The sequence below is a fragment of the Acinonyx jubatus genome, chromosome B2 (genome assembly GCF_027475565.1).
Source record: "Acinonyx jubatus isolate Ajub_Pintada_27869175 chromosome B2, VMU_Ajub_asm_v1.0, whole genome shotgun sequence".
Classification (NCBI taxonomy): Eukaryota; Metazoa; Chordata; class Mammalia; order Carnivora; family Felidae; genus Acinonyx; species Acinonyx jubatus.
The window spans coordinates 30,702,510-30,846,688 of record NC_069385.1 but is presented as its reverse complement, the minus strand read 5'-3'; the positions used below and the strand labels follow the sequence as shown (position 1 = coordinate 30,846,688).

General features: G+C 42.2%; 2 protein-coding genes across 10 annotated transcripts; one reads left to right on the top strand and one right to left on the bottom strand.

Annotated features, from left to right (window-relative positions):
* The first annotated feature begins 24,758 nt into the window (after positions 1 to 24,758).
* Positions 24,759 to 60,303, top strand: TBPL1 (TATA-box binding protein like 1). 8 transcript variants are annotated; one of them, XM_053222217.1, is made up of 9 exons: positions 24,759 to 25,216; positions 31,990 to 32,072; positions 34,725 to 34,812; positions 52,549 to 52,727; positions 54,771 to 54,853; positions 55,004 to 55,067; positions 57,501 to 57,604; positions 57,705 to 57,799; positions 59,770 to 60,303. In XM_053222217.1, the coding sequence occupies exons 4-9, from the start codon at positions 52,593 to 52,595 to the stop codon at positions 59,847 to 59,849; spliced, it is 561 nt and encodes a 186-aa protein (XP_053078192.1). In that variant the 5' UTR covers positions 24,759 to 25,216; positions 31,990 to 32,072; positions 34,725 to 34,812; positions 52,549 to 52,592; the 3' UTR covers positions 59,850 to 60,303. The 8 variants fall into 8 exon arrangements, with proteins under 8 accessions (XP_053078192.1, XP_053078190.1, XP_053078194.1 ...); XM_053222214.1 differs by lacking the exon at positions 24,759 to 25,216 and adding an exon at positions 25,839 to 26,183; XM_053222215.1 differs by lacking the exon at positions 34,725 to 34,812.
* A 3,172-nt stretch (positions 60,304 to 63,475) lies between these two features.
* SLC2A12 (solute carrier family 2 member 12) lies at positions 63,476 to 120,694 on the bottom strand. 2 transcript variants are annotated; one of them, XM_027056832.2, is made up of 5 exons: positions 120,371 to 120,693; positions 99,942 to 101,273; positions 80,906 to 81,028; positions 76,280 to 76,412; positions 63,476 to 64,296 (listed from the first exon to the last, which is right to left on the bottom strand). In XM_027056832.2, the coding sequence occupies exons 1-5, from the start codon at positions 120,483 to 120,485 to the stop codon at positions 64,191 to 64,193; spliced, it is 1,809 nt and encodes a 602-aa protein (XP_026912633.1). In that variant the 5' UTR covers positions 120,486 to 120,693; the 3' UTR covers positions 63,476 to 64,190. The 2 variants fall into 2 exon arrangements, with proteins under 2 accessions (XP_026912633.1, XP_026912634.1); XM_027056833.2 differs by lacking the exon at positions 80,906 to 81,028 and having other exon boundaries at positions 120,371 to 120,694.
* Between the last annotated feature and the right edge of the window lie 23,485 nt (positions 120,695 to 144,179).

The window sequence follows — 144,179 nt, the reverse complement described above, 5'->3', positions numbered from 1 at the left end:
ACACCCAGAAATACTGTTTAGCCAACTATCTGGGCACCCTATGGCACACTCAAGTTGACCCCCAAATTAAGCATCACACCCTGTAGTAAAGCAAATGGAAAACTGCAACAATCCAATTCAGCCAGGGTTGCTAACAACCCAGAACTTTACAAACGAAAGTTTGGGTCACCCTACCATGTAAAGAACCAAAATCAATGAGGTGCTTGCTGAGGGCAAAGGGAATAGGGAAGGGGTAGTGGGAGAAGATGCCTACAAATACCAACTAAGACAGAAATTGGGGCTGCACCAGGTGTGAGTGTTTCTTCCTTGTTTTGTCATGAATATGTCTGTATGCATATTATTTTAACGAATTATTTTTGTTTTTCCCCCTCTTATCCCCTTATCATAGAACATAAGATGTATTTTTTTTTAATTTTTTTTTTGTTTATTTATTTTTGAGACAGAGAGAGACAGAGCATGAATGGGGGAGGGTCAGAGAGAGGGAGACACAGAATCCGAAGCAGGCTCCAGGCTCTGGGCTGTCAGCACAGAGACCGACGCGGGGCTCAAACTCACGGACCGTGAGATCATGACCTGAGCCGAAGTCAGACACTCAACCCACTGAGCCACCCAGGCGCCCCTAAGATGTATGAATAAAGTTAACTTTGTATCATACCATTTAAGGTACACTCTGTCAAAGAGAAGAGTGAATATCACCCAAGCACTCTGCATCCTCTTGTGGAGAAAGGCTGGGTGTTGCATGCAGGGTGTGTGACGTCAGGTGGAAGTATGACTTTGTTGTCGCCTTTATTTGGAGCATAAGTATCATTTATAGAGGTGTGCATAGGTGCCACGCTGACAAAGAGTGAAGTGTAATGGCTTTTTTTTGACATGTCAGCTTGCCAAGGTTATAGTCCCAGTTATGAAACCAAAAGTCCACAATCAGTTAAAGTTGACTTTAAGTAAGAGTGAAGGTCTTGCATAATTTATAGGAGACTCATTCAATCATTTGAAAGGCCTTAAAAGCAGGGTTGAGGCTTCCTGGAAGAAAAAAAGAAACTCCACCTGTGGACAGCAATTTCAGCCCAAGGCCAAGATGCCCAGCTGCCTTCCTGACTTGCCTCGCCAGCACCCACAGTTCCCAGAAACCAACTCCTTGCAATAAATCTCTTAATACATACCTCCTACTGGTTCTGCTTCTCTGACTGAACCTTCCTTGGTAGGCATGCCAAAAGAGAATTAAGGCTGCAGAGGGAGTTAAGGTTGCTGATCAGCTGAAGCTGACTGTAAGTTAGGGGGATGATTCTGCATGAATTGGGTGAACCTGATGCAATCATGGGGGAGTTAAATGTGGAAGAGGAGACAGAAGCATCAGGGGCAGAGTGACGCAAAGGGAGAAAGAACCAACTGCTGTTGCTGGCTTTGAAGATGGGGGCCACGAGCCAAAATGCTGGCAGCCTTTAGAAGCTGGCAAAGACAAGGGAATGGAGTCTTCCCTAGATGCTGACACCTTGATTTTAGCCCAGTGAAACCAATTTCAAACTGCTGACCTCCCAAACTGTAAGACAACACGTTAGTGTTGCTTCAAGCCACTGAATTTGTGATTTGTTACGGCAGCGATTGGAAACTAATATACCATATCTCTAAATATATATGTAAATGTATTGATATAAGTGTGGACACAACAATTATAGCATTGCCTTAATTTATCCTTTGTAAAAGAAATTCAGAAAAAAAATTACCATTGGGATTAGTATTATGTGAAAGATTGCTCAAATTAAAGTTTCTACTGAGACACTATAACGAAATCAATGTTGACATTCATGACAGGATCCCACTACGAAGAATTTATGAAGAAAACTGGCTAGGAAAATTGGTTTCATTACCCTTGAATCTCTCAACCACATCAAGAATACCAAAGGGGCAGGAAAGTGTAGGGAGAGTTGGAAGACAATATGGTGGCATGGGACTAAGCTATGAGCCCAATCCCACCCCAATTCCAAGAGGGAAAGGAGGAGCCAGCTATCTCGTGGGGTGGAGGGGGTTCCCCAGGGCTACTCAGATAAGCTCAGTGTTTTATTTTTATTTCTGTTCTGGGAAGGGATGCAGGAGGGTTGGCTTTTTCTAAGGCAAAACAAGGAGTGGGATACTGGGCAAGGATCTATACACCCAGAGCCTGTCCCCACAGGAGAGAGGGAATAGGCTTGGGGTCACAATGGGCCCAGTCTAAGCAGACCACCTGGAGGGGCAGAGGGACCCAAGGGTTAAAATCCACACATAGAGCCTCAGGTGGCCTCCAAGAGTGGAGATGCATCTGTCTGGGACAAAGGACAATGCCCACAAGAGAAAGCTGGCTCTAAACATGTGCCAGGTCCAGACCCCATGGAGTCAGATTATAATGATACCCTGTTCTTATGACATCTTTCCCTTCCCCTTAAGAGTCTCTGGGACAACTCCTTCCTGTTTCAACTTTACAAGATGAGAAACTGGCAGGGTTGAGGGTAGAGGAAGGAACAAAAAGGGAGGAGAGATGGAGACGGGTTCAACTCTATGGCCCTTTGCCACTTGCGGCCCTAGGTTGGCCTGTGCTGGGGGAGTTGAGCCTTAACACATAAGATAGCCCAGAACTTCTCTTCAGATCTTGGGCTGGATATTCTACTTACTGAATTGAAACTCCATGACACTTAGCACTGTCTACTGAGAATGAGCAGAAAAGTGAGAGGCCAAACTTTCATTTAAGGAAATAAGAACAAATTCCCCCACTGAACACTTTTTAAAAGAGGCAGTAGCAGAATGGATGAATAAGGAAGTAAATAAAGTATTTGAATTACATCAGTCTACCAGTTATATTTATTATACGGACTTTCCATTCCTCACAGTATATTCCACCTAGGTTAGAAAATCAGCACTAACTCTGTCTTCCTATGGTCCCCTGTTTCTGTAACACATAAACCGGAGACCTAGAATCATCAAGATTTCCTCTCTTGTATCTGCCCATTCAGTCTCTAATGTATTCTTCCTTTATATAGTTTTTATACTTCCATTCCTTCCTTCCTTTCCATTTTCCCTCCTCTCCATTGTTCATTAGGGTCCAGACTGCCTGATATCTTGGTTACTATGATAGCTTTCTCATTAGTGTCTTTGATCAGGTCTTAGAATCCCTTTCCAATTCAACTTAGTCTACACTGAAGCCAAATCTTCATGAAAATATAGTATCTCTCTATGCTTCTTTGCCTAGCATTCAAGGCCTTCCATGATCTGACTTTACCTTCTTCTCAACTCTAGGCCTACTTCTTCCCTATCCAATGTGTTTATTCCAGGTCAACAGGTATGCCCTGGATCTTTTACTTATGCTTGAAATAGCCTCGTGATTGCGGATACATTTCAGTTTTGTGAAATCCTATCCTTCCTTTAAAGTCGGACTCAAATGCCACCCATCTCATGAAGCCTTTCCCAGCTGCCTCAGTTGGAAAGCTTAGTTGCAGTGTGAGTACGGTAGATTCCAGAAAAGTACACATCTGCCTAATTATAATTAAATCAAATAAGAACAGGAAGAAGCATAACCTTTGAAGGTGCCCACCAATATCGACTTGACCTTTTAACGAAGTTTATACATCTGAGTCAAGGATGAATTGACAAAAGGGACGTGACTGACATCAAGAAACAAAAGTCTGCGTTCTATATGCAGAACTTTCCAGGAAGATATGAGGGACAGAGGAAGTTTTGTCACAAAACAGTTACTTCTATGGTGGAATAGAGTTAACTGGGTTTTCACAGAGGTTGGGTGAAGGACCCACTTTTATTGTCGGTGTGCAACCAGAAATCATATAGTAATCTGAAGAAGAAAGTGTAATTTAAAAAGTTAACTACAAAAAAAGTAAAAATAAGGAAAATCAAAAATTAACTAGAGCAAAAGATTAACTAGAAATAGAGAACCATGGGGCTGAGAAAGTATACCCACAGAGGGAACAAACTTGGAAAAGAGGCCCCCCCTCCCAAGTCTAGGCCTCAGGCCTTATTGGAGAAGTCCACTGAACAGAAAAAAATATCCCTGGATTATTCTGGGCCAGAAATGGCCCGTAGTTGATTGGAGCACAGGCTGGCATGGGACTAGGATGCAGGGAACACTCTTCTGGTGGGAGGCAGGCAGAGGCTGGTAAACTGGGAACCATGGCTCGGATTCACTGGAAATTTGCCCTCTGGGAAGTGTGCAGGGGAAAGCCATCCACGAGAGGTGCCACACCTCCAAAGTCATTGTAAAGCCACCAGAAGAGCTACTGGGTGGAGGTCCCCACAGGGAGGTGCTGTATTCTGCTGGCCACTGGCCCCTGCTGGCTGCCACTTGAGCTGGAGGAGCCTGGCCTGCAGAAGCTGGCCCATCAAAGGACCCTGCTGGGAAGGAACACAGTAAATGAATTTGAAAAAAAAAAAGAGCCCCTTCCTCCTGCAGTGTCCCTCCAGCGCCCTCTACTGACAAAGTTTAACGTGCCGGCTGCAAAGGAGAGATGCTCATAAAATCCAGCGGCAAAAGAGTGGATTGGAGACTGAGAGGTGGTCCGCTGATAACTGGAAGACTGCCCAAGCCATTCTCTTCCTGTGCTTTATTTTTCTATTCATCAGACAAAATGGATTTGTTAATCAACTTCCCAGGTACTTAAATCTCAGGATTTTTCCTGGCCATTACCATCGCCATCATCAAAGAATCCCAAGGGGACAAAAACATTTGTGGAGACTTGCTCTAGAATCGATGTTTACTTACATTATCTCCCGAAGTAGCAAACTATAATAACAACCATATTAAACAATAAGCAGTATGTAAGTACATGCTATTAATCTTTCTATTTGAACCTATGGGAAACTAAAGTCCAAGAACACGTAGTCAGTAAATGATGGATCTAAGAATATGAACCTGGGACCATCTGATTAGAAAATCAGTACTCTTTTCACTAGCAGCCTGAATTTCTCACCAAGGGACTATGTTTTTGGTGTGCTAAGAATTCCGGGTGCCAGGCTGAAAATGCAGTGCCTCGACGAAGGCCTTGTCTTTGAGAAAACCCGCTGGAAATCAGTTGTTCCTTTTTGTACCCACATCTCCACTGCTGGGTGATTCTAGCAGCCTAATGTTTATGGAGCACTGAGTGCTAGGCTTTGAGCTAAGTGCTATGCCTGCCTTTTCCTGATGAATCCTTGCTACAATCCAGTGGGTAGGTATTACTCGCCCCATTTTCCAGACGAGAAACTAAAGCCTGGAGAGGTTAAATAACTGGACCAAAGTTATCACCCAAGTAGAGGAAGTAGGATTTGAACTCAAGCAGGTCTGACTCCAGAGCTGAAGTTCTTGACCATGCCATGAGGTCAGGGCCTTCTGTTGAACCCTTTATTTCGAATATGACTGATATTAAAGTTTTAAAAATATAGAATAGGGTTAATGTATTTTTCAGCTTCATTGAGTTCAGAAAGGAAATTGCGACTCTGAGGTTATTAGGCTCCTGGAAGAATGTTAAGCTGTCTTACGGCAAGCGGCCCATTTCTCGGAGTTCTGGATCCGGTACCCCTTGCCCATTCTCATTAATTCCAGGTGAGGTAAGGCAGACCCGTGGGTACTTGACACAAGCAATTTGCAATAGCCTAGGATGAGGATAGCTGCTGATACAGCAAATACTTTTGGCAAATTCATGTTTCATGGCCTTGTCTCTCACCCTGTGTCTGCTTGCTGAAAGCATCACATCCACGGAAGCGACCTCTGGGCAACTCAGCTGGTGAGTCTCCCTTGGTCTCCACTTTAGGTGTGGCCGAAAATAGATCTCAGTGCACATTTCCATGACACTCACACTAGAGCAACACTTATATAACCACTGAGAGCAAATTCATCAAAATGCATAATGTTTAATTGCCTCACTTAGACTTCATTAAATTCTACTTAATTATCTCATTTATACAACATGACTATCATGCCAAAAGTATTTGTGATAAAAGGTAGGAACAAAGAGAATTTTAAGAATTTAATACCCTATAAATATTATTTTACTTAATAGTTCTAAAAAATAAAATGGGGGCATATCTAGACCTACTTTTAAGATAAAAATGTCTTTATTCCTTCCGTAGACCTCTCAGTTGCAAACACTGATCAGTCAATTATAACATCTTCCCGGGACTTAAGACAACTCCTGGTCTAAAGACTTCTGGATGCAGTCTAAAAAGGATCTCACGTTCTTGTAAATCTCACTAAGTGAATCGCAATAACAATTACAAAAGTGGGTCATTACTGTTCTAATTAATGAAAATTCACGGAGCATAATTTCCTCAATTCTCACAATTCTCTGTAGAAATCGCTCCTTGCTGTTCAAGTTCTCACCACACGGTGGCAGCCTTGTTTCTCGTTTCCAGGTCTGTATTTTCACAGCAGGGATCCTCCTTGTTACTGATTAGGTATCGGGTTTTCGGGAGCAAGGAGCTGATGATGCAGGACAATGTCCTGGAGGAAGCGAGCAGGAAACATAGCGTGGGCCTTTGTTTGCTTGCTTATAAAACCAAACTGATCTCCAAAGTCCCTTCTAGCTCTAACTTACGATTCCAAAGCTGACTGGAGACCGGCTTGAAATCCAAGATTGTGAGGAGAGGAAGGTGGCACAGAGCCCCTGCAGCAGCAAGCCCAACAAACCTGCGCCACATGACGGAGGGACGCAGTGAGGGAGGGCACGAGTGAGAGTGTTCCCAGCATTTTCCGGAAGGAAAAGCAACAGGCTCAGCAAACCTCTTTGAACGGTTGAGAGTCCCCAGGACAAAAGGAATTAATGAAGATTCTGATGGAAGTTATAAATGAGCTAGAAAACACTAGTTACAAGTGTTGAATTTCCAGACCCTAGAAAATGTCCTAAGATCAATCCCAATGTGTAAAATTACCATCTCAGGGGGAAGTTAGAAAGAATCAATTCCTAATGGAAGTAACTCTAGAGGGGAGCTGCAAAACCACCCCAAGCCAATCAAGGCATAGTTTCAGGGGGGATAATCAATACCTGATCAATAATATTGTAACTCCTCTCAAGAAAAACCAAATTAATAGAAAGATAGCAATCTGCATGCTGTCTAAAAAGGGGGAAACGGAAGAATTTAAGATGTTTCTGCAGCACTGTGCGGGAGAGACAGTCTTGATCACATTGCATATATAGATTTGGTCCATCTGAGGCATATGTACTTTTTAAAGAGATTTTTTTTAACGTTTATCTGTTATTGAGAGACAGAGAGACACAAAGCATGAGCAGGGTAGGGGCAGAGAGGGGGAGACACAGAATCCGAAGCAGGCTCCAGGCTCTGAGCTGTCAGCACAGAGCCCGACACGGGGCTGGAACTCACCAACTGTGAGATGATGACCTGAGCTGAAGTCAGTTGCCCAACCAGCTGAGCCACCCAGGAGCCCCTGAGGCATATGTACTTTTAAGTAAGACATTTACTAGCCTAGTTTGAGAATGCTTGCCATTGAACAAATGTCCTGATCACTGGTTATTTCTGTTACAGAGAAACGATTTTATTTTCAGTATTTATTTGGAGACAATAGAGCAAAGTGTTTCAGAGCACAAGCTTTGGAATTAGCCCTTGCAAGTTCAAATTGTCCTCCCACCATGTGCAAATAAAAATCATTTTACTCTGCCTTTATTACAATTATTTCGTTTTCTCATCTCACTTCCTGGGCTAGAACTTCTAGAACAAAGGGGAGAACATAATGGTGATAAGAGGCATCCTTGTCTTAGTTTTATTTTAATGACTATGCTGCTAGTCTAGGCTTGACAAATAATATAAATATGAAACACACTGAACATGTTCAAAGTTTGACTTTTCAGCGAGCCCAACCTTCCTCCCAATAAGGTAAATGCCAGCCTGGATTTTTTTGGTTATAGTATCCTTACTTATAAAAATTGTTCTTGTTACTTTTCTTTTTTTTTTTTTACCCTTCTTTCACAAGCGATTTTTAAGTTTGTTTCATTTTGCCTGTCTTTGAGCTGGGTTCATACTCTATGCAGCCTTTGCAACTTGTTCATAGCACTCAATATTGAATTGATTAATCCCTGTGATTGCTTCTAACGTCAGTTTATTCATTTTTGCTGCCACATAATATTCCCTCGTATAAACACACCGCAACTTGTCCCTTCTATTGTTTAAGAAAACTTTGGATTTGTTTACAAGTTTAGCTACTCGCAGTGTGGCCTTGAATATTTTTGTGTTTGTATCCCAAAGCAAGAGTTACTCTATCACTGCTAACAAGATGAGATTGAGCATCTTTCCCTATGTTTGACTCATATTTTTATTTGTATCATTATGTTTCTTCTATGAAATGCTCTTTATGTCTTTTGCCCATTTTTCAACTGGGTTGTCTGACTTTTCCTTACCGATTTACAGAAGTTCGCTACTTCTCCATGTTTTTTCCTGCAGTAAAGACATTCATTTTATTTTGTTCATAAAAAATTTTAAGTTTATTTATTTTGAGAGAGACAGAGACAGACAGAGGGAGGGGGGAGAGAGAGAGAGAATCTCAAGCAGGCTCCACACTGTCAGTGCAGAGCCCGATGTAGGGCTCAAACTCACAAACTGTGAGATCATGGGTTGAGCCAAAACCAAGCGTTGGACGCTTAACCAACTACACTCCACACAGGCGCCCAGGAGATTCATTTTAATGTTCTAAACTTGAGCTGCTTTATGATTATTGCTTTCGTATCTTGTTTAAGAAATACTTCCCAATCCTGAGATCATAAATCCAATATAACCATTTCATCTGCTTCCATGTTTTCTTTTTAAAGTCTTGAAACTTTACCCATCACATTTAAGTCCTTCCTCAGGCGGGAATTGATATTCCTGTATGGTGTGAAGTAGGGATCCTATTTTATAACCCATTTTCCTAGCACTGATAAGTGATTAGCTCATTCTTTCCCCCACTGAAATCGCAACACGACCTCTGACATATATCAGGTTTCCTTATACGAGTCTGACTTTGGCTCCTTATTCTGTTTCGCAAGTCAACTGATCTAACCCTACACCAATAGTCCATCACTTAACTATAGAGCTGTTTAATAAATTCTGCCTGTTCTTCAGGATTGTTTGTCAAAGTTCCTCTAAAAAATCTCGTGGGGATCTAGATTGGAATTCAATGGAATCTACAGCCCAGTTTAGGAAGAAATTACTTCTTTCAGATATTGAGTTTTCCTACCTATGAAAATGATATATCTCTGCATTTATGTAAGTGTTCTTCAATTTAATTGAATAACATAATTTTTATATAAAGGTCTTGCATATCTTATTAGGAGCATTCCTAAATGCTTCATTTTGTGGATTCTATATATCTTACATTTTTTATTACATTCGTTCAATTTTTGTTGCTGGATGAAGTGGATATGGTTGACCCTCAGTTTTCATTCCTACTCCTTCCTAGTATCACTGTTGTATTGTCACTGCCACTTCCAGCAGAGTCTGGAAGGCTAAAATCTACATTTTGCAGACTCTTCCGAAGCTAGTTTTATCTTTGTGAATTAGTTTCCACCAATCATGTAAATTTACAGGAAATTTGGAAGATGAAAGTAAGGCAGAGGTCATCTTTCTGACACTTCATCCGTTTTTGGCTAGTAAGTAATCACAGTCATTGAGATGTGGAGCTCATCTGCGGCAGTGTTCTAGAATCCAGTCACATTTCACAGGCATTGAGTTGAGAGGCAGTTGGGAAGTGGCTTTCCGATTTCACATTCCTGAATCGCAGCACTGGCGGTGTGTTACTGAATGCGGTGACCTGATTCTCTAACAACTTGCTTATTGTGGTCTTTGGAGGATCATTCTGTGTCGTTCTGAGCGTCATATTTGGAAGCCCAAAACTTCCAATGATTTCATATTCCTCTAATTTCCTCTGTTAAACTTCTGTTTAAAGTACTTGGAGTGGCTTTAGTTCCCAGTTGTTAGCTGATTTGTAGAAACGCAACTAATTTTTGTATTTTATTTTGCGTTTCACAACCTTGCTGAACTCCTTTTCTTATTCTAGTAACTAATACATTCTTTTGAATTTTATTTTCATATAAATATTTCATCTGCTAGACATAACCATTATGTTTTTAAAAATCATTGTATCTTTGGGGCGCCTGGGTGGCTCAGTGGGTGAGGTGTCTGACTCTTCTTTTCTGTTCAGGTCATGATTGCAGGGTTTGTGAGTTTCCAGTCCCACAGCAGGCTCTCTGCCGGCAGCACAGAACCCACTTGGGATCCCCTCAACGATCCATTTGGGATACTCCCCCACTCTCTGTGCACACACACTCTCTCTCTCGCTCTCAAAAATAAACATTTTTTTAAAAAGGAGGAAAAATAAAAATCTTTCCATCTTTGGTATATTTTTCTTGCCATACTCACCTGGCTAAGACTCCAGTAGAGAGCTGGTTGAAACAAAGTAAAAGTTTAACAGCAATTGTCCTTGTTTGAGTCTCATTCTTAAAGGGGAAGTGTTTGGTATTTCACCATTGGGTATGATATCTGCAGTAAAGATATTGTTGTTATTTGTAGATACTTTTTATCGGCTTAAGGAAATGTGGTTTTATTCCTGGCTTTATAAAAGTTATATTTTAAATCATAAATGTATATTGAAATACATTAAATGCTTTTTTTGTATCTATTGAAACATTCATCTACTTTTCTAGTCTTTTTTTTTAAAGTTTATTTATTTATTTTGAGAGACAGGGAGGAGAGAGAGAGAGGGAGAGAGAGAACAGGGGAGGGGCAGAGAGAGAGGAAGAGAGAATCCCAAGGAGGCTCTGCTTGGGTTAGATTCAGGGCTTGAACCATGAACTGTGAAATCATGCCCAGAGTCAAAACCAAGAGTCAGATGCTTACTGACTGAGCCACCAAAGGGCCCCTGATCCTCTAATCTATTCATTTAGCGGATTATATATATTTACTTTCTTATATGAAAGCAACCTTGCAATCCTGGGATAAACTCACTTGGTCATGGTGTGTTTTTCCTTTTTATGTATCGGCTAGTAGGTTAAGCACTTTTTTTTTTCAATGTTTCTTTCTTTATTTCTGAAAAAGAGAGAGAAAGGGACAAAGAGAGAATCCCAAGCAGGCTCCTCTCTGTCAGTGCAGAACCCAACCTGGGGCTCGATCTCACAAACCATGAGATCATGACCTGAGTCAAAATCGAGAGTCAGGCACTTAACCAACTGAGCCACCCAGGTGCTTCCAGTATTTTTTTTTTTTTTTAATTTTAAGCTATTTCAATAGCCGTGCCATGATATCTCATTGCGGTGTCTCTGCATTGCTTTAATAACTAATAGTGCTGAACATCTTTACATGTGCTTATTTGCCACCTGTATATATTCTTTTTTTTTTTTTTTAACTTAAATCCAAATTAGTTAGCATCTAGTGTAACAAGGATTTCAGGAGTAGATTCCTTAGTGCCCCTTAGTACCCATTTAGCCCATCCCCCCTCCCACACCCCCTCCAGTAACCCTCAGTTTGTTCTCCATGTTTATGAGTCTCTTCTGTTTTGTCCCCCTCCCTGTTTTGATATTATTTTTGTTTCCCTTCCATTATGCTCATCTGTTTTGTCTCTGAAAATCCTCATATGAGTGAAGTCATATGATTTTTGTCTTTCTCTGACTGACTGATGTCACTTAGCATAATACCCTCCAGTTCCATCCACATAGTTGCAAATGGCAAGATTCCATTCTTTTTGATTGCGGAGTAATACTCCATTGTGTATATATATACCACATCTTCTTTATCCATTCATCCAGCGATGGACATTTGGGCTCTTTCCATACTTTGGCTATTGTTGATAGTGCTGCTATGAACATGGGGGTGCATGTGTCCCTTCGAAACAGCACACCTGTATCCCATGGATAAATGCCTAGTAGTGCAATTGCTGGGTCGTAGGGTAGTTCTACTTTTAGTTTTTTGAGGAACCTCCATACTGTTTTCCAGAGTGGCTGTAACAGCTTGCATTCCCAACCACCTGTATATATTCTTTAATGAAGTGTCTGTTAAATTCTTTTGCTCTGTGTTTTATTGAGTTGTTTTGTCACAATTGTTTTCTTACAATATTTTTAGAGTTTTTATAAGGCATATGACTTGCTAATACTCTCTCCAAGTCTATGGCTTACTTTTTCATTCTCTTCACATTTCTTTTGAAGAATAGAAGTTTTTAATTCTGATGAAACCCAATGTATTGGTTAATAGGTATTCTTTTGATGTCATACATAAGAAATATTTGCCTAATTTGAGGACATAAAGTTTTCCCTGTGTTTTCTTCCAGAAATTTCATGGCTTAGGCTACACCTTTAAGTATAGGATCCATTTTGAATTAATTTTTATATTAATTCAAAGATATGGATTGAAGTTCTTTTTTCTTTTTTTTTCCATTTGGCCACCAAATTATTCTAGCACCATTTACTGAGAAGATCATCATTTCTGAATTGTTTTGTTCAAGAATTTTGCCTAATGATTAAAACTGGCCAGTATTTTCATATCTCACACCCTCTTTGTAATGTTTGATAAGAAGTCATTCTATGAAACTAGGAGTGTTTCCTATTTTTCCATTCTTTAGAACATTTTACATAAGCTTGGAACTATTTATCTTCTTTGAATGTTTGTTACCAGAGTATTTGGTATCCTCAAAAGCCATCCGGGCCTGAAATTTTCTTTGTGGGAAAATTCTGGCTATTAAGTTCTTAGGTGTGGCAAAATATGTTTTCCTAGGAATGTGTCCTCTCTTCTGTATTGCCAAATCCTTTGCTGTATATATGAATGTTTATGATATCCTCTAATCATTTTTTAATGTCTACAGCATTTAAAATAATGATCCCTTTTTGTATTCCTGATAGTAACTGTTTGTACTTTCTCTCTTTCTTAACTAATCTCAACTAAGCAAATATTTGTAAGTTTTATTAATCACATATATATCAGCCATTAGCTCTTTGGATGTTACCTTTGCCTCTTTTCTCTCTGCTCTACTTCCTGGATTCTGATTAAATGTATGTTAATCATTTCTTTCCTGTCATTTACGTCAATACCTTTTCTTCTGTATTTTCTTTTTGTCTCTGTTTCATTTTAAAATATTTTTTCTAATTTATCTTCTAGTTCACCAATTCCCCTTTCAGCTGTGTTTGCTCTGCTATTAAAACCACTAATCAAGTTTTTAATTTCAGCTATTATATTGTTTTGGTTCTGGAAATTTCATCTTGACCTTTTTCAAACCTGCTTAGGTAATTTTTTTTCCTACAGATATTTCAAATGTATCTTTTATTTTATTAAATAGTAAGCATAACTGTTTTATTACCTATTTGATAACTTTCTAAATCTAAATATTAAATATTTTTGACTCTATTTCTGTTATTTGTCGTTTCTTTCGGTTCTTGCTCATGTGGTCTTCTTTACGTGCCTATATAAGTCTAACTCTTTATGCACTGGGAATAGCACTTGGAAACCTATTTATAGGAATAATTTGAAACCTAATAGAAATCTACCTTCTTACAGAGTGATCTGTGTTTCCACTGGGCACCCAGGGACACTATCAGTCTGAAATCAGTGTCTGGAAACAGCTACTACCGACTTGTTTACTTCAGGTACATTCTTACCCTCAGGATATAGCCCTTTGGTGTCTCACTTTGATGTCAGGAAGATCTCCTATTCAACTTCCCAATTAGTGCAATCACTGGGCTATTGCTGTGCCCTTCACTTACGGAGGATGTCAACATTAAAGTTTCAGGTCTCAGGACTGGCCAATACTCACTGAGCAAAAACACCTTCTGATGACTATTGACCTTTCCAGGTTCTTCCTTTTTCTTAATTTTGGTCTCAGAGTCTCTTATTCTCTTTTCAGTATGTGCTTCTAAGAAAGGCTTCTGGATTTTTCTTCCAGGATTTTTAGTAGTTTTCTGCAAAAGAATTAGTCAGTTACCAGAATCCTGGGGTCCATTCCTTTCTTCCTGAGTCACTTTTGCTGTTCATACTTTAGGAAATTTCTCATTTCTTCAAAATGTTTAAATTTATTGGTAGAAAGTTGGTCTAGTGTTCTCTTTTTATCTTTTTAGTCTTTGGCATGTCTGAGGTTAAGACTCCCTTTTTCATTTCTAATTATTTTTATTTAAGCTTTATCTCTTATTTTTCTTGGTCAGACTCATACAACTGTTGTCTACTTTATTATTCTTTTTTAAAAATAAGTAGAATCCTCTGTATTTTGTGTTTTCTATTTCATTAATTTGTTTTTATCATTTTTTTTCTATTTTCTTGGAGTTTCTTCAGCTTTTTATTCTCTAATTTCCTTTTCTTTTTATTTTTTTTTTATTGTTTATTTATTTTTAAGAGAGAGAGAGACAGAGTGCTAGTGCGGGGAGGGGCAGAGAGCGAGGGAAACACAGAATCTGAAGCAGGCTCCAGGCTCCAAGGTGTCAGCACAGAGTCTGATGCAGGGCTCAAACTCACGAAGTGTGAGATCATGACCTGAGCTGAAGTTGGATGATTAGCCGACTGAGCCACCCAGGTACCCCTCTTTCTCCAACTTCTTAAGTTGGATACTTAGCTCATGAATTTTCAGGCTTTTTTCTTTAACACAAATCAAAAGATTTTTAATTGTATTAATTAATCTCTACTAATTTTTATCTGTGTTATCTATTAATAGTTCAGAGAGATTTATTGGCATATCTACTCTGATATAAATTTGTCAAATTTCAACTTTGTATCTTCTAATTTTTGCTTTTATTTTGCTGATAATTAATGTGGCTACTACATTTTTATGATTAGCATTTTTCTGGAATCTTTTTAATATTTAACTTTCATAATTTCTGCTATTCATATATAATAAATCTTTAGAGATCTTCTATTTCCTTTTCATTTGTTTATTTTTATTTTTTTAAGTCTTATTTATTTAAGTAATCTCTACACACAAGATGGGCCTCGAGCTCACAACCCCTAGATCAAGAGTCACATGCTCTACTTGTTATTTTTTTTTTAAGTTTATTTATTTATTTTGAGAGTCAGAGAAGGAGAGAGAGAGAGAGAGAGCACACAGGAGCAGGGGAGGGGCAGAGAGAGAGGGAGAAAGAGAATCCCAAGCATGCTGTGCATTGTCAGTGCAGAGACTGACTTGGGACTCAGTCCCACAAACTGTGAGACCATGACTTGAGCTGAAATCAAGAGTCGGACGCTTTACTGAGCCACCCAGGCACCCCATGTCACATGTTCTTCTGACTGAGCCGGCCAGGTGCCCCCATTTGCTTATTTTTTTAATCCACCAAAACAATCTCTGTTTTTAAGCTGGCGAACTCAATATATTTACACACAGAATATAGTTGAATTACTTGTAATCTATTATGTTTTTTGTTTTTTGCATGTGAGTTTAATTTACATGTATTTTGTTTAGTAGAAATTTACAACTTTTTTCCACTCTCTTACTTTACATCATCTCTTTGTTCCACTTTTTCTATGTCTTTTTTCTCTCTTGACTTTGTTTGTTTAGTTGTTTATTATTTAATTTTTGCCTTCTATCACATGGGAATATATACACTATTTTTTATTCTCTTTATAGTAGTAGTAGTCTTTTAGTAATCTTATTTAACAACTCAACAAGATCTAAAACCCATCATACTGTAACTTCTTTCAAACAATACAAATCTAAGGATACTTTTCCTGCACCAACCTCCACCCTGCTACCCCAAGTTAAGGAGTTGGTAAATGTACAGGGTAAAATTTCCAGAGTAAAAATTAAAAAGTTAATTTTCATACCCTAGAGGGCGAGATGCATTTTTCAAAATGACTTGTTTTACACACTTCAAAATAATGTTATGGTAAAACCCTAGTTTGTGAGCATAATTCATTCCCAAAACATGCTTGTAATCCAAAGCACTTGTATATCAAAGTGAATTTCCCCATCAGAAATAACGGCAACTCAGATGATTCGTTCCACAACCCAAAAATATTCATATAAAAATGATTACAATACTGTAATATAATACAAAATAATAAGGAAAATACAAAATATAAAGAAAAATAAACAAATCAACCTGCACTTACCTTTGAAAAGCTTCATGGCCGGTGTGAGGGAGACAAGAGAGAGGAGGGTTATTGTGTAGGACAGTTTTCACACTTTCAGTCTCACTAATGGAATCACTGCTGTCTATTGGCTCAATGGAATCTTTTTTCTTTTCATGCAACTTTAACAAGGAACCTGTCCAATGACACATGGCTTTTGCTCCCTTTTGAGAATTTCGTTGAAATGTGACATTGCATTGTTATTAAACAGATTCATTGCTCACAGTGTTCAGCCTTTTTTGCGTAGTCCTTTCCTACAAAATTGTGTACTCTTCCCCACGTTTTATACATCTCCCTAATCTCATTTGAAGTGAGGGATTCCTCCACCTTTGTCTCCTCCTCCTCTACAGACGAGATACAGACGTAGACTTCTTACAAAATTTTGCAGTTTTGGCCACTTGCAGACCTCGTTTGTACCTTTCGATGATTTCCTTCTGAACTTCCATTGTGATCATTTCCTTCTCGTAACTGCCTTTCTTTTCAACCTTTTTCTGCATGGGGGCCATTGTATACACTCTTGGGTGCTGACTACAGTACAGTATTAATAAAATCTTTTTACCTATTGTATTTAATGTAACTGGCAATAAGGCAGCAGAGGAAAGGGTCTATATCTGCAGGCAGCCGGACCTAGAATGAAGCAAAGCATTCCTAAACTTACTCTTGTATGGAAAAGCAAAGGACTGTCCATAGGTGCTTTGAAGTGACAAAAAAATCCACTAGTGCCAGTTGTGGGCAGCTTCCAATGTTCTGAAAAACCACTGATTTCTGCCAAACACCGTGGGCTGAGACGGAGCATCTGAACATTGAAGATGATCACCCACAATCCTGCAGCGAGCGAGAGAGAGAGGAACCATTGGCTCAATTGCAGTCATGTGATATTCGGCATCACGTACTACCCATATTATAAGACATCGCTTGTTTATCAAGTTAAAATGTATTAGAAATGTTTGCTTGTCTTGCGGAACACTCACAGAACAAGTTACTCGCCATCCAAGGTTTTAACCGTATTTATATTAGTTGCAAATTGAATGATCTATCAAACGACCAAACAAACTTTTGTTTCAAGAATGTGGCCTAAGGATACATATACTCTAGTATTTTAAGATTCAATTAAATTAACGGAAGAAATAGAAACATAAAAATTAATTCAGAGCAGCACAAGAAATGAGTCTGAGGTGCCACCAGAATCACAGAACAGTGGAGAGTTTCTGAATCATGTAAAGCAGGAGCCACATTAGAGCATTAAATCTGAGATGGGGGGGGGGATGGCAGGAGGGGGAACAGGAGGCTCCATTTTGTGTATGTACATTTGCATCGTCTCACTTTCTACAAAGAAAATGTACTCGTGCATCATTTGTGTAGGAAAAAAAGTTTATTCCATAGTCATTTATAAATAAACTATATGGATAGAGATTTGATGATAAAAACCTAACAGAGCTGAGGATCTTTGAAGCTTGTACATTTGACCAATGTCGTAAGAACTCCTCCAAAAGGGGGCTAACATCAGAGACAGCGGAGGTCTTTAATTCACATGGAATGTATTTTTGTTATGAAATAAAGATCTGACTGCATATATATTTTTTCCAGTGGATAGTCAACTGTCTCAATACCATTTACTGATTAATTACCCTTTTCCAACAGAGTTGAAATGCACCTTTATCATTTAATAGATTCCTTTAAATACATAGATATGTTTTCTATTTTTATTTTTTTAATGTATATTTATTTTTGAGAGCAAGAGAGTGTGAGTGGTGGAGGGGCAGGGAGGGAGGGAGACACAGAATCTGAAGTAGGCTCCAGGCTCTGAGCTGTCAGCACAGATGCGGGGCCGAACTCACGAACCACGAGACCATGACCTGAAGTTGGACACTCAACTGACTGAGCCACCCAGGTGCCCCTGTTTTCTATTCTTTTCCACTCATATTCTGTCCGTCCCTGCCCCAATTCTATACTATATTAATTATTGTTGCTTTAAAAAAATGTTTTTAGTGTTTATTTTTGAGAGAGACAGACAGACAGAGTGTGAGCAAGGGAGAGGCAGAGAGAGAGGGAGACACAGAATCCGAAATAGGCTCCAGGCTCTGAGCTGTCAGCACAGAACCCAACGTGGGGCTTGAACTCATGAACCATGAGATCTTGACCTGATCTAAAGTCAGATGCTTAACCAACTGAGCCACCCAGGCCCTCCCATTATTGTTGCCTTTTAATGTGTTTTTAGATCTGGCAGTTAAATACATGATTTTTTCTTTTGCAAAACTATGGCATGCTCCTGCATTTTATTTTTCAGGTGAAATTTAGAATTTGATTAATTTTCTTAAAAATTATCATTAGCTATCGATTGGAATAACATTGAATATGTAGATACATTTGAGGAAGATCGACTTCTTTATACCACTGAGCCTTTCCACCCACGCAGTTTTACATTTGCTTGTCTTTTTTCCTCCATCTTCTGTCTCCACTTCTCTTCCTATGTCACTTTGTTATCCGCTAGTGAACATTATTCTCTTCCTTACAGGATACATCAGCTCATTGTGTCAGTTCACACCTTACCCGATTTTACTGCCAGAAAAGAGGACTGTTCTTTTTCCCAGCTGCGCCTCAGTAAGTCCTAGAGTAGGACACTCTTTGGCCTGGCTTGGTCACTTACCCTCTTCCTCACCAATCACAGGAGCCAGGAAAGTGGGGTCGTGAGTCCAATCAGGAGAGGTAAGCTGCACAGGGATTTGAGCAAGAACAGTATAACATAAAGAATTTTTAACTATCACAGGAAATTGGGAGTATTAATGGGCTGGCCAGCAAGAAACAAAGAAAACACAAAAGAATATAGAAACTGCACATTTGAGGGGCAAGCACTATTCCAGGGGCTGGGTTGGAGATTCAAGGAACAGACTTGCGCACTCTCCCCTCGCCCCCAATACAGCTGAGTTCCAGGCCTTATTGGAAAGGGCACGGCCATGGCTCCCTGAAATTTGGTAGGATGCTTTCCAGAGAGAAGTCATAAGAAATCCACCTTCTAACTGCTGTGGAAAGCAGTTCACAGGAGATGTCTCACAGGGGGGAGGCTCTCCTACAAAACCTCACGATAGGGAGCAGGGGTGGCAGCTGCCTGTGCTGTAGGAGGCAGGCACTGGAGAAGCTGCTGACGCTGTAGGAGCCCCATGAACTACAGAAACCTGCCTGACCGCTGGGCTCCATAAGCATCTCTACAACAGAACGATGCTGTATTTCTATGGAAGAAGACACTGCTATCCTCCTTACCAGTAAAATGCTCACCCTTTTCCCAAAAAAGGAGACACAGGGTCCTCAGATTCATCGTATCCATTGCTAGCTATATTACTTAGTCCTCAGGTTCAGTCACCATTCCACTGAATATTGTTACTTAAAGACTAATTGTAAGGTTAACCTATGTAGCGAGTTGCATTGTGGCCTCAGGAGATAGGTCTACGTTCTAGTGGCCAGTTCCTGTGAATGTGTCCTTTTTTGGAAACAGGGTCTTTGAAGACATCATTCAATTAGGGATCTTGAGATGAGGTCATCCTGGATTTACAGTGGGCCCTAAATCCAATGACTGGTGTCCTTATGAGAGAAAAAAAGGCAGGGGCGGGGGCAGATTTGAGCTACAGACACACACAGAGAAGACAATATGAAAATGGAGGCAGAGATTGGAGTGACGCATGCATAGGCCGAAGGATGCTAACGATTACCAGGCTGCCACCAGAAGCTAAGAGAAAGACATGGAACACATTCTCTCTCAGAGCCTCCAAAAGAAACCAACACTGCCCACACCTTGATTTTGGAATTCTGGCTTCCAGAACTGTAAGAGAACAAATTTCTGTTGTTTTAATCCATCAGATTTGTGGTACTTTATCACAACAGAACTAGGAAACCAACACGGCTTCCAATCACTTGAATGTCAAGTAAAAACAGGAAGGAGATAAAGGGATAAAATGATCAGTAAACACAAATGAACGCGTAAGGTATAATAAGCCAAGAGAAAACATGCAACGATACTGCATTTCGGTAATTGTTCACAAGGTCACAGTTAGTGACCTATAGCTTTCACTTCACTACCCATTCTGCATTTCCCTACTGTCAGGTGGGACCTCAGTCGGTTGGGATTCTTTGCTTGGTGGAGTGGTGCAAACCTTCATTTCCAAAGGATCTCAGTCTTCTAACACCCTACCATTTATTTTTGGTTGCTATAAATTTTCACTCACTTTAATATCAGACACAGAAGTACGAAGAGGATTCCGGAGACTCTTCTGGGTTCTAGACTGTCTTTCTTGCCTCCACTGTGTGTAAGTAACCTAGTGTCCCAAACAGTGTCACCATTTAAGAATATCATCTCACTAACAGTTTACAGCTTTGGGTAGGGATTTTACTTGTTGTTGCTAATTTAGTAAATATAAGAGGGAGTTCAAAATGCCTCTAATTAGTTTGTGTGTGCCTTTTCTGTATACTTTATTTATATAAATAAATGCCATAATAGTTTCTTTGTATATTTATATGTTATTCATGCAGTAAATGTTTGGTAGAAGTCATATATATATATATATATATACACACATAGTGATATATATATATATATATACATACACACACAATTAGTGTATGTGTACATACATACATATCTCTATGTACATACATACATACATACATACATACATATTACTCCAGCCAGTAAATTACCTCCTGTTTTTGCTTTTTGTTGCAGCGGTATAAGGAACCTCAAATGGCCAGATGGTAGTCTTGTCTTCCAATTTAGTGAAACCATTGATATATCTCATGAAAGAAGCATTCTCCCTTTGGGGACTAGGGTCTCTACTCCGGCAGCAAAGTTTCCAGGTAAGGGAGGGAAAATTTCTGAGGGGATTATAAGGTGAGGTTGTGAGAAGAGCCGCTCCCACTCCCATACCTTGATTCCGATGTATTATGGCTATGGAAGTGAGGGTACCATGTGATGATCTCTGATGCAAAACATATCCTGTAAGACAGGCTTTCATTTCTTTCCAGGGTGTTGCCTCTCAGCTGGGCTATGGCTGAGGCTTCAGTAAGTCATTTCACTGTTCAGTTCAGCCGGCTGCTTTCAAGCGACGGGGTATGTGGTAAGGCCCGTTAATTTCCTATGCATGGACGCATGGCTGCACTTCCTTTGCCGTGAAATGAGTTCCCCGATAGGATGCGGTGCCGTGTGGAATGCACTGCTGGGAGATGGCACACCATTTTGTGAGTCACAAACACTAGGTGCTGGCAGAAACATTATGAGCAGCAAAGACTATCCATTTTCAGGGTACAGGAGTACTCCAATAAGGATGAATCTTTGCCCCCTCAAAGGTGGAAGAGGTCCCGTATGATCAATCTGCCATCAGACAGCTGTTTTTAGTAGCCCAGGGAAAGGGGGCCGGATCAAGGACTCGGTGTTGTTTTCTGCTCTCTCTCTTGACAGCAGTGTCAGCAAGGGGAGCCTTGGTAAGGAGACATTCAGATTGTTGAGTGTATACATAGCCTGCATCCCCACCACCATGGCCACTTTGTTCAAGGGCCCACTGAGCAAGCCCTGGGTGGCTAAGCAAAGAGGCTGCCTGACATCCAGAGACAGTGCCATTTCACCCACCTGATTATTAAAGTCTCCTCTGCAATGGGTACCTGTAGCGTGTATCCAAATGGTACACACGGATCTTCACAGTGTGTGCTCATGAAAAGAAACTTATCTATATACCTCTTCCCCACACTACCTTGTCACCAATCTTCCAATCTTATTCCTTTCCGAGTCCCTGTACATCTAGAAGAAACCACTAGCAATTGCAACTCCCACTTGGACCCACATTAGATTGGAGGTAGGTAAAGAGCAAACATAGTTCTCCAAATAAGAGGTGTAAGTACTTTTCCCAAAAGAAGAGAGGTGTTCTTGGCTGACAAACCAATAACTGTTCCCTACATGTTACCCTTTGGCTGTTCAGTGCATGCACACACACACACACACACACACACACACACACACACACACTGGTTTTCACATAGCTGTAGTTTCTCTTAACATAAAGCAACTATCCCTTATGCAATTGACAATGTACTCAATCCCTACCCAATGCTAGAGGAAAACTCAATGTCACCTGCAGCCCAAATTCAGGATCTTTGAGTGTAGCCAATCTTGATAAGGTCCAGATCTAGCTAAATGATAATGACAATGGATTTTTTCCCCAATGCACAAATATATAATAGAGGGGGGTGGGGAACAGGATAACAAAACCTAATAAGAAAGGGCAAAAAGGAGACTCACTGTGACATGGTTGAGCATATACCGTATAATGTAGAATAAGCGTAAGAAGGACTTCTCTTCTCCAGGAGAAAACTGAGATCTCTTGTCAGTCACTCAAAGTGCCAAGATTTCCTTTATCTATTATCCTCAAAGGCTGTCCTTTAGAGAAGTAGTGAAAAGGAATTTCCTGGGACTTCCCTGGCAACTGAATTCATCTTTCTGCAGATCCCAGGACTGGGATGTTGTCTTTGAGACAGCACAGCAGTAGAGGCCTTTTGCAAGGCTAAAGGCTTTCTGGCAATCCCTTAAAATTTATTTGGCTGTCAATGTCATTTAGGGGAAATCCATTAGCTTGTTATCAGAAATCTCATTTAGACCGCAAGCTTTAAATAGGGACTTTGCCCTTCTTGTTTCCATCTCTTGGAAACTGGCCTGGCAACTCTACTCTGTCAATCACCCTAGATCTTAGTTCACTGTCTTTGCCACAGACTTTATCTGAGGGCAGGGAGGGAAGCAGGCTGGGATTGTAAAGCCAGGTTACAGCTTCAGACTGTCCCCTAAGTTGTACCTCACTCAACTGGCACAATGGGAGAAATTATCTTTCAGTTGGTAAGGGGGCACAGCAGAAGATATTTGAGAAGAGCCCCGAGGAATGAGACATCCCTGACTCCATTGTCCTGCTGGGTCTCTGCAATCCTGTTTAGTGTTTTAACCTTATGAGGGATGAAGCGGGGGGGGGGGGGGGGGGGGGGGTCAGAAAATCTAACTGTTTCAATTGGCAGAGTAGATATTATCTGATCACTATCAACACAAGATAACTAACCCACTGGCAGAAAGGACTCCTCTTACCAGCTATATAAGTACCACTTTATTATTGCCCATCTCCTTCTGAGTGGCCCTGCTGAACCAGTCTGTCTCTCTCAGAGCACCAAAGGAGTAAGAAGTAGCCAATATATTCCAATAGCTTGATTAAAAAAAAACAAAAACGAGTTTTCATAAAGCTAGAAGCCTTAGTGGACACAGATATCTGTTGTGAAGGATCACTTCTTGCTTGTTTGTTTTTAGTTATCAACTCAACACAGACAAATGCTTTCATAAATAGAAAACTGCATGCTTAGGGGCCACATTAATGTCAAATTACTAAAAGTTTCAAAATGCTCCTCTCAATGTCTATACCTATTTCATTGCTGATCAGTACAGTTTACAGACTGGCTTTGGTCCATACATCACATTTTAAGGAGCACTTATCTAACAGATAAATCTCACTAGGTTCCCAGCCTAGGTATCAATTTCTGTATTAATGGAGAGTCTTGGTTCAGAACATATACTGTATATTCTAACCTTACCTACCACCTGAATAATGAGTAATATTATAATCTTACCTGGCACCTAAATAATGGAGCACATTCTAAGACCAATGAAGCCCACTGACTCTCTCTCATTGTTTTACATCTTCTGTGGTGAAGTGAATTCCTTGGTCAGAGGAAGGGTGTATGGGCTAATGTGATAGGTCTATGGAGAATGGGACTTGCTTGCAGCAACATACATCCATTTCCTGGATAAGGCACTTGTAGTGAGACAAACTGTCGACTAATCTATGACAAAAGGGAGTCTGAAGTAATTGACTGGCTTCATACCAGGTATCTTGCTGGTCCCCTGAAAGAAAGCTGCCTCATGAAGACCTTAAAATTGGTCACCATTGATGTGAAATTGACTTTTCAGCCTTGGCACTAATCAGGGGATTAAAGCCTTTCCGTTGCCATTTCCTTGGCAAATCAGACCATGTTACACTACAGCTTAAAACCCATCACTTCCCCTAGCACTTGGAAGAAAATCCAAACTCCCTTCTGTCTACAAGGCACTGAAGGTTTAAGGCCTGACTTTGTCTCCAATTTCATCTGATGTCACTCTTTCCCTTGATTAGATCAGGACGCTCCATCCACGCTAATGCTTCGGCATAGCAAACTCTTAGCATATCTTGTTCCCTCTGTCCGGAACACTCTCTGAACATCCCTTCCACTCCCATAGCTTTCAGTTAACAGCTGAAATGTTACCTCCTAAGAGTCATCACCCCATTACTTTCCAGTCAAGCCTCGTTTATTTTCTTCACTTATACCTAACCAAGCTACAATTATTTAATATTATTCGAAAATAAGTTAGTACAAATATTGCAGCAAAATGGAAATTCCATTCATCTACAGAGCTTTTTAAATGCTCAGCTATTTTTTGAATACTTAGAGTAGGAAGCAAAAGATCAAGAGCCATCCTTAGAGACCCAATAGATAATAAAATACCCAAATGGTTGCATACTCCCAAATGCCCTGAAGTCAGCCCTTGCCTTCATTTTCAAACGGATAGTGGCATTATCATTTTTCATCCACGATTCACACCAATCAGAGACCAGATACCCATGACCCCGCCTTGTGGCCTTTTATTAAATCAGAGCTGCCCGTCGGCCTCTTCTGTGGCCAGAGGCTTCTGGCTGCAGCTGAGCTCGGGAGCAGAGGCCCGTGCCAGCCTGAAGAGTGGGACTCCGGGGGCGCCGCGGGGTTCTGCGCTGCCTGGCGCTCCCCAGGCCGTTACCCGAGTCTCGCTCCCGCGGGCAGCGCCTCTCAGGCCACCCCCGAGAGCTCATCGGACCCCAGCGCGGCCGTTCAAACTGGCGAGTGTGCGCCTCTCGGGGTCCCCGGATTCCAGGGCTACTTGGGCGCAGAGCCGTGAAAGAGTCTCAGTCCCCAGGCGCCCAGCTTTCGAGTGACCGCCCTCCTACGGCCGTCGGCCTGAGCCACCGTTTCTCCTGCTGGGCTCCCCAGCCCTAGCCTGCAGCCGCCCTCGCCCCGGTCCATCCTTCTAGGATCTGACTGCGCCGCGTATAAGCCTCTGAAGTGCTCGGGCTCCCAGGCGGAGTCCTGACCGCAAACCCAAGTTGAGTAAGGGATAGGGAAGGGAGAGGCGACAGAAGTGTGACCTAAGCTCCCTGCCTCTATCTGTCTATCTATCCATCCATCCATCCATCCACCCATCCATCCACCCACCCTTCTATCGATCTGTCCATCCATCCTTCCGCTATCATCTCCTGCCGCTGTATTTTAGGACTAGAATTAGAATTCCTTAATGAGAGGTTTATCATGACGTCGTAAATTAACGCGTTTAACTGAAAAAGCGAAAATAGGACTTTTTCAGACAGAAAATGTCTTAGAAAATAAATTTACTTGAGAACTAGTTTTGCTAATTGCGTTAAATGGTGGACCTTGAAGTTGAACGAGCTAACGAGAAAGTTCTAAGGTTTTGACAAAAAAATTAAAGTCCATTTATACTATACTGTATGCCAGGAACAACGAACTCATGTTTAGAGATGAGCTAGAAAGGTACAAAGATCACGCAATTTTTTCAAAACCTTTTTAGGCGGTCCTCCAGCAAAAGAAGTCTAGCCCAGTAGCAGTCCCTGCCCCCAACACCCGGACGTCGCCAAGCCCAAGAGCGGGAGGGGCCTACCTTGGGGGACCAGGAAGGAGGAAGGGAAAGTGGGGAAAGGGGCGGGGGAAAGTGACGGGAGCAGTGAGAGCCGGAAATGAGTGGCTAGCGAGGAGCCCAGGGGCGCCCTGTCCGGCGGCGCTCTAGCCCCCGCGCACTGTCTCTATGTTCCCCCTGCGTCTGGTCTATTTATTGTCGCGGGGAAGAAGCGGCCGCCCAGTACCCGGAACAACAAAGCACGAAAGACGGAGCTCGAGCCTCGGGGGCTCCTAGCAACGGGTCGGGGCGGGAGTTCCATGGAGACTGGGGAGCGCGCCCGCCTCATCATCATCCTTGTCCTCCAGCTTATCCTCCGCGTCCGACGTAACCGGCAGCAGCGCTGCCGCCGCGTTCTCTGCCGCCGCCCCCTCTTCCCACGGTAACCCCGTAGGCGACCCTGGGCGGGGGGAGCGCGGGCGACCGGGCGGCCTGAGCGCCGGGTGCCGGGCATCTGGGCGCCGGGGCTGGCGTGTGCGAGCCGGGCCGTACGGTTGGTGGGGTGTGCGGGGGCGGACGACCCGAGGAGAGGAACTAAGGTGGGAGGAATTGGTCCGGGGGCCGAGGGAGGGTCTACTTCTTAGGAGGACCGGGTGATATTTGGGGAGCTCATCAGGGATAACGGCGTGGGGGGCGGGGCGTCCCTGCCTGCGAGCTTAACCGAGCGGGGTATAGCAGAAGAAAAGAGGTGTTTTATTTTTCCTGTTAGCCACCCCTGGGAAAGACAGAAGGGAGATTCCCCATCCGTTTCTGTGAAGCCCTCACCCTGGAGAAGAAGAATCGTGCAAAGATGCTAGGGGTCCATTGCTTCCCAGAAAACTTCCAGCGGCCTCTGCCGCGGCGGGAATGCTACCAAATAGCATCTTCCCCGGTTACTGGTGCCGGCGATGCCAACAGCCCCGCTTTATTATTATTATTATTATTATTATCATTATTATTACCCAAATTAGGTTTGATGAAGGGTTCGGAACTGAGGAAGATAAAATGAATTGTGGGCAGAGCTAAGCGAGGATCAGAATTGGGATAAGCGCTTAATGATAGCCCGTAAGAGCCCTAAAAGTAATTTAATTGAGAATGACGGTTTTTAAGACTCCTTCAGCCGCGGTGTGCATCTGCGGGCTCTGTCAGTGTGCTCATTGCAATAAGACTCAGACTGCAGCCAGCCAGTTCACATCTGTGAGCTCTCTGGCTGCGTCTGTCACCTGCAGTTGCAAAGCGACACTGGCAGTTAACCAGCGTGGGCTTCTGTATTTAGGGTTAAGAACAGTGCCTTAAAATTGGCTGAAGGTAAAAAAGAGAGAGAAACAAGCCTGGTGTGATTTTTGTGTGAAGAACCAATTACAGAATCCCTGAGAAAATTGAAAAATAGAAATACAAGGAAAAGATTTAGCAGTCGGAGCGTAATCTGCTTGTCTCTTTTAAAGTTTGAGAAAATGGCAGGCCATTCAAATGGAGAAGGGACTTTTATCGCTATCTGGTTTAAAGAATTATTTGCAGTTTGATACCTCCAGGTAAATATTTGTCAGCTTATATGATCTCTGTGCTTTACATCACTATTTAGTGGTTTTATACTTTCCCAAATCATTCCAGGTCAGTAAATGAGGTTTCCCTATGGCATACTGAAATGGCCACATATTCAAGAGAATATCATCTTCATGTCCAGTGAGAATAAAGCTCTCTATATAAAGTTGAGGACAACAATGAAAATAAAACTGATAAATCACAGAAGCAATTATGTCAACCACAGCTTCTGTTTGTCTCAAGCTTTTTTTTCTTTTTTTTTTTTTTTTTGGCTAAGCTGGCTTGTCTTAAGCAAAATGTGTCATCCTTATTCTCAGCCCCCTCTTTTCATACTCTTTGCCTTCAAGATCAGAAACTAATGGTCTGCTAATAAGTGCTCTTGATTGGTTCACTATAGCCAGAATAGCGTTTTTAACACAGGCATTTTCATGGAGTTGGGGTTCAGTATCTCTTGTTAAAGGACTTTCATGGATGTGCAAAGAGGTGGGGAGTTATCTTTAATGGAAAGTATAAACATTGGGAGATTTAGAGTTGCTTAAGATTCTAAGAGGAAAAACCCAAGATTGTCACCTTTAGGTTAATGAATCAAGGATTGTTTAATCTTTTCATAAAGCTCTTCTTCTATGAAGGATATCCTGGGGGAGGACCACACTTGAAGCTGTTGGATGTTGAGTCCCAAGATTTCCATAGTGCACATGAGACTTAAGTGAATTCCCTCAATCACAGGGTTGCCATCACATACTTCACCTAGACCTGTTTGTGGTTCCCTGTCTGTTCCGTGTTTGAGTGGGGGTCAGGCCCTAGCTTCCACCTTTAGTAGCAATCCAATTTCTGTGTTCCCTGCTCTCTACTGTAACATTCCCAGTGTTTGGTGTTGTTTTAGTTCCTGTCCTTATTTAATCATGTAACAGTCCAAATGATTTTTTGGGCTATTTGTATTGTTTGTTTCTTACGGAGTTTTCGGTATACATCCTTGGGCTATATATCCTTTTCATTAATGTTAACTTTGTTGTATTTTCCTTCTTCTGTATCCCTCCCCTTTATTTGTAGAATTGAAGTGGTCATGTCAGATGTTATGTATTCATTCTGTTTGTGCAGAACAGCAGGTGAAGAGCCTCATGCTGGGACTGTATTGAAATAAAGCATGTAAAAAATATTGTCACTTTTCAGAATTAAAAGGTGCTTTACAAGTTCAAGTGGTAGTACTGTAATTATAGACACAGTCACTTTTTTAAAGGTTAAAAGTATTGTAGAGCTCACTGTGTTTTTAATTGAACCTCAGATTTTCATAATTTTTATTCTGAAAACCTTCTTAGTATCAGTCTTTTCTGATCATTTTGCATCTGAATATTTAACCGAAATTACATTTTGCCAAGTTTGAGGGAACAATTTAAGTGATTCCCACAAATTTTTCTTTATGTGGATAATTTTTATATCAAAACTTTTGTGGATATACAGTAGTCCCCTCTTTATCTGTGGTTTTACTTCCTGTGGGTTCGGTTCCCCCTGGTCAGCCAGGGACTGGAAGCAGACAACCTTCCTCTGATGTATGGTCAGAATGTCAGTAGTAGCTTAATATTAGGTTATTAGGTCATAGGGCCTACGTCATTCACCTCATTTCATCTCAGCATATATGCATTTTATCATCTCACATCACAAAAAGAAGGGGGAGTATAGTACAATAAGATATTTTGAGAAAGACCACATTCACATAACTTTTCTTATAGTACATTGTTATAATTGTTCTGTTTTATTACTATTGTTAATCTCTTACTGTGCCTTATTTAGAAATTACGCTTTAACATAGATATGTATGTACAGAGAAAACCATAGTGTATATAGGGTTTGGTATTACCTGCAGTTTCAGGCATCCACTAGGGGTCTTGGAACATATACTCTACAAATGAGGGGACCTACTATATACGTGTATAGAATGTGCAGAATTTGCTCTAAAGTAGAGCAAATACATATGAAATATGCAACCGAATGTTATTGGAGAATGTTATTTCTTATCATGGATGTGGCACATCACTTACAATAAATATTGTATAATCTAGTTGAATGGGTGTCAGCATTGTTTTTAGGCGAAGGAGCCGGTAAGAATCTGGTGATTGATTTCCTTCCGTTGCATCATTGACCACGTGATGAAATTATTATTGCTTTGAAAAGTAAAATTTAAATTGATTTTAGAAGAATTCATAGTAGAATGCTTCCCCCGTGTGTTTAACTGAAGACCTGTAGTGCTTTGAAAATTTAGCTGTGTTGTGACATTTGAATTAAAAAATAAGGATTTCCTGAAACGTACACTCAGATTTGTTACACCTTTTATATGCCTAATGCCGCATCGAGTATGTAAAGCTGGATGAAAGGTGTTTCTCTTCAGGTGCTTTTTGTGCACTTGTAGATAGCAGAGAAATGGACATACCATGAATACCGAAACACGACACACAAATTTGTATTTTAAATCCCTTGTTACACACTGCCCGGTGCTATTGATGTACAGATTTCATCCTGCCTGATAAAATTAGGACTTTCTGGAGGATCAGGACTATGAGTTGCCATCCTATTGTATGCTAATGTCATGCAGGTGTGTGTACATATTTTGAAGATTAACATGTTAATAAAAGGGTATATTTATTTTCTTTGACTTCAGAGGGTAATCTGGTAGATGAGGGGAACCTTTAATTATCTAATCTAATTAGTAATCTAATTCTTGATGCCTACAATTTCGGTTATTTTGTTTTTTTTTTGTTTTTTTGTTTTACTGGCTGCAAATTATAAGCAAAAACTTCTCTAACATGATTGGGGATTTTTTTTTTTTTAAACCAGTTCAAACAGTAAAAATAATGATTTACTGCCTTGAGTAGCTCCAGTATTTGCTCGCATGAATACCACCTTGGGAAATTTCGAAAGGGTGAAAGAGTATATGCGTGTTTGAGGTCTTGCCAGGCTACGTATACAAATTTGACTTTTGTGATACAACCTTTTATTAAGAAGAAAGATACGGAGTGTGTGTGTCTGTGTAGTTGTGGAAAAACCAAGATTCTAGAAATAGGTCATTAGTGAAAAAGAATCAGTTTGTATCAGAAGTTATATTCATCTGGTCTTACCTTGTGATTGGTGATAAAACTCAAAATTTGGCTTCGATGGCTTGTTTTGTATGGGACACCTGCTGCTAGGGATCCCATTAAATGTTAAACACACTAAAGTGAGTTCTGGGACAGTTCGGATGGGCCTTCGTGCAGGAATCAATAATGAAACTGTTTAAAATTTCACGAAAAAAAAACAACACAGCACAAAAGTTTGGCTGGCAACTTCAAGCATGCAGTATTCATTCATCAAGCAAGAGTACTGAAAATCAGATTGTGTACTGAGGACGCTTTTGTCAGGACATGTGTGGATGAGGACTCTTACTGTTTTAATTGTATTTAGCACCATAGAGATCTGCTTATAAACATTGGTCCGTGGTATGTTTTTTTGTTTTGTTTTGTTTTATGTCTGTTTATTTTTGAGCGAGCGAGAGAGAGCAGAGCTTGAGCAGGGAAGGGGCAGAAAGAGAGAGAGGGAGAAACAGAATCGGAAGCAGGCTCCAGGCTCTGAGCTGTCAGCACAGAGCCTGATGCATGACTTGAACCCACAGACTGTGAGATCATGGCCTGAGCTGAAGTTGGATGCTTAACTGGCTGAGGCACCCAGGCGCCCCTGTTTTTGGTTTTTAACTCCCTCGATGAGAACGCATAAAATTTTAAAAGAAGTAAAAATTTGTTTTTGTTAATTAAATAGTTCCAAAGAATCAGGTGCGAGCCTTCTTTTGTTGATAAATTACAGGTATTTTCATTGTGAGGCAGAACAATTTTAGAAAATCAGTTATACTGTTTTCTTAGGATTAGTCTTAATATAGCACTTAAGAGTATGGAATCAGGATACAGGCTGTCTGTGTTCAATACAGTGGCCGTGCTGCTTTTTGATGATATGGCCTGAGTAATTTATTTCACTGCCTTGATTCCCCAGTTGTGTCAACTACAGTATGGGACTAATCCTAGTACGACCCTGTAGGATTGCTGTGAGAATTAAGTGAAAAGCATTTGGAACAATGCTCAGCATAATTAGGTGAAAAAATATTCCCTGATGCTGACAGCAATGGTACTAGGCAGCACATTAAAGGTGAACCAGCTATATAGTTTGTGTCCTTCATATGGAGGCTTTCTGTTAAAGCACTGGAATTCTTGATGTGTGATTACCAACTTAGACTCATCCCTGCTGTTAGGTTCTGGGGGGACGGAAGCACTTTTGTTTTAATTTTGAATTATCACACAGGCATCTGGTTAGCACTTACGGCAGATGGACTAAGTAAAAAGAGACATCTCTGTTTCTTGGGAAAGGAAGGCCAACAAAGACTGATCTGGCACCACGTTGCAGCTATTGAAATGCTATTACCCTGTGGACTTGACCACTTGTTTTGCTGTATGGTGCTTCTGAATAAAAGCAATAGACCCTGATGGTTTTATTTAGCAGAATTCCTCTTTCTTTAGAGGATACTATTTTTGCTTGTATAACCTTAAATGGTGATAAACTTGAAACTTGTTGGTGTCTTTGTCAGGCCATTTAACTTGTGTTTTCTGTTATCACTATAAATGTCCTACATTGTAGCTTTCTTGTAATTTTAGAAGTAGCTGAGACTGCTGCTCTGCTCCAGTAATTCAAGTGACTCAAGGATGACCGCATAGAACTGGAAAATTATTTGTTTATGGTAAGGCTAACACCAGATACCGAGGCTTACCTAATCAGGGGAATAGCTTGATAATTGTAGTTTTGTTTAGGCTGTTATTAAAATGGTTAACTTTTTAAAGTGAAGTACAAATGTTTTAGTTTAGTTAGAAGGACATTTGAAACTGCTGACTAGAAAATAAATGTTTCTGCTTAAATACAGTGAATTGCAAACTGTTCTTTTCTGTTTTGGCTGACATCCAGGTCTTGGTTTTTAGTTGAAATAATGTTTTCATAAAAGGTATATTTCAGAAGTTATATGAAACGTGCTATTAAAAATATGTTTTGCTTTAAACGTACAGGGGTCGAGTTTTATAACCCTTCCATCTTGTGCTGTTTTGTTTAAGTTGGTTTTTATACTATTTCTCCCCTAAGAAGATTGGCGTATATGCTTGTATGTAGAGATGTGGCTTTTGTTTTCCTGTTTAAAGAGAGGGAAGTTTAGTTGATGTTCTTGATTTAGTTGAGTAGTCATTTCGTTGACTAGATTGATATAGTATTGATATAATATTGTTAACATTATTCCTATAGCCATCACAGATTCTGGATCTGAAAAATATTGAGATAAGCAAAGAAATGATCATGGCTATTTCACTGATATCTATATCCATATGTATCTATATATATATATCTCTGTAGATATCTATATCCATAGATATATATCCATAGATATATCTATAGAGATATAGATATATAGTTTATACATACACACCTCCATATACCCTTTTAGATATTCTAAGGACTATAGTGGGAGATTTTTTCGAAAACAGGTCTCCAAGGTGTTAATATTGTCCAGAATAAAAGCCCGTTTTGAAATAAAGGTCTCACTGACACATGGTTAAATGTTCCCTAGTGTTCTTTCCACCACACTTTTTCAGGGACAGGTGTTGCTGACCTTGAGATATAAAGATAATAAAGCTAATGTGTAGTCTAAAAGCACAAATACGAAGATGGGAATTCAGTTTTTGACTACGGTCACCATTTATAGAACCCATCGTTGTTTGAACCTCAGCTAACATTTGTGGTAAACCTGAACCTTCTGTGGAATAAGAACCACCCCAGTCCTTGTAAATTGCTGCAGAGCCTCTTTCAAGGTACAGAGCCTTTTCTTTTCCTTACCAGCTGATGGCTACAGTGAGCTTCTTGACTGTCTCCAGTTATTCGTATGCATGTGTAACCCGGTGAAGTTGTGATGAGCATCCTTTAATTGCACGGCTTGACCATATATATCCCAGAATCTCTGCTGGGGGCAGGTTAGGGTAGATGTGGATGGTACAGCCTTCTTGAAGGCATAGTCACCAGTTCATGAGACCTGCCTCAGTACAACGTTGGTATGCTAATCTCAAAGGTACACTAGATTTCTTAACCCAGTTCTTTCCTCCTTTTTTGGTGATGGTGGCAGTTAAGGTATGTGACACAGCTGAACAGTTTATGACTGACGAACAGCCATGTGAATAACTTTTATCATCTCAGCAGCATACTGCTAGTGTGAATCCTTAGGTTAGTAAAGCTGAGAAAACCTTTGGCTGGCCAGTGATCTTGAAAATTCTCCTTCAGTGCATAGTACAGTACCACTTGGATAATTGTTTAATTTGTGTGTCTATTAAGAGTGTGTGTCTATTAAGAATGTGTGCCTTTTAATTTACTCTTTCTAGGCTTTTTGTTTGGGGCCGATTAAATTGGAAGAGTTTCAAATGTCTGAAGCTACATTCTTAATTCGTCTTGTGTTACATCCTCACTCTTACTTTGTAAAGAGTGGAATGATGGCTTTATTATCATATTCATTTAATTGCGCGACTGGTAGGCTGGAAGCAGCTGACCTGTTGGCTGGTCTGTGACCAGCTACCATGGAATGAACTTTGGGTATGGATGGTTTAGGGCTCATAGGACTCCTGGGGTTAAAATGGAGAACATAACCCTTAGGAGAAAGGAAAGGGAATATATACATTGAAAACGTTAAGGATCTGTATGGGTGTTTTAATTAAAATAACTCTTTCTTTACATCAGAAACATACTTCTGTATTTGTAAAAGCTCCTGAAACACAGTTGCCCTTCAGGATTTGGGGGTCTAAACTGAAACCAATAATAACTTGTTAGGTGTGTGAACACTAAGCAGAACATACCAGTAAGTTAAATAAAGGACATAATAGATGCTGTTAGAGAACTTGAGTGGTTTGGGGCTACTAAGCTTCTTACCTGTTACAGTGAAAAATGTCTGCCCTTCCTACTTACTCCCCAACCCCACAATTCGGTTTTTCACTTGTTCTTGAAGTATTCATCTAATGTAGCAACTATTTGTTGAGTTGATGCCCAAGTGCCAGCTAAGCCAAATTCTAAAGGTTACACATTTATATTAAACAGCTCTCTTCAAGGCGTGTGGTGCCTATAGCACACGGTTATCGTGCAGACGGTACCTCTGCGGTACCCTCTGCTCGGAGAGCTCCTCTTAGTGTTTCGTGACTGGTTCCTTCTTATCCTACAAGATCGCACGTTAAGAATAATTTTTCGTCTCTGAGGAACTTAAGAGGCCTGCCTGCATCATTCCTCCTAGAGTTTCTCTTGTGTCCTCTTATTCCCTTCACAACATAGATCACATTTTCTTCATTATTTTAATTGCTTATCTGTTCATTGTCAGATTCTCCCACCAGAATACAGCTGCCGTGAAGTTTCCTTCTCTGACCGTTGTTCTGAGCTGTATTCCCAGTGTTCAGCTACAGTGCTTGGTTCGTATCAGTTGTGGATTCAATGAGTCTAACCACAAGTGAGAGTCTGTTAGTGAAGCAATGAGGAAAGGGCATCCTAGGCAAATTTAAAATTAAGAAAAGGTCTGCTGGAGGAGAAATAGTGAATAGTTGAGATTGTTAAGGTGTGTTGGAAGTGGAAGATTAGGTCACAAAAGGTAAATTGGAAGCTCGAAGCTCACTGCATTCCAAGCCAAGCAAGTTAGATGCCATGTGTCCGTGCAAGAGAGCCAGACTTTTCTTTAAGCAGGGGTGTGGCACAGTTAGGAAGAGAGCTTATTTGTTGGATGGACTAGATTGTGGATACTGCAAGCAAAGTTCCATTAGAAGGCCATGGTCATAAGGACATGTGAAAGCTTAAAATGTTGATGCTTCGGATGCAGAAAAGAAGCAAAGTGAAAAGTTAACTGGGTATAAGAGAAAGAGAAGAGCTGAAGGATGATTGATTCTGAAATTTCTGATTCAGGTGTTGAGTGAGTGTTGGAGGGTGGCTCCATCAACTGAAATGAAGAATTAAGACACCACAAGTATTTCTGAGGGGATTAATTGATTTTGGATATGTTGGTTTAAGTTAATGAACATACTGCACAGCCAGTGAAGAAAATGGATTCAGATCTCTGATAGGTTAGGATTGATGTAGGAGTCATAAACTCAGAGATAACAGTTGAAGCTTGGAAAGCTTATAGAAGAAAAGGGCTCTTAAATTCATCGAGAATATGAAAAACAAATGGCCTCCTCAGGTACACATCCAAATTTGTGTGTGCACAATTTCAGGGGTTCCTCACCTCTGGAACCTATTGTTGAGCTTTTCAGGAACTGTCCTGGGATTCAGTGAAGAACTTCCAATTTGCGGAGCAGAAAAGTATTGGAGATGGGAGGAGAACGTAGGGAAAGGTGCCTCAGAAGCCAAAACTAGGGGTGGTGAGGGAGAATTTTGAGAGTCAGGAGTGCCCCGTGCTTTATGCTCTGGAGAGGTCCATCAGGAGGGAGTTTCAACTGCGACATCAGATTCAGCAGTGAGCCGCTCGTTCCTAAACATTTCATACCATGCAGAGGCACAGGGCAGAGTGTGACAGTTTCATGCATGAATCAAGTTAAGGAAACAATGCATGGTAAACAGACTACAGAAGTCTTGATGTTCTCTAATGATAAACAGGCCTAATACGAGAATAGAGTCCATTTTAAGGACCTGCCGAAAGGGAAATTCCATTATTTTGATGACCTGTTGTGGTGTTGCAGCCCAGTGGTTCTCAGCTGGCTGCCCACTAGAAACAACTTGGAAATGTTTTTAAAAATTAGGGCCCCCGATGAAGGTTAGTTAATATCTCTGGGGGTTGAGGCTTTTTGTAGTTGTTATTTTGTTTTATCTTTTACTTAGTAGTTAAGAGCCAGTGTTGCAGTCAGAAAACTTCATTATCATTCTTGATTTATGTTCTATGTAAGAATACTTTCTTTTACTTGTATGTTATCTAATTACTCAGTTTACTGTTGTGCTGTTTTAAAATATTTTGTCTTTCTCACAGACCTTAATTTCCAGTTTAAAAAACATGACTCAGCCCTCAGTCAATTAAAGATCTGACAGTTCTGAGTAAATTAAGACGTTCTTAATGGTGCTTACATGTGGAAAGATATTCATTCTGTAACCCTGTTTGCTTTTATTTAAGTATGTTACTTTTTTACTAAATAGTAAAAACTGCTTTTTACCTAGAAAAGTTTGAACTCTTACTATTTTCCAACTAGCTAATTTATTTCATAATTCTACCTTCCTTTTCTTAAAATGGCACTCATACATGACATAGACCTTAAACAGGTTGTCTACACTAGAGCACACATTTTATACGAAGGGTAAGCCTGTAAAAGCAGTTGTAAGGAAACCATCAAAATAGAAAATTTCTCATGTTGTATTCTACCTTGGGGTGCTTTCTCTTGATTAAATTCTTGGTGAGTTGTCGGCATTCAAGTTTGAACCCTGCATTCACATCCCTGACATAAAAATCAGAATACAGAATACGGAGAACTTTGAACCTTATGGGTGTCAACCCTGACACCAACCAGAAGGTGAAAGAGGGGTTGTTCAGCTTACTAGCCACCTAGGGAGTTAATATTTATACTACCAAGAAAATGATAATCTTTTTAAAATTATGTGGTTTTATTAGCTTATTAGTGGCTTAATTAGTTTCACAAAGTGTGGTTACTTATGAGTAAGTTAGGACAAATATCAAGATTCTCTATAAAGTGACAGACGTAACTAGTTTTTGAAATGATAGCTCACAATATGGGAGAATACGACATATAAGACTGGGGAGAAAACCTATGCCATACACTTGAAATGAACACAGTAGATTTACACTTTAAGCGAGATAAACATGATACACAGTTTTGTTGCAGTTTAGTTTCCAAATCTGTTGTACCTCTAATTTTCCTGTGTTTGCAGGTAACTAGCTAAGTAAAAGAAAATATATATTTTGCAATATGTAATAGACTTGGTCAGATTCTTTTTCCCTCTCTCTCCTTGTTCCCCTTCTCCCCTAACCCCAACCCCCCCCCCCCAAAAAAAAAAAACTCTGCATAATAAGCACTTGGTTTGAAATGGTTTTATTATTGGGGATTTTTTAAAAAATCACTGTTAAATCTGTTTTTTTTTTTTAATTTTTTTTTCAACGTTTATTTATTTTTGGGACAGAGAGAGACAGAGCACGAACGGGGGAGGGGCAGAGAGAGAGAGGGAGACACAGAATCGGAAACAGGCTCCAGGCTCTGAGCCATCAGCCCAGAGCCTGATGCGGGGCTCGAACTCCCGGACCGCGAGATCGTGACCTGGCTGAAGTCGGACGCTTAACCGACTGCGCCACCCAGGCGCCCCAAATCTATTTTTTTATAATACTAAACAGACACATCAAAATTATATTCTTTATTTTTCCACTTGCTTTTTTCTTTTTTTCTTTTTCCTTTTATTCTTTGTCTTTTTTAGAGTTTATTTATTTTGAGAGAGAGAGAGAGAGAGAAAAATCCAGAGTGGGGGAGGGGCAGAGAAAGAGGGGGAGAGAGAGAGGATCCCAAGCAGGCTCTGCACTGTCAGTGCAGAGCCTGACTTGAGGCTCCAGCTCACAAACCACAAGATCATGATCTAGGCTGAAATTAAGAGTCAGACACTTAACCGACTGAGCCACCCAAGCACCCCCAACCCCACTTTTTTTTTTTAAAGAGAGAGAAAGCAGAGGAGAGGGGCAGAGGAGCCTGACATGGGGCTCAATTCCATGACCCTGAGCTCATGACCTGAGCTGAAATCAAGAGCCTGATGCTCAGCTCACTGAACCACCCCGGTGCCCCTCTACCCCTTGCTTTTAGACTTGAAAGAACATGATTTGTTTTTGTTTTTGTTTTCCAAAGCTTGAGGACCACAGCAGATAACTGGAAATCCTTTCCAGTTTTGAACACTTCTCTATTCATGGAAGATAAAGAAAGGAGATAATAATAACAATGAGAATGGCTAAGTTTGAATGCTTACCAACTGTTAGTACTGCACTGTGTTTTGCATGAAATTTCAATTTTTGCAACACTGCAGGATAGGGTCCTATTACCTGCCTTATTTAATAGATGAGGACATTTAGGCACAAAGGCATTAAATAACTTACCTAGGGTCACACAGCTGATAAATAAATGGCAGGGGCTTGATTTAACCCAAGTTATCTATTCCAGAGTCTGAGCTCTGAAACGTGTGTGTGTGTGTGTGTGTACTGCTTTTTAATCTCAAGCTAACAGTTAAGCTCTTCCAGACATTTTATTGAATGTGTTTAGTGTCTTGGGAACTATGCTAAGGTTTGGGTGTAAAAATAAGTAAGATTTGATTATGTGCTTGAGGAGTTTATTGTCTACCAGGGAGACATAAATAAATACGAAATTTTACTATAGTGTGGGGAAATCCTGTGATAGTGGTTTGCATAGCGACATGGTACTGGGACTCAGAGTAGGGACACCCTGGCTCAGTCTTAGGGATCGGATGTCTCAGTTCCTTTGATTTCTTATTTTATCCATCGTGGTTTTAATTACCTTCTCTACTCGGGTTTTCAGATTTTTACCTCTAATCTGGACCTGTCCTGAGTGATGGACTCTTACCTAATTGTCTGCTCTGTACCTCCCTATGGATGTCTTCTAAGTTCCTTCAACTCAGCATTCCCCAAACAGAATCCTCACCATCGCTCCTTGTCCTGTCTGCTCTGCAGCCTGCTCTCCTGCCAGTGTTTCTGTAAATAGTATGTTAGGCAACAAACCTGGAGTCATCCTCCACCCCCTTTTCCTCTTTCTGTATCAGCCACAAAGCTGTGTTCAGTCATCTCCTAGAAATGGCACTCTTCTGTCTACTTCTTTGCATCTTCATCCACCCTGCCTCCACTGCTTCCCTCTCTCACCAGGACTGCTGCACTGGACCCTGACTGAGTTTCCTGCCCGTTCTTATCATCCAGTCCATTCTTCCATTACAGAAGTGCCGGGGATATATTTTTAAAAAGCAAATACTTCATGTCATTTCTTGCTTCTCTTTTAGTTCATTGCTCTTGGGATGAATGTGAGAATGTGAAAATCCTTAACGTAGTCTGGAAAGCATGACCCCTCCGTGCATCTCCAGCCTGGTCTTGTGCCACTCTTTCCACTTGAGCTGTGCTGGCCCTTCTTCAGGTCTGAATAGTTTGTACTCTTAACTCACCTTAGAGCTGAGAACACCTGCATTCCCTCTACCAGGTCTTGCTCAGGGCTGGATCCCCAACCCCCCCTCCCCAGCATGAGGCCTAATGCTTAGATTTCCAATTCATTTCTACAGAATTGATTGAATGAAGGGGATGCTGAGCTATAGAACAAATAGGAGTGAGACAGGTGAAGAATTTTAGCGAAGGAATAGCATAAGCCGGCAAAAGATTAATATTCTTTAACGTATAAGAGCTTGTATAAAGCAGTAAGAAATCTCAGAAGGAAAATGAACAAAGAATCGGAGACAGTTAACAGAATAAATACAAGTGGTAGTATTTTAAAAGTGCACTCTTATCAGTATTCAAGGAATTTCACCCTCACCAGTTAATTCACTATTGGTTTTTCTTGTATCTCAGATTGTCAAAGACCTTTTCAGAATACTTTGTTGGCGAGCTATGACAGAATATACATGTGATCTCAGTCTTGTTTAATATGCAGATAAATGTAAGGATTCAGCAGCCTAAAAACATGTGCCTTTTTGAGCATGGGGGAGGGGGGACCTTAGTAATTATAACTGTGGTGGGACTTGTTTTTCTTTGAGTATTTTGTATGTGATTGGAAAATGACGTGGTATCTTCCTTAAAATCCTGCATTAAGGCCATTTATTTGAAATACTAAGAAAGCTATCCAAAGTAAATTTTGTTCTTCATAAGGAATTGGTACACTCAATTTCTCATCTTTTGAGTTTGAATCCGCAAATTTCAAGTTATATTCAGTAAAATATACTTATTTTCTTGTTATCCACAGTAATACATTAGTTGATGTTAGCATTGACTAATATGGCATTAATTGGGCACATTATGATTTGGGAGGTGTTCATTAATTTCTCAGAACAAATCATGTGATGAGTAAATGGTGTATGCATTTTGCAAATAAGTGTAGGAACGTTCAGAGCCAGCCCACTTTCACAAAGCTTCCACTAGGATCCAAGTTCTCTTACTTTATTTCTGAGAGAGAGAAAGAGAGCCTCTGCTCAAGCACTGGGGAGGGGCAGAGGGAGAGAGAGAATCTTAAGCAAGCTCCATGCTCAGCGTGGAGCCCAACCCAGGGCTTGATGTCCAAACCTTAGATCGTGACCTGAGCTGAAATCAAGAGTCAGACACTTAACCAACTGAGCCACCCAGGCACCCCCAAGTTCTCTTATTTTATAAATAGATTTTAGTGCATGATGAAATAGTGAAATTCTTAAGTGTGCTACTATTGAAACATTATTAATATGAGGTAGATATTAGATTATTCTTAAATTGCAAAAATACTTTGTTTTGTTTTAACTGGAACTTTTTCTTTGAGTGTAAACCATTGATTTGCCTTTCATTAAGCACACATTCAGAAAATCATCAAGTTAAATTAAATTAAATTTTCCTCCATTATTTTTTAGGCACCATCACAAATATTTTTACTGACTGAAACATAAAAATTTTCCTTACTATTTTTTTTAAATAGATAGTTGCTGGCAACCCACCACTTGTTGTTTATTAATTCCCATAAAAACAGTATTTTTGTAGTTTTCTTAATACAGATTTAAAAAATCGTAACAGTTCATTTTGATGCAAGGTATTTACATGAATGCTACCAGCTTGCTGATCTTCAGAATTGTTATTTAGACTAAGTCATAGTAGGTGGAGGCAAAAGTAATGAAGATACTTTAACTTTCTGTTTAACTCAATGTAATCATGGTTTGTGTATCAAGTACTTTTTGCTTTATACTTAAATACTTACTTGTTGAATGTTTTATGTAATATGGATGGCATAATATATAAGCTTTTCCTTTGGAAAGTACAAGGGTTTTTTTTTAGGCCAGGCGTCCTGTTAGTAAAATTTTCTTTCTGTGGCTAGAATGCAAAAATGCCAGCCCTAAAGATGGGTCCCGGAAGTGCACCAGGTGACAGAATGATAGAATGTCACCCTGCCACACGGGTTCAAGGTTTGCAGCTTCGTCCATGTGCCTGTGCTGTTGCCCTGTAGTGCTGCCAGTCTTCTCCCTCCGCTGCCCCTTTGAACATACTCGCATGTTGAAGGCAAAGCGGGAAGTTGAGAATTGGGATGTTAATTTAACTAAACTGACACAGTAGCTCTAGAACTGAAATAAAAATTTAGTGTATAATGCCTAGTTTGTCAGTAGCCTGCCTTCATCTAAGATGTTAGAATCTGGGATTTGAGAATTAGGTGGGACCTTAGAAACCATCTAGTCTCATCTTATACTCAATCGAAGACTCATTCTATAACATTCTTAACTGTTGGTTAATTCTCTAGCCACACCTTCCCCCCCCCCCCCCCCCCGCCTCCTTTTGTGACACTTCTCTTCTGTGGAGTCCCCTGCTTTGCAGTGGTATTTGTTTATCGGTGTGGCTTCATGAGATCTGCTTCCATGTGACTTTAACTGGTTCTGTCAGTTTCCTTTTTATTCAGATATTTGAGAACAACTGCTATCTTTTCTTTCCTGCGCTAAATGTCCTGAGACTTCCCTCACACACTATTTTTATATCTCATACCATCCTACTTCCCTCTGGATATCTGGTTATCATTGCCCTCTTTAAATGACAATGTTTGGATATTGAGACATTTTGGTAGCAAAAAAGGCTATAGGCGCTCCTTTGCTGTAGGTGCTCCTATCTAACCTAGGCTCTGTTTGTTTTTTAAGTAATATAATCACAACTTCATGTTGTCTTAGTATGGCCTAGTGTGAAGTAAAGTCTTCTCTTAAACACTTTTTAAAATTATTGTGGAGAGGCACCTGGCTGGCTCAGTCGGTTAAGCATCCAACTTCGGCTCAGCTCATGATCTGACCTGGGTTCAAGTCCCACGTCAGGCTCTGTGCTGACAGCCTGGAGCCTCCTTCGGATTCTGTGTGTCCTTCTCTCTCTGTCCCTCCCATGCTCGTACTCTGCCTCTCTCTCTCAAAGACAAATAAACATTAAAAAAATTATTATGGAAATTTTCAGAGAGAATTAAAGGGAGAATAGTATAATGAATACCCATCCGTATGTCTATCACGTACATTTAACAATTGTTAAGACATGCAACAGTAACGTGACATTTTTTTGGTCCTAAAATACAATTATATTTACTGTCCATATCTATTCTGTATCCCAGAATAGATTGTCCAAATTTGTTTGGTTCCTGTAGCAGGATTCCAGCATCTAGGGAGTCATCTGAAACTTTATCCAAATCTATTTGTTACTGAGTTCAGATAATGAAAAACACTTGCATTTTAACGTAAATTATAAACACGACATGCCTCCCTGAATATTTGGGTAGTGTCTCTAAAAAATAAGCATATTGGTCTATGTAGCTAGTCTGTCATTGCACATAACGAAATGAACAGTAACTCCCCAATGTACGTATCACTCAGATCCATACTGATGTCCCTCAAATATTTCCTACAACTGGTTTGTTCAAACCAGTGTTCAATCAAGGACCATGACAAACATATTTTATGTATTTTAATAAAAATGTAAGTGGGGGGCCTGGGTGGCTCAGTCGGTTAAGCATCCGACTTCAGCTCAGGTCATGATCTCGCAGCCTGTGAGTTCGAGCCCCACGTCAGGCTCTGTGCTGACAGCTCAGAGCCTGGTGTCTGCTTCAGATTCTGTGTCTCCCTCTCTCTGACCCTCCTCCGTTCATGTTCTGTCTCTTTCTGTCTCAAAAAAAAAAAAAAAAAAAAGTAGGCTTTAAAATTTATCAGTGTTGCATTTTATTTTATTGATACAGCCTAATTGGGCCAGCCCAGGAATTAACAGACGTTTTTTTTTTTTTTCCTTAAAGACCGGATGGTAACTATTTTAGACTTGTGGGTCATCTGGTTTTTGTCATAACTGCTCAGTTGTGCCATGTGGTCATTAGGTAACACTGGAGCATGGCATGTTCCAATAAAACTTTTTTTACAAAATGGCCACTGGCCCATTGTATAATTTGCTGACCCCTGCCTAATCTGCGGCGATCTCCCATTTTTTTCTCTCTGTTAATATGGCTTCTCAAGGTTTGCATCGGTTCATGAAATAATACTACTTGGTTATAAAATTCAACTACCTGTGAATCCATCAAGCAGTAATAGCTGTCATTTAATTAATGCATGCTGTGTGCTGTATGGACATAGATAACCGTACTTAATCCTTCACAGCACCTTGGTGGGGGGTTGCGGTGATACCGCCAGTTTCCAACGAGAAAGGGAAGAAGTAAGGTTTCTCCTGTCCCATGAAACAGATGTGAAAGAACGTTGGCTTTTTCAAAGGCACAATGTTAGCTGGGTTACAGGCGTGTGCTGAGGGACTGTCAAGTCGTCTATTGGAGTCAGGACACAACGTCTGTGTCCTGATGTGCTATTTTGAGAGCTTTATGAAGAATATGAGGTTACTTTGGATGGCATGCCTCGCCTGTAGAAAAGAGCAATCTCCAGGAGACCGTGAGCGTTCATGTTGTGTGCAAATGGGTCTAAATCCAGTCTTCCCCTACTTTTGCCATTTCTCAAATCATGGAGGGTGATCTTGTGGTTAAAGCGTTGGAGGCCGCTCTCCCGGTGTCCTCAGATGCAACTTGAATATCCTCGGAGTAGCTAAGATGTTATTTTTCTGTGCTCTGTTTATTTCGTTTTGTTCTTCTGGCCTTTTATTAGGTTTTGGGGGTATTTTTGCCTTGTTTTTACGAAGAGTGTTTTTTGTGGCCTTTCAGTTTCAATATCTTTCCTGGTGTGGAAAGTATAAAATGTACTAGAGCTATTACTGGTCTTAATGCGCTCCACAGATACCGCGTTTTTGGCAGACGGAAGGTTTGTGACAACCTTGCACCAGGCAAATCTGTTGGCACCATCTTTCCAACAGTTAGATGATTCCCTCGGTGTTTCAGACTTACTCATTATTACTGTGTTTGTTATGGTGATCAGTGATCTTTGCTGTTACTCTGTAGTTGTTTTCGGGCCCCGCGAAATGCTCCCGTTTAAGGTGACAGACTTGAGACGTATCGGGTGTGTCTGCTCCACCAACTGGTCGTCCCCCTGTCTGTCTCCTCGCCCCCGCCCCCCCCCCCCCCCCCCGTGCCCTGAAACACAACAGTATTGAAATTAGGTCAGTTTGTAGCCCTCTGATGACCTCTAAGTGTTCAAGTGAAAGGAAGAATTACACTCCCTTGAAATCAAAAGCCAGATACGATTACGCTTCGTGAGTGTCAAAAGCTTCAGTAGGCCAAAAGCTAGGTCTCTTGTGCCAGTTAGTCAAGTTGTGACCGCAAAGGAAACGTTCTTGAAGGAAATTAAGACTGCTACTCCAGTAAACACACTAATGGTACGAAAGTAAAACAACTGTATTGCTGATACAGAGAAAATTGTAGTGGTCTGGATAGAAGGTCGTACCAGCCCCGACATTCCCGTAAGCCAAAGCCTGATCCAGAGCAAGGCCCTAACTCTCTTCAATTCTGTGAAGGCTGAGAAAGATGAGGAAGCTGGAGAAGAAAGTTTGAAGCTCACAGAGGTTGGTGCATTTAAGGAAAGAAGCCATTTCCATGACCTAAAAGCAGGGTGAAGCAGCAAGCAGTGATGTAGAAGCTGAAGCAAGTTATCCAGAAGATCTAACTAAGATAATGAAGATGGTTACATTAAACAACAGATTTTAAATATACACAAAATAGCTTTTGATTGCAATGGAATGCTGTTTAAGGATTTCATAGCTAGAGAGAAGTCAATGCTAGCTTCAAAGGATAGACTGGCTCTCCTGTTGGGGGCTGATATTGCTGGTGACTTTCAATTGAAGCCAGTGCTCATGTACTATCCCAAAAATCCTAGGACCTTTAAGAGAATCTACTCTGCCTGTGCTCTATAAATGGAACAATAAAGTTTGGGTGAAAGCACATCTATTTGCAACATGGTTTATGAATGTTTTAAGCCCACTGTTGAGACTGCTCAGAAAAAAAGATTCTTTTCAAAATATTACTGCTCATTGACAGTGCGCCTGGTTACCCAAGAGCTCTGGTGGAGATGTGCAATGAAATTAATGTCGTTTTATGCCTGCTACCACAACATCCATTCTGTAGCCCATGGATCAAGGAGTCAGTTCAACTTGCAAGTCTTATTGTTTAAGAAATACATTTCCATAAGGCTATAGAACTGCCCCAGATAGTGATTCCTCTGATGGATCTGGAAAAAGTACATTGAAAACCTTCTGTAAAGGATTCACCATTCTAGATGCCATTAAGAACATTCATGATTCATGGGAAGTGGTCACAATATCAACATTAAGAGGAGTTTGGTAGAAGTTGGTTTCAATCCTCATGGATGACTTTAAGGGGCTCAGTACAATATGGAGGAAGTAACTGCAGGCGTGGTGGAAACAGCAGGAGAACTAGAATTAGAAGTGGAGCCTGGGGGCGCCTGGGTGGCTCAGTCGCTTAAGTGTCCGACTTCGGCTCAGGTCATGATCTCGTGGTTCACAAGTTCAAGCCCCGCGTCAGGCTCCGTGCTGACAGCTCAGAGCCTGGAGCCTGCTTCCAATTCTGTGTCTCCCTCTCTCTCTGACCCTCCCCCCATTCATGCTCTGTCTCTCTCTGTCTCAAAAATAAACAAACATTAAAAAAAAATTAAAAAGAAGTGGAGCCTGAAGATGGGACTGAATTGCTGCAATCTCATGGTCAATCTTGAATGGCTGACGAGTCGCTTCTTAGGGAAGAGCCAAGAAGGTGGTTTCCTGAGATGGAGTCTACTCTTGGTGAAGATGCCGTGAAGATTGTTGAAGTGACCAACAGAGGATTTAGAATATTACATGAATTTAGCTGATAATGCAGTAGGTTTAATGGATTGAGAGGACTGACTTCAATTTTGAAAGAAGTTCGACAGTGGCTACCTACTATAGGGAATGCATCACCTACTATAGGGAAATCGTTCATGAAGGGAAGATCCGATCCATGTGGCAAACTTTATTGTCTTAAAGAAATTGCCGCAATCACCCCAATCTTCACCCCAACTGCTTCACTCTGATCAGTCAGCAGCCATCAACATGGAGGCAGAACCTTCCATGTTCTCCTTTTCCTTTCTGCCAGCAAAAAGATTGACTTGCTGAAAGCTCAGATGGTTAACATTTTTTAGCAATAAAATACTTTTAAAATAAGGTTTATACATTGATGATTTTAGATATAATGCTGTTGTATAATTAATAGACTATAGTATGGTGTAAACATAACTTATATGCACTGAGAAACCAGAACGTTTATTTGACTTGCTTTATTGAGTTACCCGCTTCATCATGGTCTAGAACCAAACCCACGCTATCACCTGTAGTCTTTGATGCAATTTGTCTTAAAAGCCAGGAGGTGGCGGTGTTTTCCAAGTAATGCTTTAAGGTTGCAGTTTGTGAGGGTTACTGAAGTAATGTTTTTGAATATACCACTGGAAAGTCAGAGAACCTAAAACACACAATGTGTTCTTATCCATAAAATCATTGAGTGAGGAAGAAGCTGCTTCAGCCTCTATGAGGAATTTTTTCTAAAACTATTTAAAAATTTTTATTGAGATACAATTGACATATAATATGTTTCAGGTATACAACTTAATGATTTAAAAAAATATATATATGTATATAGGTGTGTATATGTGTATATATATATGTGTGTGTGTGTGTGTATATATATATATATATATATATATATATATATATGAATTGCAAAATAACCACCACACTATGTCATTAGCATCCGTCACCACACATAGTTACACATTTATTTTCTTGTGATGAGATCTACTCTCTTAGCTTTCAAGTATACCATATGGTAGTACTAACTCTAGTCGCCAAGCTGTACATTATCTCTCCAGGACTTACTGGTTTTATAACTGGAAGTTTGTGCTTTTGGCCACAACTGTAATGGACTTAATAAGAAGCTAGAAATATGATAGTTCCTGACGTTAGGGCAGAGGCAGTTTTGAATTCTGCTTTTTATTAGGAGGAAATATTTGACAACTCATAGTAGGCATACTTGGAGCACAGGACGAAACACCTGATTAAACCATGCCTTAATGTTAGGCCCTGTGCAGTGAGAAAGTCATTGATAATTCTATTTAAATCAAAATAGAGTTAACTGTGCTTTTCATATATATGTTGTTTTTCTCTAATATATATGTTATTTTTCTATACTGTACAAAGATTCTAATATTTATGTTGTTTTTTTATACTATACAAAAAATTGAAGAAATTAACTTTTTCATATTCCTATATGAAAAAACTATTGGAATCTTTTACATTTCAAAACTTGGAGTTGAATTTTTCTTTTATTTCTACCATGTTTGCTTTTTTAGTTATATTATTTCTACTTTCATTTACCATTTTCTTCCTTCTATTTTGTGGTTGTCATTTACTTGATTTCTTGGATCGAATGCTTAAGTCGTTTATATTTGTTTTCTTTTTTATGGCCGAGAAGTATTCCATTTTGTATATATGCCACATCTTTTTTTATGCATTCACCCATCAGTGGACGTTTAGGTTACTTCCATAGCTTGGCTATTGTAAATAATACTGTGATGAATGTAGGGGTGCATATATCTTTTCAAATTAATGTTTCCCCTTTCTTCAGATGACTGTCCAAAAGTAGAATTGTTGGATCGTTTTTAATTTTTTGAGGGACCTCCATACTGTTTTCCACAGTAGCTGCACCAGTTTACATTCCCACCAACAGTGAACAAGCTTTCCCTTCTCTCCACATCCTTACCAGCGCCTGTTATTGTGTGTCTTTTTGTTAACAACCATTCTAACACAAGTGCAGTGATCTCTCCTTGTGGTTTTGAGTTGCTTTTCCCTGATGATTAGCGATGTTGATTGAGTATCTTTTCATGTGCCTGTTGGCTATCTGTATGCCTTCTTTGGAAAAATGTCTCTTCAGTTCCTCTACCCATTTTTTAATCAGATTGTTTGTTGTTTTTGCTATTGAGTTATAAGAGTTCTTTTTATTTTCTGGATATTTACATCTTACTGAGTATATGATTTGCAGCAGTTTTCTCGCATGCAGTAGGCTGCCTTTCATGTTGTTTGCTGTGCAGAAGCTTTTTAGTTTGATGTATCGCTCGCTTGTTTTTGCTTTTGTTGCCTTTGCTTTTAAAGTTAGATCCAGAAATTCAGTGCGAAGACTGGTGGTATCGTGGAGCTTACCACCCGTTTTCTTCTAGTTTTATAGTCCCAGGTTTTACATTCAAGTCTTTAATCCATTTTGTGTTATTTTTACGTGTGGTGTAAGATAGGAGTGTAGTTTTATTCTTTTGAATGTGGATGCCCGGGTTTCTCAGCACCACTTCTTGAAGAGACTGTCTGTTCACCATTGTGTGTGCTTGCCTCCTTATTCATACATCGGTTGACTGAACGTGCATGGGTTTATTTTGAGCTCTCTATTCTGTTCTGATCTCTATTACTATAGCTTTGTAATATAGTTTGAAATCGGAGTCCAGCTTTGTTCTTTCTCAAGATTGCTTGTGTGGTTCCATACAAATTTTCGGATTGTTCTATTTCTGTGAAAAATACCATTGGGATTTTGATAGCGATTGCATTGAATCTCTAGATTGCTTTGAGTGGTATGGACATTTTAACTATTAATTCTTTCAGTCGATGAGCATGTAATATACATTTACTTGTTTTTCATTTTCTTTCATCAGTGTCTTACAGTTTTCAGTGTACAGGTTTTTCATCTCCTTGTTTAAATTTATTCCTAGGTATTTTGTTCTTTTTGATGCAATTATAAATTGAGTTTTTAAAGTTTCTCTTTCTGATAGTTTGTTGTTAGTATATTGAAACAGAACAGATTTTATATATTGATTTTGTACTTGGCAGCTTTTCCTGAATTCATTTATTAGTTATAAAAGTGTTTTTGGTGGAGTCTTTAGGGTTTTCTATCTATAAAATCATGCCATCCACAAAAAGTGACAGTTTTACTTTTTCCCTTTCCAATTTGGATGCATTGTCTTTTTCTTGCCTAACTGCTCTGGCTAGGATTTCCAATATTGTGTTGAATGCAAGTGGTGAGAGTGGGCATCCTTGACTTGTTCCGGATCTCCGAGGAAAAGCTTTCAGCTTTTCACCATTGAGTATGATGTTAGCTGTGGGGTGAATCTTTGTTAATATCCAGCACTGCTTTCTTGTTTTACAAGATAGCTACATTGACTGCAAGTAGGTTTTTTGTTTGTAATGCTTCAGAAATGTGGAGTCTTTCGTGTAGGATGCCTCTTTTTTTTTTTTAATTTTTTTTTTTTTAACGTTTATTTATTTTTGAGACAGAGAGAGACAGAGCATGAACGGGGGAGGGGCAGAGAGAGGGAGACACAGAATCTGAAGCAGGCTCCAGGCTCTGAGCTGTCAGCACAGAGCCCGACACAGGGCTCGAACTCACAGACCGCGAGATCATGACCTGAGCCGAAGTGGGCCGCTTAACCGACTGAGCCACCCAGGTGCCCCGCCTGATTCTTTTTTAAGTACTGACTCCATATTCTGTCCTTGATTTAAAACGTATTAAAGCAATAGTGTTTTCTGAGGCTGCTTGCCAGGCTATATTCATCTAAAATATGAACATTGAGTAACTTAGGATGAACTACACCTGTGATCTCATTTTTAGAGTTTAAGTTACTAAAGTACAGGCACAATTGTATTAATTTCAAGTCTTCTTTGCAGTCACCGAGATTTGCTTTATACCTACTTTCTTGACTTATTTTTACCCTACATATTGTCCTGGTATTCTCGCCTTAATTTGTTTTAATTTGTTTTAATGTAAAAAACAAAATCTGTGTGAAACAGTAAATTTGACAGTTTCTTCATACGAGTTTCTTTTTAAGTAGTGCTTTCTGTAGCCTGTCTCTTGGGATGTGCATCCGTTAGGATTTGGCTTGGCTGCATATGACAGAAATTCAGCAGGTGAGGGCCTTGAGATGGAAATTGATTTTTCTCCCACCTTCATCAAGTCTGGAATTAGGAAGTACAGGGGTAATAAGGAATTCCATTGGATTAGGGACTCGGGCTTGCTCTGTCTTACTGTTCCACTGCCCTTATCTCATAGTCTCATGATCAGATGGCTACTTGAGCTCCCAATTCTTACATCTAAAGTCCAGGCAATAAAAGTGAAGAAGGGTAGGAAGGCAAAAGGGGTCTTGGCTGGCTTAGTTTGGTCGCTCTAAGCAATCTTTTCTTCGCAAAAGATACAAAACCATTTCATTTTACATTTCGTTAATCGTGACAGGATCGTGTGGCCCCTTGGCTCTACCTGTTCCCAGGGAGCCTTGAAAGTATGTATAGTATTTTATTTCTCCCAGACACCTGGGTTCTGTTCACTGTGCAGGAAGGGTGGAATGGATGTTGGGGTATGCAGCTAAGAGCCTCTTTACCTCAGTTATTTCATAGTTTTTACAGGAAAGTAGAAAACCTGGTGAGGTCTATATGGCTCAGCATCTGGGCTATAATATAATCATGGGAAATGGTAGTAAGAAATCTCTGCTTATTGATTATTTTATCTATATTAACTGTCATTTTTGTGCTATTATTGCCAAATATGTATGCTAAGTACTTTTTATACACTCTGTATAATCCCCACAACACGTTCTAGTAGGACACTATATTCCATGCCACAAATGAGAAAACCGAGGCACAGATAGATTGTATACCTTTTTCAGGTTCTCGTACCTGGTGTGTGGGGAGCCAGGATATTGATCCTGCTGCTTAAGATCAGTGTTGATAACTGCCTCCATCCTCTTTAGTAATCCGTCTACTTGTATGTGCACTGCTACTCCTGCCCCATCCCTTGTACGTAAAAATTATTTGAGTTGACTTAGAGATACACAGAAAACAACAAAACAAGGAGATACGCAGATTGAAGGGAACATAAAAGTCAGAAATTGGTGAAGCGGAGATACAGGTGGTGCACAGAACTGAAGGCTCCAGCATCCTAGAGAGGTGCCACAGGTCTGGTCTGACTTGTGTTCTGTCAGATCCCAAACGGCAGGAAAACAAGCTTGAATTTTCTTTATCGGGACCCTTGGCATCTTCGTTGTTTTAGTCATACAATAATTTGAATCCTTATATAGAATACTAGTTTATCATATTGTAGCTGCAAGGGATCCCCAAGATCATTACAATGGTATTGTTACTGTTTTCTGGTATTCTCTTTGTGGGTTAGGTGAACTAAATTACCATTACTTGTTTTTTAAGATGTGGAAACCTGGTCAGAATTTTTTAACTGGAAATGGGTCATATGCTTACTGGTAAAAACTGGGGCTCTTTTTTGTTGGTTCGTTTATAGAAATGCTCGTATCATAGTTTTAAAAGGATACAGACCTTGAAAGACTGTGATCCTGACGAAAATGGTGTGCTATTTGTAAGAGCTTCTTCCTACACTCATAGACTTGTGAGCTCCTTGATGACAAAAGATTTTGCCTTATTCATTTTTTTCCTGGTGTCCTCAGTGCATAGAAGGTATTCAGTAAGTGAATAATGAATGGCTGACTAGTAAATGAGAAAAATCTATTAATATTATAATTAATATTTCTGCTTCTTTAAACAGGTAAGTCAGTTACCTAAAATAGAGGAAAGACAGGTCATCCTTCTTTTCGCCCTGGCAAGTTGTATGAGGCGGGTTACAGTACCACTAATGATTGGACATTGGGACCACAAAGTCCCACCCTTAAACTTGGTGTGTTTGTAGAATTGCCATAATTATGATACACCTGAAACATAGTGGTTGTAAAGGGAAGTAGCAGGAGAGAAGTCTGGTAGGCTCCTGGCACGTAAATGTTACTTATTAATTGTAAGGAATAAAAGGTCCGGATTTTGAAAGATTCTGTACTACATGTTTGTTATCTTTTTAAAAATGACATTTTTAGTGAGGAAAAGAAGGGACATGATTTGGTTTGAGTCACATTTGAAAACTAAATAGTGTGATTCATTTCTTATATTTTAATTTTCAAGACTATTTATGAAAAATAAATTAACAGGATATTTAAGTGTAATTACTTTATTTTGTTTTCTTTCTCAGGATGTGATCTTCGTGGTGGGAAGCTCAGTTTTTAAACTACCCCAATGGATGCAGACAGTGATGTTGCATTGGACATTCTAATTACAAATGTAGTCTGTGTTTTTAGAACAAGATGCCATTTGAACTTAAGGAAGATTGCTTTGGAGGGAGCAAATGTAATTTATAAGCGTGATGTTGGAGTAAGTATCTAAATTTTGGCGTGTGGGCTACATAGACTGGTTTTGTAGTGCTATAAATGATATACTAAAATATATTCACTTACCGATAGTTTCAGAGCACCTTACCAAGTGCCGGCTGTACTCAGTACAATATGGAGCCCTGTAGAAGCCCCCCCCGCTCCCATGAAGTGCCACCTTTTGCATATACACATCTCTAAGTCTTAGCAAAGAATTCACAGGCTACTAGACATTTTTTTCTCTTAATTTCTTTTAACTGAAGAAGGGGACATCTGTACAGTGGTGTATACTTAATTCAAATATAATTTTTTAGTTGCATGAATGATGCATGATACGAATGAGGTCCTAATGCATATGTTGTGATTTTTGTAGTATGTTGTCATACCCCTCTTTATTTAGCTAAAATAAAATAGTTGGTATTCTTAGTAACACATTGCTGAAAATAATATGATTCATATCCTAACCTGGATACTTTGAATTTTAGTTTTTGTTAGACTTCTATTCTTTAAAATAAAAGCATTGATAACTTGCCTTTAACCTTATTGAAGATTAACGTTAGAAGTGACAATACGTGTTCATTGGATTTTGTAAACCACATGATGTTGAGATGTGTATCTTATACATTTATTATGAAAATTGTGAATGTATATGAAGGCTCCAAGCTCTAAAAATTAAGTGCCAGTATACCTCAGTAAATTATTAGTTCTTAGTACTACAAACTAAGTTAAGGGGAATTGAATTCAATTAAAACTTAATAGTGACACAATTAAAGATTTTCAAGTTCATCAGCAATGCCATCGTCACCTAAATAAAGGAAGGAATATGTCCGCTGAAGAAGGTTAGCGAGTAAAAGGCCTCGTGCTGCTTTGGATCTTGTGTGTGCCATGGGACAGGGAAGTCATTTTTCCTAGGAAGATGAACTGAAAAGGCTGAGTTGATGGTAAGCAGGTGGTGAAAGGCACTTAAGTGCAGAATAAACTCAGTTTAGTGTTTCCCAGCCACTTGTGTGTGAAATTTTATACTATCTTTTAGTTCAGATTTTATTTTGACTCTTTGGGAAATTTTATCCTTCCAGATTTAATAGCTTTGATAATAGGTGGGTAATACGGCATATGACAGAGAAAGGGCAAAACTCAAAATGCCAACGGAAGTTTGAAGGAGAAACGTCTGATTCATATGCTATCGTAATCAGTATACATTTACTTCTCTTATGCACAATGGGCATATAATTAATATTTCCATAAATGAAAAACTACAATTAAAACTTAAATTTGTTGTTCTCTTGGACCTTCGTCCTTGACCGACTTATGCTCATTCTGTAGATAATTTCATTCAAACCCACAGCTTTAAATGGCTCTCATATCTAAGGAATCTAAAATTACATCTCCAGCTCCACCGTTTCCCCTGCATTCAAGATTTGTGTATTGAACTTGAACATGTAGTAGGCATCTCAACTGTAAAGTACAGAAAGTAGCGATGAGTACCATGAAGCAGAATTAAAGCAAGGTAGGAGGTGGGGAGCGACAAAGGGATGGGTGCATTGATGGAGTGGTCAGGGAAGGCGTCTCTGACATCTGGTGAGAGACTTGAATGAAGTGAGAATATTGAGGGAAGAACATTCCGGATGACAGTAACAATTACTGCAAAACCCCTGAGGTGTGAACAGGTTTGGCATGTTTAAGGATCCATTTATGTGGATTGCGAATTGCAAATTCCAGTTATGTAACCAGCGGGGAATGAGGGTTGGAAAGTGTACAGACTCGTGGCATATTGATTTCAAGTATATAGGAAGAGGTTTATGCAGACCTTGTATTTTTGATTAATTGAATGTCCTTTTGGATTAATATGTTCTTTGTGTTCGGTATGGAGCTCGATTTCCGAATGGATGATTTGGAGAACAGTTATTTATTTCAGGCGTGGGTAAGCGTCAAGTAGTCAACTTGTATTAAAATGGCCACGTAGAGCAGCACCGTAAGTGAAAATTAATATTTAATGTGTAATCAGGTTTTGGGTTTTGTGTGTGTGTGTGTGTGTTGTTTTTTGCAGAAAGTATTAATGAAGCTTAGGAAACCTAGAATCACAGCTACAATTTGGTCCTCAGGAAAAATTATTTGCACTGGAGCAACAAGGTAAACTTTCCTTGGACTTTTAATGTTTCCTTTGTACAAGGGGAGGACGTTTTCCTGGACTTAAAATCATGTGTGTTGTTTGTCATGTTTGTCAGTATAAAGTTTATTTCCTGTGTGACTGATAATCTTTTCGTTTCCTTAAAACCGTAGTGAAGAAGAAGCAAAATTTGGTGCCAGACGTTTAGCCCGCAGTCTGCAGAAACTAGGTTTTCAGGTAATGTTTTCAAAAAAAACATCCAAACTGCAAATATGAAAGGATTTAGTTTGTAAAGGTAAACTTTTTAATTTAATAGACGGAAGAAATCACACAAAAACTTCCTCACAATTGGCCTTTTTCTTACCGTCCTTCAGTACAAAAATTACGCAGTGAGCTTACCCACGTGAGTCCTTGCAAGGATCCTGGCTTTTTCACTGCCCCCTTTCTCAGAGACGCTTGTTACCTTACACGTGACCTGCCTTTTCAGCTCTTCAGGTTGTTCACTCCTCACACACACACACCAAGTCATGTTTTTGATGACCTCAAGAGTAGTTTGTCAGGATGATGAGTAGGGAGTAGGGCCCTACGTTCAAAAAGTTGAAGCGCATTTGTTTTTATTTGTAGATAGCTATCACATAAATTATAAAGAAGAAAAAAGATATTAGAATGGAACTTGCCTAGATCTATACATTTTATGGCTGAGAGTAAACAGTGTTCCTACATTTTATGGTTAGTGACAGCATTACCATTATAACAGGAAATTGTGATTATTTAAAAATATGCAGAACTGACTGAATCTGTGCTTGAGAAATAACAGCATTTGCTGGTGTAAGTTGAAAAGGATTCACATGAATAACTAATACTAAGTATACACCTGTGTATAAGAACTCAGAAAAGGCTGCATTTTGTAAAATCAATCAGCTGTATTAAAAATGACATGAATCCTGGGGCACCTGGGTGGCTCAGTCGGTTGAGCGTCCGGCTCTTGACTTCGGCTCAGCTCATGGTTGATGAGTTTGAGCCCCACATCGTGCTCTCTGCTGTCAGCGTAGAGCCCGCTTCAGATCCTCTGTCTCCTGCCCCTCTCCGACTTGCGCTCTCTCAAAAATAAACATTTTTTAAAAATAGCATAAGTCCAAAACAAAATGCACAGTGTTTGAAAACGGACATTGTAAGATTGGCCTGCTGTGTTAGATCCACAGTTTAGTCCACAGAAAGTGCATACTGGTTGGTGGGCTCTTACTTGTAAAGTGACCATCACTGGGAGGTTAACTTTATCAAATACCATTTTATGGAGGCATACATTTGGTAAAATTGCTATGTAGTATGGACTTGTTATGTCACTTGCAAATGATGAGTCAACGAAAGAAAAATAAAGATGTGCTGTGGTCCCTGAAGAGATGGGCCCAGGCTGTGTGGAATTCAAATGAGCAGTTGTGGGAAGTTGAGTTTCTCTGTGTCTTCCTCAGTCTTCCCTGAGGTGGAAGATACTAGAAAGGCACTGGGGTACTGATGGTGGGAGAGGGGGAGGGTTGGTGCTTAAGAAAAGTGGCAGTATTGAGAGTCGTGACTGATGGTGGGGCCACTTTGGACAGCGTACTGACTTTCATCAGCTGCCTTGTGCAGGTACTCCGATGGAAGATAGTTAACCCAGAATTGTGGTTTTACTGGGAATGTTTCAAAAGATAATAAACTGCTCCATTCAAGTTATTGGTAGGAGTGGCTGAAGTTACTTTTCAGCCTTGGACCTTGTCTTAGTATAACATTAGACGTGTTGAGAAAAATCCCAGTTAAAAACACCATTTTCTCACTCTACCCTCCCGAAAGAAAACGTCTAACTAAACTCACAGAAGGATCATTTTACCTTACTCCTATAAGCAAAAGTCTGACCTTTCAGAGCTCAGTGTACACGCAGTATTCAGTATTGACTCAGCGTATACTCAGTATTTACTTATTTAAGTGGCAACTTCCATTTTGACTCTTGAGAAGGATAACTTTGCTTTAATTTTTATAATCACTATTCTTTCTCCTGTCCCAGCAGATTAAATAGCCCACTTAAATTTAAAAAAATACAAGATAAGATTCAAAAGACCCAGATGTTTTAATCTTGCAAATCTCTCAAGTTTTAATTTTTTGATGAAGTTTTTGACCTTTTTCTTTAATTACAGTGGGCCCTTGAACAACACAGGTTTGAACTGTGCGGATCCACTATGTACAGATGTTTTTTGATAAATATAGTACAGTGCCATATATGTATTCTCTCTTCCTTATGACTTTCTTAATAACATTTTCTTTTCTCTAGCTTTATTGTAAGAATACAGTATATAATATGTATACAAAATATGTGTTAATCGACTGTTTATGTTATGGGTAAGGCTTCCAGTCAATCGTAGGCTATTAGTAGTTGAGTTTGAGGAGTCAGAAGTTATGCATGGAATTTTGACTGGCAGGGGCACTAATCCCCTGCATTGTTCAAGGGTCACCTGTATGGTAGTAAGAAGTCACCGAAAACTAAATCAGTTTGTCAGGTGTTGTTTTTCTTTCTAGTTTGTTCTTACTTTTAAGGATTGAAACAGTTATTTATAGTTTCCCTGATGAACAATTTCTATTTTCTGCTGAGCAATTTTTTTGTTGCAAAATAATTCATTGAGTTGTACTTCTCTCCTGAAGGTAATATTTACAGATTTTAAGGTCGTTAACGTTTTGGCGGTGTGTAATATGCCATTTGAAATCCGTTTGCCAGAATTCACAAAGAACAATAGACCTCATGCCAGGTAGGTCTTCGAAGAATCAGGACAACTTACCAAATTTGTAATTGTTTGTCAGCCTATAAATATTTATATTAATTGTGGTTTGTTTGTTTTTTTTGTACAGTTATGAACCTGAACTTCATCCTGCTGTGTGCTATCGGATAAAATCTCTAAGAGCTACGTTACAGATTTTTTCAACGGGAAGTATCACAGTAACAGGTATTTTATGATACTGAAAGCAAGCGTATGGCCAATTATGGTTTGAATGAAGTGCTTATATCCAAATATAAATATTGTCTCATTGTCCCCCTTCAGTCACTTCTGCCCTACAAAGGGAACCAGTCTCCTGACTTTTAAAACTGTAGTTTCGTTTTCCCTGCTTTTTCTACTAGTTTTAAGTCTTATACATACTGTTTTGGGTCAGTGTTCTTTCATTCATTATTATCTAGTGAGATTCATTCGTATTATTCCACGTAGCTGTAGATCCATGACCTAAGCCAAAATCAAGAGTCAGACGCTTAACCCACTGAGCCACACAGGCACCCTAAGAGAAATCCACTTCATAAACTTCATAGAGGTTTTACATAAGCAAAATACTCATATATCACTGGTGCCTATTTATCACGTCTTATGTGTATTTTGTTATGTATCTTCTGAGTCCTAAGTATTTTGAAGGGGTGGTTTCAAAGACAAGGCATAGATGTCAAAGGATCACATTAGCACACAGGATGGTTTTTAAAAGTACTGTGCGTATAAATTGTACGGAGACATCACTTGAGAGTTAGGCCCAACCTTTGACTAAATTGGATTCAGGAAAATTTCTTTGGTGTCCTTGAATTTTTCTTTTTATTCCTTTAGTCCTTAAGAGAAAATACACGTTACCAACCCCTTTAGACTCTGAACAAGTAAGTTTTAGTTTTGACTCATTCTATGGGTTTTCACATCTTCCTTGGAGACTTTTAAAACCTACTGCCAGGGTCATGCCGAAATCTTAAAATGGAGTGTGGGGGAACAAATCCATTTGTTCCCTTCTTTCAACTGCCTCTTCCTACATTTTGGAGCCTAGGCCTCTGCAGAGCCCCAAAATCTGTTGAGAAGTCCCCATTAAGTGTAGAGTTTATGATGCATAGGTAAAATCTACATTTGAGTTAATAGGTAACTAAACAACATCACAAACTGAAGACAGTTAGGTTGATTAGTATACGTTATATATTTACATCTGGAACATCCTATGAAATGTTAACAATTCAGTGAACAGATACTGAGTGGTTCCCATAGGCAAAGCACTATCCTATGTGGGGGAAGGGAGAGGAATCAGGAAAGAGCAGACCCTGATAGCATGTGGTCAGTACCTTCAGAGAGTTCATAGTGGGTACAATATGCGTGTTTTTAAGATCTTTCAAAAGAGTTAAGCGTATGTTAGTGAAACCATTTTTATTAAAATGTTTTATGAAAATATTTGGTCTTTTTTTATGTTTCCTTTTATCTATTCAAATGGAATATTAAATTTTTTAAAAACTAGTTATTCCTAGCATTATACGGATTAATTCATATGTAGCGTTACCTCATTCCCGTGTGTGTGTGTGTGTGTGCGCGCGCACACGCGCACGCGTGCGTGCACGTGCACGCGCCCCTATTTACTGAGTGAACTGTGAGGATGAATGGCCATGTTAGTAGTAAACGTGGGGGTGGGTAGTGAGTACTAATCTGCGGGGCGTTTTAGACCAGTTAGCTAGTCACAACCCTCTGATTTCCCAGAACTTTGGAAGCAGGCTTGTTGTACTTCACTGGGTTCCTCAGCACTCCTGTGAGCGTCAGAGGCGGCCTAACCAAAGCCAGACTACAGCGACCAAAAGGATAGTGCCCAAAATGTCTCCTCCCATTTATCATTCCTTCCTTTAATCAGTATCTCACATCGCTTCTTATTCTCCTTCACGGCAGTCTGTGTGTGGTTTTTATGTTCACTGTCTTCACCCTGGGGCCCGAAAACAAGACGAGTCACATCATTGGTGTTTCAGATTGCCTTGAACTGTTCAGAGAGAATTTTATTCTCTTGGTTTTTGCTGTGACCGTCTGACTATGTAAAGTGTAGATCTTTTTAAAAACAACCCCATATATTTTCAGTTCTGGGAAATCCGCGTTCCTGGCGCTCTTCTCACCCCTTCCTCTCTCTGTTGTGTTTGGTACAGGGCCCAACGTAAAGGCTGTTGCTACTGCTGTGGAACAGATTTACCCGTTTGTGTTTGAAAGCAGGAAAGAAATTTTATAATTCATCGCTTAATTGGTTAGAATCCCTAACTGAGCACCTTTTAAAACCTGCTGCACATTGGACTCAAAACAAAAGGAAAACTGGACCAACAGTAATTGAGGAAATAGACTCTTTTATTCATTCACGGCTACAGTGTAAGCTCCAGGCCCTTTGGATTTTATTTCAGACCTTGCTGTAATATAAAAAGGAAGTTTACAAGACATGACATTGCTGCTTTTACAAAAGGACGTTCTATTTATTTTCGCAGTAATTCTCATGTCCCCGAAAGCAGAGCTGTCACAGTGTGCACTACCTTAAATTGTTCTGTTGTTGTCATTAGTTTTTTCCAGTTTGAGCTAATGTGTTTTATTTGTGAATAGTCTTTTACATTTTTGTATGCTGAATATGGGCACCAAAGAACCTGTAAAAGTTATCTTTTTCAATTGAATGTGCACAAATAAAAGTTTGGAAAAGATCTCCATATCCATTCTGTAACTTTTATTCCCCATTTTCTATTTTAACAAAAATTGTATTCACAATTCTTTTTTTCTTTTTGATCTATGCAAGCTTAGACTTTTGCTAAAAGTGTGTTGGCTTCTTTTTGAAGTGTATTTTGTAAATATATATATGCCACGTGTGTATAGTATCTTTTAATGCTCTGTTACCAAATATCAAATAGGCAATTTTTTCTTGCAGATTAGAAATAAAAATATGTGTATAAATTCTAGGGAATGAACCGGAGTAGAACTTTATAGATTAAGCATAATGTTTTATGTTGCTAATTTAATATGATAGAAAATGTTAAATATCTTTTAAAAGTTACAGAATTGTAGTTTTAAAAAGCAAAACCTCTTACCTATGAGATGGATGTGAGAAAGAAGCTGTGATGGGTTGTACCTCATATGTACTTCTGTGATTCTGGTAAGACTCAACTCTAGTTGTAGGAAAGTAGTAATCTGAGGTTGGTGTTCGAGGCTATACTAAGAGTCTTGTCAGAAGTTGATACGTTGTGCTGTTTTAACAAGAAGTGCCCACAAGCTGCCTCTGTGCCACAGTATAATTATAATATAGTTCAACTTGAACTTGAAAGCCATTTTGCAAGACATGTCTTTCCCCTTGCTGTGTCTTATTTAATGGAGCTGAAGAGTGACTGCCTATCCAGTATTTGGGATTGCTCCTCTTAAAATGACAATAAATGTGCATGTGTGAAACATTGGCTCTCTGGCTCACCCGCGTGAGCCCTGGGATGGTGGCGTGTGAATCAGGCTGCAGTTGTGCTCCACCCCTGGGGTGAGGAATTCGGTAGAACCAACAGTAATTTCAACGGGAAGTGAAGTTGAGTGGAGAGTGCAATTAGCTTCTCAGTAGAAACCTACTAGAGACAGTATTCCAACACAATCCTCCACTAAAACCTGAATTTCCAAAACGTTTTGAAAGCTTCATGAGAAATGGCCGCGTCCTAACCTCCATATTCGAGTCCATTTTCCTCACCATCTCATAAAGTCTCCCAAACCTCACTTACGTCCTGCACTGAACAACACACGTTATTTTAGATTTATTTTTATCTTCTTTCCTCTCGATGCCTATCCCTACTGTGCCTCTCTTTTTGGGGGGGGGGGTGGGCAAAGGCTAACTTCTATATTTTCTTTCTTGTGAAAGACTTCTGATTTTCAAACTTCCATGTGCCCTCTCTCTTTCTCTCGCCCTCTCTCTTTCTCTCTCCCTCTCTTTTTTTTTTTTTTTTTACATCGTGTTTATTTGCTTCATGTTAAGAGCCAATAGGATAGGTAGACCTCATAAAATACAGAGGATACCATTCCGTGAAGAAGTTACAGGTTCCGGGCAGACTATTTTAAAAATTGAGATTTTCCACTTAGCTTTAATTAACAGTAACAAGTGACCTGTTTTGTAACGTTCCCCCCAAAAAGAAATGTAGGAAAGGGGGGGGGGGAACATGATTATATGGCCAATGTGCGGGTCCAGATGTTGTAATATTTTCAGCATTCGAGTGACTTGAAAAGTGGGTAGATCAGTAGCGCATCAAAACGCTTTCTCAGAAAAGAGGAAGAAAGACAATCTAACCAGTTTAGGTTTCAGGGCTGCTGTGTGAGCGTCACCTGGCAAAATGTCCTGGCTGACCCACTAAACTTAACAAAGCTGGGAAGAATGAGCGTGTCTGAGGTCTTCTGCTGGCTCTTCACAAGTGCTGTAAATTTTTTGATAAATAAAAACTGTGAATATATACATACACATTGTAAGTATTCCCCCTTTTTTATTTTTGAAAACCAAAAAAAGCTCTGATTGGGGACATGTTGGGTAAAAGTTGGTTTGAAGACAGAATTATTTAGTCACGGACTCAGGGTAATAAAAGAAACGTGTAAGAGTGTTTAAGATACCGAAGTTGAAATCACCAGTGATAAACCACCTAAGTTTATGAACAATTTCCTACCCATTTATGATGAATGGCTAAAACAAATTGCTAATGTATACGTAGTGCTCAGACTTTGAAGGGAACATGTAACAGTTTTGTTAAATATCTCACAATCTGGGACCTTGGCAAAGAAAACAAATTTGTATCAATTCCCTGTCTTGATTAAAAAAAAAAAAATCTCAGCATCTAATTCCACTGAAGATTCATAATAAATTTCTTAAATTGATCCTCTAGAACACACTTTTCCTTTTTCCAAAAAAAAAAAAAAAAAAAACCACCCAACACATGCTCTAACTTGCATAGGAAATCTGCTGTGGTAGAAGGAAGGTCTCAAGTCTCCCTTCCTCATAACTTTCCCTGCCAATTTTCATTATGTAATTCGTTTCAGAATCAGGACTTTTAGTCATTCTCCTGAGTCTCTGCTAGTACAGTTTCCCTATTAATTATACAGATTTGTAGTCTTTCCATTTTGTTGTAGGGAAATGACTAGGTCATATACCCTTCTGTCAAACTGGGGCAGTTTGTTTGGGGCCAGTAGGAAAATCCCAACCTAAATAACGAAGGGTTTTGGCTCTTAGGATTCTCTTTTCTTCAGGCCAAACGTAATTGGTTACTCTTTTTCAAGTTAGGTTATTCGTGCCTTAAGTCTTTGTGTGCCTCCCATAGCTTATAATAGTAACTTAATGGGTTACTCCTGAAGTGGGTCAAGATTCTTTATTGTACGTTCTCTGTCGTCATATCCAAATTGGTAAAATGCCCCACCAAGTCCTAATATTCAACTGGAGAAATGCAGAGGAAAGCAATTCATTGTTGTGGTAAAAACTCAAGCTTCTGGTATAGCTGGTGACCTCTGTTTCATCATAGAGAAGAACATAGGGAAAGAGTTGTCCTGATGTCCTATGTCTGCAGTCATCTGAAAGTCAGCATCAATTATAGCCAGTATGCCATGACCTGAGGTAGTGATATTCCTGAGGAGTGCAAAGAATTGCAGGAAACTATGGATCGCTATTAAGTCATGAAAGCCTTACAAGGAGAGAGTTTTATAAGCTTGACTGCATAACTCAAACCTAATTGATTATAGAGATTTGGATAAATAACCTAATGGCCTGACTCCTTTTCTAGTGTTTTACTAACAGCTACTACTAAGTATATATGGTCCCAGGATTTGGAAATTGCCTTTTCTATTCATATATATATTTTTTAATATATATATTAAAAATGGATGGAAAAGTGTTTGTTTTTCTTAACTATGGCAGAATTGTTTCTTTTAATATGTGATAGTACGTAAAATTTATAAAGGGGTATTTTGCATTACACTGTTGTTCATAATTCATAGAATGAGCTGCATAATCTTTGTACTTGTTGAAATATAATTAGGAATTATCACTGAAATCCTAGCCAGGATCCTATCCTAATCTAAAACATAGGTGCAATTGTCCACGTTGTGTCCTGTTCTTTTTTACAGAAGACCCAGTGTAAGTACTGTCGTAGTGGGCAAAAAAAAAAAACCCTGTAAGCTCGTGTCCGGGCCACTTACGTGTCCGGATAATAAAGCTGCGACTGGCCTCCATACGTACATACCTTAAGGCAGAAGTTGATCGCATTACTAGTTCATAGTTTTTCAAAGGCTGCTATGTGAAAAGGGTGGGAAGTATTGAACCAGCCAGTATTTTTCACCTAGTATCCTACTCAGAGTAAGAGATCACTTGGGATCTTGCACCCCATTTACACTTTGACAGGTGGACATGAAAGGTTGTCCTTATCATTTCAGGGTGTCCCTCTAAAACTAGCTCCGTGACCCTAAGCAAACATGGGAGTGGCCAATAGGTGTTGGTACAAAGACACCCTTCTAATTTGTCAACACGTGGAAGGTCTGAGGCCATTAGATCTCCGGAGAAAGCCACCTTGCTCGTCCCCTACCACACCGCTTTTTACACTCCAAGAGCTGCTCTTGGGGGTTTTCTTTTTTGAAGCTGTTTTGGCACTAATTCCTCTTGATGATGACTCATAAAACAAATGTTGTTTTTCACAAAGTTCCTGAAAGAGAAAGAGGGACGAATGAACATGTTCTTAATTTATAGTACTGGGGTAGGGGGGGATGGGTGCAGGCTTTTTTTTTTTTTTTTTTAAACCACCCTGGGCCTCTCATGTTTTAGCTAAGTGAAAAAGACATTTTCATTGTAAAGCCCTGACGTATCCTGACATTCAGTACCCCACAGAACTTGGGTCGATTTCATGCAAAGGGTAAAATGGGGAGGGTGACTTCTCCGAACACAATCAAGGCATTCCTACCAGCAGAGTCCAAGGATAGTATTACACAGAACTAATGGCGATAACGTCCCAGATCCTATTTTGTTTCCCCTTCTCGAACCCAATTAACATGCCTGTTTGTATATATATCTACGTTGTCTGCCTTCTGCATTATCCCCTTGCTCCGGCATTAATAATTTCTTTTCCTACAGGATTATTCCCATGATGGGATTATTTCCCATAAAAATATGCCCTAGTATTTTACGTTCATTTTAAAGTGAAACAAAGGGATGCCTGGGTGGCTCAGTCGATTGAGCATCCGACTTCGGCTCAGGTCGCCATCTCACGGGTCGTGAGTTCAAGCCCTGCATCAGGCTCTCTCCTGTCAGCGCAGAGCCTGCTTTAGATCCTCTGTCTCTGCCCCTCCTCCCCCTTCTCTCTCTCCAAAATCTACATTAAAAAATAATGATAAAAAAAAAAATAAAGCCACCTTCGAACCTCCTCTTTCAAAGATCTTTTCCTGTAATTTAGCCAGTTACTTAAGTGGCTACTATGCACCTAGTACTACGCTAGGTACTGAAGATAGCATGGATATAGAGTCCTGCTTTCAAGGAGCTTACATTTTAATAAAGGAGGCAGGCACATAAGCACCTGATTTCAAGTAGTGAAAGTGCTAATGAGAAAAGTAAACGGAAAGAAAAAAAAGGAAAATAGTTGGGAGAGAGGTGACTATATTCCGCTGGCATCGCTCCCAAGAGGTGACATGTGGTCAGAAACTGTAACGAGAAGGTAACCATGTGAAGCATTAGAAGCACTGTGTTTTCAGAAAGATCAGAGCATGGTGAGTACACGAACGACAAGACGGGGTCGGGGAGGTAGGTGGCAGCCACAGTGAGAAGTTTGCATTTTATCTGAAACGTAATTTGCACCATACATTTTGAGCTGAGAAATGACATTTGTAAAAGATCAGGCTGACTGCCCCATGGAGGGCAGACTGTAGAGGGCCAGGGCTGGAAGACCAGTGTGGAGGTTAGTGTAGTCCAGGAACTCCGAATGGTACTGGCTCAAAGTGTCAGATTCATGTATGTCATGCTGACAGATTTAACGAGAATTAGTGACAGTATGGTTGTGGAGCATAGTGATTATCGTGGATGAATCCTAAGCGTCTAGCCCGAGGAGCCCCTCCCCACTGAAGGCTTATGGAGGAGGGTGTGTGCATTTGGGTGAGTGGGTCTGAGAACCAAGAGTTCTGTGTAGGTCATGTCAAGCTAGAGACGCCTATTAGACATTCCAACCAAAGATGTTAAGTAAGCAGTTAGATTTGGAAATTTGAAAGTCAGGTAAAAGGTCAAAACCTGGAGATAGGAGACATTTGGGAGTCCTCACTTTTTGGATGGCTTATAATGCCTTAGGGATAGGTCTAAGAAGTAGATGTAGGTATAGATCTAAGGACTGAATCCTGGGCACTACTGGGTTTTTTATTTTTTATTTTTTCCAATCTTTATTTTTGAGAGAGAGGGGGACACAGAGTCTGAAGCAGGCTCCGGGCTCTGAGCTGTCAGCACAGAGCCTGATGTGGGGCTCAAACTCACAGTTCGTGAGTTCATGACCTGAGCCTGAAGTTGGACGCTCAACCGACTGAGCCACCCGGGTGCCCCTTGGGCACTACTGTTTTTAAAGGTATACAGGAGAAGGGGGAGAGGGAGGAAGCAAAGGAGACCACGAAGTGACTAATGAGGTAGGATGAAAATCAGGGAAGAGTGGTATTCCAGAAGACAAGTGAAAACAAGTGTTTGCAGATAGGGAGCATGAGGAGCTGGGCAAGTGCTTCTGGGAAGTCGAGTAACGGGGACTGAGAACTGTCCCTACGTTTGATAACTTGGAAGTCCTAAGTAGCCTTTGGAGTAAGAACATGAGCAAGTCTGAGTGGAGTAAGTTCAAGAAAGAATGGAAGGTGAGGACACAAAGACAATACAGAGTACAGTAAAACCTTGGTTGGCGAGCATAATTCGTTCCAGAACGTGCTTGTAATACAAAGCACTTGCATATCAGTGCGAATTTCAAGAACCATTGGCTCGTTGTGATCACGTGACATTCGGTGTCATGTACTACTCGTATTGCAAGACATCGCTTGGATATCAAGTTAAAATGTATTAGAAATGTTTGCTTGTCTTGCACAACTCTCGCAGAACAAGTCACTCGCCATATAAGGTTTTACTGTACTTGAGAACTGAAAAGTAGGCAGGGAAGGGGTGGGTTCCTGGAGGGAACTTGAAGTCTAGGGAGGTATATTGTTTATGATGGTAAATACTGCAACTGTGTGTGTGTGTGTGTGTGTGTGTGTGTGTGTGTGATGATAACCTCCCAGAAGGTGGAAGTTGATGCACTCAGTGCATAAAGGGAAGAGCTGGCATAGATGGATATGGGCATAGATGTAGGTAGTTTAGTGGATGGCATGGAGGATGAGTTGGTCTCTCTACTTCTCTTTTGTCAGCGAACTGAAAAGGCAAGATCGTCAGCAGAGAGGAAGTGGGAAGGGTACTCAAGGCTTGAGGAAAGAGTATAGAGTGTAAGGTAATCCTCTTGGAGAGGAGGAAAGTCAACTCTCTGGGCAACGTGGGTTGTAGGACTCGCCCGAAGACCTACTTGAGATTTGTGTTCATAAATCTAAAATCAGTCTTGTCAACACAGTTGTGTGTCTTCTTCAGCCACGCTGCGCCCCTTGGGTGCAGGGATAACATAAGAAATGGTTTCATCAGAGTTGGGTTTTCCCGAAATGATGGAGGAAGCGAAGGCAGGGAAAAGGGAGCGGTCGTGGTCCATGAAGTCTGAGCAGGGGAAGCCGATGGCTACTCAGTGGATTCCAGGCCCTGGTGTGGCGCGGATTTGTTGCGGTGCTGGTGCTTGGGAAAGTGAGCTAGGACGCAGAGGGGTCACAGGGTGAGGGGCAATGACAGTCCGTGATACGACCATCCTGTTTGCTCCCCTTCCGAGCAAAATGACAGAAGGGCTGTAGCTGATTCCCTCACTTCGTGAACTTCTGTCCCATCTCAAGCCTCAAACCTTCCGTCCTGTCACTCCACCGAGACTGTGCCTGACAAGCCTGCGGTCACCTTACTCTTTGTACTTGACCTCTCAGCAGCTTTTGGCACCATCTGGTCCCATCTTCCTAGAACACTTTTTTTTTTTTTTGGCTTCAGTGATCCCATGGTCTCCTGGCTTTCCCCCAAACTCACTATCAGCTCCTTTTCAGTCTTTTTGGATACTCTGTCTCCTCTGTTGGATCTCTAAATGTCAGATTAACCTAGGGCTTGGTTCTGGACTTCCTTCCCTTCTCTCGGCTCTTTGACTAGATTTCATCCGGTTCCACAATTTAAATGCCATCTACAAACTACATAGCAGCCCAATCTGACCCTGTCCCTGAGTGTCTTTCAGACTTATTATATATCACACAGCTGGCTAATAATATATCTCCCTGATGCCTAATGGTCATCTCAAAATGAATATATCGAGAATAGTACTCTGGACTCTCTCCATCCCCGAAACCTAGTCCTCCTTGTGGCTACCCTATTTTACCATCCATGTAGTTTGTCAAGCTAAACATTTAGGTGTCATCTTGACTACTTCATTGCCTTACTCTTATATCCAATTCATTCATTCATTCATTCATTCAATAACTTTAGCTGAGATCAATTAGCCAGTGAGGCTGATAAAGAAGTTCTCTAAGAAATAAACCTTAGGGCACAAAAACTTTAAAATAGTGGGAAGATACAACGGAACCAGTAGAGGATGCTGAAGGGGTGACTGACAGGAGACAACCAGGAGTGGGGGGGGGGTCCTCGAAGGCAGTGAAGCCAACTATTTCAGGAAGAAGGGCATGCTCACCTCGGCCCAATTCTGGGAATGGTCACCACGCTAGCCATTAAGATGAGGAAGGAGAATTGACCACTGGCTTTAGCATTGTAGGGGTAACTGGGATGCTAAAAACAGCAATTTCTGTAGAACGGTGGCCATAAAAGTCTTACTGGAGCAGGTTCATAAGAGAATGGGAAAAGAGGAACTGACAATGAATATGCTAGAATTTGCTATAAATGGTAGCAGAAAAACAGCAAAAGCCAAAGAGAAAAATGGAATCGAGGCCATTTTTTTTTTTTTTTTTTTTTTAGATGGGGAAAAACTGCACAGGGTTTCCCTGCTGGTGAGCAGTTGAGATAAAGGGAGAGGTAAAATGGGCATGATGCATGGGTGAGCAGAGAGAACCGTCAGAGAATGTCCTGGAAAAGGCATGGGGGAGAACATGAAGTGATTGGCCTCAAACAGGAATGCTGAGGCTAATAGAGAAAACCCAGAGGGATGGTGGCGCATTTGGATACAAACACGTACGGGTTGGTGTGTCAGGTTATGGAAGTGTCCATTTTTCTCAGTAAAGTCAGAGGGGCAAGGCCGTCAGTGGGAGTGAACAGGGCTAAGGAAGAAGGGAGGTTTCCAGACAGAGAAGGCAGTATGGAGCAGTTGTCTAGGAGACAAGCAGTTAATGGACCAGGGACACGTGCGATCGCCAGGCAGCAAGCACTGAGGGCCATTTGAGGTCAATGATCGTGATTCAAAATGAGAAAAACCCAACACCGCGCTTGTGTGCTTTCTCAGCCACGTTCCGCTGTGCGACTGCAGAGGCTTACTTGGCACACCTCAAAATGTAAATCAGATCATGTCACTCCCTGCTTAAAATATTTTAGTGGCTTCCTATTGTACTTAGAATGAAATCCAAACTCGCTGGGCCTGCAGAGTTCTGTACGCTCGTCTCTACCGACTTTCTGACTAATCTCACACAGATTTCAGCTTCCTGGGCTTCCTGCTGTTCCTGGAACAGGTCAAGTGCGTTTCGGATTAGCCTTTGCGCTGTGCTCTCTGCCCGAATTCTCCTTCGCCCTACCTTGGTTGGCTCCTTTGTTATCACATAGATTTTATCTTAAATGTTGCCTCTCAGAATAACCTTCTCGGATCAGCGGATCAAAAATAGCCCCCTGGGGCACCTGGGTGGCTCAGTAGGTTGAGCATCTGACTCTTGACTCTTGATTTTGGCTCAGGTGATGATATTGAGGTTCGTGAGATCGAGCCCCGTATTGGGCTCCACACTGACAACAGGGAGACTTGCTTGGGATTCTCTCTCTACCTCTCTCTCTGCCCCTCCCCCACACTCGCTCATTTCTCTCTCAAAATAAAGAAACTTTAAAAAAAACAAAAACAAAAACAAAAAACCTAGGCCCTGATTAGGAGGCTCTCCTATTGCCATGTTTTAATACGGCCTTTTTGCTTGTTGAGTAATGTTGCCGTAGCACCTAGAACAGTGCCTGGCACATATTAGATGCTCAGGAAATATTTATCAAATCAGTGAATTTGGGTGAATGAATGAAGCAATGACCTGCTGGAAGCGGAAAATAACCTAAGTCTCAGAGCCAAAATATTTCCAAAACGTTAGCTTGTTAATTTTCTCCGTTTGTTCCCGCTTAAACTGAGGAAAAGCATCAAAGTCACAGCTGAAATAGCAAATATGGCAAACATCCCATTTGGAGTTTGTGGCTGGCAGGGCAGAAGTTCAAAACAAAATCCTTTCAAATTACATTCTTGCTGAAATCTTGTCCGACCTCTCAGCTGAGTCACTGCTTATTTTATAAGAAACTTAACAACCTTGGGAGAATATTTGTTTTCTCAGCCTCGCGGAGATGGAAGCACAAGCACCGAACTCCGGAGATGAGGCAAGAAAAGTACTAAGCGGTATGCAGGCTCAACTTCGAAGTTAATTTGACATTATAAATTGCTTCCTTTCTTACTCCTTAGGAAGTCATCGGGAGGTACATGTCAGGACTATCTCTTTCCATGGTGGCAAAAAATGATTCACTTGATTCCTAAATTTGCAAAGACTTGTTTGACATAGCAGCGTCCTTCCGCAATCTCTAAGCTCCCTTAAGCTTCCGCGTCCGAGCGAGCTCCCTGGGCTTTCTGCTGCCCCGCATTTACTTAGCTGGTTGGAGAACCATTATGTATTTTATCTTTTTATTTTTGTCGCCGACATTTCCCTCCAGGGAACCTTTTTTTTTTAAAAAAAATATATGAAATTTATTGTCAAATTGGTTTCCATACAACACCCAGTGCTCATCCCAAAGGATACCCTCTTCCATAGCCGTCACCTACCCTCCCCACCCTCCCACCCCCCCATCAGCCCTCAGTTTGTTCTCATTTTTTAAGAGTCTCTTAGGCTTTGGCCCTCTCCCACTCTAACCCCTCCAGGGAACCTTGTCTAATGTACAGACTTTGGCCAGTCTGCACAATTTGGGCTGCTTACATTTTCATTTGAAAAGCCTTTGCCAACCTGCTTCTTCGAGCTCAGATGAACCGCAGGCTCTCTACTTCTAGATAAACAGGAGTTAGCCAAGGGTTCCCAGAGCAGCTCTTTCCGCCCTCCGTACTGGGTTTCTGCACACCATACACCCTAGGAGATGCCTTCACTGCTGCTGTGAATTTCACGTGCAGGATTGGTTTGCCACCTCCTCTTTTATAATTCTCCGCATCAGAGCTCGCATCTATTTTTGGTCTCCAACACCTGGTACCCGTGTCGTCTTGTCTAGGGTTCATGGTGCTTTGGCTTCTGGATTCCTCTTACTTTGCCATTTATCACTTGAGGTTCGGATTTAAGTGTGAATACCTTGCGTGACTCAAAAGTAACAGAAATGTGATTCTTTCGAAAACCTTTCATAATCCAGAGCTTTACTGATTTAGACGGATTCCTTCCCCACCCTGACGCTGAATGAGTAAGTTTTGTTGCGTTTTAGAGAGCCAAATCAGATACTGCTAGGGAATGTCTTATTCTGGAGGTCTATTAGATAGAAAGGTTGGCTTTTCTGAGGGTTTGTCCTCAAATTTTTATTTGGTTTGTAATTGGATACATTCTGACAGCCCCGTGTGAAAAATAGATCTGAAAGTTTCTTAACCTTAGCTCATCCAGAACGTTCCTTCCACTTCCAAGTTAGACTTAAAAAGTTAATTCCTAACTGCTTTCTCCCTGCCTCAATTCTGTAGTGTTGTTCACGAGAATTTTAACAAACCTTAATGTTATAAAGGAATTTCACATCCCCCAGCTAATAAATGGGTAGTTAAAAAGTGCTTACGCACACGGTGGACGGACTTACCATGAAGCCAATGACACATAAGCCCCAGGGTCCCTCCCTGCACAGCCTCTTCCAAGACCTACGTAGTCACACCTAATTTCACCTTCATAATTGTATTTTTTTTCCTTCGACAGGGCCCCTCAAAAGCTTAGGCTCCACAAAATGTGGATCAGCCCCCACTTACATCCCTATGCACTGATGTGTTGAGGACCGTCTTCTGATGGACACCGGTCTCTCCGCTCCCCTGGTCCATTTGCATGTCCCAGAGGCACCTCACAGACAGTCCGTACAGACTGAGTTCAGTGTTGTCCCTGAGCCCCGCCAGGCTCCTGCCCCCCAAACCTGATCCTCCTTCTCCTGGTCTTATGAGGGCACATGTCGCCATTGTGTATGGGGTTAGTTCTCTAAGCTTGAGGGAGATTTGCTCCTTTCCCTTGACCATCTTTTCCAATCCAAGTCTAAGTTGTCTGGTTCCATCCCGACACGCCATCCAGCCCCATAGTTTTCTGTCTGGTTTCGTCAACACACTCCCATGGGTCTCCCTCACTCAGCTGCCCCTCCACTTCCATTCTCTGTATTTGGCCAGAGTCCTCCTTCAAAAATCGGTAACTCTTCCCTCCTGTTCGGTTATTTTTTCATTTTTATTTTTTGAATTTTTAATGTTTATTTCTGAGAGACAGAGCATGAGCATGGGAGGCGCAGAGAGAGAGGGAGACACAGACACTGAAGCAGGCTCCAGGCTCCAAGCTGTCAGCACAGAGCCCGACGCGGGGCTTGAACCCACGAGCCGTGAGATCGTGACCTGAGCCTCGGTTGGATGCCCAACCGACTGACCCGCCCAGGTGCCCCTAAACATGCCCCACTGCCTTTAGCACCAACTCTAAACTCTTTACCAAGAAGGACGAGCCCCTTCCTGACTGTTCTCTGCCTTCTGCTCAGCACTCCCGTCTCAATCCTCTTGTCCTCTCCAGACCACACCAGCGAGTATACTGGCCTCCGCGTGTGATCCCCCTGTGTCTCGCACATACACCTCTTTGCCCAGGCAACTCCTTCAGGATTCTCCTTCGGTATTATCTCTTTCAGGAAGATTTTATAGATGAGATCCTCCAATATAGGCGATCTTCCTTTGAGCCTGCCAACAACGCTAAATATTTGTAATAGTCTGTTTTCTTGCCTGCCTTCTAAAGAAGCTATGGATTCTTTGTCTCCTGCGTCTTCAGTTCTTTCCTAGAATGGTGTCTGGTGGAGAGCAGATGGTCAAAAAAGAGTTGAATGAGTAAGATGAAACCGTGGGGAAGGGAGTGGTGTGGTATAGCCAGTGGTGTGTACAGCCAGTCGGGCTCACTTATCTGAACACATACCTCTGCCTCTTCCCATTGCACAGGCTCCATTCAACTGTAGATGAAACCACACCCTACAAGCCACAGATCAACACCTATTGTGCTCCACACGGTCATCCAAGCTCTAATCCCCCCACACAATGAATTCAGCATTGGCCTTGTTCATAGGTTATCAAATTGAACAGCGGATACTTTTCCACCATCCTCTAGGAATCAAGATTATGCTAGGCACCACACAGAGGTTCCGGAAGAAAGACAATGGGCAGAGGCCACTCCTGGAAACCAAGTCTTTACCACTTAGTTAAGGAGGCAAACCCCTAGAGTCCTAGCTACGCCAGTAGAGAAGAAAATGGGACTCGAAAACGTGAAAAATCCAGGAGAGAGGAATGCTATCCAGGGCTGGGGTTATGCAGGGCTTCTAAGATGAGGCTTTGCATGGTCTCTCAAGGCATAAGGATGACCGGCTAAATCGGCAATGGTAACTATAATGTAGGAAGAGAAGGAGAGATAAAGAAGTAAGTATCAGTGAGGCAGGAGGGAAGCCAGGAAAGAAAACTGTTTCACAGGTGCTAAAAGAGAATTTCAAAAAGAGTAGGTGTGGAAGAGTCAATGTGGTTAAAAACAGTTTTTTGTGTGCGTGTGTCCATCTCATCAAGAGATTAAGTCAATGTCTACAGCCCTTGATTCTGGGCTGGCCTTGGGACTTGTAGGATGCTAGAGAGTAGTGCAGGTAATGCAGTGTGACTTCCAGAACGTATACCCCACAGGGCCTTATAGCTCCGGCTCCCACCGCCGTGGAATGCTGTCCAGAGTCTGCCGTGTGAGGAAGCCATGTTAGCCTGGAGGCTGAGGCCACGTGAAGGGCAATGGGAGCTCCCCACTGAGTCAGCACCCGCCGCCATCCTGTGGCTGAGGCTCCCTTACACTGTCCACTATGGCGGTCCCTCCTGCTGATGGAGACACATGAGTGCAGCCAGGCTAACCGAGCAGAGGCACCGCCCAAGCAAGCCAAAGAATCCTGGGAAATGGGAAATGGTGTATCTTAAGCCACCACATTTGGGGATGGTGCGTTCCACCTGAACAGACAGCTGACGTGAAACAGGTGACAGGGAAGAATGAGAAGCGAAGAATGAACAACAGATTTGGAAGTCTTTAGCGTCCTGGCATCTAAGTCCCCGAAAAAGGCCTTGAATCTGAATCAAGTATTCAGATGAATGCATAAAGTTACCAAGGTCTGAGGCTACTAGTTATTGGAATCAGGTATCTGTGACAGTCTTGTTGAGATTCTGTGCTCTCCAAGAAATCCAGTCAGTTGGTTTCAACTAGCATAGGGCCAGGCAATGTGCTGATCAGGCCAAGGGCACAGCCGGCTTTCCTGACAATTACATATCTTCGTAAATGAGTAACCTTCGTTTTCATTGTGTTTTTTTAAAAATGGGGGCCTTATCTGTATTAAAAAGTAATCCTACAATTTGATGTTTAACTTACAGCTTGAATTAAGAGAAAAGTCCTTCTGCTCACTTAAGTGAAATATTTACTTATGTATGTATTTATTTTTTAACGTTTATTTATTTTTGAGACAGAGACAGGGCATGAGCGGGGGAGGGTCAGAGAGAGAGGGAGACACAGAATCTGAAGTAGGCTCCAGGCTCTGAACTGTCAACACGGAGCCCGACGCGGGGCTCGAACTCACGGACCGTGAGATCATGACCTGAGCCGAAGTTGGATGCTTAACCGACTGAGCCACCCAGGCGCCCCTTTAAGTGAAATATTTTTTTTTTATAATTTTTTTTTTCAACGTTTATTTATTTTTGGGACAGAGAGAGACAGAGCATGAACGGGGGAGGGGCAGAGAGACAGGGAGACACAGAATTGGAAACAGGCTCCAGGCTCTGAGCCATCAGCCCAGAGCCTGACGTGGGGCTCGAACTCACGGACCGCGAGATCGCGACCTGGCTGAAGTCGGACGCTTAACCGACTGCGCCACCCAGGCGCCCCTTAAGTGAAATATTTTAAAAAGGCAAACCACTCTCGGGGCTCCTGGGTGACTCAGTCCGTTAAGCGTCTGACTCTTGATTTTGGTTCAGGTCATGATTTCACAGTTGGTAAGATCGAGCCCCGGGTTGGGCTCCATGCTGACAGCATGGAGCTTGCTTGGGATGCTCTCTCCCTCTTTCTCTGCCCCTCCCCCCGTCTCTCTCTCTTTCTTTCTCTCTGTCTTTCTCTCTTTCTTCTCCCCCCTCAAAAATAAATAAATAAACATGGGGAAAAAATGCAAACCACTTAAAAGTGTATAAAATAGAAAGGGAAAGTTTTCCAAACCCTACTCTACATGAATATGTACACGTCCAGCTACCATCAAATCACCTATCAGGTATATTCTTCCTTCAGGCAAAAGCTGAAGCATCACGGTGCCCACATTTCCTGTAGCAATCATACATTTTTCTCCAGCGCATTGAAAGACTTTCTGGAAGAAATTCCCAAACTGTAAATAAGTCGTGCCCTCCCTGTATATTGAAACCCAAGAGGAAGAATCTCTCCATGTTCAAGTGTAATGATTTAATCCGAGGAAGAACGAGTTCCCCTTCATTCCTGGCCCCTGTGCATCACCTCCTTGCCCTCAGTTGAGCAGTCAGAGCTGTGAGCTCTGTTACCAAAACCAAAGAGTTTTCTACAGCCCCTGTCTAAGTTAAATGGTCTAAACAATCTCTCTATGTGAGATGCGTTTCACCAGTTTTCTGAATGCTATCCCTGCGAGAAACTCTTTATCTTCTTAAACTCGTTTTGATTGTGCCGCATTTGGAATGGCTGCAGTCAGTGAAACTCGAGTGTTCCTGATAATCTTAGCCTTAACAGGTGTTTAGGGCTTAAAGACAACCTACAAGTGTAATAGGAATAGAAGCCTGTGGTTCTGGCACGGGATGAACATGGCATTCCAAGACTTACCTGAAACCCCAAACAAACAAACAAAAAACCCCTCCTGGGTGGGGGACCTAGGGAGACGAGAGAGGTTCTTTGAACATTTCTGAAAAGAGCTTTGAAAAGTTCACCTGTTAGAAAGCACTGGTTATTCTAACTCCTTCGCTTAGTCACCCAGATTCAACACATGGCCCTAAAACCTGCAGTTGTGCTCTGAGATATGGCTTCACACCGTAGGGAATATCCTGAAATAATTTCAGATGTCATCATTATTCAGTTGTACATAAAAGCTGCATTTTTTTTGGACCAGAGTGTTGTGCAGAGAGCAATGCATAGAATACTTACCCTTTGGCCAGCTCCGCTGATATCTGTTCCAAAGAGCATCCCTTCGTCTCAGGTATAAACACAACAACAAAAACCAGGGATGCGAGGCTCATGATTGTGTATATAAAGCACACCCATGGCAAGCCAATGAGATCTACAAAGGACAAAAGAGACTGATTAAAAATGTGGGTTTTGCTTTTTGTTTTTTATTTGAGAGAGAGAGAGAGAGAGAGGGAAAGCAGGGGAGAGGGAGACAGAAAGAGAGAGAGAGAGAGAGAGAGAATCCTAAGCAGATTCCACCCTCAGTGTGGAGCCCAACACAGGACTCGATCCCAGGACCTTGGGATCATGATCTGAGCCGAAATCAAGAGTAGGACACTCAACTGACTAAGCCACCCAGGCATCCCTAAAAATGTGTTTTGTGTTGCTTTGACCCACTTTGTGGACAGCTGCTTCTTAGAGCATATAAAAAACGTGTGTATTTCCGAACACGCTGGTAGGGTATATATCCAGGGAAACAGCAACTACAAATTAAAAATACAGTCAACCTCTGTAAGTTTCATGTTTACTACCAACTACCCCAGCTTGCCCTGTCAAAGTAAATAGAAGCCTTGTGACTACCACCATTTAAATCCAATGCCATCGTGCCATCTTCCTGCTGAATATGCTCATTGCAAAAAAGAAAAAAGACCTCAAACAACACAGAAACAGAGAAAGCAGAAGGTAAAATATCTCCTCTCTCTCTCTCTCCTCACCCCACAGTCCCCCTCCTGGGAGTACTGGCTGTAGCAGTTTGGTTTCTATTTGGTGGATATTTTAAAAGACATTTATACAGATGCACTTTTCTTGAAATGAGCTCACCCGTCTTTACCCTGACTCAAATACGTCACTCGTGTTGGCAATATTCATTTTAGTAGCTGGCAGCATTTTTGTGATGCCTCTTCCTGGATTCAGAGAAAAAAGTGATAACTCCTTTTTTTTTTTTTTTTTAACGTTTATCTATTTTTGAGAGACAGGGTGCGAGCAGGGGAGGGGCAGAGAGAGAGGGAGACACAGAATCGGAAGCAGGCTCCAGGCTCTGAGCTGTCAGCACAGAGCCCAACGTGGGGCTCGAATTCACAAACCGAGAGATCACGACCTGAGCCAAAGTCGGACACTTAACCGACTGAGGCACCCAGGTGCCCCAGAAGTGGTAACAGTTCTAATGAAAGGCATTAGCTTGCTAAGATTCATCAACAAGAAGCCGCACCCTCTCCTGCCAGCCTGGTGTTTCCTCTGACTCCTTCTGGTCAAAGAGACAGTCCTTTTGTAGTTACTGACCAAGGTTCGAGGCAAGTTAACTGGCGAGAAGCGGCCCCCAGGGCACCGGAGCCTGGCATGGGCACTGCGTTGCCCCGGGCTTAGCAGCAAGAAGTCCAGCCTGGCGGGGACTTGTGGGAAAGAAACTGGCTCTTAACAAACACAGGCTCAGACTGACCTCAGCCAGAGACAGTGCAAACAGCCCTTAACAGCCGCAGCCACGAATCCCGACTGGTTAGTCAGGGAAAAGTGCAGCGGGGAGGTTTGGCGAATGCAGCGTGGAAGGATCTGGGCCTATGAACCACCTGCCAGTCAGTGAGGTGAGGAGAAGCAGGAAGAAGGGACAGTGCTGCAGTTCTTTGGACAGTTTTAATTAAAGTCCGATCCCTTGTGCTTTCCTTGCTGCTGGCACAGGCTTTCGCCCCAGTGAGGGCTTAATAAAGTACTTGTAGAATCGGTCATCCTTTCCTCTCTGGGACATAAAACCGGAATATAGACAGTGGGGGAAAAAAAAAGGTCACCTCATCGAACTCGTCCTCTGTTCTGTTTGAACACTTTCAGTAACATGGAGTTGATGAGTTGATGGCTTCAGAGATTCTCACCGCACAGTGGGCTAGCCCAGCTGTTACAAAGGCCTTCCTCACTCGTTCTGAAGTCCAAGTACTACCTTTCAAGAGCTCTGGCTCTGGTCCTGCTTTGCCCTCCGGGTCAGCTCTCCAGTCCCTTCGTCATGACAGGGTGACAGCCACGCAGGCACCTGAGCGAGCTCCCATCCATCCTTTCCCTGAGCATCTTCTCGCCCCAAACACCCAGGACTTTCGCAACTTTTCTGCACAGACCGCGGGTCACAATGCCCATCCAGGTGCCCTCCCGTGCTGGGTACACAGCAGCCCTCTTTTTTTATTTAAAAAAATTTTTTTAATGTTTATTTTTGAGAGAGAGAGAGAGAGACACAGAGTGTGAGTGGGGGAGGGGCAGAGAGAGAGGGAGACCCAGAATCCGAAGCAGGCTCCAGGCTCTGAGCTGTCAGTACAGAGCCCGACGCGGGGCTCGAACCCACGAACTGAGATCGTGACCTGAGCCGAAGTCGGACGCTCAAGCGACTGAGCCACCCAGGCGCCCCTTGGGAAGTTGACTTTTGAAAGGAAGCACAGCCTTCCCTGTTCTCAGCAAATTCATGTCCTGCCACTTTGCTTTTATGAGAGACCTACCTCGGTATCTGTTTTTGCTAACTGAGAAAAATCCAGAGAGGATTTTCGCTCTTAGGAAGTGCGAGTTACTTTGCTTCAGGCCATTTTGGCTTCTGAGTGGTTTGGTAGACACACTCTGCTTTCGAACAGCAGGAGAAACCTGTATCGAATTTCAAACGCAGCCCGGTGAAATGTCATCTACAGGTTCATTCCAGGATTTTTAAGTGAATGTGCTTTCCCAACGTTTGTTCTAAATGCAGGAGAACTTCTGAATGTGCATTAGCTCATCTTACACATTAGCTAGCCTTCCCAGAGACTTATGTCATCTTTTCCCATCCCTGATCGTTTCCATTCTTTCTTCTATTTTTTAATTACAATTTTAAGTATAGTTGACACACAATGTCACACTGGTTTCAGGTATCAGGTTAGCGATTGGACAAGTTGACACATTATGCCATGCTCACTCCATTTTTGCATTTATATTTCCTTTCTGCACATCAAGGGGCAGATAAGGGGTGTGTGTGTATGTGTGTGTGTGTGAAGGTGAAAGGTACAGGCCTATGCACGTGATCTGAGAAGGACACGCATGGTTGGTGCTAATGACCAGTTTCTTTGTTTCCTTTAATCTTAGGCTATTTCTAAAAAACGTGGGACGTTTGAAAATGTTATGTAAAAACCCAAACCATGGTTAATGAATAACTCCAAAACTGAATTTCCAAAAGTAGATGTACTCAAAAAAAAGTGGTTGACAAGTATTCAGAAGTATAGATATAGACCTTTTCGAGTACACATCCACTTTTCAAAATTCATATTTTATATGTATTTTTTAATATGTATATCAGATACACATATAATGGGAAAAGGAAAGGAAGAAAACAGTTCCTTAGTAATTTTGGAAGATGCTGGGGAACTGTCTCATTATTTTGAAAACTAGAAAATCAAGAGAAAACGTCAAGCATTTACCTTGCCTTTTTCCTACGATTCATCCTTTAGGGCAGGCAAATAACTAATGAGAAGAAATTCCTCCTTAGAGAAATATCAATGACAAAAATACAGAAGGAGCGATGCAATGAAAATAACGGATCTGGGGTGCCTGGGTGGCTGAGTCAGTTAAGCATCCGATTTCAGCTCAGGTCACGATCTCGCAGTTTGTGAGTTCGAGCCCCTGTGTGGGGCTCTGGGTTGACGGCTCAGAGCCTGGAACCTGCTTCAGATTCTGTGTCTCCCTCTCTCTCTGTCCCTCCCCTGTTCGTGTTCTGTCTTTCTCTCTCTCTCTCTCAAAAAAAATGAATAAAATATTAAACAACAACACTTAAAAAAAAATAACGGATCTGGGTGATGATCCTCGAAGGGGCCTGCATGACAAAGTGGGACACAGACAGACAAGCAGACACACAGGGTGTGCCTTTGTGGCAGGACACCCTCCATCATCTGTGAAGGAGTTTATAGACAAACAAATGAGAAAATCTAAATCTGCTCTCAAGCCTTGAGATCTAAAGAGCAGTTCTCAGGAAACCCAAAAGACAGAAGGCCACGTGACATGACTATAATCAGCAAAACCCAGCGTGGGGAAAACTCTTTGAAACAAATGACCCAGTTTCTTCATTACAAATCCAAAGATGGGCAGGAAAAGGAGGAAATGGAGATGAAACCTACAAATTAGGAGCCATGTCAATCAACGGCAGATTGTGTTATTTGGATCGTGATTCAAACAAAGTATAAGAAAACATAAAAAGTGTATAAAAGACATAAAAAATAACACAAAATATAAAAAATAACTATAAGACATGGAAGAATGTGGATACAGACTCGATATTTGATACTAAGGGATTACTGTGAATATTTTTATTTCTGATAATGACCTTGCAGGTATAGGTTTTAAACGCCTGATCTTTTAGAGGTCCACGTGGAAATTTTATAGACAAAATGACGTCCTGTCTGGGATATGACCCAAAACAATTCGGGGAGAGAGAAGCTGGGGTTATAAACGAATTGAGAATGATAACTTTAAATTGGGTGGTCGGTACATCAGATACATCCTCTTTATGTTTGAATGTTTTAAAAATGTCCACAGTGAAATGTCTTTTAGGTGAGTGTGCTTCCCCAACATTTGTCCTATGAGCACAAAAGGTGTTAGAGGCAAACAGCAGGTCCTTACCGGTCACAGTCAAAAATGTCAGAGAGATGATGAGATTGATGCCCCAGTTCATGCTAGAAGTTAAAGCCATGGCTCGTCCTCTAATTCCAGCAGGAAAAATCTCGCTCAGTAGTAGCCAGGGCACTAGAAGAAAGGGAAGAGAGGGTGGGGAGCAGCGAAATTATCAAACACCCATTGAAATGGAGGGCCAGCCCCCTGACCTCCGACCTCGGCTTTGGCCCTGAGTGGTTTATGGTTGGAGAGCAGGGCTGGGTCCTTCCTTGGCAGGAGGGAAGAGGACAGGCTTCCTGCTCCTCTCCAACCAAGTGAGAAAGGATTCGGGAGAAACACCAACAGAGCCTGACAATCCTGGAGGAGGGGTGGGGCAGGGGTGGGGGGCAGGAGGACAGAAAGCGCTGGTATGTGACACAGGACTGAGAAATGCAAATGGGAGGGGCAGTGGCTGGGGCCACCTGCCAGGGAGCAACCAGAGAGGCAGCTTGGGACCTCTGCCAAATACAGAGCCTCAGGGCCAGACCAGCGCTCTACCTGCTCCATGTCTGGGCCCTTCCCTATAATTTCCTTTGCCCCTGACCTTGGAGAAATCCAACATCATAGCTAATGAGTGGGTAGGAAATGGAGCCACGAAGGCAGGAGGAAGGAGGCTCTCTTAATCCCCCTTCTCCCACTTGGTCTTCCTGACCTGGGCAAGCTGAGTGGACAGAAGGTCTGAATTCAACAGAGCTCCGAAATTTGATTATTATACTTGACTTAATGTTTGAGTGTCTGAAAGGAGACTCTGGTCGGCACAAAAACTGACCAGAGCACTTTTGATTCTCTGGGAGTGACGGGGAGCATTATAGGACCCTCCTGATGGGATCAGGAGGGGCGGCTGAGGAGCAAACACACTTGTCTTCTGCTTACAGCCTTTCGAGTCCAATCTGCCCTCATAAAGGCGCTACGAGTTCGTACAACGGACGGAGCACGTCCCGAAACTTACTTCCAACGAGTCTCCTCAAATCTCACACGATAGGAACTAATACTATCCCTCTTCACAAGAGAAGAAACTTGGGCTGAAAGAGTTAATAATTTGCCAAGGTCACGGCGCTCACAAGTGGCACGGGTGCCACTGAGTCCTGGCGGTCAGTCTGTGAAACTCATGCTTTTTAATCACGGTGCTCTCTTGCTGGTGGCTCAATAAATATTTGTTAATGAATAAGTAAATGTGGAATCTAAGCCTTTGATTCTGAAGAAAGAAGGACGCAGGAGCTGCCCCAGCCCGGGCTCACTGCTGGCTAAGTCACCTTGTGTTGGAAAGCCATCAGTCACATACAGCCCAGATGTACCGTCCTAGCCCAGTGGAGGTGGGGGGTGGGGGCGGGGAGAAGCTTGAAGCCAGGGAGGGGCCCCCCTGCGGGCAACCACTGGGAGGGATCATGTGGGAACCAAGCTGTCAGCTGTGCCTCTAATTTAACAACTTGGCTCGCATGACAAGAGCAGGCTCTGGGCTGAAAACATCTGCTCATAGTAAATTTGCTGTTTCAAAGTAAGAAAAACAAATTGAATTATAGAAGAGAGCTGGAGAAACATTTTTTTTTCTTGATTACCTTTTCCACGTGAATCCGTATCGAGTTACCTTTAGGGCATGGAAGATACTTTAAACAAAAGGAACACGATGATCATTGTTTTAATTAACAGGGAATTCAAAGTCAACATTTTGTACCCCTCCCCTCCGCTTCCTACTTGCAAAAAAAAAAAAAAAAAAAAAAACCAAAAAACCAAAAAAAACTTTATTGGGTTCTTGCAGATTACACCCGAGGTAGGATCACTTTGCTCTTAATGAGACCAAAGCAGTGCTGGGGTAACCTTTTCTGGGGCTTTGTTAAGACTGGGGATCTGTCTCTGACGGTTGTGTGATTCTAGCAAAGTCTTTGTAATGACCTGCCCTTGGACAAATGCAAGATGAATTTATGTATATGCAATTTCTTTGGAGCTAAATAATCTACGCCACAGACCAATCCCCTCTGCCCCTTTCTGCCATCGTTTTTAGTCAAGGTAGAGCGGAGGGTCTCTTATCACCTTTGCTCTAGCAGCCATAAGGAGGAGGTGGGGGATGGGTCACTCTTTCATTCTGTTTTCTGGAGGAGTTCGCACAAGTTTGCTTTATTTTTTTTTTTTTTAACTTTTTAAATGTTTACTTATTTTTGAGAGGGAGAGACAGAGCATGAGCGAGGGAGGGGCAGAGAGAGGGAGACACAGAATCCGAAACAGGCTCCAGTCTCCAGGCTCTGAGCTCTCCGCCCAGAGTCCCACTCGGGGCTCGAACTCACAAACCGTGAGATCATGATCTGAGCCGACACTTAACCGGCTGCGCCACCCAGGTGCCCCTCACACAGGTTTTCTTGGTCTACTTTCATCCCCACTTCGTCACCTCTGAAACTCCCTCCTTCCCTCCCCAGTTTCATCATGACCTCCTCTGGGAATTATTTGGTGGGATTTTGGAAAATCATTGCTGGGGTCATCAGACCCACGCTGACATCGGATGAAAATGAGCTGATCTTTCTGTTGTAGAAAGTGGTAGAGCTCGCCAACAAGAAGATGGGACAGTTTCCTAAAGCCCTAGTTACAAGCACCTAATCTGAACTGTCAGAGGCTTCCTGAAAGGACCCACAGTCTACACTGAAAGCCTGGGTACTAGGTGTGCATTCAATTCTGCACCTGAGCCAGCTTCTCGGGCAGTTGAACCAGTCAGTGAGCAATGAACTGAATGTTGAGAGAGGGACTTTCCTTCGTCTCTGATAAGAGCTTGTCAGGCAAACCTTGCGCCTGACGTTTCCAAAAATAATGCATCATTGTGGAAAGCTTCCACTTCTTTTTTGATCTAATAGAAAGAATTCAAGAATCGATACCTTGGCTTATCTAATATTGACAAACTGGGTGCTGTAGCAGTTGACAAGCATTTTGACAAGGATGGTTCAACCTCCCAATAAGAAGCCTGTTAAGTCAAAAATAAGGATTTTAATTGTTAAAACTATTGTTAAAATTGTTGATATTATTTTAACAATGAGTTCAGCACCCTAAAATCACAGACTTCCAAAATCAGAAAGTGAAATAAAGTTCTGAAGATGGTCCTTGCAGCAAGGGAAAACTTCCTGAAAGGATAAGAATCTTTCCACGGCAGCCTCAGGAGCAAGATGATGAAAAGCCTCCACGTTCCCTGGGAAGGGGCCACGACAAAGCGGAAAGAATGGAGAAGCTCTGTATCAGTTCACAAGGAAGGAGCGCGGAGATGTAAAATGTCACATGGGGATTTACTATGTTGATCTTGGTAATGGCAAGTAGAAGTCTTCTGAAAATCAGCAACATTGCGTTCTCATGAGATGGCCTCATCGCTCTCCCAGGGAAAATTGAGCTATTGTCACATGGCACCGTGAGGAAGTGCTGGCTCTCTCTGGGAGTCCTTGTTCTCCCCTTCCCTGATGACAGAGCCAGAGGGGATGCTTAGTGCCCACCGCATAGCTAACTCTTCTACAATGAGTGCCACCGCTACAGTTTAGCAGACCCTGAAACAGCCCTCCTTGATTTCTGTTATTCCACCTTTAACCCTGACGTTCCAGGACTACCTTGGCAATTCGTGCCTCCATAAATGTCAGTCTGCACATGCCTTTTTTTTTTAATGTTTATCTTTTTAGTTTTTTTTTTATGTTTATTTTTGAAAGAGAGAGAGAGAGACAGAGTCTGAGTGTGTGTGTGTGGGGTGGGGGGGGGGGTGGGTGCAGAGAGAGAGAGGGAGACACAGAATCCGAAGCAGGCTCCAGGCTCTGAGCTGTCAGCACAGAGCTTGACTCGGGGCTTGAACCCATGAGCTGCGAGATCACGACCTGAGCTGAAGTCGGCCACTTAACCAACTGAGCCACCCAGGCGCCCCAATGTTTATTGATTTTTGAGAGAGAGTGAGAGAGACAGAGCACGAGCAGGGTAGAGGCAGAGAGAGAGAGAGAGAGAGAGAGAGGGAGAGAATGTGAGGCAGGCTCCAGGCTCTGAGCTGTCAGTATAGAGCCCAATGCAGGTCTCGAACTCACGGACCATGAGTGCGCAACCTGAGCCAAAGTCGGATGCTTAACTGACTGAGCCACCCAGGTGACCCTCTGCACAGGTCTTCAAAGCCTTCTTTTGTGGCTGCGAAGATAGAGGAGATTTTGGACTTGCCAGGACACAATTTGTCCACAAGTATTGGAACTTGTATTTCACATGCTACTGAATCACCACGGCTGCCCGTCAGAACGCGGCTGATCCGGGTGAGATCTGCAGACAGTGTTGACGGCCGGACACAGTGTCAAAAAATATGTTGACGTATCTCCATGTGCGTGGAGGACAAGGACTTGCATTGGTAGGGGCCATCAGTGGAGATGACCCAGCCCACCCAAAGGTAAACTGCCTGCTTATCTCCACCCCCTCCATATGAGCCACCAAGGCTATCACTTATCAGACCCGGGGGCTCTCCAGGCACACCTTCCATTTGGCTTGAGCTTTTCCTGAACCTCCTGGCATGCTAGCTCCAGGTTTGAAAAGTTCGTGGAGGTCTTAAACTCTTACCAGAGAATTCCTAGCAACTTTGGAGGAAGTTCTACACTCAGGGTGCAGAATTTTCAACAACCTGACTTGCTGAGAAATCAGTGTTCCACACTCTGCAGAAGTAAAGCTAAATCCCATGACTTTTATTGCCTATGCAAACAGCACAGGGCACACCTAGCTCTCTGTCTGCCAAGAGGTCCTTTAAATATGAATGTGAGAGGGAAATAGGCCCATTTCCTCCCAACCAGATGTTTAAATCCTGGCTTCGGAAGTTCCCTAAATAGGATAAGTGTGCTCTTTAAAAGTACTGTGCACTGTAGAGCACCATTTCCAACATCAGTGATGACGCAATAGCTTTCGCTTATTTTTATTTTTATTCTTATATTCTCCTTTCTCTCAGTCTCTCTGAGTTTTGCTCATGCCTGGCCTCTTCTCAAATATTTTATTCAAGAATACTATTTTGTATTACTTAAACAAACCAAGAAAAGCAACAAAAGAAAGTCTCAATGTTCCCTTATCTTTCTATCTTCATGATCTCTAGTCAACACCAACTGATTTTTTGAAAATATTGTAGGGGAAATTGGAATAAATCGAATAACCCTCCGTTTAAAAAATGCCAGAATTGATCATGGAACTCCTTTGTGAGCAGGAACCAGTTGGAAATAAGAAAAAGCTATTGGCAGTGGTCTTCAAACTTTCTTCTTGTGTAACCTTTAAAATAATTTGAAAAACTAAGTACTTTCTTTCTTTATAAGCCAGCATCAAACTCCCTTTCACCATAAATTTAACGGATAGCAAAGAATGCAACTTCTATGGTATTATACACTCTAATATAAAATAGAACACTTATCATTCTATGAAATACCATACCTATCTGATATTCATCATCATCCATTTAAAAAATACAGGAATAAGGTATTTAACATCAATTTTATATAGTTTTTCACCTTGAACTTGGTATTTTATCCTTTTGTAATGCATTTATAAACTTGAAAGTCTTTTGGTCACTCCATCATAATTCTCTGAAAAAAAATTACCTTAAATTGAAATTTTAGGGATTTTTTAATTTCCCCTAAGAGATTTTGGTATTTTTTCCCTCAGGTATTAACACAATAATTAATACAAAATGGATGAAAATTATAGAAATACGTTATAAATCTTTAGAAATAACTATCAGATATGAAAAGTGAAATGTATTGAAAAAAAGCCTCTCTTAGTTGACCGGGGAGTTTTTTCTTTATCATGTATGTGTGGGTGAATGTCACTTCTAGAACAATATGGTACATTTCTACTCTTTAGATGAAATTTATTGTTCTCAAGGATAATGAAAAAAGATGGGGAGTTGAAGAAATTTTATAACAGCAGTATCACTCAGTTCTCTGCATTAACAAAACAAGTTTTTTGTAATGATATATCAGCTCATAACTTGGTTAGCTCATTCTTTAATTTTGTTGAAAGTAAATTATTGGAAATATCTAGGTTTATGAAAAGATGATTATCTAGTCATTCTCATTTTTCCATACCATACCTACAGCAATATTTCCTTTTTTTTTTACTCAGTATATGAAATTTATTGTCAAATTGGTTATCATACAACACCCAGTGCTCATCCCAAAAGGTGCCCTCCTCAATACAGCAATATTTCCAATTATTTTTTTGATTAGTGCTCCTGAGGTTTTTATAATTTGGGACATGTGTCATAATAAAAAGGTTTCCTGATGGATAATGGGTGTGCTTTAACAACAGTTATTACAATGGAGATGAGGAAGAAGAAAATTTAGGGAACAGATTTTCCCTAAAGAATCAAGAAATTTATTTTCTTTGATGTACCATTGAAGGAGTACTCTGGAAAATGAACCTCTAGGAGTATGACTATCCCAATTTTCGGACCACTGAACTAGGATTCAAAACGAAAAATAAAAAAAGGGGTTACGAGAAATTAGTCTTTTCTTGTCTAAACTATAACTTGAATGTCATGCTTCAGAGCTAATACATTATGCGGCGCTTTTTTGATGATTGCTTTGGGCTTAATCAGAAAGGTATTCTGGTTTTTAAATGTTGCAAATATTCCTCGGAAAAATTCTTAACATCGTGCTCCGGAAAACATAAAGTAGCAAAGGAATGCTTGGGTTGATCAAGACAGTATTACAACCTTAGTCTGTTTCTTTCACATCTTTACTGTGTGATATTCACAGGCTTCAAGGGCACAGAACTACGCTGTGGTGCCGACTGAGAGGGAAGTTCAGCACTTGTTTTATGGGAACAGTTGCCCATGGTAACAGAACTGATGGTGTCATTTCATTAAGTGTTGAGTTGTGCTCATGCTACAAAAATGCAATTTTTACACTGCTGCTGTTAGGTACTGGTTTCCTGCTTCACGTAACTCCAAAGAGGAAAATAGGATTTCACTGGGCAAGGGCACATATTTCTTTCAGCACAGAGCCCGACGCGGGGCTCGAACTCACGGACCGTGAGATCGTGACCTGAGCCGAAGTGGACGCTTAACCGACCGAGCCACCCAGGCGCCCCAAGGGCACATATTTCTTTAAGCCTTTCCTCTTTCGCTCAGATGCAAACTTAGTATAAAACTATTCAGATACCATTTTTAAATTTACTTTGCATTATTTTAATGACTCACATCAGAGCACCAAATAAATCACCATTTTCATCAATCAACATGGCCTTTAACTTCATTAATTGGAAAAAAGGAAGAGTACGGGTGGGAATATTGGTGATAACTAAAACCTAAGATTTAAAAGAAAAAAAAATTTGGAAAGATCTTAAACTTACACACTTAAACTTAACACAGACTAATGTGTGAATATGATTGTTTAATGGCTACAGTTGATAATAAAACACCCACGTTTGTAGCATAATAATTTGGGGGACACCTCGTGGCTCAGTGAAGCATCTGACTTCAGCTCAGGTCATGAGCTCACGGTTTGAGAGTTTGAGCCCCGCATCAGGCTCTGTGCTGACAGCTCAGAGCCTGGGACCTGCTTCGGATTCTGTGTCTCCCTCTTTCTCTGCCTCTCTCTCTCTCTCTCTCTCTCTCTCAAATGTAAACATTAAAAAATTAAATAAATAAAATAAAGCATAATAATGTATGCAGTATGCCTTTTCTCTAAAGGTATGTAACTATCCTATAAGAATTGGAGGGGAAAAAAGATGATCACTAAAACTGCCTTTAACAGTCATGATTCTGAATATTAAAGCCCTAGAGCCTAGGAGGCAATATGAAGAATACTGAAATCTTTTTTGAAACATTCAATGTACTCTGGTCTGTATGCTTCTGTGTTCTAAACCCAATATATCTTAGAGTGAAGCAGCTTCCAAATTAGAACCTGCTGTTTCACATCCCGGAACTATCAAAATCTTTAGCTATGCAAACATCACATGAACAATTGCATTTTGAAGAACTAGAGTTATTTGGGTATAAAATCTAAATTTGAATGTTATGGCAGAGGAGTCTTATGCTTCCTACTGCTAACCCATCCTCCAAAAAGCTGGCTAGACTCCGTAAAACTAAACCACACAAAAAGTTAGACTCTACAGTTTTTGCAACTTAAAAAAATTCTGGCTTCTTATTGAAAACATTAAATCAGCTTTTGGGGGTTACTTGACTTGAGAGACAATTCTCTGTGGCTCTCTCGCAGTTCTGCATATCTTCTGAGCAAAAGCGCTGTCTTTGGTCTGGGCTGTCTTTCTAAGGATTTTTGTGTAACAAACAGCCTTGGAAGACAGAGATAGGGTCTCCTCCGGAGCAAAGGTTTGTTTACAATCCAATAAATTAAAGATAATGTCTTCCATGGAAGAAATCAGGCTGGCTTACTGTCTATTATAAAAGTTTCGGGTTCCCTAGGCTTGGGGCCCCTCTTCTCAAAAATAACCCATAATATGTGCAGGGATTATCTCGTTCTCTTTGTGGTTAGCTTGTTTTCTGTCATTAGCTTGTTTTCTGTCGTTAGCTTGCAAGTGGGCTAAAATATCAGCCAGTTTACAGTTCTTGAGAGTTTGATTACTTGTGGCAATGGTATGATTTTTCTACAAAGATCTTTTATTACTAACTGTGGACTGCCCATTTACATCTGATGGATTCAATGGGATCGTTAAGCCCGAGATAATCCATTGAAATATTTCTGTAAACTCTAATATTAATTAAAAAGCAAAAACAAGTCTCAAATGCCAGGTTCAGATTTTCACATATTTCTCTTAGGAAAACTGTGAAGGAATTGACTCAAATTTTTTCTGTAGAGTCAAGTTTAAATACACCTAATTACTAAACCAAGGTATGGAACATTATTCCATGACATTGCTAATCTTAATCTTTGTTTTCAAAGGAAGGGCTGGGTCTTGTATTTGGGGAAAACAATAGAAATCTGGAGATGAATATTTTGTATAACACTACAACTTTTTAATGGCCTTAATTTTAGGAAATTTAAAATGTAAAACTTCTTAGGTCATCAAATATTAAAGATGGCCTTGCATCCTGAATTGAGTAGCTTTATTCAGATATAATTTTTGGTGAAAAGTACACAGGGTTCTATACACCATACATGCATCTCTAATTCCCTATACACTGACTCATATACCAGAGGAGATCAGGATGTATCAACCCCAAACTAGACAGAGAGCTCCTCTTTAGTCCCAGAAGCTGAGAGAGTTCCAGAAACACTTTTTTGACTCCTACAACACATATTTATTGCACCCCTGCTGTGGGCCAGGCCCTAGGTTAGGCTGGAGGAAACAACAATGAACAAGATAGAGGTTGTGTACACATAGGACATATAGTCTGAATTAGTTGCACCAACGTAGAAGAGTGGACAGGTGGGTGTTTCTCAGCCTACCTCACACCTTTCACCAAAGCTTCAGGACCTTCACTAAGCCATGTCTGGTTTCCTAGGAAGCTCTCTTGACTGCAGGTAATCCAGAATTAAAAGATATTTTAAGGCCCAAATCTATTCATTTTAGTCTTGACCCAAGTGGAATAGTGTATAGAAGGGAGGTGATGAGGACCATGGCATCATAATTCAACATAGGGCCGTGAGGTACTTCCCGTGTTTCCTGACATGGCTTGAACAAAACGCCTGCTGCGGTCAGTGGTGGCATTATCAGAACTATTCACGTCTTGTCTGACATTTATTAGCATAATAATTAGCTGTATTGAGTCCACACTGGACGTCAGGCACTGAACTAGGAATGCTTGATATAGATTGCCTCACTTAACCCCACGATTACACTGTGAGGCAGACAGTATTGTCCCATTTTCTAGATAAGGAAATTGAAACCTCGAGAGATGAACTGACTTGCCCAAAGTTCCATACCCTGGACCTGAGATTCGAGGCCAGGCAGTCAGATGTCAAAGCCTGGTCCGAATTCAAATACCCCGTGGTACAGCCTCAACAGGCTTTCTTGCTGTTCTGCTAAATCTTCAGTCAAGCTCATGTCCCCTCAAGGCCCCTTGACCTGCCATCACCCCTGATTCAAACTCCCTGCCCCCAGATTTTCACACCACTTTCTTCATACAAGCATTGGCCCAATGTCACCACACCAGAAAGGCTTTCTGTGACCTTTCAGCCTCCTCCACACAGGCTGTTCCATTTATCCTTTCCATTATTTCTTTACTACTCTTACCTAAAGCTAGATGTGAGCATTTCTCTCCTCTTGACACTGTATCACGCATGTAGTCATTTTCTTGCTTATTTCCTGTCCCCATCACTGGGCTCACGAGGGCACATCGTGGGCCTCGCTCACCCACCCCGAATCGCCACACCTGTCACTGAGCCCCGTATGTCATGGGTGAGCAATACACATATGCCGCATAAGCGAGTGAACTGATGACCCCCCCCCTCCAATCGCTGCTTCCTCCTTCTCCCTCTGCCTCTGGGTCCCCGCAAGTTGCTTTCTTGCTGGAACTTCTGCCTATTTAGTAGAAGGGCTCTGGGAGGCTCATTGGTGGCACCTGTCACTCAGCCTGCAGTGTAAGGTTGTGCTTGAATGGGTGAATACAAAGGTAGTTAACAGATAACAGCCACAGTCTCATTACCGAACTTAGCATGTGACGTCGGACAAATTCCTTCCATCTGCTTTCATGAATAGAGACTAGTCATGAGATGGAAGAGGTTAATTCATTAATTTATGAACATAGTAAGGTTTGGATTTTAAAAAGCCCTAATTATTGTGAAAAGAACAGCCACACACATTTTTCTGTGTTACGGTGGCCACTTTAAGGAGGGCTGGGTTTCTACACAAATGTCACCTCAAACGAACTCATGAGCTAATAATTCCACGCCTCGGGTTTGGGCTCATCTGTGCTTTACTTTTGAACGTGAGTCAAAGGGAAATCTTCCTGTGGGTCTATGTCCTCACAGTGTAAGGAACCTCTGGTTCAACCCTGAAATTTGAACCATGATGGACAAATATTCTGTAATTAGAAGGAGCTAAGTGACGTTCGATCAGGACCACCCCAGAACCACAGGCGAGGGTAAGATTCCGATTTTGAACGTATTTTAAAGTGAAAAACGAGGTATGGAAAGTAGAATGTTAAATAAATGTCTCTAACAGAAGCAGTGGCATCTATATCCTGATTTCTTTTGATGGAAGAGTTTTTGCATGAGTAACAGAAAAATGGAAGGCAGAGACTTTAGGCCATGAGCCCTTCAGCAAGCGGATTAAGACTATGGATTCCTTCTCTGAATAGTATATTAGACGCATACAATAAAATACATAAGATTACTTGGTACCGACCAAATTCATGCCCCCTCCTGAATTCAAATTCTAGGCCGAGCTTTATGATGTTACACGGAGGGAAACAGAGGACCAGAAAACAAAATGATGTAGGGCATGTACTTTAACCTAAAAATAGAAACACTTTTTTTTTGGCTGAAGAAACTATGTTGTGATCTAATACAATTAAGGAATGTTGTTCTAAGCCAATCCAGATTTAAGAAGACTTAATAAAAACAGTTTAATCTTGCTTTCAATTTTACTTTAGAAAAGCAGTTAACTCCCTTTATACACAAAGGATTTGCATCTATTACAAGCAATAAACTCTTTAAATGAAATACCTGGGCAATAATCACATGAGATTAGTAAGTTTTATTATGCATTCAAGATCTGGTATGAAAACCTTGCTCCTAATAAAAATCTTTAAACTCCAACTGGCTTGCAAGGTTTATACTAATGCTCTAGAATACAATTTTGGTGACCAAATTGGAAATCCTAGGTTACGTTTTCTTTAAAAAGAAAAAAACTACAACATAATATACAGACATAAATGACTGACTCTTGGCAAAAAAAAAAAAAAAGAGGACAGTTACCAGATCCCTTCTGAAAACTCTAGAAGAATCAATAACCCAAACCACGTGTATGAAATAACCACTGGTTCTCACCAGAGGGGAAGATTTGGGATTCTGCCTCAGACTGCATGCCCCCACAGATTCATGAGTGAATACCCAATCTTTAGGCTTCTTTCTTTTTTTGTTTTTAAATAATGTTTAGTTTTGAGAGACAGAGAGAGACAGTGCATGAATGGGGGAAGGAGCAGAGAGAGAGGGAGACACAGAACCCGAAGCAGGCTCGAGGCTCTGAGCTGTCAGCACAGAGCCCTGTGGGGGCTCGAACTCACGAACCGCGAGATCATGACCTGAGCCGAAGTCCGACTGAGCCACCCAGGCACCCCTAAGCTTATTTATTTCTTTTACTCAACATGTACGTATATGGCACTCTGAGTGCCAGTCTTTAAGGACTTCATTACGAGCCGATTTAATCTTAACAAGGCTATGATTTAATTATTAATCATATCCATATTTATAAGTGATAAAAAATGAGGCACAGAGAAGTTAACTAACTTCCTCAAGGTTGCACAGCTAGCAGAGTGGAGATTCACCTCCAGGCAGCACCCTACTCCAAAATCCACACTTTTCCTTTTCTTAGTAATTGAACCCATATCTTGTTACCTACATGTCACCCAGCTCAGTCCTTGGAACTGCAATTATAAGCTGGGGAAACCATGAGACAAAGGGTCATTTCTTCTCCCACACCCAAACCTCCTTCAACCATGAGATTCTCTACCTCCTTAGCAGAAAGAACTCTCTTCTCTTTCTAGCAGCAAAAGGTAGAGATGTCCAAGAAAAACTGGGGCTACTTTTAGATACTCTGAGTCGGAAATTCCCCAATAATGCTTCACGACTTGACAAAGAAAAGCCCTAAGTGCCTCTCACTACCTCTTTTCAAGGCCTCCTCACTTCCCTATATCGTATCTGACGGGCCAAACCAGAAAGAGATTTTTTGGAAATATGCCCAAGTGATGGATTGTTCCGCAAAGAGCCTCGCGATGGTGGCCAGCAGGGATAGCTCATATGGTGCCTCGCCTGCCCTGGAAGGCTTGACACACGTAAAAACCACACTTCGAGATCTTTCTTATGTTTGTATCCCATTTTAAAACTCCTTTTCCCCCAACTCCTCCTCTTAGAAACACACATGCCTTCCTTCATGGTTTTCAAACAGACTTACGTAGTGCTCACTTAAAGGAGAGAAGGAAAAAAAATAACATGAGATGTCATTTCTTTCCCCAAAGGCCTTATTCTAATAACGATGTTTGGTTAATAAGCCAAAACAAACATAACGAAGCAATACACTTCATCATTAAGGCCTCAGTGGTGTTATCACACATGTGACTTCCACTTACACCAGACTCAACAGCATCCCAAACAGTCGCACGTGCTTCAACTCACTTGGCACTCACTCTACCCTGTGAGATCGAGCAAGGGTCATTATGCACAATTCATAGATTAGAATCAGCTTCAGAGAAGATAAATGGCTTTAAGATCCCACGGCCCGTAGGTAGAAGAGCTGGAATTAGAAGAACCCAGCTTTTCTGATTTTACATTCAGGCTCTTCCGTGGCCCCGGACCAGACCGCTCTACACTAGAAATACTTCGTAGTGCATACAAACAAAGACCTCTAAGAAACCGAGTGAATTCCTAAAGGAGACGAGACTTATACTGAGCTCTAAAGATAGGAGGGATCTGGGAAGAGGGGAGGGGGAAGGAAAAGGAACCATAACAAGGGCGTGTGTCTCTCGACCGGGGTGTGGAGCTGTGGAGATACAGCAGCGCCAAGAGGTAAAGCGTGACCTCACTACACGAGGGCAGGGCTGCCCCTCCCTTTGCCGTCCATTCGGAGTCTACATGTGCTTCTGTATGAGTGGTGGCACCGGAGCACAAGGCCACTGACTACAAAATGGAGCTGGGGAGATGATGGAGGGCCTTGGAAATCATACCATCTTTCCCTCAGAGATGGGTGAGGGACTAATAGAAAGAGGATGGATGAGGCTCCAGATGCCTGGGGATCTGGTCCCACGTCTGTGTGCTCTCAATCTCATGGACTTCTTTCTTTTCTATAAAAGGAATACGTTGGACTAGGGAATGTCTAATCTTCATTTCATCTTGAAAGGCATTGGACTTCTCTGATGTGGTAGAAAGCAGGAAACCATGGAAGATTTGTGAGCTGTAGTGATATGAGGAACATGGTATTTAAGGGGGCCCCTATGTTGGACGGGAGGGCATGGGAAGGATCTGCAATGTAAGAGAATTACACGAAGCGTCTGCCGGGAATCAAAGAGCGAGCTCCTAAGGGGTCGACTACGATGGCAGAAACGGGAAGGAAAAGCTCAACACAGGAGGCATTTGTGAGCGGCAATGCAAGAGCGTTTGGTCATTGACTGGATTGGGAAAAGGCATTAGAGCATCAGACTGAATGACAGACAGCGTGGAAAAGAAAGGGCCGTTCCCCCTGGTCTCAGGGAGAAAAGAATTCAGCACTGAGCTTCTTGCATTGGGCTTACAGTGAAGCGTCAAAGTGGAAAAATCCCGTACTCATTAGGAAAAAAAGGAGCTCGAAGTCATATGACACGATAGAACTAGAGATAAGTGAGAGTCATCAGCTGCAGGGAGATAATGAACATTCCTGAGAAAATAGATGTGGAGGCTTTTATAATGCATTAACAAAAGAGTCTTTTTTGTTTGTTTGTTTTATAGCTAAAGAAACGAAAGCCAAGAGACATTAATTTAATGATCTCACCTCTTTTTTAGAAGTAGATGGAATGGAAGCTAGTCATACATGTTAACAACTTAATAAATATCTATCACAGGAATAAGAGAAACAATATCTAACAGAAATAAATATCTATCATGGCATTTGAAGACAGCATTCAGGGCCCTTGACCTTCTGGAATGTTTTTGGCCACATTCACATCTATTCTTTCTTAGTCCGGAGTTCATTACTATGGCGGTTTTGTACTGCGTCCATTGAGCTGAGCTGGAACTATGTTTCCCAGAGTTCCCTCCCCTGGGTAGTTCTGGTGAGGGTTGGCCAGAAGAGAAATTTGCACAAGGCTTGGAAGGCCAAAGTAACACATCAGAGCCTCTGCTGGGTCCTAGACGTCACTAGGGCTGTGACCGGCTGCCTTTCCCTGCTGGTCATGAGGACTAGCCAATGGCACCCAGTCTCCTCCTCTGGCCTCTTCTGCTGCTGTCAGGGCTCTACGGAGAAGGACACCCCCTTTTCCGTGGGTGGCCAGCGTCATCAGAGTCAATGTGGTGGGAGACAGACGTGGGCTCCAGTTTCTTCTTGCAGATTCCAGTCTGTCGTGGCTTTGAGGCCATCCTTTCTTCCCCGGGGCCCTGTGTGAGGGGCAACCCTTGTGACAAGTTCCTTGTCCCCTATCACTTACAGTGGTCCTGCTTCCCCGACAGAGCTGCTCACAATCCCTCCTTACCCAGGCCTTCCTATGCCCCGCCTCTCTCAAATTGACTGTACTTTGCATCTTCCACTGATTCCCAAGGGCCCATTAGCCATCAGAAAAGGGTGATGAAATTTTAAAACACATCTTCGTATTTTTAAAGAGACAGCATGATGGACAGAGAACCAAGAAGGCAGTACTAGCTACAAGGAGGTTTGGGGGACACCATCTAGGGGCTTCTGGTACCTGACCGTGGAGGCCTCCACAGCACCCAGAACTGCCCAGTCACTAAGCGAGAGAGAAAGAAACTCCTATCTTATTGAATTCACTGTTATTTCAGTCTTTGTTAGGGCCGGGCTTGAAATCTAACCAAACAACCAGTAAACATTATCTTCGTCAACTTCAGTCATTCAAGTAAGTACACATCAGAAACTTCTGTGTTCTTATCATTACCCTCCCTCTCTCTTATCCTGCAGCTCAGCCTTATAAATGTACATGCTCACTTACCCAGCAGAAATTCCGAAAAAGAGGGACTGTCTCTATCTTGCATAAAATGCAGAGTGGAGCACTGAAACAGCCTCATGTGATGGGCAATGACACACGATTTCCATTCATTCTTGCCTCTACAGCGTCCTCATGGAGGACGGAACTAAAAGTAATTAACATTTATTTTTGAGACCAACAGAGGCCTGCTTATTCTTGCCTGGGACGAGGATTAACACTGAATTTCAGAAGACGAGGATTTTCAATTATCTGAGCAAGTCACTTCGTTGGCCTCTGTGAGACCCAGTACCGTCATTTGTAAAATTTGGTGACCATTCTTTCTTCACAGGCTTGTCCTGAAGGTAAAACGAAATACTTCAAAGTATGTAAAACCTTCCTAGCACAGTATTTGACCTAATAGGTGTCAATACGTATGAGTTGGATCTACAGCCTAAATTATATTTTGAAAGAATGAGTAGAGAACACTATTTCAAGAATCCTAAAGGGTAAATAACAAACAGCTCCCAATAATTTCTTCCAAAATCAAACGGAATTTGCTGAAAGGGGAATTCTTGCTCTAATACAATAATGTATCAAATGGGAAGCTAGTGACAGAGAATTTGCTGCGTGTTTTCAAAGTTACCCAAAAACTAAAGACAGAAAGGGAGTAGGAGCTCATACCACGAGTATGTGGGTTCTGGAGGTTTATGATCAATGTCTGATATAATATGTACCATATCATCACCTCTGTTCACCTGAAAGTTTCTCTGACTTAAAGCAAGAAAAGCATCCTTTTCTTTTTGCTCACCTTTCCTTAGATTCTTAGTTGATTCTTGATATTGTAAAAGACTGGATCAAGAAAATTGATGTAAAGAAGATTTTTAGTTATATGATGAACGTATAGGAAAAAAAGACGCTGGCAAAGGAAATCAACGAGACAATACCACCTGAAGTTTATCACATAAGCAAAACTTATTGTACTCCTTCATATGGAAAAGTTCACAAAGGAGCTTGAGTTGTTCCTTGGTATGAGACAACACTTATATGTTGCCCTTCTGGTGGACTTCAAGGAGCTTCTGAGAATAAAAGCGTAAGATGCTCTCTCGAATTTCATTAGCTTTGTGCAGCAGAGTAACCACGTAAGTATTGTCTGTACCGCATGCATGTTTGTGTTCCCCATAAAATTCATATGTTGAAATCCTAATTCCCAATGGGATAGCATTTGCAGGTAGGGACTTTAGGAGGTAACTGGGTCATCAGGGTGGAGCCATGAGAAAGCTAGCTAGCTCTCTCTTGTCTGTCTCTGTTTCTGTCTCTCTCTCTGTCCCTCTGCCATGTGAGGACACACTATGAAGGTAATGGCCAATCACAAACCAGGAGGGGGGCTCTCACCAACAACCAAGTCTGCCAGCACCTTGATCTTGGACTCGCCAGCCACCAGATGATGAGAAATAAATGTTTGTTGTCTAAGCCATCCAGTCTTTGGTCTTTTGTTACAGCAACCCAAACTAACTAAGATAAGTGTCCCACAGATACACACCCAAGATGCCTGATTCCTGAAATAATAGTCGAAACCTGTTTTCAGGAAACTGTTCATTAATAATATTTGCCATTGCTAAGTCTTAACAAGGAGGGCCAGCGTTCAGAAACAAGTCAGAGAGGTCAGAGGCTGATGGTATTGTAGAATTGACTCGTATCTGCCCATGCACAGTCCCTTAGAAGGAAATCCATCAACTCACAGTGCCAGATGAAGGGCCAGCTCTGGTCGTCCATGGTTTGGACCATGTGGCCTAGAGGTGTCCTGAACAACCACTTATGACTGCGTCGCAAAGGACAGAGCCCATCAGATTCCTTCTCTTTCTCTGGAATTTGAAAGAATCAATATCTAGAGACTGATCTCAGTTAGATGTGGGAGTAGGCTGCAAAGTGAGGAAAGAGAGCAGCTGTAGAGGCCATATAAGTCATGTGCAAATCCAGGTACTAATTAACTGAGATTAAGGAGGCCAAATCGGCTGGTTGCTGACCAGAAAGAAGCAGACACAGGGAATATAGTTCAGGTAATTCAAGTATCATCTCCTTGAAGACAGGGACAGTGTCTGTCTTGTTCATTACGATTTCTTCAACATCTAGCATAGTTGTTTGTTATTAAAAAATTAGTCACTTGATACACATCACCTGAATGAATAGTTAATGACCTAACAGTAGATCACCAGAGCCAGCCCTAAAGTGACTTTCTTTCTAGGAACATTGTCAGGTCCTGGAACCAGAAACCTAAATTTGTCCATGAGATTCCCTCTCCTTCAACATAACCAATGTCTTCTCATGTTCTTAAGCTCCAATATTTCCTTTTATCTGAGCAACTCTGCTTGGTCCCTGATCCTTGTAAACAACAACAGCAAAACTTTGTGGGAGAGAGGAAGGAAGAAAGGAAGAGGGAAAGAGGGAAAGAATGGGGGAGAGGGAGAGCTGTAGGAGTTGACTTATACTTCCCTAAAGAGAGGTTTGGATTTTGTGTGTGAGGCTAAAAGACGAGGAACTGCCACCAACAACCTGTTCTAGAAAACCATAGAGAGTTTGCTCAAGAAGTGTTTGAACTTTGTCATTGGAGTAGACCAGCTATATAAAATAAAACAACCGTGTAGCTATCTCCCTGTAAATTGTTTATATTGTATTGAATGGGAGTAACTTGACTCCCATTCTCCTGCTTAATGAGTAAAGTGCTCAGGGAGGTTACTCTGGTGATAAAACATACAGTACTTACAGGAATAATCCACCCTCCTTCCCAACTCATCGTTCCCTGTTCTTCATTATTACTGAATGCATCCACCAGTGTGTCTTTGAGAAAATCTAAAAGCTTGATTTTTTCCTTCCATTCACGAAGACACTCAGGAATGATATGGGAGAAAATGTTATTCCAGTAAACTGCTTTCATAAAACACAGATTTCTTGCACAATGCTCATCTTTTGAGGTCTGGTTTATCCCCAATCAATTGCTATTAAATTATCCTCCTGCGACAGATAATGGAAAACTAATCCTTCTGTTGAATACCAGCCCTGCACATCTCACAAGAGAGGTATGAGCCAAGCATACTTTCCACATGAGTAGAAATGTCAGGTGGCCAGTATTATCCCCATCTTACATCTACTAGGTTTATGTGCAAGGTACCATAGCCATAAGATGTTCTGATGGCCAAAGGCAACAAGTTAGCATTAATAAGGGCAAAGAGGGAAGGAATAAAAAAATAGGATACTTACTTGGTCCTAGACCAATGGAAAAAGCAGCAACATAAACAAGCAAGCTGGCTAAGGAAAGCCATTTCAAGAAAGCTGGGACGTCCGCGGGATCTGTGACTATCTGGTATTGAGCTTGGCTCAGTCCAGTATTTGGTAAGTGTGTCACTCCTTTCTTATCCATGTCATTTCTCATGGGCATTAGGGAGCTTTGGCTGCGGGCAGTGAGCTCCTTATAGAGCTCTCTAAGAGTGTCATCACTGGCTGACAGGTTTCCAGGCCCATAGAACACAGACTCATCCAATGATTGGTTGACAGGGCTATGGCTTCTGCAGATATTGGTGAAGTTCATGGGGATGTTGAGATTCACGATGCCCATGGTCATCAATGAAGCTGCCATCACAGAGGAGCCGATACAAAGGAAGGTTTTGCTCCCAACGTGGTCTACAAGAAGAGTGGCGGGGATGGTGCTGATGACCTTGACGACCCCAACCCCAGTGGAGGCGAGGCTCGCTGCCTCATTGCTTTGGAAGCCAACGGACTTCAAAACAGTTGACGCATAGAATAATATGTTTGGCTGACCAGTGACTTGCACAAAAAATACCAATGTTAGGCCTATCATTATCCGGGTCCTCATGTTGTCCTTTGATCGAAACAGATCCCAGAAACTATACTGATATTCATCTTTCAGGGAAGATTTGATCCCAGTGAGTTCCTCAGTTGTATCTGAGACGGCTCTCAACCTTCTGAGAACCTTGCTAGCAGCTTCCTCGTGTCCTTTCATCACCAGAAACCGGGGACTTGGAGGCAGAAAATACATTGCAATTGCCTGCAAAATTCCCAAGGGAATGACAAGGCCAAACATGTACTTCCAGCCATGGGAAACATTGGCAAACGCATAATTTGAGATGTAGGCAAAAAGTATGCCGATGACAATCATCAGCTCATTCAGTGACACAAGCAGGCCTCTTCTGTGTTGGGGAGCAATCTCTGCGATGTAAACACATGTGGCAATTGAAGAGAGTGAAATGGAAACCCCTAGAGCAACGCGTCCCGCTATGAGGACCGTGTAAGATGAACTGAGTATCAACACCAGGCTTCCGAGTCCAAGTAGGCAGGATGACAAGATGATGGCAGCCCTTCGTCCATATCTGTCAATCAGGACCCCTCCAGTGAGAGAGGCGAGCAAAGCCCCCATGAGGAGGGAGCTCACAACCATCTCCTGCTCGTGGCAGGTTAGGGCTAATAAGGTTCTTATCTGCAGAAGGGCTCCAGAGATGAGCCCAAGTTCATAACCCACCAGGAGGCCACTGACAGCAGCAGTGACAGACGACAGGAGAGTAAACATGCCGCAACCTACAGGCAGAGAGGAGAGACAGAGAGGTCAGTTCTGCACCATCAGTTTAAACATTTTATGTCTGAATGGAGACTCAAGCTTGTGTGCGTAAGCTTTTCGGAGCACTGAGTATACACACACGCACATTAATATAATAAAGTAATATATTAACAAAAATGATTAGATATAAATGGAAATATCCTTTTTCTCTCATTTTTGGAGGAGAGGGGTGAGGATATTTAGGAAGTCATTTCCTTCTATTTGTGGTGCCACTGTCGTTTTTCAATGGCCAGCAGACAGCTACGCAAGATAAGCAGATGACAGATGATAAAGACTGAACAAACAAGAGCAACCCCGTTTGGTTCCTGCTTTGGTGTTGGATCAGAAATTCAGCCAGCCCAGTTCCTCGGGCCCCATGGTAGGCTTTTCTCTAAAGGCAAACCTCCAAGGCAGAGTAGAAAGGGTAGAAACCTCCATTCCCCTTGTGTAACCTGGGGAAAAATGAACCACAACCTCCAGGAAACCTGCCCTCATTTCTCCTTGGTCACATCTGGCCACAGTTGGCTCTTGCTGAAATATGAGGGTAGTGTGTGTGTGTGTGTGTGTGTGTGTGTGTGTGCGCGCGCATGTGCGCACACACACACGCACATGCGCGCGTATGCCTTAACAAAGTTAAGGTTGTATCAGAAAGAAGGAAGAAGGAAATGGATGCAGGGGAGGGAACCTACAACATCCATTACTTGCTGAGTACGGAGGAAGGGGAATTGGACTTGGGGGAAGAAGGACAAAAGGGACTTCGCCTTGTTTTGTTATTTTAATGTTAACAACTGAGGAAAAATAGCAAAATGTTAACAGGCATTAATTTTCAGAAGTAGGTAGGAGGGTGTTTATTATATGTGCATATCTGTAGTTTGTCAAAACAGGAACAAAACGAAACAAAAAGTAACCGAGGGCAGCGCAGGGAAGAGCACTGCAGGCACAGGAAACAGTAGTTTGCAACTGAAAGGCATGACACAGGAAAGCAAATTCTGGAACTGCTGGGCAGCTAGTACATCATATGTGGGGTGCAACCCCAGCTTGGAGAAGTAAATAGGATCCAGTAAATCGGGGTAGACACAGAGGGCACACTTCAAACAGAGCCCTGCAAGTCACAGTGACACCTTTTATTTATTTTTTAAATACTTATTTGGGGGGAGAACATAAGCAGGGGAGGGGCAGATAGAGGGGGACAGAGGATCTGAAATGGACTCTGTGCTGACAGGCTGACAGCAGCGAGCCTGATGTGGGGCTCGAACTCACAAACTGCAAGATCATGACCTGAATCGAAGTTCGACGCTCAACCGTCTGAGCCACCCAGGTGTCCCACAGTGACACCTTCTATTGTTTTCCAAGTATAATGGGGCCAATGCACACTGAATAGCATGGGGGGACTGACACCAAGTTCCTTGCTGCTGGGTGCAGACTAGTTCTTCCAGAAGCAAGACTGGTAACAGAGAAAAGTGTGTTGCCTTAGAGTTGACAAGAGATGATAGTAGCTTGGGTGTTCAGAGTAGACCTGGAGACACGTAGACAGATTCAAGAGTTAATTTGGAGGTAGGGTGCCTGGGTGGTTCAGTTGGTTCAGCATCCAATTCGTAATTTTGGCTCAGGTCATGATCCCAGGGTCATGGGATCGAGACCTGCATCAGGCTCTGCACTGAGTGTGGAGCCTGCTTAAGATTCTCTCTCTCTCTCTTTCTTCCTCTAGTCCCCTTCCCCAGCTCACAAGTGCTCTCTCTCTCTCTAAAATTAAAATAAAAAAAAAAAAGAGTGAATTTGGAAGTAATAACAACTACTCTTGCTTGTGAATTGGGAGTTAGAAGGAGAAGAGGTGGGTCAGAGCCCAAGATGGCTTCCTGGTTTGACCTGTTGGTTGAGTGATTTTATAATGTTCAATACCCTGTGGACAAATATGTACGTGGGATTCAGCAGCATTTATTTGGGATTTAAAAGCAGGGGAATGAATGAAATCAGGTAGGGAGGTGAAGAGAAGAGCTGAAGAAGGAGGAGTAGTCCTGGGACCTGGGGAATGCCAACATCTAGAAGACAGACAACAGCAAAGGAGTTGGAGAAGGAACAGAACTGAGATGTGTACAGAATAGACTAGAAATGTGCATGGGCACACAATTATCACAGGCTGAGCAAGGGCTATTTAAGCCTGTCATTGTGGCGGGGGAGTTAAAAATGATGTTCAGCTCTAGGAAGTGAAGCAGGTCAAATAAAGTTGGTCTGAGTCTCTTCCCACCAGAAATACCCAAGGTATTTTACATCTCCAGGATCCTGGGACATAGGTGACTTCAAAAAATAAATCTAAAAAGGATTGAACATTTAGATGGAGGAGCAAATAAAAGTGCAAGAACCCACAATAAAATAAAAGTAATTCATGAGCATAGTGAACATAAACTATTAAAGTGAAATTAAATTAGCAATTTTTCCAGCTAAGTAAAAAACAAATATTTAGCACCAGTACATGGAAGATATTTCTGTAGGTAGTGGGAAGTACACACACACACACACACACACACACACACACACACACACAGAGGGAAATAAGGACAACCAGATGTAGTTATATAGTTACCCCCAAGAAACCCAAAATTCTGGTGATATCTCTATTATCTATTATTTATTACGCAGTGTTTTCGTTTTTACGTGCAAAATGGCTTTAAAGTAGTCTCTTAAAGTGGCTCCTGGGTGACTCAGTTGGGTAAGCATCTGACTCTCAATTGCAGCTTAGTTCATGATCTCATGGTTCGTGAGTTCCAGCCCCACATCAGGCTCTCCTCCTCCTCCTCCTCTGTCTCTGCTCCTGCCCCACTTTTTCCCTTTCTCTCAAAATAAATAAACAAATCAACAACAACAACAACAAAAAAGGTACTCTCTTATAAGATCATTCATGTGCTAAATTTCCACATATTTCCCCCCCATGTGATCTTGAAATCCTCAGCAACATATTTCTCTATGACAAGGAGAATTGGGTCAAATTCTCACATTTTGATAAGAATATTGTATTACTTCGTATCTCTACCTCCCACTGTTCATTTTATCTATTATTTTTTAAGTTTCTTATTTTATTTATTTTTGAGGTGGGGGAGGGACACGGAGAGAGAGAGAATCTCCAGCAAGTTCCACACTGTCAGCATGAAGCCCAGTGTAGGGCTTGAACCCACCAACTGTGAGATCACAACCTAACCTGAAATCAAGAGTCAGATGCTTGACTGAGTGAGCCACCCAGGCCCCCCAATTTTATCTACTTTTGACATATTGATTAGCTGTTATATGTTTTGGCAATTGGCCTCTGCTATTCATATTAAAAAAATAAACGACATTGAAGAATAAAACACTTGTAAGGCAGATTGAGGGAGGCACCCCAGGAGTGGATTTAGAGTGACACAGGGCAGCAATGAGGGGATACTGAGTCAGGGACATGGCAGAATAGATGCTGCAACTGCTTGAGTGGCAGAAGATTGCCCTTGCCACTTCGCCCTCTCCTTCCCCTCTTGTTTCCCCCCTTTGTTAGCTGGGAGATAGTGTTTTCATACCAAAAGAAAGGCTTCTTGACATACCAGATTCCCTTCCTTTGCTGCTCTATCATGTTACTTCAGACAGAGTCTGAGGTGGGCAAGTCACAAAGCCTGCTCCTTAAACTGTGGGGGAAATGCTCCTGACGGAAGAGAGATCCAGCTTCTTCGTCCACTTTCTGGACTTAGCTTCATATGCTGATTCTTTTAGTCAGCGTTCACGGGACACGGACAAATTGGGATGTGTGCAAAGGGTCTGGAAACCATCCCAGTTTGTCAAGGTCCCTCTAGATACCCAGCAGCTAGCGCTGAGTATAATTCCTCAGAGTTACAATAAAATTATTTCCATATGAATTACTAAAAATTCTTTTTACAAAATTACAAGTGTAAAAGTTTTTTTTAATTAATTAATTAATTAATTAATTAATTTGAGAGAGAGACAGAGCATGAGCAGTGGAGGGGTAGAGCGAGAGGGAGACACAGAATCCGAAGGAGGTCCCAGGCTCTGAGCTGTCAGCACAGAGCCCAACATGGGGCTGGAACTAGTGAACCACGAGATCATGACCTGAGCTGAAGTTGGACGCTCAACCAACTGGGCCACCCAGGCACCCTGAGTTTAAAAATTTTTTTATATATCACAATATTATCTATCTATCTATCTATCTATCCATCTATATCTATCTATCTTTCTTTCTGTCTATCTAGGGAGTTGGCCTTTAAAATCTTAAAGGGTGCAGAGGACATTCTATGACCCTATTCCCACACAGGGGGCATACCAACAGGGGTGATATGTCACAGAATTAAGCTAAGGGCTTAACTGTGTGTATTTCATCTGAGGGGCCTGTCCTCCCTGAGATATGCTTTAAGGGATCCTGATCAAAACAAATTTCACTCATCTTGATGCTGCTCCTTGTTACTGCTGAAGTTCCCGTACAGTCTCCAGCTGCCCATTTGGGATTTTGAATTCCAACGAGCCCGTGGAAGGTTAGTCCCTAATCACCCTAGATTGTAGCCCTGTGACACCTCAGGACTTCCACGACAGGACATTTTCCTGGTGCTAATTTACCATAAAAAACAGTGAAGAGACATAAAAAGTGGACTTTTTTTTTTTTGATGATGATGATAAAAGCAAGACATTATTCTACGGATGCCAGAAGGTAGAAATAACTTTTTCAAGAAATCTGGCCATGAACAGGAGGAAAGAGTGCGTCGCAGGCAGGTGGGGTCTGCCAAAACACAGATGAGAGAGTTTGGGCAGCTCGCTGGACCCAGAAGCAGCAGCCGGTCCTGAAGGAGAGGGCAGGATGAGGAATTCTGATGAATGCCTTTTCAAAGAACACCCAGCCCTGAAGTCAAACACCCTGCACTTCACGTTCACGGTGACGTTTAGCATTTCCATCCCATTTGCTCATGGCCTTGCTCAATGGGGGGCCTTTCCTTAACATTCAAGGAAATGGCCCCAAAGGGGCCACAGGGAACTCCCAGCCTTTCGTGGACATCACAGAAATGGCAACTATGTGCGGACTCACACCTGGGACCCGCAGTGCTGCTGGGTCATGCCTACTTCTCTGTCTTGCTGCTTCGCTAGAAGTCCAGCAGCGTCCCTGTTGAAGCCACGACGCCTGTGCTACAAGGTAAGGAAGTAAAAGCACTTGCGGAAGATGCCATCACAGCCACGGGGCCTCACGTACGTGCACGGAGACCCACACGGAGGGCACAAAGGGCAGGAGCCTCCCCAGGCGAGGCGAGGCCACAATAGCTGCATTGTCCGCCGCTTGTGGTGACTCACATGAAACCACGCTGTCACTGGCTCGCACACGACACAATTTTCCATAATATTTGCGTTTCTGCCTGCTCTCTGCTTTCCTCTCTTGCCCCATATGTCTGTTCCAGCCTGGGTACATAATGGGCGCACCATGAACACTTGTCGGCTCACTAAATCCTACAACAGACGGCAAAACGTGCACACACAGGTTCCTCTGGAAGGCAGCCAGGGAATTGGACGGCGTGCCCCCGTGCGAATGCCTCTGAGATTTCAAAGACCCCCCTACTTCACGTTTTGCTCGGGGGAAAAACTGGCAGTGGCCCCCAAATGGCCTTGCAGATGTGGTCTCCCCTTTCTCCACTCCTCCTCCCTGAATATCTTCCATCCCAACTCATCTTTCAAGAGTCATCCCAAGCGCCACCTCCCCCAGGAAGGCCACGCTGCTCGGCCTTATTTTGCGAGCTTCACCCCTCACCCCCCTGGGCTCCTGCCGCCCAAAGAATGTGTTTCTAGTGCACCTGTCATCTTTCAAAGTGCTCACTTATTTACCCATTTGTCTCCACCTGTTAAACCGAACGTCTAAGAACTCTACTTTCCTTATGTCTGTATTCTCATCTGTGGTCTTTGGCGCAAGGTAAATACTCAGTAAATGTTTGCTGAGTGATGGAATAAATGAATGAATGATAAGAGCCCTCCAGAACACTGATCCTTGTTCCTCTCCTCCCCAAGGTTCTGTCGGCAGACTAAGATTAAGGCACAGTATTATGGAATGGTTAGCATTTACAACTTTATATTTACATAAATGCTTAGCATTTGAACAGCATAGCATTAGCATTTCTATAAAGCTTTCAGCACTATTTTTAGCCTGTTAATATAGCACCACCGGAGACACCGTAAACCTTTTCGTTATCACTCATATATTTATTCTTTATGAAACGTGAGCCCCGTGTTCTCTGGCTGTTCAGACTCACTGTTTAGCAGCACCCGTCAGGGACTCAGGTTTTCAGCCCCCACAACAGTCTCCAGACACCGGTTCCTCCCAGCCCATCCGGACTACTTGCTGTTTCTGGAAAATGCCATGCACTTTCCCAGACTTGTGCTTCTCTTCCAGCTGTTCCCCCTCAGGGTATGTCTCTCCCCTAACTTCAGAGTCTAGGGGAAACCTGAGTCATCTCTGAAGATACAGTTTGAATATCGCCTTCTCTACAAAACCTTTCCAGACGCCCTCTGGTTAGCGTTAATCTCTCTCCTCTCTTGCCTTTCTGTCCATGACCTTACAGCACCCTGGATCATATTTAGTTGCGCCCGTCTCCTGCCTTAGATTGGGAGCGCCTTGAGAGTAGGACTGTCGCCATCAAGGGACAAAACTCATCAAGGGACCCACACAGGGCCTGCCAGGAGGGCTCAGTACAGACTCCTGGTTGTCACGTGGGGGAAGGGCGCTGGCCCAGAGAGCTCCCCCAGGCCCAGAGGGTATGGCCCCTGGAGAGTTGAGGTGTGCTGTTTCCACCAGCTGCCAAAGGTCCCGGATGCTGCCCCCGGGCCCTAGACCACGTGTGGGGCCCCTGGTGGTGGTAAATACTGGGCACTAGCCCGCATCTAGTCCCCCTGCCTGCCTCCCAATCCCCCTTAGCGTACAATGAAACTCAGCCCAACAGAAAATTTGGCCTCCCTCTCTACCTGCTATTGTTTGGCCTTTCGAAAACAAAAAACGATAAGAACTTTGCTTTTCTTTTTCCGCTTCATCCGGAAACCAGGCTTCTCCAAATTCCCTGTGCTAGGGAGGTACCCAGAGGGGACGCTGCTTACACTGGCTTATTAGCCCTTCCCTTCATCTTGCTCTGTTAACTCTCTTTTTCTGCCTGATTATTCACAGGACTTCCATTCTTTTCTTTCTTTCCTTTTCGCTTTTTTGCCTTTCCGTCCTTCCTTCCCTCCTTCACTGTGAGACTTCCGCCGGGATAAGTCTGGCTACTGTTTCTTCCACGCTTTTCTGCTTCTACTTGAGTTCTTCAACTCAGGAAAGATTTCTTCTAGTATTTTGGGTTTCCCCCTATTTGTTTAGTAATAATTATTTATGTGTTACTTATACATATTCATCTCATTTCCCGCCTGTATCTTTTTTTTTTTTAATGTTTATTTGTTTTTGACAGAAAGAGAGCACGGAACAGCGAGGGGCAGAGAGGGAGACCAAAGCACTGAGAGCAGAGACCCCTTCGTGGGGATCGAACTTACAAACCATGAGATCATGACCTGAGCCGAAGTCGGATGCGTAACAGACTGAGCCACCCAGGCGTCCCCACTCTCTGTCTTCTTGTCCTGCTTATGTGCACCTAGAATAGCCTCTCCTACGTCGCAGATCTCAGAATATAGTTCTGCTCCGGCGGCGTTAGTGTCCTCACACTCATGACAGGTTCACACAGGCCTGTCTGCACCTGTGTCCTCAGCTCTGTCTTCACCTGGATTTGTTCTCGTTGTCGGGCGTTGTCCTAATCTCTTTTTTCAGAGTCTACTTTTACAAAATGTATAGAGAACAGAAAACAGATGCTTTCCAAAAATGTGTGTATGTTTCCTATAAAAAGAAATCTTAAAATGCATCCTTCGCCTTTGTATTTAGAACATACTTGCCAGTGGCCAGATTTGTTGCTTTCTCTGTATCCAGCCCCCAGATCAGTTATGATATTTTTGACCGTAGGAAACCAAAACCTAAAAAACAAGGCTTTAAAACATTGTGGCATTCGCTGTTTAATTGGTGAGAAGACCGAGTTGAGTTTGGTGTCTCCAAGGATTCATACTCTATCCATTCTTCTGTTCCTGCCTCCTCAGAGGGTTGGCTCTTGCCCCTGGTTTGTCACCATAGGTGCAAAGAGGCCGCCACAGCCCCAGGCTTAAGATTCTCTCGCAACCAAATTCAAAGGCAAGTGACGGTGGAAGAAGGCTTGCGGTAAGGCCTCTTTCTTTTTTTCATGGAGGGAACTTTCCAGAAGCACCCTGGAAGAGGATGGGCTTCAGAATACGCTAGCCCCGAAATGTGGTGCCTTGGCTTATTGAATGCTTTAAGCTGAAGGAGTTTGAGAAAATGGCAGAAGCAGGAGGGTCCCTCTGGCCTTCTCCCTGCCCTTTCCCCCTGAAGCAGGTGACACCTTTGCATGGGAGGTGCCCTCCCCACACCCACAGGAAGGGAACAATCTTATCTCTGAAGACAGAGAGAGACCACAAAGGATCCGAACAAACAGGCCTTGCCCAGTCTCCCCAGTTCACAACACTTACCTCACACACCTTGACCTGTCATTTGCTCCGTGGCTGTCCACGCTTCATCAAACAGAGCATAACAACACTCAGGTTTAACCATTTCTTACTCTTTAGTTCCCGAGGGCTCCCGTGTCATGTAGAACTCGCATTAAATTCACGTGGATACTTTTTCCCTCTTAATCTGTCTTTGTCAGTTTAATTTTCAGACCTAGCTGAAGACTTCCCGTCATGTCTCATTGGCCAGAAGCAGAGGGTTCCCTGGTCAGACTTGGCTGCAAGGGAGCCTGAGATGCGAGTCTCTGAATATTTTAGCTCCCCAGATAGGAAAGGCAGAACATGAGAAGGGAGTTGGAACAGCTGTTGGGTTTTCAGTGTCTTACATACCTTATTCTAGCCACCCGGCTGCCGTCGAGAACTCCTCTTAGCGAGACGGGGGGGAGCACTTGGTGTGCAAAGCGACTGGCCAAATTTCTGATGCCTGGAAGTAATTTTTCTGGTGGGACGCCATTGGACGGAGGAAGGACTTGTATTGCTTCCACGTTTTGGTCCCCTGACTAGGAAGAAGAGATACCATTCCTGCATGATTTAAAGCAGTCTGGAAAACCAGTACGGGCAAAGCTACAACTTCTGGAAGGCACCATTCCAGTGGCTCATCCAGGCTTTGTCCCTTCTTAACACTGATCTCATGTTCCAGAACTCGGTGAGCCGCTGTCTTTCCTATCTGCCCAGAGTTGCTGAAATCTTGGAAACTGTAGCCCCTGAGAGAGAAAGAGAAGTAACGGCAACGGGATGCCTGGGAAGATCGGACCGTGCGGCAAAGCTTCGACCCTCTGCCAGAGTGGCCCCAGGGGTCTGTGGCGATGTCTTCCCTATATCTGGCTCCCGAAAATCCTCTCCATTAGGGATGTGCAGTGGCAGTTTGTGCAAAGCTAAAATGTTACTGCCTTTTATACATCAGGCCCATGTTTGTACCTAACTTTGGGTTAAATGCTAACCCACTGATGAATATCTCTGGCTTTTATGCTTTTGTGACTTTACATCTCTTTCCATGTTTTTATGGATATTTTCAACAGACAGTTAAGGGGGTGTGATCTGGAGAACAAACCAGCAGCCACGTCACCTGGAGACGTCTGAGGACTCCACCACGGAGATTCTCAGTGTGTGCAAGTGCAAGTGAGCTATGGACATGTGAGAATTCACAAAATCTTTAATTAGTGAATGTTGGAAAACATAGCAACACGTGGATCTGTACTCGAAGCTTTCAACCGTATGCAGATGTGATGGAAAAATTATAAAAAAGTTCAAGTTCCGGTGATGGCACAGTAGTGTCCCTTCGGTCTGTATTTTCTTTTTTTTTTTAAATTTTTAAATGTTTTTATTTATTTTTGAGACAAGAGAGAGACAGAGCATGAGCAGGGGAGGGGCAGACACAGAATCCGAAGCAGGCTCCAGGCTCTGAGCTGTCAGCACAGAGCCCAACAGGGGGCTCGAACTCACAGACTGTGAGATCAGGACCTGAGCTGAAGTTAGAAGCTTAACCGACTGAGCCACCCAGGCGCCCCCTGTCAGTCTACATTTTCTAATCAATAAATATAAGATGGCAGAAACTATTACGTGAGGATCTAAAGTCGTTTAAGGAGTTGTCAAAGGGGTCTATACACTTGAAAATGACTGGGAATCACCCGTGGTGCATTTAAACATTTTACATTGGGAAAATACAATGGGAAGAGAACAAAGAATATTGTAAAGGCTGTGGATGTAAAGCTCTTAGGAAATGCACTTTATTCACTAAAAATAAATACCTGCATGGTCACCTGGATGTTAAGGGAGAAGTTCATGGGGCAAGTTGATAATATACAAGTGGACTATGGGAAAGAGAGAGAGAGGAAAAAACAAAAAAAAAGGCCGAGATGTTTTATACAACATAAGGGAAGAATTTTGACCTGTGTGTGGATGTGTGTGTGTGTGTGACAGAATTCAAGAACGACTGGCCAAGAATGTTCAGAAATGGAAGAAATTGAAGAAAACTGGAGAAATGGAAGAAAAGGTCCAGACAGGTTATCGAGCTGTGGGGGAGAGGATGGGGATAAGGGAACAAAAGGGCCACAGGCCTACAGGTTTTAGGAGAGTTGGTTTACAAGAAATGCCCTATGGTAGATTTGACAGGATACTTGTAAAAATGGGCTCACCAAACATTTATTTGGATGATGGCTGTCTGCAAATCGTAGTAATGATCCACAAAGAACTTATATGAATGGGATTGGAGAGTGTGAAGGAAAAACGGTCATGATCTGCACATGGATCAAAGCAAAGGTAAGAGAAAAAGACTAATTGTAGGAAGTGAAGGTTAAGAATCCAGTGGAGACAGGAAGTTGATCAGAAGAACAGCAAGGCTCCTCAGGTATTGTGTGTATGCACAGCGAGGGCGGCGAGTAAGAAAACATGTGGACCTAGCCTCATGAGGGCTGGAACTGTGTTTATTTAAATATTAAAATAACAGTGGCCCCATGAAGCTGGAGGACGTTGACATGCAGATAAGGTTTTCTAGAACTCTCTAATTCTGTCCCCACTACCATCATTTTCAGAAACTTGCTTGGTTTCTCTAAACCGATATGGTCTCTTCCTAAGAATGCTTCCTCTCATGGTATTTAGCACACAAAGGTTTTGTGATATGGTCCCTGCTTACATCTTCAGATTTCTTTGTCATCCTCTGCCCTCCACCTTCTTTGAACTCTGTGCTCTCGTCACACAGAAATAGCTGGAGGTCCCTGAATGTGCCATTTTGCTTCTCAAAATTTGTACGCAAGCTATTTTCTCTGCTTATGATGCTCTCCGTAAATGCACTGACCTCAGTTATACCTTCTTGACTCAACTTCACTCTACTATCTTCCAGAATCCATCAAAACCTGGCTGAGCTGCCCCATGGGCATTCGTATGGCATTATATCCCCGGCCACGTCCTCCATCCTGGGTTTCCTGAACTCGTGTCTCTCTCCATCAGTTGGTAATATGTATCGGCATTGCACGCATGTCTCTTATTCACCCTGGACCCGGCTGTAGCACGTTTGCTAAACGATCATCTTATAATTATTTCGATTCTGGTAAAATCTGGTAAAATCTACAGACACGGATAATGTCCTACATATTGCTTTTCACTCTGAAGTATCCAGCATGGAGTAAGTGCTCAGTATGTACTGCCGAATTCCCATGTTCTTTAGTTTAGCGGAACAAATGCTTAATTCATTTGCTCATTTAACAGCTCAGCATGTACTATGCGCCAGCACCATGTTGGGCACAGATGGTAACATGCTCATCTGGATGAACAGTGCAGTCAGCAGGATGGTCTTTATGAGCACTGTGTTGAGAGATTTCCCAGGTTGCATCTGGGTTTGGTAGCTCAAGATGGTGGTACTTGTCCCACGTGCACGTGATCCCTGATGGAAAAGGCATAGCTCCTACCTCTTAGGAACAGTATTTTCCAAGCCCACAGTGCTTGCGATCCTCTCAGAGCTCTGACAAATGTACAAGAATGTGTATTTTATCCAGGAGCTTATAACCTTATAGCGAAAGACGTGTTGCATGGAAAATCAGGGAGCTAGCTAAAATCGAATGCAATAAAGTTCTGAAACGAGTTTAACAGGTACCCCAAATCAAAGATCAGATAACAGAACAGAGCAGGGAGTAGAGACATTGGTGCTGGATGCTATTACAGGTCAAGTAGGTAAAACCGTGGATTGGATCATAGGATACTGACACTCTGATATTATCCATGCTACCTGGAGTGAGTCCCTTTGGTTCTCTCCAGGAGGTACCTGGGCTTAAGGTGAAGGTACAGTCAGGAATCAGAGTGCCTGATTAGTTACCAGCTAGATTGTGACATGTCCCTTAACCTTTCTGTTCCTCTGTGTCCTCATTCCTAAGATAGAGATATTAATATTACCTACTTCATAAAGTTGTTATGAGGATTAATGAGGCAGAAGAATGTGTTGGGCATGGTAGTAAGCATTTGGTTCTCCTGGCCTCAGTTTCCTTATCTGTGAACTGGGGATAGTAGTACCTCATTGTGTTATTGTAAAGATAAGAAGGAATAATAGTAATAGAAACATTTGACCCACAATAATCATTCAACAGAAATTTGTGTCGTCTGGATCAGTGGGGTAAAATCTCCATGACACAGAAATAAACCTTTGAAACAGTCTCTCTTACTGATAGCAAAGGAAGCAAAATGATACCTTGTTTCCAGCATAACAATTATGTCTTTTCATAAATTCTTGAATTCCTTTGTTTTTGGTAGTACCTACATAATTGGGTTTATACCATGAAAAATTCTTCCCGTGAGTTTGCCTGGGGTTTCAACAATCTTGTTTCCCAATGGAATTGAAACATTTTATTAGCTTGGGAATGCTCTCTCACCACAAACTGATCTTAATCACAATTTATTTCTCTGTTCTTAAAAGTCTTGCTGGGGCACCTGGGTGGCTCAGTCAGTTAAGCCTCTAACTTCAGCTCGGGTCATGATCTCCAGTTCGTGAGTTCGAGCCCCTCATCAGGCTGTCTGCTGTCTGCTTTCAGCATGGAGACCACTTCAGATCTTGTCTCCCTCTCTCTTCTTCTCCCCAACCTGTCTCAAAAATAAATAAACATTAAAAAAAAAAAAAAAGTCTTGCACCTCTGAGGCTGAGATGCCATTTCAGGCTGGTTTCTAAATTAACATTGCACATTGCTCCCAGCACCAACTTCCACAAAGTATGGAAGCAGGTGCATGTAGAACAAATTTTGGAGAAAATTATATGGACATAACCAGCAGCCCCAGAGTCTGCCTAACTGTGCCAGGCAGACCTGAGTCATGAGTGTTCCGGAGAAACAATTACTTCCAAGGGGAGCACAATTTAACAGCTTAAAGGTGAATTACACTTGACTTACTCAAGGAAAAAAATACTCCTGTAAGTCAAACAAAGGACTGCATTTTTCCCCCTGGTATTTTGGCAGAACAATATAAAGTAAGGGATTGTTCGAAAAGAATGAAACCTACTGAAATTAAAAGGATGTAATATATTATTTTAGTTTTATTATTACTCCTATACCTCAATTGTATAGAAAAATTAGTATATCACTGAAGTATAGCCATTTAGCAAATGTATAAATGAGTGTGCTGTGTTGTGTGTGGGGGGTTTTTTTGGTTTTCTTTTTTTTTAATTTTGAATTAATTAATTAATTTTTAGGATCCTATGGGATTAGCAGTGCTGTGACATAGGAAGTAAAACGGTACCAATGAGCCAAAAGAAAACAAAATTAAATTTTAAAAAACATGTATGATTTTATGATTTACTGTAAAGGTTATATAGCTGACTCTAAGTTTCAGCTGGGAACTATCTGGGGTGATTTCAAGTCCTTTGCCTTTAACGGAGATTAGGTACCTTCTGAGGGAAGACGGGATGAGAAATTATCCTTATTTGGTATTTGGTCAAACAGCCCCTTGAAATGAAGCCCATTCTAACCTTCCCCCTCCCCCCTTTCTCACCGTATCTTGGTATCTTTTTACATGGCTTTTATTCTCTATTTTATTCAATAACTCATCTTCTTGGGGAAGACTGTGCCCGAGGAAACCATTGAACTAGGGAACCCAACTCTGCTCAATTTAAGAATCTTCTACAACAAGTTCTGGCTCACAGTCTGAGTCAGTAGGTGTTTTGCTGAGAAGCAGAAACTAATTGCACACTAACAGAGGGCGGGGGGCAACTGGGAGCTCTCAGAACTTTTTAAACCCTGAGGCTAATTATTACTTGGTTCCTACTACTGAGAAAACGCTACCTACAAAACCAGATTCAACAACTATTATTGAACGAGAAGACAGTCCCACCTATCTACGGCAATTAAACATTGCATTTTCAAATTGCCTGACTCCCCTTGGATTTACACATTTAAATTGGAGTTTTCCTCGGGCAGCTACCGGGTGGGTTTATTTTGAGGTGTTTTTGGTTTTGTTTTCGTTTGTTTGTCTGTCTGGTTTTTTTGCCTGCTAACATAAGATTTAGCCCCCCAAAAAGTACCCCCTTGAAAATTCACAAACAGTAGAAGTTAAGGACTACCACTAGGCATGTTCCTGGGATCTCAGAGGCCTCAGCTCCTGCGAGCAATCTGACCAGACTATGGGTGATATTACAAATACTTCACAACGGGGATGGGGCACTGACCCATCAGAAGAGGCATTAGCTGTAAAACCAGCTCAGGCACAATGTGTCTGCTGACTGATTTCAGTCCTCCGGGTCAGTCACACCGCTTGAAGGCTTCATCCATGTCTGCCAGGCCCTGCCTCCTGCAGGCTCCCTCCAGTGCATGTCCGCAGCTGTGGTGGCAGCCAGGGGGTAGCCTGTGGAAGCAGCAACCTCTCTGCCCTCTCTAGGGCACAGCCATTTCAAAGGGAAACAAGAGCCCTGGCTGTGTGAGCCCAACACTACCGGGAGTCTGTGGTGAAACAGCTTCCGCCATGTTGGCTCAGAGCCTTCTCTCTCCCTAGATCTCAGAGAAGCCATTTGCCTGGCCCTCACAGTCACAAGGAGCCTCAAACTGAGGCTTCTGATGTGATTTCCAAGTGAGGTTAAATGTACAGTCACAGAGATAAGCTGACCGAAGTGAAAAGGGAGATAATCATCTTTAACTCTGTTCTTATTTCCAGACAAAAGAGTCGACAGTCTCTCAGAGATTCACATGTCTATCAAGCCTGCCATTTCCTTGGCAATATCAAGCTGTATAGAATAGTTTTTTTATTGTTATCAGTCATCAATTTGTTAAATGCCTGTGTGTTTAAAGCACAATAATCTGTGTCACAGGTTTTGCCACTTTTTAATGTAGGGAAAGCCTGGGAAAATGCTAATGGCTAAGACCTGGGCCTTCCCAAAATGACTGGTTTGCTGTTAGACTTGCCCTTCTCACAACCAAGGCTCTGTTAAGAGGTCGAGTTGATTGGCCTGACTTGCTCTTCCCTGGGGACAAGGTTCCTTCTAAAGTCTGCTCAACTCTCTTACAGGTAGACTGTCCATCGGGCTGCCCAAGGAAGCCTGAGAGAGCTGGGCCTGACTGAGTTTAAGGGGGCCTGGTTCAGGCTAACCCTGGGAACCCAAGACTCAGTAGGAGCATAGTAAAAATGCCCTACCCTCAAAAACATCGCCTGCATAACCAGAGTAGTGACAGACCTGTGGTTTGCTAATGTGGTCCCACCCAGGACCCAGCTCAGGACTACAGGAGATGGGAAGGGATCAGGGAGCAGCCCGCCTCAGGCTCTTCCTTTTCTTCACCCCCCTTTCCACTAAAGAGGTGCCATGATTACCTCTCTTACATACTGACCACCTACTTCAGCTTTTCCTTTGTCGAAAGGAGTTTCACAGCTTTAAACAAGTTTGAAAACAACTGCCTTTGGATACTCATCTGATTAGCCCAAGTGTACATTTCTTAAATCTCAGCCTGCGGCATTTTGGATTTAGAAGGGTCTCAGGGGGGATGAAGCCCAGCCCCTTCAACTGGGCCAGTGAGTCCAGCCAGTTATACTGATCTGGGTTCCAGTGCATCGGGCAGCCGGGGCTCCATTGCTTGAGAACTTGCACTCATACAGCGAATATTGTTCTTGGTCTCTGATCTTTTGGGCAGGTGCTGGTGGGGTAAAAAGGGCCTCAAGGAAACTCCTCTTAGCCTGATCTGAAACATGAAATTGGAGGGGCGCCTGGCTGGTTCAGTCGGTTAAGTGTCAGACTTCGGCTCAGGTCATGATCTCACAGCTTGTGAGCTCGAGTCCCGCATCGGGCTCTGTGCTGACAGATCGGAGCCTGGCGCCTGCTTCAGATTCTGTGTCTCCCTCTCTCTCTGCTTCCCCACTCATGCTCTGTCTCTCTCTCTCTCTCCCCTTCAAAAACAAATAAACATTAAAAAAAAAAAAGAAACATGAAATTGGAAGAGTCTGGAAGACCCATCTGCTGAGACAGAGGAACAGGCATCCAGCCCCCCAGGCCAGAGACCTCACGGTGAGTTTTGCACCAGCCCTGCGAGAACCTGGGCCAACCACACATCTTCTCTCACTTGTGTGAGATGTTGTAGCACTGTGCTTTTCTAATATCACCCACACAACGGTCGGCTATAGGCACCAGGATTACGAATTGAGCTTAATGCTGCCTATAAGGTCAGTTATAACATGCCCGTGAATACTAAAAAAAAAATTACTAAAAACATACACGCTTTATGTCGTAACTGATTGAACATGGACTTAAGTTCGTTAGCTTGTAGTCAATGAAACAAAGAATTCTTTCCAGTTTCAGAGGAGGTGGCCGGGTGAGATCTGCCAACACTTTTATTGGGCATAAGAGCGTTAGGAGGCGCTAACATGGAGTCTGGAAATTTTTGTGTGGATTTGTTTCTCAGTATCTCACATGATCTAATTACTTTGTCCTGGGTTGTATGACTCATTCGTCTTTGTGCTTTAATTTCCCCATCTAGGAATACAGAAAAACTTGTATCTTCAAATGCAGGACTAGGATGGTAATTATTGAGCATACGTAAATACTCTGGATTTCCTGGATGAAACTATGGGAATGTACAAAGAGGTCAAAAGAACGATTTGACACACATCATTTCATTAAAACCTCAACATTTTCATAAAACAGACTACGGTATAATCCCAAATCGTACAGCGAGCCTGCACTATGCCTTCCGTAGGTACAAGTCCATACACATAATTGCCTTGGATACCACGACGCGTCTGAGACAACTTACGAAAATTTGTACTAATAATCCTAAAATGTTTGTATCCATCTAAATATAAACTCTAGCACAAATCAAAGCTTTATTCATTTAAGATTTGGGGGAGACGTTTAGGCTTCCTTTCTTTTCTACGTAATAAAGGTTCATTTACAATTAAGTTAAAAAATAATTTACCGTGTTAATTCATTTTATCATTTCTTTGGAACACAGTTGCATTGTCGGTTGAATCTTGTGCCTTTCCGAACACTAACACCTGTGACCTTCCTTCAGGATGACCGTGACCTTGCGCAATTTAACCTATTAAGAGTACATGGTGCTTTCAAAGCCATATCAGAATTAAATAGTCCATATTTTTAATTGTTGCCGTGGAGGCCCCTTCAGGACAAAGTTTCTTTTCATCCTCTTTGTGACGTTCTCACGGGCTGTTTAGCGAACCCTTTTGTTGACATGGCCACCTGAGCAAGCTCGGCGGTTCAGTCTTTCAGGAACTCGGAGAGAACATTGCAACTCTTTCCTTTACCCTCAAATACAAGCTTCCCTGGCCTGCTTGGAGACGTAGGAGCCAGAGAGCACCCTAGGCGAAAGGGGTAGTTCTGCTTAATCGAGGGAGAGGCCGTCCTGAAGGATGACCTCAGGTACTCATTCTTGACCAGAAGTTGGGAAGTAGGAGGAAGCTGAAGGGGGAACAGGGCAGGGAAGAATGACAGCCTCTCATTGTGGAAGAGCCAATCCATGCCTCCGTCAGAGGGGTCGTGGATTCAAGTCCAAGATCAGACAGACCCACGAGGCAAACGTGATTTGATAGATCCACTGCAAGGTGAGAGGCACATGCCTTTTGAATCAGTTAGTGTTCTGGATTGTTCATGAAAACTGGCCATTTTCACATTGGCCATTCCAATAAATGGCCTGGGAATCTATGGTAGGCATGGTGAAGGGGCACAGAGCTGAGGAAAGCTTCAGAGAGACAATTATCTGTGTTTGATTTAATTTCCTATTACGATTAGTTTCCATTCCTTTGGGAACCAACTAACAGAGTAGGAAAGGCTAGCCAAGAGCTTGCAGTGCGTTTGTGGGAACTGTAAATGTGGAAGTGAAGGAAAGCATTTGCTGTAGCAAAGATAACTGGAATGAATTAAAACTTTTTCCAGTTTCGCCTCCAGAAGGAAAAAGGATTCAAGGACCCTCAGTTTGAAAGGCCAGTTTGACAGTTAGGCAGGAGCAAACGGAGCACAGGTTTGAGGCTTCCCTAAGGCTCAAATGCTCAAATGCATAACCAACTAACTAGACGCTGGGAAGTTAAAAAAGAAAGTTGGTGTTCATTGATTACGTAACTAACAATTTTCCAGAGCCTACTTAAAATACTGACTTAAAACATGGTGGTTCTCCAAGTTCCCTCGTTACAGATTGCCCATTTGTGGCAATCAATGAAAAAGTGTGTGTGAGCGCGCGCGCGCGCGTGTGTGTGTGTGTGTGTGTGTGTGTGTGTACACATGTGACTCCCTTGCCAGTCACTCTTCCCCAAATGAAAAAGAGTTACACATTATGTCAACACAGTCCACGGACCCATCGTGCCAGCAGTGGGACTTCAATCTCCACGTTACAGCTCCTCCTTGCCTCTCCTCCTCCCACTGGATCCCGTTCCCTTCTCTCCACGCACCGTGCACGCTCACGTGTACACACACGCGCGCGCGCGCGCACACACACACACACACACACACACACACACACACACACACACGGGAGCGAGACCCGAGCACAGCTTGCTACTCCAGCCGGTCGGTGCCTCACTTTACCTCTGGCCCCGGGAGGATGCCGGCTGCCGCTGGCCGCGCCGCTGCCGTCCGTCTCGGCCGCTCTCCCCTTCGGGTTCAGCAGAGCGGGGCCCTCTCTGTTTTCAACAGGTACCATGGTCGCGGAGAAGTTACAGCCGCTCCCGCGGCCCCGAACCACCCCGGCTGCCCCCCGTGACAGCGGCGGTCACTGTCCCCATGGTAGCATGCTTAAAGAAGGGTGGAAAAAAAAAAAAAAAAACTTCGGGCAAAGCCAATGTGATTTGTAACCAACTTTGTTTCTATTTCCGAAGGCTTTGCCCTTTTCGGTGACACAGGCTGTTGCTATTTGCAAGCAGCCTATCAGACGCAGTGGGAGGGCCGTGTCTCCGAGGGTTGTTTTTGCCTTCAGATGCGGAGTTGGAAGCAAGGGGTTGAAAGGCCGGGGCGCTCAGGGTTTGGCCGCAAGCTGGGGTTGGTGGGGGCGGAGCTCTTGTATGCCCCGCACCTTTGAAAAGAGGCAGAGAAGAGAAACCTGCAGATTTAAAGGGAAGCTGAGAGGGACGGCCCAGAATGTTCACAGATGGTATCACTTAATCTTGCAGAGAGGGGGACAATTTATGCAAAGACATACCAGAAGGAAAAGTGTGGCAGTTTTTCAGCAAGGCTGTTACTCCAAGAGTCGTGATACTCACCATTTAAACAAAGCATAAGACAGCTTTGCTGTTTCGGCCTGATTTTGCTCTAGGTGAGTGTGGTATGCACTCTTCCTCCACAAGGCCCGTCAGACGGATCCAGGCCCGAGACCAAGCGTGCATGAACTCATAGGGCATAGATTCTTTCGACTTTTTATACCCTGGGATGATCGCAAAGTAATCCAGTTTATTTATGCATAGTTGTCTTTATGAGAGGAACCAACCGCCCCCCCCAACCCCAATCTTCGTCAGGTTGTGTGATTGCCTGCTTGTGGGAGGAGGGTGTTTCCAATTCAGAGACGTCAGACCGATGACCCATTGTGTGAGTGTGGTGGCCATAGACTCGGAAACAAAATCAGGGAGTGAGAAGAAGATTTTGCCCCCTGATTGGTGAATATTATTTAGATAAAAAGGTCTTACAGAGTTGTGATGTTTTACCTTCGGCTGTATGTTTCAGCAAGTCGTGTTTCGCGAAAAATCTTAGGAAATTGGGATCGTTTTAGAAAATCATTAGGCGTGAAAACGAAAATTTACAGAGCACGTACTATGTGCCAGCAATTGTGCCGAGGGTATTAACTCAGATGATTCTTTTCTTTGGAGATGATTCTTTTGAGAAACGACAACAGCAACAACAACAACTTGTGAGGCAGGTACCTGTGTTACAGAAGAGGCAATGGACGCTGAGAAAGTTGCCTCAAGTGTCACAGCTACTTTAGTGGCGGGGCTGAGACTGCAAAGCCAGGCAGCCTAATGTACTCCTACATCCGAATTTCCCAGCCTTTCCTTCTCTGACTTTCTTGGCTTCCTTCCCTCATCAGCCTTTCTTGATTTTAAGAAGATGCCGTGAAACATGCCCTTTTGACCTAGTCACTTCCCTGGACAGAGAGGCCGATCTGTGCTGTCGGCAGAAGCTGAACCACTCTGGACTCACTTTTGAAGCCTCGGCTGGATCATAACACAACTGTGAAGTAACTTATCATGTGTATCTTTCCTTCGCTCATCACCAGATCACTTTATATTTGTCTTATCTGTCCAAGAATCACATAGCGAATGGAAACAAACCTGTAGGAACTCGACTAGTATTTACCGTGCACCTGTCATATGTATGCTGACCCTGCTGAAGCTCTCCAGATATCGCCCAGCCCCCTCCTGGTTCAGAGGTGAATATACCCCGGGATCAGCTTGTCCCCACCGAAGGATGCGTAGTGCGATGATGCTTTAGTTTTAATTTGTTCCCAGAAGGTGTTATGATTGTAAGAGCTGTACTTTTTATCTGTGACACACATACATCTCTCATCAGCTCTCCATATTCTCTTTGCTTCTACCTTTAAAAATTTTTTTTAATGTTTATTTATTTTTGAGAAAGAGAGAGAGACGCAGCATGAATGGGAGAGGAGCAGAGAGAGAGGGAGACACAGAGTCTGAAGCAAGCTCCAGGCTCCAAGCTGTCAGCACAGAGCCCGAGGTGGGGCTCAAACTCACCAGCTGTGAGATCATGACCTGAGCCAAAGTCAGATACTTAACCAACTGAGCCGCCACCCGCGTACCCTCGCTTCTCCCTTTTCTGCTCAGAACCAGTGACCTCAATTGGCGGGGAGTGGTGGAGGGGAGGACATATTCTTGCACTTGGTCAATCGCGTAATCGCCTTGTTTAATGATCCCGGGCCCTGCGTCTCCTCCAGCGGCTTGTGGGCATCATGAAAGTGTCAGGGTGTTTGCTGTAGTCTTTGATCAGAGAGAAGACAAACTTAATTCTAGAATTCTTTAAGTCTGGTTAAAAGCAATTCTCGCTTTACTTTCTATGGTCGAACTCTACTGGAATTCCTAAGGCATAATCCAACAAGAAACCAAAAGGAATGAGCAAACAATGTGACTGACTACCTCGCCTCCTGGTAGAACTAATTCTGTTCCTCATTCCGTTGTTGCCCTGATGTGAGCCGTGGCTATCCCGGTCTGTCCTGTGCTCGCCTCACTCTCTTAACTCCGAGAAAAGGGAGGAGATTCCTTTCACCTGGGCTACAGGGGAATATTCTTCTGCCTAAGTTTCCTGAAGTAACCTGTATTTGTTCATCATAGTTTGCACATTTATAATTTATAATGTATTTCTTGGTGTAGATTGATCAACTTTGCCTTTTCTGCTAGATAGCAAGCTCTACGAGAGTATGGAGCATGTTTCGTTCATTATGGTATTCCAAGTGAATATTCAGTAAATATTTGCTGGCTAGCAGGCTGATCCCTGTAAATGCAACCAATGCTAGCACTGTTCGAATGCAAACTCCGAGAGAACACGTACCTACGTCTGGGTGTGCCCTACGTCCGTCTCTGTCCCCCCAGGTCCTGGCACAATACCAGCCATGCTGTATAAATCCTTGATCAGTATATCTGAAATAAGCGAGTGCTCACAAATGAAGCTTTTAGTGAGCTGAAGACCTGTTTACTTTTTATGTATCAAAACCCATTTGATGATTGCCTGTAACACTCTGGCCTTCCTCTCTCATTTCCGTTAATATCTTTGGAACAAGTATCACCATCAGCTTTCTGTCCCTCTTCCATGGAGTTGGAGCCACTGCTATCCTTAAAAGCTGTTCCCCACCCCCAAGAAATAGATCTTAGCAGACAGCACACAGTTTGTTCCTTATAACCCCAATAATTATGCCACACACCGTTTTAGACCCCCTGCTTGTAGATCATGCTGTGGAATCCTAAAAGACATATCATGGCTGATAAATTGGCAAGATAGGTAAGAGGGGACCAGAGACAAGGCCGGAAGCATTGCCAGGCACGTGAATGTCCTACTATATTCCAGGCCTATTTTTGTGGCGAGTTTTTTTTTCTTAACATCACAACTTTGTGAAGTAAATACTATGACCCCCATTTGCAGAAATCGAACTTGAGAAGTTTATGAGCATGCCCAAGATCAAAAAGTACTTTGCAATGTTTTATCATGAAAATTTGCAATAACACAGGAAAACCTAGATTCTCTAGTCAACATTTTACAACATGCTTGCTCTTGGACTTGTATATCCATCCCTCTATCCATCCATCGATCCCTCCTGGTTTTCATGAATTTCTTTTTTTTAAATGTTTGTTTTTGAGACAGAGCGAGCCTGTGTATGCTCGCACAAGCAGGAGAGGGGCAGAGAGAGGGAAACAGAGGATCCAAAGCAGGTTCAGAGCTGACAGCAGAGAGACTGATGTAGGGCTCATACTTGCGAATCTCAAGATCATGACCCGAGCCCAAGTCGGATGCTTAACCGACTGAGCCACCCAGGTGCCCCAGTATTTATGAATTTCAAAGTAAGTTGAAATACTTTGGGATGGGTATCATTCCCTAGAGTTCAATATTTATTTGTTTTAGTTCTTTTTTTTTCCCTTTGAGACATTTTACATACAACAAAGTGCACAAATCCTAAGGGTACCATGACATGATTTCATGTGCACAGTCCAAAGCTCTGTTAAGTTACAGAACTTGCCCATCATCCCAGAAAGTTCTTTGTCATCTCTTCTGAGTAAATTCCCATTTCAGCCTCTGGAAACAACCAGTGCTGTGGGTTTTTCTCACATGGGTTACCTTTGCTGGTTCTGGCTCTTCATACCATGGAATCATAAAGTATGTACTCTCGTAGAGGGCTTGTTTCGCTGAGCGGAATTTTGAGATTCACCCATGTTTTTATGTGTATTCTGTTCATTCTGTTCATTTTATGTGTATTATGTTCATTCTGTTATTGCTGAATAGGATTCCATGGGTGACGATGACACGGCTTATTTATCCATTTTCCTACTGATGTGTACCTGGACTGTTTCCAGTTTGAGCTGTTATAAATAAAGCTGTTATGAACATTCTTGTACAGGTCTTTTTGTGGAACATAAAATTTCAAAGCACAGCGGTCCAAGTCCATTTGATTCCAAAACCCACATGTTTTCCACTACACCCCGTTGCTTCTCCCCAGTGTATCCTACGGCACTATGTTTATGTGCGATGTACCTCTGGAGTTTTTTAACCCTAAAATGGTTCATTACAGTGTAAGCACAAATGGGGAAATATGATCTTTAGAAAAAAATTACCCAGATACAAAGTCAGCTCTTCCTTAGCCCTGGTCCAATCAACTACTCAGCTTGGTACGATTTTTTGGAAAGATAGTTATTATATTACCTGTTTATACTACCTAAATAACTTCTTTCTCTAAAAGTTTTCAATATAACTTTGTTTCTTATATGTAGAATCTTACCAACCATTACCTATGGATTCAAGTTCCTCGCATTATAAAAGAAGTACGGTTGAATTTATTATAATATATTTTCTGGGTAGAAAATGATAAACCATTAAGACAGTTTAGCAATAAAATCATTAAGAACAGTATAGCAATAAAAACTGTTATTTTGTTATTGTGAATGAGAAAATCAGAGTAGAAAATTGCATGCTGATTACCATTATAATAATTTTTAAACACGTATGTGCATAGCGGTAGAGATTAGAAAGGAACTTATAAAAATTGAAAGTAACTGACAATGTTGGAATGGTAATCTTAGGCCACATTAAGAAATTTAGACCCGTCCTAATCATGTGTAAATCATGTGTAAAAAGTATTTTCAGAAGAAATGTTTTCTTAATGTTGTGATAACATTGTATAATATATATACATGTATATACATATACAATATATATACTATATATAATATAGTATATATAATATATAATAAAGTATACATCTAAAGAACCGTTCTTCAGATTTAGGGCTACTATATATTATTGTGCAATTTAGACATTGCACAATAGGCGGACCATTCCCATTCACAGCACAGGTTGGCTTTGTTTAATCGTAAAACAAATTTTCCAGAAATTGATACTTGAAAATGTCATGGTGGGGGGTGGGGTGCGTCTGGGCGACTCAGTTGGTTGGGCGTCTTACTCTTGATATCGGCTCAGGTCACCATCAGGTCATGATCGAGCCCCGCGTCAGGCCCTGCCTTAAGAGCATGGAGCCTGCTTGGGATTCTCTCTCTCCCTCTCCCTCTCTCTCTCTCTGCCGTTCCCATGCTCATGTGCTCGTGCTCTCTCAAAATAAATAAATACGCTTTAAAAAAATATCATGAGGAAGGGGCAGCTTTTTCTAATTTGCACAAAGATGTATCTGAGCAACTAAGAAGGCTGTTCAAATTATAGTCTTCCTTTAAATTTCCTTTTTGATTTGTCTGGCCTTCATCCGCTTTTTTCCCGCTTGGCTATACAAACGAGCGCCTTTCTTCATTGCGTCAGCTATTGTTCCTAATAAATTATTTCTAATTTTTAAATCTTCCTCAGTACTCTTACACGGTCTTGCAATGGATCCTTTTTCATTTGTGCAGAGGTAGGTCAAAAGTAAAATATTTACCTGCAACGAGTTAAGACTAACGAACTCTTTGCACCATGACTCTGACATCCTCTCTGTCACATTTTCTTTGCGTCAGGTGACGTGGTGGCCCTCGAATATTTGGGATCCAGCTTAGGGGCAGTTAATTTGGAAAAATATTTGGTTTGAGTTTCAGTTAGATGGCTCCCAGGAGCTTTGGTGTATATAGTCAAGCTCTTGTTAGCTCTCTTTGTAAAAGAAGGACTTCCGGGAATTCTCCCATGTCACACATATTCCACATTGTCACTCATGGGGCACCGCGATGGAAGGGACAGAGCTGGAGACTGCCTCTCAACATGAACCTGTCCTATGGCTCTCAGCACAACGTGTGTGGACTGTGGAGGATGGCCATGCTAGGGGACACACTGGATTCTTTTGATTCTCTCTGTAGAAAATAACGTCACCAAAAACATGTGTATGGAGAGGAGAGGGAGAAAAAAGTACTGTCAGATGTATTAGGCGATTCTTGGATTGTGTGATGTTTGTAACAGTGGCAGCTTTTCAGTACAGTAAAACCTGGGATAGCGAGTAACTTGTTCTGTGAGTAGTGTTCCACAAGACGAGCAAACGTTTCTGATAAGTTTTAACTTGCTAAATGAACAACGTGTTGCGATACGAGTAGTACGTGATGTTGAATGTCACATGATCACAACCGAGCCAAAGGTTCCTGAAATTCGCTTTGATATACAAGTGCTTTGGATTATAAGCATGTTTCTAGAATGAATTATGTGTACACACCAAAGTTTTACTATATTTGGAATTTAGCTAAATAAATATTCACATTCATATGTAATTTTGAATTCTTATTTTATTTTTATTTATGTATTTATTTTAAGGTTTATTTATTTTGAGAGAGAGAGAGAACACAAGTGGGGGGAAGATACAGAGAGGGAGAGACAGAATCCCGAGCAGTCTCTGAGCTGTGAGAGCAGAGCCCGATGTGGGGCTTGATCCCATGGACAGTGAGGTCATGACCTGCACCAAAATCAAGAGTTGGACACTTAAATGACTGAGGCACCCAGGTGCCCCATTTTGTATTCTTATTTCTTAAAAGTAGGAACCCTCAAATTTTTAAAACCTTCAGGCCCCACAAAACTTAGATCAAGAAGCACGAATATGTTTGGTAAATAGAGTTCTCTCCAGATGAGCATGCTTACTAAACATCTCTCAGATCCCTTCCCTTCTCCCCTTCTCCACTGCTGCTCCCTGAATCTAGGCTACCTGACCGCTGGCCCTGTGGGCAGCTGCAGCAGCCTCTAACGAGCCCCCCTGACTGTGTTCTTGCTCCTGGAGGCCATTTCCAAACTGCAGCCAGGAAGATTTTTTTTTTCTAACATCAAGACCCTTAAATGGATTCCAGGTATTTTAAACCTTTCGCCAGCTTCCTCTGTTCTTAGGATTGGTCTAAGTTTCTTAATGAGACTTGAGATGCCCTGCACAGTCTGGCTCCAGCTGGGATCTCCAGACCTGTCTCCTGGCCCTGCTGGACTTGAACTCTGAAGTCTCCTCCCATCTCAGACTCTACAGTGGGCCAGCCAATCAGTGCCTCCTTGACTGGATCCCCTCTCAGAAGGTCTCGTCTCACTCCTCACCGTGGTTGCTCTAATCCTACCCCAGCACAACTAACTAAACCAGGAATAGAATTCTTTTTTTTTTTGCCCAGGGAGCAGACAGGATGGGCCAGGATCCCCTCTTTCACATCTTCTCTCTCTGAATTAAGTTAGAGACTGGTCATATCAGTCAGAGTTCAGTGCAGGAAGTTTAAGCAGGAAGGAATTTAACACAGGGAAATGAATGCTTATAAAAATCATTAGAAGGCCTGAAAGATCAGATTCCAAGCACTCAGAAATGACTCCCAGAATGATACAGAGCTGACTTATCAGCTGAGCTCCTGTATCTAAGGCCAGTGAACAAAGCCGTGAGTTTAAGAATGTATTGCCCAAATTCAGACGATAACTGCCCCCATAACTGCATTCTCCAGGAAGCTATCGATGCTGGAATGCTGTCTCTGGAAAATGTCACATCTGTCTGAACTCACAGGGCAGCAGACACTCCCCAAAGAGCCAGAGAAAATAGCACCCCCTCCCCATCATACCTATCCCCATACAGATGCACAGAACTGGCATCCAGAGCTGGTTGCAAGAGTATGGGAACCGAGACTGAGTTTTCTCATCTCTAAAATGGGAGAATAATAGCACCCATCTCATAGGATTCCTACAAGGATGAAATGAATTAATATACAGAAAGTATTTAGAACAGTATCTGACCTCAGTGATCCTCAGTAAGTCATAGCTGTTATTTGCATCCAAGGGACTCCATGGAAATATAGGGCAATAATAGAAAAAATGCCGGTTCAAGAGTAAGGTAATATAGATTCTAATGTTGGATTTTTTGTTTATTATGCACACGACTTTGGCCAGTTCGAATCATCCCTCTAGGCTCGGTTTCCTTATCTTGAAGACAGGGACACATATACTTCCTTTGCCTAAAGCTGGTAATTTTTTTTACCAAGCAGCTAAGCTCACTTCTGTTGGCAATATTCTTGAAATTTTCTTTTGGGACCTGCCAACGAGTGCACACCACCCTTAGCCAAGGGGTAAGCTTGGACCTGCCCGCCATGACAATTAGATGTTCTGTCTTTGGAATGGAAGTCTTCCAAGGTGACACAAGGGACTATACCTGAATGGAGCAGTCAGTCATTCTCAATGGCAGAACTCTGAAAAGACCATCCATTAGTTCCTACTACCCATTTCTCTAGAACTTTCCTGATCCTTCCCAAGGCTTTGTTCTCAGTATTTTCTCCCTTCGTTCTTATAAACCACCCCAAAACCAAGCAACAGACTCACTTTTGGCTAATGTTGTCCAGAGTCCAAAATTCCTAACATAAACTCTTTAAAGGGATTTCAGTTACGATAAAATCAGATAAAGTATTTGAAAGCACTTTTAAAACCGTTCGGGTGCCATATAAATAGAATTTATTTGCCGATGCAATAGCAACAGTAAGTGTAAAAGAGAATCTGTTTGTTTATCCATCCAAATCATGCACTCCCTTTCTAAAAAGGACAGAAACACCATATGACAGTAGACTGGCAATGGATACAGTGGTGATAAGCCAGAAAAGTCCACGTATCTCCAGCCTTTACAACGGCATGACCTGACTCAACATTTCCCAGAGCCATGTACCCAACTGGAGGCCCCTGGTTAGATCTTTAACTTTCAGATGAAAATCTGGGGTCTGGCCTACCTTCCCAGGAGAGAAGGTGAGACAGGAAAGTGCCACGTAGAAAGGTTTGAAGGTGTATCTACATTTTTCAAGCTCCCTCTTGAGATAATTTACTCTATGAAATGGCAAGGGGCAACACTGTCGTCCTTTCCTCCCTGTCGCCCAATAAATGTTCTCTTATCTTTAAAGCTGAGAGAATCAACCTCTGCTCAAGACAGTACGAATTTGCTAGGACAGCGCTTCCTAATTCGTCCTCTACAGAGTTTTGGTGTCGCATCTTCAGATGCGAATAGATGTTCTGAGAAATTAAAAAAACGAGGGGGCCCTTTCATTTTCCAGAAAGTTTGAGAAATTGTCTGCATGGTATGCTACTCTTAGGACACCAAAACTCTAAGAAATGTTTTCAGTGTAGACACCAAACCATTTTAATGTAGATTTCTCCCAACGTCCTTAATTTTAGATATTTAATTTTGCCACAAAACAAAACAAAACAAAACAAACATTACCTTGTAGGAGGACACAGCTTGGAAAATCTGCGTTGAGATATTGGTGGGAGTGGGGTGGCTTTGCTCGCAGAAGGCTGGAACCTGAATTTGCTTCTCTCTGCTGCCCCCTACTGATAGATAGAGGGAAGAGTGGGTTTCCGCTGCAAAGGCTGAGGAGATTGAGAGAGCACCCCACCAGTGATGGGAGTTGTGCTTTGTCAACCTTGTGGTTTCTGTGGGTCCAATTAGCTGTTTGTTCCTGCTGCATCTATGCCTTCCCAGGTGTCCTTGGGCCCTGGACTGAAGGCAATACGGGCAATCATTCAAAAACTCATTTATCCATCCGTACAAATGTTTGTGTGCTTACTAAAACAGCAGTGATAAACCAGTGCAAAGCGATGGGGATAGAACCATGAACGACGCGCTCCTGTGGACGAACCAGGGACGTTCCCCAACTGTGTGATTATATTCATTGCACCTGGACCTGGCCTTCCTTTGGACTCTAACATCCTTCCTTGCTCTCTGTGAATCTCAAAGACTGAAACTGCCGATCGAGACTTCTTTCTTCTTATCAAATACAACAGCCATCTTTTCAGTTTTCCAGATCCTGGATACGATTTAGTAGGGACATTTTGATGTTTAGTCATAAATGCCCACCTTAGGCTCATATCATTTTTGCTGCCTCCACAACTCGTACTTTATTCTGTTTTGTGCTGAGATTTGAGGCAGGACCTGGGTCACAGACTCTACCTGAAGCTACCCTGGGTGTGGAAGGGTATTCACTTTGGGAAGAAATCCGAATCGAGTCCTTAAAGTATAAAAGTGTTATCATGTTCAGCATGGCTCACAACAAATGGAACATTAAAAAATATCTCCAGAAAGAAAAAATAAAGGAACATTGATGAGGCGGTTTCCAGCCCTTCCATCTCTTTCCTGGCTACCTCTATCCTCATAGAAACTTCTAAGTGACAGTGAAGAGCTTCCTGGCAAACTCCAGTTTTGCCCCACTGCAGAGCCTCACAGAGTAGCCCAGACCTTCTGAGACACTTTGTCATTTCAGTCTCATTACTGTATGGTATTTATGTCATTCATTGCCTGAAAGAAAACAGTTGTATCTTATTGTTCTAGAAACTTTTGCCAGACAGATGCAAGCAGCATCTTTATCTGTCCTTGGAAAAAAGTGGAAGACCTAGGATGCGTCTATTTTGAGGGGAGGACAGCAGTGGGACTGCCTACACCAGACCCTGTCCCCAGCACCAAAATCACCAGCAACCAGAGATCGGAATCTCTCCAAAACTCCACCCTATCACAACTCATCTTGAATCTTTCCACAACCCCCACAGTCTACCTAACCTACTCAAGGGTCTTTATTGGATAATAATTGGATCTCATGGAAACTGTACTTTTCTCTTCTCCAAATGGTCCCTACCACTTAAGCAGACATTTGAGAATGAAAGAAAATAAACTCAGGTTTGAAGATCTACGTGTCTAAGAAACATGATAAAATTGAATTAGCAAATATGTTAGTTCAAAGAGTGAGTACCTTTCAGAAGCAGAGGGCTTTATTGATTTATTTCCAGAAGACAAAGAGATTGGCACCTTTTCTAGAAGATTCTACCCACAGTCTAACTTTTCTTGGGCTCAGGAGAGATCTGTTCTGATGCACAATCATTACTGAGTAATTACGCTGAGACCTGACCATTTCTTCTCTTCAGCTTTATAATGACATCACCCACCATGTAGAGACTAAAAGCGACCTCAGTTTATCAAGTTCAGTGTTCCCTTTTGACAAGTAGAGAAATTGAGGCCTTAAATAATTAAGTAATTAACCATGTTGCAACCTACTCCTTTTAGTTTATAAAGGAAGCTGTTAATTATTATATGGTAGAATTATTAACTTCATGCCGTCTTTGATCTTGAAAAGTATCAAAAAACATTAGTTACCTCCAAATCACCTTGGCTGCCGAGCCTGATGTGGGGATGCTATGCCGTGCGCCCTGCAGATACAACTCTTCCCTTGTCTCACTTCTGGGAAAGGACTGACAAGGAAAGAGTCTTGTCCAAGGTCAAGGGACAGGTGAGGAACAGGACAGAGATTAACATCAAGCCCTAGTAAATAGAACTTTCTCTGTCCTTATTCTCTCGGGTGCTTTTTTTCTCTTTCCTTCTCTACATGCCAAAACATTTCAACACCATGGAGGGCAATCGGATATCTAAAGAATGGCCAAATTTTCAGTGGTTAGGGAATTAGACGGTGAGTGAAGTTTTTGATGAATAGTCTGAGAGAGATGTTACTTTAGTCACCGCTCTAATATGCATTACTTACTTCCCTGCCTGAGTTACCATAGGGTAGGAACCAGATGGAAAATTTTCTGGATTATTCTGGGTAATGACTATATTAAGTTGTCATGCAATGATGTCCTAAAGAGTAACTAATGTGAGAAATAAAAAGCCAGTGTAACTCCTTCACTCAATTGCTTCTGGCTTGTGGGCCCTCAAACATTTTTGCTCAAGTACGCCATGAAAGTATTTGAAAAACTCTTGAGAAATTCTGTACCTCTTCATGCATTTTTAAGCTGACATCTGAATGTTTTACCATAAATTTAAATAGTTGCAAAGTCTGTATTTTCCAGGGTACTGCATTATATATATATATATATATATATATATATATATATATACATATATTCTTTGGATGTATTAATTAAAAGCAAAGAACTATAAAGATTCAAACTGTGGCTAACATCTGTCACACTTCACGATAGGCCTGAGTGTCAAACCACACAGTCAAATAATACTTATTTTCCACCAGGAAATATTGAAACTCATTTTTAAGTTCAAATAGCCACACTGATGTGCATCTTTCTATGATGACCTTCTCATTTCTGAATTTTTATTCTAAAATAGATTGATGATAGATGGAAAGAAATAAAGACCTTTGCCACGAGTTGGGACTTGAGACCTGAAGTTTTCAGGAGGAACAGGAAGGCCCAACACCCATCTCTCAATGAAGACGTTGTTAAAAAGCAGCAAGGGTTGTCAAGTCATGACAAGACATGGAGGAACCCTAAAATTACTAAGTGGAAGAAGCCGTATAAAAAGGCTTCATTCTGTATGATTTCAACCATAGAACACTCTAGAAGAGGGAATGTGGTGGAGACAGTCAAAATGATCAGTGGTTGCCAGGGGCCGAGGGGAGAGGGGATGAACAGGTGGAGCAAAGAGGAATTTTAAGACAGTGAAACGGCTCTGTATGATAATCTAATGATCGATACATGTCGTTATACATTTGTCAAAATCTATAGAGTGTATAACACAAACAATGAATCCTAATGTACATTATGGACTGTGGGGGATAATAATGAGTCACTGTAGATTTATCAGTTGTAACAAATGTACCATTCTAGGGGGGGATGTTGATAGTAAGGCCAGGGGGAATATAGGAAATCTTTATACCTCTGTTCAATTTTGCTGTGAATCTAAACTGACTATAAAAAATAAAGTCTTTAGGGGCATCTGGGTGGCCCAGTTGGTTAAGTGTCTGACTTCGGCTCAGTTCATGATCTCACAGTTTGCGAGTTCGAGCCCCGCATTGGGCTCTGTGCTGATGGCTCGGAGCCTGGAGCCTGCTTTGGATTCTGTGTCTCCCTCTCTCTGCCCCTCTCCTGCTCAAGCTCTGTCTCCTCTCAAAAATAAATAAACATTAAAAAATTTTTTTTAGATAAAGTCTTTTTAAAAAGGCAAGTGGACTAGATTTGACCAAGATCAGCCTGAACTGGTCCTTGGGTGTCTGGCAGGTGCTGTGACACCAGACTAAATCACTCTGGCCTGGAGAACTGTGCCGACACTGGTTGGCAATGCATGGACACCGTGGTCTTGCCAGGGTCAAAGATGGCCAACCCCTCTGAACTGGGGATGCAATTCCAGGAAGCAAGTGGAAATTTCCACAGTCACCCTGAGAAGGAGCAGCTCTAGAAACCAAAAATGAAAATTCTGGGTCTGGGATGAGATTGGGCTGGGAGGGAGGGTAAAGTTCTTTCTTTGGGGCTTTCAGGAAGAAGGGTCCGGGATGAGAGGCAAGGATGTGCCTGGGGAACCCCCGCTAAAGGCCCAGCAGGGAGAGTGTTGGCTCCTGAACCCGGAGGCAGCACATGTATGGCGGCAAAATTGACATCAGGCCATCCTTGAGCCCCTGAGCTGTTATTCTTTGTGTCTACATGGTCTACAGATTTGGCAAAAGATGGTGGCCAGTCTTAGCTACTTTGTCAGAAGTTGAGGCAATTGTCTGTGCACATACTTAGGACAGAGGCAGAGAGATGGGAGCAGTCTTTTCTCCTTCCTTAAAAATTCTGCTTGCTGGGCAGCCTGCTGAGTTTCTGGAAGACCTAACAGGCTGTGGCTCTTCACCCGCTCTTTTCCCGTATCTCACCTCTCTACACCTCCACTCCCCACTTAGAACCTAGGAAGGAACTCCAGGCTAAAGGAAAACGGGTCCCCAAAAAACATTTATATGCTTTAATAGCCTCTGTGCCTGAGGAAGGAAGGCGTGACTCCACCTCTCTCTTGGTGAGTAATGTGCATGGACTTGTGATCTCTCTTTTGAGTAGCTGATGCCATTTTTGGGTGCTTATTTCTGAGTTTGAGCCCTCATGAGTGGGTGATGACACCAGATACGTGGGATCCAAGTATATCTGGAGATAGAAAACTACAAATCTAAAGATTCATCCAAGAGCAAATTATTCCCCCATCAACTTTCAAATATTGCATGAATTCTAAGAACACCCCAGTGTATTCCGATCTGGCCATGCCACATGAGTTACAGGCTAAGCTGTTGGGATTTAGGGCAGGGTGGGGGTGGGGGTGGGGAAGCCCCTTGTTTTCAGTCAGAAAATAAGTTGCTGTAGCTACCAGTCTAAGAGAAGTGGGGATATTAACTAGATGGGCTGACAGTAACCGGTGTCCAAGGCCAGAAATGATATCACTTGATGAAATATCCCAGGAGCATTAGATCCCTAGGGTTGCTGTAACAAAGTATCATACCCTGAAGGGTAATGAAAATTTGTTGTCTCATAGTTCAAGAGGCTAGAAGTCTAAGATGAAGGCATCAGTAGGACCACACTCTCTTCGAAGTACTAGGAAAGGCTCTGTTCAGACCTCTTTGCCAGCTTTGGATCATTTCTTGGCACATGGTAACATGATTCCGGTCCTCACGTGGTGGTCTCCCTGTGTGTGTCCATCTCCTTGTGAAAAGAAGACGTAAGTCATATTGGATTCGGAACCCACCCTACTCCAATGTGGCTTCTTCTTAACTAACTACATCTGTGAAGACTATTTCCAATAAGGTCACTTTCTGAGGTCTTGGGGGTTAGGATTTCAATATATTAATTGTGGTAGAGGGAGCACAACAGAAACTCTGCTCAGAGAACTCTTTCTTCAGATGTTGCATTAAAATGTCTAAGAAGTCGGGGCACCTGGGTGGCTCGGTCAGTTAAGCGTGGGGCTCTTGATTTAGGCTCAGATTATGATCTCATGATTCATGATTTTGAGACCCACGACAGTTGTGCGGAAGCTCTTGCTCTCTCTCTCTCTTTCTCTCTAAAAAGAAATAAATAAACTTAAAGGGGGGAAAAAAAAAAACCCCAAAATGTCTAAGAACTTTGGAAGAGGATTTAGTGTCCACTAAAAACCAGAGGACAACTTGAGTCAGTTTCCTAAACACCCTCGGGAAGGCTGTTGGAAAGGCTGGGGTCTGTATTTGCACTGAGATTAGAGTTTCTGGTGCAGAAGGCTTAGACATCTGTTGCTTGGAATCTGCTCATTTAAAACAGGGCATGTACAAAGCATAGTGCCTCACCTTGCTGCATACAGCCTCAGCCTCCCTAGACCCTGTATACCCCCTCTCTCACCCCAGCTGCTCTCCTATGCACTGAAATAGGTGAAGGAAAGGGGAGAGGTGAGGAGTGAGGAAGTTGTTGACCACTTACATAAGGGTAGGAACTTGCCCACTTACATAAGTGTAGGAACAAGGCATGGATAGGTTGACATTAGTGGCCCATATCTTGCCTGTTGTGATAGATGGAAGGTCGCCAGAGCAACAAAAGCCCTGACTTCCCTGGGCAGGCTTTGGGAAACATGGTGTGGGCACCCTTTTAGGGAGCTGGGTGCTGAGGCATCCTACAGAGAGTACCCTCTGGTCTAGTAGGCCATCAAAGAGATATGGCTCTTACTTGGTCCTTGACACAGTGGCATGGAACCCAAGTAAATGACTAAAACATGGACTAGGCCCCAGTGGCTCCAGGGGAGAAAAGAAGCCCTCCTTAGCCTTGTGGTGGGAAGATCCAAGGGAGTCATTGAGGATTTAGGGAAGCCCAATGGGCTTGTGTTTGCTTTTCTTACAGTGGACTATACTCAGACATGAATGTGCAGCTGATAAGAGGAAACTAGGTATGTTTATGGCAACTGTGGGGAATCTGGGAGGGAGCAGGAAGTGGAGACATTGCAAACAATACGAAATTAGGCTCAGCTGGCTTCTTTAGTTTTCCCTTTTACTCCACACTACAGAGGTCCTAAAAATGGGGAAAAGAATAGTGAGGAAGAAGAGGGCACAACCCCCAGTTAGGAGATCAGATCTGGTTTTGTCAAAAATTGACTCTCTTCGTCTCTCGTTGCCAATAAGCCAAACATTACTCCCCCAAACCTGAGGTTTACTAGGGATTTCAGAACCGAAGAAAATTCTAGACCTCAGGGACATAATGGGTTGAGGAATTGCTTCTTGGTCCACTTGCCGGGAACCCAGATGGATATGGGAAGGATCCCTCACCAACTGATAAGCTGCTTCAGGTCGGGGAGCTAACAGCCTGGGAAACCTAGATCTGGTCTTCTTGGGGGAACCACAGGGTAGGAAAATGGTTTCTTTTCAGGGACTCCAAGATTATGTGGGGAGATGGGAGGCAGAGAAACGATATAAGATCATTTTTTGAAAATATCAGTTTGTGTTTTGGTCTTGCTGCTAGAGTGTGTTAACTCCCCCATCCCAGAAGATGCCAGGCCTTTGTGTTCCCAGCCAGCCTGAGTGCTTTTGTGTGGCACTCCAGGAAGTAGCCGTTGCCAGGCACCCAGAAGACTCCCGCCCCCCCCTCCTGGCTTTTGTTTTGCCTAGGTCTGGGCTGCTGGAAGCAAATTATGCTGCCTAAAAGGGAAATCAAGAGAAGTGAGTAGTCAGGATTGAAAAGACTCAAGCAACTGTAGGCGAGGACTATTTTTCCAGAGCTCCCTTCCAGAACTGGAAAGGAAATGGGGGCTTTTGTGATTTCCACACCTAGAGAAGCAACATTGCCCCGTCCTAGTACATCCACACTGTCTTGAGAATTTTAGAACAGGGCTGTCAGAAGTTCAGAGGTTCGCCAAGAGATGGCTCTGCCCCTCCCTACCAAGGGCTCTTGGAAATTAGAGATGGCCCCAAGTTGTCCTTCTCATACACACAGGATGATGAACAGAGTGCAGAATGGATTTCATTTCCCACTGGGTCCTTCACTTAGACAAACCTGTCAGTCCCAGTCTCTTTTCCCAATTCATTGTAACTGTTTTTAATTCTTCGATTGGATTTTTCCATATGCCTCCAATTCTCACTATAGCATCTTCCAACTTCTAAAACTATACTTATTTCTACATTCTCAATATTTCTAGTATTATGTTTATAGTGTCTCCAACTGTAATTAATTTATTCATGCTTTGTAGATTGTTTTTAATAACTGGTATTCCTCATAACCACATTTATAACAGGATACTTAGGGATACATTATTTACCGTGGGACTAATTGAAGTAATGTGGCGGGATAAATACAGAAATGTACCAATGTGTCATTAAAAGCTGTAATGCTAAAAGGAAAAAAAAATATGTCCAAATGTTAAAACCAAATAATTTATTTTCTTACACTCTGTCAATTCTTTAAAATTACACCACATTGGGGCACCTGGGTGGCTCAGTCAGTTAAGCGTCCGACTTCGGCTCAGGTCATGATCTCACGGTCCGTGAGTTCGAGCCCCGCGTCGGGCTCTGTGCTGACCGCTCAGAGCCTGGAGCCTGCTTCGGATTCTGTGTCTCCCTCTCTCTCTGCCCCTCCCCCTTTCATGCTTTGTCTCTCCCTGTCTCAAAAATAAATAAAAACATTAAAAAAAATTTAAAAAAAATCAATAAAATTACACCACATTTTTTTATTGCTTCATGTTTGAACCTTGATTTTCCTGTGGATGTTTGTTCTTCTTTTAGTTTCTAATTGCCTTTGTATTTTCCAAAAAGAAACATATATATTTTTCACTGACGTCGTCTAGCTTCTTAAAGATGTTTGTCAAGGTGAATTCACTGACCTTCCTCGACTTCCTGTTTTAATTTGAACAGATTGCTTTTCAGGGCTGCTGCATAATCTTCATCATGGGTTGGTCTCCTCTCCCTTGACCTCATACTTTTTTTTTTTCTTGCATTCACTTTAAGTTTTCCTAAAGTAAATTCTCAATTTTTTTTTCACAAAGGGTAAATAGTAGAAAACCATTTGTGCTATGTATGTCTGAAAAAACCTTTGTTTTGTCTTTATGTCGGAGTAATGGTGTGGGTTGGTATATAATTCTAGGTTAAAATAATGCTTCCTCAGAACTTTGAAGGCATCCAGCATATAGGTTGCTCACCTAATTTTCACTCCATTTAGAGAAACTGTGGTATACTTCTCCCTCTCTCAAAACCTCCTAAGCTGGATTTCTGAAATTTCATATCTTGGTATGAATCTTTTTTTTCCTCCACATCTATTAATCCCTCTGAGTAGTTTTCAATAAGAGTTTTAATTTAATTTTTTTATTTTTTTAATGTTTATTTATTTTTGAGAGAGAGAGAGACAGAGTGCGAACAGGGGAGGGGCAGAGAGAGAGGGAGACACAAAACCTGAAGCAGACTCCAGGCTCTGAGCTGTCAGCACAGAGTCTGATGCGGGGCTCAAACTCATGAACTGTGAGATCATGACCTGAACCCAAGTCGGAGACTTAACCTACTGAGCCACCCAGGTGCCCCCAGAGTTTTAATTTCTTAAATATTTTATTTATTTTATATTTTATAAATTCTTATATTACATAATTTATTATATCTTCCTTTGATTTTGTCTATTTTTTATTTCTAGAACTCCCATTGACCAGACTTTGGGTTGATTTCTCATGCTACAAACTCAGTAGCTTAAAACAAAACACATTTACTATCTCATGGTTTCTATGGGTCAGGAGTCTAAGTACAGTCCAGCTGAGTCCTCTGCGCTGGGTCTCAAAAGACCTCAATCAAGACATCAACTAGGTTGTAGGCTCATCTGGAGGCTTGACTGGGGAAGAATCTCCTTCCAAGCTTGGCAGAATTTATTTCCTTACAGCAATAGGACTGAGGGCCCCAGCTTATTGGGGGCTTTGGGATAGAGGCTTCCCTCAGCTCCCCAAGGCCACCTCAAATACTTGCCACATAGCCCCCAACATGGCTATTCTCTTTTTCAAAGCCAGCTGGGGAGAGAGAATCCCTGGCATTAGTCTGTTGGCAAGAAAGGAGCTTGTATAATGTATGTAGTCACAGCAGTGACATTTCATAACTTTTGCCTATAGTTAGTTCACTAAAAGAAATTCATAGGTCCAGCCCACACTCAAGGGGAGAGAACTATTCCAGAGTGTGAACACCAGGAGGTGGAGATCATGGAGAAGCCATCCTCGCATCTGTCCACTGCATCCCATGTCTTTTAATCACCCCTCACCTGCCTTTTCCTCCCTCTGCCATGTTTATTTTCCAGTGCTTTTCATTTTTTAATCTATGCTCTGGAAGATTTACTCTCCTTTGTTTGCCTCTTCTTCCTGAGAATAAGAGGCCCATGAAATAGGGGGAAAAATCACAATAGTGTCACGTTCTGGATGGCTAGTGAAAGATACGATTCAAAGAGGAGGGAGTGGTCCGCAATGTTAAAATTACGTTTCATTTGCTAATGAGTCGGGAAAGATGAGGACTGATAACTTCCCTATTGGATTTGGCCACATGGGATCATTGTGACTTGGCGGTTTTGGAGGAATGATGAGGGTGGAAGCCATTTGGAGTGGGTTCAAAAGAAAATGGGAGGCAAAGAACTGGAGTAGAAACTAGACAGCTCTTTGGAGGAGTTTTGTGGGGTTTTTTTGTTTTTAAAGTTTCTCCCCAATTCTATTGCGAAATAATTGATATACTGGAGGAGTTTCTCTGTTAAGAGAAACTGAGAAAATGGGGCAGAAGTTGGATAAGGATGCAGGATTGAGAGAGAGTATTTAACATGTAAGAAGTTATTACGTGTTTATATGCCGATGGCAATAATGTAGGAGAACGGGGAGGGGGGGAAGGGATAGAGAAAGGGAACAATAGCTAGAACAATACTTTTTAATAGATAAAGGACAACGGAATCCTTTGCACAAGTGGACAGATTGGCCCTTGAGAGCAGTGTAGACAGTTTATTGTTGTAAAAGGAAGAATTCGCCCCGGCAAGGGAAAGGTTAATAGAAATGTGACCTCCTCCTGAGGGGACACGGCAACTGGATGGTTGACCTTGACCAGACCTCCTTATAAATATGTTAATGATGTTTACTGTCAGATGGAGACACACACATGCATCTACACACACAGAAAGAGAGCTGCCGGGTGTCAAAGTAGTCAATTAAGACAAGCTAGGGTTGTGTAGCAACCCACACTACTCCTTCAACATGAAGGCATTTTCACACATGCGTGTCTCAGATTTTTTACCATTCACCCTTCTGAAAAAAGAACATTGACGCAATACTTCAGCAAAACTTACAGTGAATTCAAGAAAGCAAGCAAGCATCAGGTCCATACTGCTTATTGTAAATAAGCCTGGAACCTATGGACTTATGCAGCCTGATGGTCTGGGGGCGCAGACAATACCCTTTTCCACATTGTTCAGAAACCAGTTGTTGATCTGAAAACAGAATGCATTCTAATGATGGAGAAAGAGCCTTTTTTTTTTTTTTTAAAGCTGAGCCTGACAGATTGGGGCTCCTCCTGAAAGACATGCCACATCTATTTCTAGTTCTTGCCCATCGTCTTCCAATTATCAGCAAAGTTTGGTGCTGGGTGAGATCTATTATTCAAGTGAGTTTGCTTTGACAATTCAACCCTTCTCCTCTGAAGGCAGGTAGGTAGGCAGATGCTCCTGTGGGCGTGTGGTGGGCACGATATCTTTTCTGACTTTTTTTTTCTTCTTTTGGGTTTCCTGGGCAAACTTTGATTTCTCCAGAATTAGTCATTCTGTTTATTCCTCTTGGTCCTTCTCCTGATGACTAATGTGGGAAATCATTCTTGGTCGCCTGGCCACAAGCTGGTAAAAATGGTGGTTCACGCCTCTCAGGGGCAGAGCCTGAAATTTCCTCTGTAATCAAGTGCCTTCCCTGGGAGGACTGGTACCCAAATTTCACAGTAGTGGGCACCCTCAAGTTCTCCAGATGTGGCCAAGTGGCATTTCGCAGAAGGTTCCTAAATAATTGGCACCTAAGCTCAGACTTTTTCGTATGCTGGGCCAGAATCTTTCTTTTTCTCATCCAAGATCAGTGTCACGCTCTTGGATGAGAGCAAGAGTGACAGGAATCACGGTGTTCGTGGTCGAGACCAGCCCCACCATGTGTTCAGCTGCTTCAAGATCAAGCATGCCTCTCGTAGTGTGCCAGAAGCCAGGGTCCTCTCAACGTCCACCATTAATAGCCTCTGGTGTTTGCCCAGATCTCCGTGGGGATGGTCTGGTGATCCTTGGTTGTCCTTTCCTATTTTTGCATAAAGGGCTAGACTGATTAACGGAGGAGCTTGCCATGGTTTCCAAAGCTATTGTGTAGTTCTGTTCTCCCAATGAGAATCTTTCTCAAACCAGCATCCTGTCATGGGGGGAGGAGTGCGCATGCGTCTGTGCATGCATTGAATGAGGGGGTTTACTTCCGGGCGGAAGCCCTACACGGAATACATGGGCTAATTCTGTCAACAAAAAAGCTAAGGCTTTACTTCAATTTGCCGGCGTCCACTCTTGGAGCCCTAAACTCGGCGTCACAGATCACTCTCTTTAGCTACCACATCTCTGTGACTTTTTTCCCCTCGGGCTAAAGACAGCAGCCAGTTGCTTGTCAAGTGTGAGGTGAAGGATGGGAGATGGGAAGACAGCCACCAGCTCTACTGTTCTGGAGAAAGCCTTCCAATAAACACAGGCCTCTTACTCCTGCTTGGAACCTGGTGATGCTAAGCTTTGCGCCACCTTGGAGCTTGCAAAGAAGAACAGCTGTCACCTCTACTGAAGCCTTCTCCCGGGGATGCTTAGAAAGTACCCCCGATCTTCTTTCCATTTTCCAGAAATCAGTCAGAATCACCAGTCCACTCATTGCCTGTTGTGGTTGTTTTCCCTGTGTTTCTTACGTGTAACACATTTATTCATACAAACTTTTTTTTTAATGTTTATTAATTTTTGAGAGAGAAAGAGAGAGAGAGAGAGAGAGAGAGATGAAGAGAGCATGAGCAGGGGAGGGGTAGAGAGAGAGAGAGGGAGACAGAGAATCCCAAAGCAGGCTCCCCACTGTCAACACAGAGCCTGATGTGGAGCTTGAATTCATGAACTGTGAGATCATGACCCGAGCCAAAATCAAGAGTCAGATGTTTAACTGGCTGAACCACCCAGGCGCCCCTATTCATCCAGAAACCTAAACGCTTTATTTTAAAGAATCTGGGTATGAATTGACAGGCTACTATGAAGCCTGCCTTTTGTGTTTGCCTAGGATGTTAAAATAGGACGCTTTCGCCCTCAATTTTGGCTATAGGTTCAAAAAGTTGAGTAGCGAATAATAGGTGGCAAATGTTCCCACCTTCCTAAGTGACATACTGCACCTCCGATGCAGGGCTAGCAAAGTTGCAGATCAAAAGCTGTTTCCATGACCCTCCCATCCTAACATTCATTAAAGGGTATTCGAAATGGAGGTGGAAGAGAGAGTTTCTTTGAAAAAATGTGGGTAAGCTGAGGCTCCTTCCCTCTCCCAACCCTACATGTTGGAGAAGGGAAAGGGCTGCCTCTTCTTTACTCAAGCTGGTGACAAGGGTTTCAAAGGCATACTTGGAAAGCTTGATGGGTGTTTCAGAGTTTAGGAATTGATTTGAGCCGTACTTATGAAGCCAAAGCTAAAGGGCTAAGCTGAAGCCACCTGTGGAGACAGGAAAAGACAACGGGCTGTGCTGGGCAGGTGGTACATTCAAGGATACATGGGCATACCATGGACCAAGTGGATAGTGGAAACTGATCCTGGATGCATCCGGAAGGAGCCCTACACAGAAGAGCCGCCAAGTGAGGTAATCCCATCAGTATCAGCTCAAGGGAACACACTGGCTCTGGTGCTAAGGGTAGGGGTTGTCACCACAGATCAGTTAGGGAGTGCGTCACTCATGTCAGGGGCTATGAAATGTGGCGTCTCATAAAGGCCTCTGGAGACCCCACTGGAGCACTAAAACAAAAATGTCAACTTGGAATGTCCATAGCCCATCTTGAGTTAGAGCCCCAGATCAGCCGGCAGAAGGGAGAAAGTAGCTCAAGGAAATAGAAAGGAAACTGACCAGGTCTCTCTTCTCATTGCAGGTTTCCAGCCGGAAGGCAGCCTGGGCTGGGTGAGAAGGAAGCCTTTACTCAATAAAGTTTGGAGTTTTTACAACACATGGAACTAGATATATTGATGATTGAAATAAAGCTGTTACTGTGACTAGAAGTAACTGGAGGTCTTTTTTATTTTATTTATTTATTTTTTGTTAGAGAGAGGGGGCACAAGTGAGCGAGGGCAGAGAGAGACAGAGGGAGAGAGAGAGAATCCCATAAGAGGGGAGAGACCGAGAATGAGAGAGAGAGAGAAAGCGGGGCTCAAACTCACAAACCACAAAATCATAGCCTGAGTTGAAGTCTATATTTGTTTAACTGACTGAGCCACCCAGGCACCCACTGGAGGTTTTTTTTATTTTATTTTCTGAGAGTT

Excerpts from the sequence above, each read along its gene's own strand:
- TBPL1 (XM_053222219.1), top strand. The coding sequence starts at position 52,593 with ATGGATGCAGACAGTGATGTTGCATTGGACATTCTAATTACAAATGTA. Across the intron at positions 54,854-55,003 it reads ATTTGCACTGGAGCAACAAG|TGAAGAAGAAGCAAAATTTG; the intron begins GTAAACTTTCCT and ends TTAAAACCGTAG. Across the intron at positions 55,068-57,500 it reads TGCAGAAACTAGGTTTTCAG|GTAATATTTACAGATTTTAA; the intron begins GTAATGTTTTCA and ends TCTCTCCTGAAG.
- SLC2A12 (XM_027056832.2), bottom strand. The coding sequence starts at position 120,485 with ATGGTACCTGTTGAAAACAGAGAGGGCCCCGCTCTGCTGAACCCGAAG. Across the intron at positions 81,029-99,941 it reads TTCCATTGGTCTAGGACCAA|TGCCCTGGCTACTACTGAGC; the intron begins GTAAGTATCCTA and ends CCTTTCTTCTAG. Across the intron at positions 76,413-80,905 it reads GACATTTTTGACTGTGACCG|ATCTCATTGGCTTGCCATGG; the intron begins GTAAGGACCTGC and ends TGTCCTTTGTAG.